The sequence below is a fragment of the Podarcis tiliguerta genome (genome assembly GCF_965153285.1).
Source record: "Podarcis tiliguerta genome assembly, chromosome: 2".
Lineage (NCBI taxonomy): Eukaryota > Metazoa > Chordata > Lepidosauria > Squamata > Lacertidae > Podarcis > Podarcis tiliguerta.
In genome coordinates this window covers 108,593,546-108,716,875 of record NC_139535.1, presented here as the reverse complement: position 1 = coordinate 108,716,875, position 123,330 = coordinate 108,593,546, and the positions used below count along the sequence as shown (strand labels likewise).

Sequence of the window (123,330 nt, the reverse complement as noted above, 5' to 3'; positions counted from 1 at the left end):
TAGAGGTTCCACACTGGTAAGGAAAATTCCGGGTTGAGAGACTACTCAACAGCCCAGCTTGTCGGGGTACAGGTCCCCCCACCCCCACCCCCGCAGGTCCATGTGGTCAGTAAAAGAAGGAAATTCCAGCAAGCGTTACCGGAAAAATCCAAGGGCTCCCTTGGACAAAAAGTAAAGACACCAACCAGAGTAAATTGGAGCAAATCAGCATCCTGTAGGCTTGGCCTTTATTGAACTGTTGCAACCGGGTGTTCCTCTCACTTGCAGGAGAGAGGAAAGACACAGAAAATGGTGTGCAAAACCTTATAAAAACTTTTGAAATTCCCATCCTCTAGGTCAAGCCCACCCCCAGAAACATCATGCATACATTACAGAAAAGAGGGGTTGAGGGAGGAGTTGTGGTGGTAACCTGAGTGTCCTGTCACCTGGCTGGTTCCCTTCTACCCCTCCCCATGAGTCATTTTCTGAAGACAAAAGGTAGTCGCAGTTTCCTGCCCCCTGAGGGAAGATCTGATCATTGTCCTTTGTTCCAGTCCATGCTGAATCCACTCCCATATGCAAGTTCTTTGTGATCTTGATTGTCTTCTGTCTGGGATCATCAGGGTTGGCATAGCAACTGGGCAGGGCTCCTGTGGATGTGCTGGTATGGTGAAGGGATTATGGCGCCCTGTATCAAACCTTCCCCATTTTGTAGTCTTTCCTTCATGGAGTAAAATAAAAATGGAACAGTGCAAATCCGATGTATGGTTGATTTTCTATTAATTTATAACAGAAGTGTAGCGTATGTAGTGTGTGAGTGTGTGTGAAGTTTGTACAAACTGAATGATGGGGGGGGGGGTTTCCTGCTACACAAGCAATTTGGAGCAAAGCAGCAGTCAGTAGCCTCAGAGCCTTTATTGTTGCGCAACAGGTTCAACAGCAGCCAGTGAACCCAGAGCATGGGGCCACATTGACTTTGAAAACTTTCCCACCATATGTCAGGATACAGATTGCACAGCATCATCAATACATCATTGCCACATCACTAACATGTCACAAAAGGGGAGGGTTGCACAAGATTAGCATAGACAGCTCTGTCAGGGCAACACCCAAGTACAGTATAAGCTTAGCATCATCGGCAAACATGTCTTAAGTACCCACCACCCAAAGTATAACAGAAGTTCCTTGGCATGTCTGGAGCCGGAGGCAAGTCTGGGGATGAGATTTGGCTTCACTTGGAGAACAAGGAGCCCAGCAATTGTCACCTCTGGGCATTTCCTGGGGCAGGAGGTGTGTACACATGTCTTCAAGCTTGGGGAGTTGGAAGGGGAAAGAGTCTTTTTTCCAAGGGCAAAATGGTGCTGGAATGGAAGAACTTGGCAAAGGGGTTGATTTTATAGGATTCATAAAGCTTGGTATCTTCCCTGAGCTGTCAAGTCGAAAGGATACGTTCAGGCCTAATTTTTGTAACATTTAACAACTTTAAAGATGCCCCCCCCCCCCGGTATTTTCCGTAGGAACTGCAAATATTTTCTCCCCATTTAACTACAGTTCAGACATGGACATATTTCCCACCCCCTTTGGTCCCATATGTTATACAGTGGTGCCCCTCAAGACGAATGCCTTGCAAGACGGAAAACCCGCTAGACGAAAGGGTTTTCCGTTTTGGAGTTGCTTCGCAAAACGAATTTGCTATGGGCTTGCTTTGCAAGACGAAAATGTCTTGCGAGTTCCTGCGGGGGTTTTTTCCTCCCCCCCCCCCTTTTTCCCAAGCCGCTAAGCTGCTTAACAGCTGATCCGCTAAGCCCGCTAAGCCGCTAATAGCGCTAATCCGCTAAGCCGCTAATGGGCTTGCTTCGCAAGACGAAAAAAACCGCAAGACGAAGAGACTCGCGGAACGGATTCTTTTCGTCTTGCGAGGCACCACTGTATAGATATGCACTTAAAAACAACCTGGTACATAACAACACTCAAGTCCCTTCCAAGCAAACCTACACTTTCAATTTTTACAAAATATAAAAACCAAGGGTTTTGTATGTTCATTTCCGTGCAGAAGAGTGTAGTCCTCATGATAAACCTTCTTTTGGGTTGCGGAATTGCGTTTAAAGCAAACGCCTGCATACGCACATCCCGGGAGCTACAGGTCCCAGCACCCTTAAACTACAGTTCCCAGCTCCCTTGGCACACTGCGCTTTCCAGAGCCCCGAAGAAACTATAGTTCCTGATGCCCTTCACAAACTGTAGAGATCTGCGTAGATCTGGATCTGATAGTTTACTCTTGAAAGTTGAAGGGAATCACATGGAGGCCTCTTTTACGTGTTCTCTAGCATTTGTGTCCTTGTTCCCTTTAGCTTGTCCCTCGTCTGGATTTCCTTCCTATGTATACTCATAGATTTACATTTTTTGTCAGCTCTTTCATTTCTCTGGAGGAGTGTTTATTGGTAGTACCTTGAATAAATAGACAAATTTGGGATTTTTTTCCTTTTAATATTATAGGATATCATCTTTTAATGCTGTAGACCTTCCTATTTTTTATCATTTTCTGCATACAATTGTTTTATAATTCCTAACAGATTATCTTCAATGTTTTGAAATTAACTCCAGTACGTTTGTCCATTGATCTTCATTGTATTCTTTAGTAGTATTTAATGCGATTATAGGTAGAGGAATTTAAGGATTTTGTTGTGGTTTACTATGATTATTGGCTAAATTTCCCAATCTATTACCTAATAAATTTGTATTAAAAAGTGATCTTGGATGATATGGACCACAAGCAAACAAAGAAAAACTTGGAAGTCAAGAGATGTGGAAAAATTAATCTCAATTCAAGATTGTGGCACTCTCCTCCCTGGGTCCATGCAACCAGCTGTTTTGGCACCGCTCAATAACAACAGCCAAAACTGAGCCTGCAAGCTCTCAGGTAGCAAGCGTGCACACATTTATTGAAATTGACAACGGCTCCAAAAAATGGGCTTCCAGGAAGCAGTTGTTCAAGAGGCAATGTCCCAAAGAGAAAAGCAGGAAGCTTCAAGGTTGGTGGAGCTTGAGAGCATTAGTCAAGTGTGGGCATGCCTTGGTGCAGGGGGTGAAATGGTGAGTATCAGGCCCTGAAGTCGTAGTACAGACACCACCTTGCAGCAACAAGAAGCTGGACTTTTTGCGAGCAAAAGAATTAGCTCTCGACGTCTGAACTTGCGGGAAAACTTTTTTTTAAAAAAAGTGAGACATATTTATTCTGAAATCCAATGAGGAGGCATGTGTTGTTGTTATTTTAAGAACCCAACTCATAATCTTTGTTTCTTTTGATTTTTGCCATCCTATATATTCTTGCCCTGCGCAATTAACTTATCCTCCCATCTATTTTCATTATATAAAAATAAATTATCTGCTTAATCGCGTAAATTCCAATTATGGGTGGTTGGTTAGTTAGTTCTTCATGGAAATCTTGAAGCTGTGCGCAGGAGGAAGTTGGGTGGGAAAAGGGATGAGGCTCCTTCAAATTAAGAGAGAGAGAGAGAGAGAGAGAGAGAGAGAGAGAGAGAGAAGCAGAACTGTCTCCAAAGAACCAAAAATGTCACATTTTGTCATGGGCATTTTTCTTTTTGCACAACAAGGGAGAGAAAGGAAACTTTGGCCAATCTCAGAGCCAGAGAATATGGGGTATCTGTGGCCCTCCAGGCTGTTATAGACTGCAATGGGGGGCAGTGTGGTTTAGTGGTTAGAGCACTGGACTGGGACTGGAGGTTTCGAATCATGCTCCACAACCAGGCCATGTTCCTCTGGCCTCATGGGGAGCCTCTTTTGTGGGGCCAGAGAGTCGGGACCTAGGCCACGTGGAAAGGGTCTTGCAGGGTGCGGCCTTCACGCCCCACAGCCAGGCAAATTTATTTCATACCACAACATACGGCAGCCATTTTGTCTTTTGCTATGTTCTCATTGGTAGCCAATCGGTGGACTGGCCCATGTAGCACTTTCCCAAAATTGGTCTGGTTCCATATAAAGCAGCTTCCTCTGTTCTTATCGTATGAAATACCCCACTTTGTATATTAATAGGAGCACAGGATGTTCTGCATTTATATCCACGGGGGGATCTCATGAGCGATATGTTCAAATGTGTTTTTACGCTTGGGGGGCTGCTGCGTCGCTTGTTCCTGAACCTTTTCTTCCATTGCACACCTTGACTTGCATGAAACCTCCTCTCTCTTAGTTGCTCAGTGAACCAGACCGGGAGAAGGAGGAATGAAGGAAAACAGAAATCCGGCCTGAGAACGGAGGTCCCTGTTAAGAGAATGGCCAAGATCTCCAAGGATGAAAGGGGAGGCAGGGAAAAGCAAGGAGCCCCCGAAAACATCCCCCCACTCGGGAAGAACTTGTCGGCCAAACCCCTGCACGGAAGTGTATCTGCATGAAGACGATCAGCACTTTTCTATTGGATGGGTGTCACTGAGCAGAGTTTCCAATGGAGATGGTGTATCCGGATTAAGTGGGGGAAACAGAACGGGAGAGCATTTGGGTGTGGATGATGTCATGCAGATACAGAACTGGACTTGCGTATTTGACGGGGTGAGCTCCCGTTGCTCGGTCCCTGCTCCAGCCAACCTAGCAGTTCCAAACCACGTCAAAGTGCAAGTAGATAAATAGGTACTGCTTCGGCGGGACGGTAAATGGCGTTTCTATGCGCTGCTCTGGTTTCACCAGAAGCGGCTTAGTCTTGCTGGCCACATGACCCGGAAAAACTGTCTGCGGACCAACATCAGCTCCCTCGGCCAGTAAAGCCAATGAGTGGCGCAACCCCAGAGCCGTGACTGGACTTAACTGTCAGGGGTCCTTTACCTTTTTAAAAGCACTGCACACTGCCATGCGATGTGAAAGTGCTTCATCTTATCAATGGTCACAACTCCTGAAATGAATGGATGGCTCCAATGCTCCATTTGCTGCCTTCCTTCCAACATTAACATTTGTGTATGTTCTAAGATGTTTCAAATAGTCAAAAAGATGACAGCTTTTAATTCCTCTGAATTTGATATCTAGATTTTTAAAGGCTGGCTCCCAAAGTTATTTCAGGTGAAATAGATGGATTTAGGCCCATTGCTTGGCCGAATGTTAATCACACACACACACACACACACTTCAGTGGAAACTGATGCAGCTGAGCAGCTCACATTCGGAGCATCAACACAGAAAGGAACGGAAAGAAAGCAACACAAATATTTTGACGGAAGTGTCTTAGGAAAGCGATTTTAAATCATGGGCACCTGGGTTCTGAAAATGGTGTTGCCCGTATTGGTGTGAGTGATGGGGTCCCATGGCTCAAATTTCATGTAATCCCAGTGCAAAGGAAAAGAGCTAAGATCTTCTCCCTTACTATTATGTCCAAACAAGATGGGATGGGGAAGAAGAATGAGAGGTTTGTAAGGAGTCTTCAATAATTTGGCCAAGACAATTCTTATTGTTCAGGGCCTCATGCTATTAGCCTCTCTTGTACATGGAGATCCTTTATGAAATGCATTCAGGACCATCAAACAAATCTGTACTGAGATACACACATCACCATTTTTACTGCTGGAACTGCTCTGAATCTGACTTTAGGAAGAACGCATTTTAACTGCACAGTGTCCTGGAATAGACACTCTGCATTGGGAAAGAAGGGAACTGAGTTCCCTCCCATTTTCCACTTCCTGATGTTCCAAATGACCAGTACCCTGGAGTTATGATTTGTGTTGTTGTCAGGATTCTAACTGTAACTGACCTAAGAATTCTGCAAAGCAGTTGCTGCTGTGGCTGGCCGGCTGCTCAGGCAAACGTCAGCTCAGTGGCCAACAGCTCAGTCTTTTTGAGGCTCAGGAACACCTAGCAAATACCTGCTCTGTTTCTGGCACGCTAGACTCTAGCTGAGGAAGGCATTTCATGTAAGTTTATGGATTAAACATTCCTCACTATGCCATAGCTGTGTTTATGCTCGGTGGAAAAGGATAGCTGCAGTAGCAGATAGCAGGACAGTGAGACATGAGCAGCTCCCATCCACAACAGGTTGCTGAGGTTCTGGCCATTTTCACAGCAACAGTGAAAGAGTATATTAAATCAGTAGCAGTTTGCTGGAAGAAAGTATGTGTGGATCAGATGTCTATACCTAACCAGGGGGCGGGAGAGAGCAGGGGAACTCTTTCTTTTGCTGCTTCTTTCTGTGCATGGAAGGAAGAATGCAGGAGGGAGGATGTCCTTCAATGACTAGACATGCTTGTTATTCCCTCTCTCACTGCATGTTGTCTTCTCTTTTGTTTCCAGGATGTCTGCCAATGTCTCCCCTGGTCCCCTCCTCTCCAAACCCCCCCTGGGGGTGAAAGAAGGCTCCCTGGTGGTCAGGTGGCTGAGATTAGTGTCCTGCCACCAGTTGTGTGCATTCCTGATGGATATTATGGCCTGGATGATGTGCATTGCCTCAACAGCCATTGTCAACTGGCGAGTGTGGCGCGTGGAAAACATAAAGGGAAACATCTGGATTGGAATCTGGCAGGTCTGTTTTTTGAAAGACCCTTCTAACGACGGAAACTATTATTACCATTGTGAGGAGCTCCATGAACAACATCCAAACCTCCCGAGGGAAATTTTTATTGCTCAGGACTTAATGGCCTTAGCTGCCATTATGAATTCAGCCGCCCTTGGATTACAGTCATTTGCCCTCTGCAATGTCTTCGAGGCCAGAAAACATAAGGATTTTCTCTTAACCTTTTTTGGGCTTGGAGCTCTGCTGAACTTACCAGCAGGGATACTCGTCCTGATTTCCGTGATATGGAACATGTCTGCTGTCTTACAAAATGGGGAAATTGACTTCCCTGAAACTTTTGAATTGCCTCAAATTCCCAGCGAGCAGCATATTGGACCTTCTATTTATCTAGGCTTTATGGCTGCAGGTTTCCAGCTGCTGAGTGCAGCATTGGTTGGGATTGAGAGACGTTGCATCAGAACCACCGCAACAGATACATCTCAAATAGAAACTGTAGTGGTGATTACCCCAGGAAGTGCGGTAAAAAGCGAGAGTCTTACTACTTGTTCAAAGTGTGGTTCTCTGCTGGACCTGGTAATTCAAGAGAAATCCTCCGCAGTGGAGATGGAGGAAACCCATGCGGAAGATCTTGTCAAATCCTGCGCAGTTGAGATGGAGGAAGGCTGTGCAAGTGATCTTGCCATTCCAGAGGAATCCTGCATAGTTGAGAGGGAGGAAGGCTGTGCAAGTGATCTTGTCATTCCAGAGGAATCCTGCACAGTTGAGATGGAGGAAAGCTGTGCAAGTGATCTTGTCATTCCAGAGGAATCCTGTGCAGTGGAGACGGAGGAAAGCCATACACCCAAAGCTTACCTGAAGGACATCAAAGGCCACCTGATGTCCCCAAACATATGATTATACATGTGATTCCCTACAACAGGGAGTCGTAAACTATCAGATGCAGATCCACGCAGATCACTCCATACACGCATAGAAGTGCGTGGATCAGGACTTCAGGGATTTGGGGACTTCAGGTGGGCTTTGATGTCCTTCAGGTGAGGAGGCCTCTTTTTATGATTAGTATTTATTTATTTGTTTGTTTATTAAATATTTTGTTGATTTACAAAAGTGTGCAATGTCTCTCTCTCATGTTTTTTCCCCCCACGTAAAATTTTTACAAATCATTTTCATTTGTTGAGACATTAGGAACGAAAGGGGAAAGAGGTGGAGGGGGGGGAAGATGGGGGGGGTCGGGTGGCCTAGGGTGTGGTTCTTCATTTGTAGTTGGCTGTGGTGGTCTTTGTTTTCAATGTGTGAGTGGGGTGGGTGGGTGTTTTGGATCAGCAACAAATCTACTTATTCCAAGACCTCCCTTAAAGCAGTAGTGGATCACCATGAAGAAGGCGCCACCACTGAGAAGGGCTCTGCCTGGTTCCCTGTAACTTGGCTGCTCCCAGAGATGGGGGGGGGTCATATTTTTTTCCTTGATTTCCCCCTCTGAAAACTAGGTGCGCCCTATAGAGCGAAAAATACCGTAATAATAATTGAGTTAGACCCCTCCCATCCGGCTGGGTTTCCCCCTCTTTTAATTCTAATAGCGCATTAAAGTTCTGATATAAAAAAGGTTTGTCCTGGAATATCAGTTCTGGGAGGGGGGAAGAGCTAAGTGCCTTCATGCCCTGCCTGGAAGCTTCCTTGAATCATCCGTCCGGTTTTTGTGGACATCAGTGCATTGGAACAGAATGGGCAATTGGTCTGTTTGCATGACCCTAAGTAATTGTGAGGTTGGGTAACTTGCGATCTGAACAGCAGTGCCATATCCTAGAAAGTCAAACATCTTTTCTGTTTCTTTGAAATTAAGCATTCCTTAGAATAAGATACATTCTCCCCAAATCGCAGTCTCCCTCTGACCTCATCTGCCACAGCCCACAAAAGTCTGGGTGTCTTTTTCTGTCGACCTTGTGCTTTCCAAACAACTGGCCTCCTCCCAAACCGTAGTGCTTATATACTGGGATGGATCTCGTACACGGAAAACCACAAGAAGAATTCATTTCCGCAGCATCTGTTAACAGCTCCCCCCCCCCCCCCAATCTCTGAGAATTCCAAAGAGTTCAATATGGTTTCCAGAACCCTGAGAAAGCTGCAGGGTGGTGGTGGACAGGAGAGGTTTAGGAGAGAGAGAGTGACCCCTCCCTTCCCCCAGCTTAATCTGCAGCTAAATTTGATGTGAAATGTGCTTTTCTTAAAAAACCAAAAAGCAAGCCACAGGGACAGTCTAAGGAACAATATTTTGGGGTGGAGTGGGGAGATAGCTCCATTAGAGGTTCCACACTGGTAAGGAAAATTCCGGGTTCAGAGACTACTCAACAGCCGAGCTTGTCGGGGTATAGGTCCCCCCCCCCCGCCCCCGCAGGTCCATGTGGTCAGTAAAAGAAGGAAATTCCAGCAAGCAAGTGTTACCGGAAAAATCTGAGGGCTCCCTTGGACAAAAAGTAAAGACACCAACCAGAGTAAATTGGAGCAAATCAGCAGCCTGTAGGCTTGGCCTTTATTGAACTGTTGCAACCGGGTGTTCCCCTCACTTGCAAGAGAGAGGAAAGACACAGAAAATGGTGTGCAAAACCTTATAAAAACTTTTGAAATTCCCATCCCCTAGGTCAAGCCCACCCCCAGAAACATCATGCATACATTACAGAAAGGAGGGGTTGAGGGAGGAGTTGTGGTGGTAACCTGAGTGTCCTGTCACCTGGCTGGTTCCCTTCTACCCCTCCCCATGAGTCATTTTCTGAAGACAAAAGGTAGTCGCAGTTTCCTGCCCCCTGAGGGAAGATCTGATCATTGTCCTTTGTTCCAGTCCATGCTGAATCCACTCCCATATGCAAGTTCTTTGTGATCTTGATTGTCTTCTGTCTGGGATCATCAGGGTTGGCATAGCAACTGGGCAGGGCTCCTGTGGATGTGCTGGGATGGTGAAGGGATTATGGCGCCCTGTATCAAACCTTCCCCATTTTGTAGTCTTTCCTTCATGGAGTAAAATAAAAATGGAACAGTGCAAATCCGATGTATGGTTGATTTTCTATTAATTTATAACAGAAGTGTAGCGTATGTAGTGTGTGAGTGTGAGTGTGTGTGAAGTTTGTACAAACTGAATGATGGGGGGGGGGGTTCCTGCTACACAACCAAATATGAAATGGTGTGCAGAGCTTGGGAGAAGGGCACACTGACCAGGGCGGGAGGCAGAGAGCGGAGGAGAACAGCAACAGATCTACTTATTCCAATGTAGGGCCATAAGAACCCCCCCCCCACACACACACACAGCCATTCTTTCACAGAAAATGTTTATTATTCGAGAGCAGCAAAAAATCCTGTGTTCTGAGAGGGGGGGATTGCCCCCCCTTCCCTATGCAACTAAAGAGGAAAGGAATTTGTAACTCTGCTGGGGAATGTTTCCTGGCTCAGAAGCTAGTTTCCCAGTGTTTCATAAGCCTTAAGTAGGTCTCCATTTGAGAGGGAAAGGTTATTAAATGCAGAAGCTTCCCTAGCTAGCAATTGTCTATCTGAGTCCAGTTTTAATTTTGATTTGGTTGGACAGAAGAGTTGTAAGGCTCCTGATATCCGTCTCTGTGAGACTTCCTGGCCTCTTCTCTTGGGAAATTCCAACACCCCCCCCCTTCCCTCTGTCTCTTTCAGTCCCCCCCCCCCCCCTTCTTACTTCTGTGCCAGGTAAATTTACTCCCGAGTAAGCTTCCCTTAACAAGAAAACTGCAATAGGGGGGAAATGTTTGCTAAATGTACCCCGCGTCTAACTTTCCTAAGTGTGGATATTTTAAAAATCTTAATTAGGCTTCCTATTCTTATACAAGTTATGGAAAGAAAAAATTGTTCATTTTGTATTCCTATTAAATCCAATCTATGGCTGTTTTATTATTTGTGAGTGGTTGTATCAATTGAATTAACCCTTATCTCAGGATCTGAGATCTATACAAGGTTGGATACTTCTATTTTCCTCCTCTTTAGGGTGTGATAGGCAGCATTCAGGATAGGAGCATAGATGTTTCCTTTCCAGTTGTGCATCTGTACTTAAATGCATGTGTCTCTTTGGTAGTACAAATCTTGCTGTAAACCCTGTATTTTGGAGGGTTGGACTAGATGACCCCAGGGTCCCTTTCAACTCTCCCAATTTTATGGCTATGTGGAAGGCAATGAGTCTGCAAAGCATTGGAGGGCATTTAAAATTCTGGTGTATGGTGATGGGTTGAAGTTTAGCCTAGCTTTGCTTTTTTGGTATAGAAAGATGGTTTGGTTTCAGAGTTGGAATAAAGTTTTAAAAAGGGTGTGAGGTGTCCGAAACCCCCCCCCCTCCCTTAGAAGGAGATTTTATAGTCAGGAGGCCCCTTTTGAGGAATGTAGCTCAGGCGATGAGATAACGGGTGACTCCTGTCTGGGAGAAAAGAGGGAGGCTGAAACAGGAGGAAGGGGGGCTTACAGACAGTACATGTACGTACTGTCTCCCCACATAAACCCTGTGCCATCCCCAGATTTGGTTCGAAAGGGGAGCCCGCTAGGGGCGCATTGGAAGATGGCCGACAATACCATCTCTCCGGCCCACATGAGGTAATTAAGAGGCTGATACAGTGGTGCCCCGCAAGACGAATGCCTCGCAAGATGGAAAACCCGCTAGACGAAAGGGTTTTCCGTTTTGGAGGTGCTTCGCAGGATGAATTTCTCTATGGGCTTGCTTCGCAAGACGAAAATGTCTTGCGATTCTTGCGATTTTTTTTCACTCCCCACCCCCTTTTTCTAAGGCACCAAGCTGCTAATAGCCTTTTAGCAGCTAATCCGCTAATCCCTTAAACCTTTAATAGCCGCTAAACTGCTAATAGCGCTAATCCGCTAATCCGCTAATGGGCTTGCTTCGCAAGACGAAAAAACTGCTAGACGAAGAGACTCGCGGAACGGATTCTTTTCGTCTTGCGAGGCACCACTGTATGGGAGTATGCAGCCTCCCTTGTTACCCCAAGGGAATGGGGAACACTGCCTCGCCTGGAGAAAAGAGAGAGAGAGAGAGAGAGAGAGAGAGAGAGAGAGAGAGAGAGAGAGAGGAAACAAAACGAACTGCATTTTTCAGTCATTACTGGACCTTCCAGCTAAGTTTAAAGCATAGACCGCTACTGAGTAAATGTTTTCCCCCAAAGTGTTAGAATGCCGCAAGTAACAAAAGACGACATGTGTTATTTGATGTGATATCCTATATTTACGCAAAGGTATCCGTTTACAACATACCGTGTTATTATTTGATAGCACAGCAATTGAATGAAACCAGATGAAATTGGGTCTAGATTATGTCCTCACCTGACATGGTGGTCTCTGTGCAACACTTAACTTGACAGGAGATAACTACTCCTCGTATCATGGTAGTCTTCCACGGGAGGACGAGAGTCTGCTCTCTGAGCAAAATCAGTCCCAAAATAAGAGTGGGCAGTGTAGGGCCATAGCAACCCTCCCCCCAAAGGCCTTTCTGAGAAAGAAGAAGTCTGTCAGGAGAACAAGGCTGGCTCTCATTCCCCTTTCCTGGGAAGGTTGCCAAGAGTCCACAATAGTCCCAAAGACAGGAGCTTTCTGTTCATGCTCAGAGGAACTCATGGGGCAGGACTCCTGAGGGAGGAGAAAGGGGAGGGAACTGGAAGGGGAATATATACTCTGTCCAAATGGCTGTGAACCCGTGCTTGTTTGTGAACTATCACACTTGCTCCTTCTACCAGTTCATGGGTGGTAGAAATAAAGCTTTTTCTCCGAAACTGTACCTTGAGTGTCTGTTTGACTCCCATTTTCCCTTTCCCGGGCGCAATGTTTTCCCCCACCCGAGGGCAAAGCCTCATAAGGCTACAGCATCAGATGGGGACCTACCTAGATGGTTAGGTCCTTCAAGTGTTGTTGGCCCATTTGGGAAAAGGCAAAGGCTGCTGTATTTTGGTAAGCTTTCTGAAATAACTGGCTTAAACGCAACTGCCCCGAAGTCATGGAAGTCTGCTCCAATTCTTTTAATGGTGTGTGTGTGTGTGTGTGTGTGTGTGTGTGTAAAAATACATTGAAAGTGTTATAGGAATTCTAAGGTCTCAAATATTGAATGTTGTTGTTGTTTAGTCGTTTAGTCGTGTCCGACTCTTCGTGACCCCATGGACCACAGCACACCAGGCACTTCTGTCTTCCACTGCCTCCTGCAGTTTGGTCAGACTCATGTTTGTAGCTTCAAATACACTATCCAACCATCTCGTCCTCTGTCGTCCCCTTCTCTTTGTGCCCTCCATCTTTCCCAACATCAGGGTCTTTTCCAGGAGTCTTCTCTTCTCACGAGGTGGCCAAAGTATTGGAGCCTCAGCTTCAGGATCTGTCCTTCCAGTGAGCACTCAGGGCTGATTTCCTGAAGAATGGATACGTTTGATCTTCTTGCAGTCCATGGGACTCTCAAGAGTCTCCTCCAGCACCATAATTCAAAAGCATCAATTCTTTGGCGATCAGCCTTCTTTATGTTCCAGCTCTCACTTCCATACATCACTACTGGGAAAACCATAGCTTTTACTATATGGACCTTTGTTGGCAAGGTGATGTCTCTACTTTTTAAGATGCTGTCTAGGTTGGTCATTGCTTTCCTCCCAAGAAGCAGGCATCTCTTAATTTCGTGGCTGCTGTCACCATCTGCAGTGATCATGGAGCCCAAGAAAGTAATATTGAATAAATGTTGATAATTGCACAAGGTAAACACACACACATACACATGTATATAAACCACGTGTCTAAAATAGTACAGGAGAGCAATCCAAAAGCCATCTTGGCTCTCCTAAAGGCTCTCAATATTCCCTCTGCCTCCTTAATTCCCTTTGCCTGAGAACATGTAGGCCAGTGGTTCTCAACCTGTGGGTTTCCAGATGTTGGACTACAACTCCCATCATCCCTGACCTCTGGCCTTGGTAGCTAGGGGTGATGGGAGTTGTAGTTCAACAACATCTGGGGACCCACAGGTTGAGAAAGGCAGAGAGCAATAAGGGAAAGTTCTTGAAGGGATTCCTCTCCTGTATCTATGAACCTCCTTTATATTAAATGCCATTGTTTGCCCAGATGCTCTACATCAGGCTTCCTTAAACTCGGCCCTCCAGATGTTTTTGGCCTACAACTCCCTTGATCCCTAGCTAGCGGGACCAGTGGTCAGGGATGATGGGAATTGTAGTCTCAAAAACATCAGGCGGGCCAAGTTTGAGGAAGCCTTCTCTGCACTGAGGGATGTCTGACTGGCATCCTGATTGTCTTATCAAATGCTAATGTTTTGTGTAAACTGTGTCTGGAACTACGTAAAACCTGCTAAATCCTCAGCAATATCACACTTTGTCCTGCCTGAGCCGCAGTAATCCCACCTTGTGTGTGATGTCAACCTTTTTATTCGACCGTCAGTCAGAAAATAAATATTTGTCAGTGCACAGTTAAAAACATCGATAAAAAATTTAAAACTTAACCAACACTAAAATGGGTTAAGCAGATAGCCCTATATCAATACAGTCAATTATAGTCTTGCGACGCTTAAAAGCTAAAAAAAGAAATTTGGCCACCAAGGAAGGTATAGCTCTACTGACATTATTTAGCAAGCGTAAAACCTGGTTTTCTCTGGGTAGGAAGCTAAATTGACGTAGAAGTGGGGCTATAAAATTTTGTCTAAGCTCTGCATAAGAAGGGCAAGTCAAGAGAATGTGTTTGGTGGACTCAACCACACCCATGGCACAATGACAGGTTCTCTGGGCGTATGGTACTCCCCTGTACCTTCCCCACAATATCGCAGAGTCAAGGACATTTAATCTAGCTGCTGTAAAAAGTCTGCGGTATTCCACATAGTGGATTTCTGCAAGGTAGGGAGCTGGTATGGTCCGGTAAATCTGGTCCCCTAGGAACATCCCTGGTTTTACCTGGGCTATGTCCTCTTGCCTGGCAATGTCACTCAGTCTCCGGGAAATCACAGCTCTAGCTTGATTATACGTCATAGACTCAAAGTAAAGGTGAGACAATCCGCAGGATTGAACCTCATTAATGACCTCCTTTTCCCACGATGATTGGAAATCGTCCCTCAATATCAAGGGGGCAATACCCACTGGTTTGAAACAAAGCTTGAGCCATAGCCAGAGCTTCGTCTTCAAGGCCACGTACCGTAGAGCTTGCCAGCCGACCTCTAATCTCATAACCGCACCCGCTACTGAGGGGGGAATCCTAAGGATGGCTCTAAGGAATCGCGTCTGAATGTGATGTGAATGTGATGTGTGTGTGATGTAATTTCTGACTTTGCAGAGGGGATGTGCTTCTTTTCCACACCAAAATGCAAACCCTGAAATAAGATGTTTCTTCTTGATTCTGGGTCTCTCTTGCCTCCTTGCTAGGAGGGGAGGGAACTCTGTCGCAACAGAATAATAAAGATCTGCCTTGCTTTCACTGCCTCCTGCCTCCATCCATTCATCTCTGACCGATCATGGACTTAGGGGACTCATGGACTTGGGCAGCAAAAGCTAATCACTCCTATTTTTTCTATAACAAAACATAAAGGTAAAGGGACCCCTGACCGTTAGGTCCAGTCGTGGCCAACTGGGGTTGCGGCGCTCATCTCGCTTTACTGGCCGAGGGAGCCGACGTTTGTCCGCAGACAGTTTTTCCGGTCATGTGGCCAGCATGACTAAGCCGCTTCTGGCGAACCAGAGCAGCGCACGGAAACGCCGTTTACCTTCCTGCCGCAGTGGTACCTATTTATCTACTTGCACTTTGAGGTGCTTTCGAACTGCTAGGTTGGCAGGAGCAGGGACTGAGCAATGGGAGCTCACTCCGTCACGGGATTTGAACCGCCGACCTTCTGATCGGTAAGTCCTAGGCTCTGTAGTTTAACCCACAGCGCCAACTCACACATAACTCACGCCTCCTAACTCAGCTTCTACAAGTGCCCCCTTGCACATGTACCCTGATGCCCTTTGCCAGAGGCTTGTTTAGGGGAGTGTGCCTGGTTTGCTTGCATTGGGCACCAAGCTGAGTGCCTAAGGGGGAAATACAACAATGACTTAGAATGAGAGGTGGGGGGTACTGAATTTTGGCATCACACAGGGTGTCGCTGAAATTTTAAAGCCCAAAGTCTGCCCCTGTTTTGTTCCACATCTGAAGCATTAAAAAAACTTTTTTGGTTGGTTCCATGAACTACACGGCCTGACTATGGATGTGCTGTAATTTTGTTGCTTGCTGCTTCTCTTGTTGAGATTTGTAAATGTTTTAGTGGGTATTGTGGATTTCTTTGATACCTTATTTTCCCGTGTATAAGACGATGCTTTTTGCTATAAAAAAAGGACAAAAATTGGGTGTTGTCTTAGACACGGATGGTGAATGCAGAAGGGGGACGTGCAGCAAGAAGATTGACAGCAGCGATTGGGCGGGTGATTGGTGGCTGCGGCAAGGCCTGCTGGCAATTGGCTGTGGGAACTGGGCAGGCAATTAGTGGCTCTGGCGAGGTGGGCAGGTGATTGGCGGCTGTGGCAAGTGGGTGGGAGGGCTGTTGGTGGTGGCGAGCGGGCAGACAATTGGTGGCTGCGGTGAGGTGTGCGATTGGCAGTGGCGGGCAGGCGGGTGAGCGATTGGCGAAAGTGACCTCCCCCCCCAAAAAAAACCCTAAACAATTTAATTTCTTAATTTTGCGTTTTTTAAAAAAGGGGGTCGTCTTATACACTGAAAAATACGGTATTTTGTTAGTTGCTCCTTGGGACTTTTTATCAACAAGTGCCTTTGAAATGTTTTAAATAAAAATTGAGGTGTACTTAACAGTATTCCCAGTAGAGGGCAGCAGTACATAACAGCTGAAGTTGTCACATCCCTGGCCTCATGAGTCCTTCCTATTCATGTAAGTTTTTTATGATGAAAAATATACAAACAAGTACAGTGGTACCTCGGGTTAAGTACTTAATTCGTTCCGGAGGTCCGTTCTTAACCTGAAACTGTTCTTAACCTGAGGTACCACTTTAACTAATGGGGCCTTCCGCTGCTGCCGATTTCTGTTCTCATCCTGAAGCAAAGTTCTTAACCCGAGGTACTATTTCTGGGTTAGCAGAGTCTGTAACCTGAAGCGTATGTAACCCGAGGTACCACTGTAGAGCCGTTTTCAGAAGGATGGATATGCTACTAAAGATTTACTCATAGCCAACAAGAGTTAAGAGTGAGTCTCAGGTACTACCAAGGGTGCACCTGAAACATTTTGGAACCTTTTAGAAAGCATTACACAAACGCTGATTATTAAAGCATTTTTTTTTTTATTTTTTTTTGTCTTCAAGAGCGTGCATTGCACCACTGAACCTTCCTCATGCTAAGCTTACTGGAGGGTTGAAGGACTGTGAATTAGGCCTAATCCGATGTGTTAAATTGCATGATACATCACACATGTCCTCCAATCAGCCCCCCCAAATTGAAATACTTGATTTTTCCCCCAGTTCTGGGATAGCTGCTTCCAATGAACAGGCAGGGCTCAAGGACAGGACTGGGTGGTCCAGGCAATGTTTCGTGAACTCCACAGCACTGAGAGCATATCAGAGAATCCAGACAAGGCCGCATCTTCAGCCTTGTTGCTACGACACTTCTCATGTGTTGGCCAAGAGGAAAAAACCAATTTATTTATTTATTTAAATTGTTGGGAGCACCTAGCAGTGCAGATGTTGCTGTGTTCCCAACCCCACCCATCCCACGTGGCCAATGGTCAGTGTGATGGCAGTTGTAGGAAGGCAACTGGCGCCGCAATCCTGTTTTAAAGGCACATGGCGGTCCCTTTGCAGCGCTTGATCGCAACACTAAACTCAGGCACATCAGCTTGTAGCTTTCAACTGAATGATATGTGTAGGAGTCATAAGGCAGGACCTTTTTATTTGGCGGGCCTTCCCCCATTCCCATGCCGCCACTTGGAAGGTACTAGATGCAAAAGAGGTATCGTTTGTACGTACTTCTGGAGTCGAGATACCAATTCCTGATCATCTGAAAACCCAAAAGCATGAAGTTAAAAGGCAGAACTGCCAAGACGTCGTTCAGAAGCCTCAAGTTCCACTTTACAAAGCACACACCAACTTCCTAGTGAGAAACTAAAAGGCACCGGGTGGCTACATCATTGCTCCTGTGGCCTCACCTCTCTGCCTTATTTTCTACCCTGTCCTCAGTCTCCATGCTTTTATGCCTGTACTAAGCTCCCAGGTGGCTGCATATGGCCTCAATTTGAGAAATCACGATAAGGTATCCATTTGCTAAGAGATGGGAAAGTAGGGCCATCAGAATCCCATCTTAGGAGCTACAGCAAGGATCTTCTAAGAACGTATTCATCTTAACCCACTATTATTTCACACATCCAGGGAGAGACAGACCCGGTTTCTAAGCGGAGAAAGAACGAAAATTACCTTTTCCATTGAAATGGCAGAAAACAAATTCAGGCTGTACCAAAGATAAAGGGAAATATATACACATAAGGGAAGAGAGAAAACCTGTTTCACACCACATTGTTTCAAATGATCAAGGTACCCACTGACGCTTTCTTCTTTTTAAGCTTGACCCTAGCTAGTGTTCGTCAGCAGTTTAATTGACAGTACCCAAAGGCAGCTGTGGCAGAAAAACAGACCAAACCCTCATAGCAGAAAGCAATGGTTTTGTTTAGCTAGAATTCATTTGGCATTAACTTGCTAAAGTAACGCAAACTGGGCAACATGTCAACAGGCATGGCAGCTAATAACTAAAACTGTGTTGAAGAATTTGGCTTGAATTTGGCGGGAGCTGTTGTTCCCTTTGCGTAGAGGTCAGTTCTGGCAAACCTACTGGGGAAGTAAGTCTCTTCCAGGGCCTAAGGGCCTTCCAGTTTTTTAAGCCTCTGCAGCTGGCTTCATTTCACCATTCTCCATCTACCTACCTAACACATTCCGAGCACCTGCTACAAACCCCATAGTTGCTCATATCAAAACAAGATCATTTGTCCAATTCTCTCCACTTCTTCCCAGAGTTTGCGGGCACACCTGTGTGAACACGATATATCCCAATGGTCAAAACTCAGTAAGGGTTAAAAATCCTTCCCAACCCCCTATACCCGATTTGGGGGATCCAACTTTCCCAGCAACCCCCTCCTTCTGCTTCCAGGGGGTTCAAAATAGAAGCTGTTGTCTTCTCAACATCAGGGGTGACCACTGCTCCTTTCCCGATTTTTCTTCTTACAATTGCTTAGCTTACAGAGTAAATTTATACTAGCTATTTTTGCTCTCTCCCCATATAATTCCTCTGGGCTGTGGCTCAATGGCCGAACACGGTTCGTGCAAAAGGACCCAGGTTCTCCAGCATCTCCAGGTACGGTTGGCAAACACTACTGATATCCTGCATTGCAGGGGGTTGGACTAGATTACCCTTGGGATCCCTTCCAATTCTACAATTCTATGATCCTGAAGAGCTGCTTTCAGTCAGTGGTGACTACACTGGGTAAGATAGCCCAGTACTGTCTTACTCAGTTTAAGGCAGCCTCATATGTTCCTTTAAGGGTTTCCTTATTTTAAAATTGCTTTTAACAGCAATTACCGTATTTTTTGCTCTATAAGACTCACTTTTTCCCTCCTAAAAAGGGGAAATGTGTGTGAGTCTTATGGAGCGGATGCAGGCTGCACAGCTATCACAGAAGCCAGAACAGCAAGAGGCATTGCTGCTTTCACTGCGCAGCGATCCCTCTTGCTGTTCTGGCTTCTGGGATTCCGAATATTTTTTCCCCTTGTTTTCCTCCTTCAAAAACTAGGTGAGCCTTGTGGTCTGGTGCTTCTTATAGAGCGAAAAATACGGTACCTAGGGTTGATTGTCGATTACAATCCAAGTAACATTTCTCCCCACAAACTAAGTTGTCAGCTTATGCTAAAGCTGTCAGTTTATGCTACACTGGGCAACACAGTATGCATGGGTTAAAACTGGATTTGCCGTGATAAAGGGGTACCTCCCGGGCTGCCCATCTCTCACCCCCATTTAAAATAGCTCTGAATCCCTTACAGTGCCTTGTGGGTTAAGGAAGGAAGTGGTGATAAACAAGAGCTGGCTGGCTGTGACATGGCAGCAGTCATGCATTTTTCTACGCCCATGTCGTACCTGAGTATGTTACTAAGAAACCAAGCAGCTTTCCGAGAGGTTAATGCAAAAAAGGAACCAAGCAGCTTTGCAAAGTTTTCATGCAGGGTGCAACACACCTGAGTCTGAAGGAAGCTTGTAAAGGAGTCAGGAAAAAGGCAATTTATTAGTGCAGTCAACACAATTGAACAGCAAAACACAAAATGCGATCAGCAACTTGCGTACTGCCAGGAGACATAACAAACTCTATGGTACGTTTCAGAGCACAAGAGTGACAGCAGGACATCGAGGGGAGGTAAACAAGATGTGTTAGGAGAAAACAGTGAAGTCCGTTTAGCTCAAGATACAGTTATTAGGTTGGATTTAGCAGCTTTTTCAATTCCTGAGCGACAGGGACAGAGTTAGAAATTACTTCCAACCAGCATATTCCCCTTTCTAAACATGTCATTATCACTGACATGTATACGAGCACAACCCATTCCATCCCTAAAACTGATCTGACTTTTGAAGCACATTCCAGGTGTTTTTAAATCATCACTTACAAAATTGAAGTACGAATAAATGAACTGTAAAGTTACTTTTAAGTAGCAGCTCATACAGTTAACAGTTGTAAAAGCTGAAACACCATAGGAAATGGTAACAGGCTCGGTTTCTGAAGCAAAGTTGTACTTGGGAGCAGAGCATAAGCAGTGTGCCAACAAAGGAGAAAAACTGGAAGGAGGAGGAAAACAGAGGACACGGCAGAGCTGGAGAGCAACTAATGAACAGGTTTGTGAAAAAGCAAAGGCCACAAACAGAACGATTGCTGCAGACTTAAGTATCTCCAAAGCACAAGCATTTCCCACAGAATGAAACTGGAAACAGCATCTGCTTGGTGAATATTCAAGATCATAAACAAAAGCTAAGCTGCATTATTCATGCACTTTATTCATAGGAATGATTGAAGTTCCACAAGAGGGATGGAGATTATTTTTGAAGGGGTTTAAGAATCGTGTCTTCCTATACTCTTCTATCCTCTCTCCCCCCACCCCAACACACTTTCCACAAAAAGAGCAATGGTTGCCGGCTATCAATTGCTGTGAAAACCACATTCCCAATATACGCTGATTCTCCACCATAGGATCACCATGAAGAACCAGGCCACTTACTATAATACAGGACTGGGAAAACACTTCTTAGATGATATATTCCATTGCATCCATTTACAGTGCGGCAGGAGAGGAAACTTTCCTCAAGCAGCCATCATTCCTGTTGATAGTATCCAGGAGTTCTTTCTGTCCCAAACATTTGCAGATGGTAACTGCTTGCAAAGTGGTCCAAACTCTATGCTGAAGGCAGCAGCTATGGTCATCTACTGTTGCAAATCCTTTATGTGAAATATTAACAGCAACCATTTCAGGCAGCAATAGCACAAGGGAATTAAACCTTGGTTCAAAGTTTCTGCTCAGCTGAGGATATTCAGGGAGTCTTAACAAAATGAAAGCTGTTCAGAAGGGATGGTACTGTCAGTGTTTTGATACAGAGCAAGGTCCAACTGCTCTTTTATTGATGCTTTTATTTCTTGCCCCACCAACTCCAGCACAAATGCTTAAAAGCAAGGAAGAAATATTCAAAGCAACACACACAAAAAGAAAGTGGCTGTAAAAAACGGTTGCAAATAAATTAAATTTAACAGGTAAACTAAACTTGGACCTGAAGACATTCCTGACCACTGTATTTAAAAAATAAAATAAGGGAAACATATAAAGGCAAAAGTAGTACAAAAAAATACTGGACACAATCATCAAGATGTCAAAAACAAAACAAAACACAGATTTATCAAAACAGCCAACGTACAATGACAAGACAGTTTCATCCAGGTTAATTTCAATTTTTTTTTTCCATTTTCTTTGCAAGGTCACGAAGTTGAGACAACCTTAAATGGCACACACACAATTCAGAGGAGTCTGGTTCTGTTCAAACTGAGCAGAGCATCTGCTGGAAGGCTTGCATCCTATGAGAAAGGATTGAAGTCAGCAAAGAACCTGACCTCACCAGCGGCACTTTGAGAGTACGAGGAGGAAGATGACATCTGGGTTCTGCGAGGAGATGTGCATTTAATTCTGCACCAGCAGCAGCAGCAGCAGATTGCTAAAAATGCTAATTCTGTTGAAAACCAGGCCCTATCTGAAAAGGAAGGGTTGTCTCCTGTGCAACGTAAGGCCACGCATCTCAAGGAAGTTGCAGAAATTGTCCTGTCGGGTTTTTGGCTCCGTAACACTTTGTACGCCAAAAACATCACTACTGGTATGTATATTTTATTTGGCATTACTCCCAGTTTGGCATCTGCCTTCTCATGTACCCCATCCTTGTCCATCCACCCCATCCCACCCCAAAAAAAGGCTGCAAAGTTGTGCCTTAAAGGTACTGCGTGAAAGTCAGATGCTATGGAGCCAAGATGGAAAAAGCATGTGCCCTGCACAGAGATGCTTTGAAGAGAAACCAAGTCATCTGGGCCAGCACACTCATGTCAGGAGATTGAAGACTTCTCTAAAGACGTTTACGGCAGAAGCCCACTTACCGGAGCACAGAGGAGTTTCTTGTGCTTTTATGAAGACATTTGGAAACCTGCGCCAACATCAAACCGGAGGGGGGTTATCACAAGGGGGGGGGGAAATGCAGCACGGCATCTTGCATAAGTTGCTGGGCACCTGCCCAGTGTAATTAGGAAGTGGTGTGTTAATCGACAGAGAGAAATAATGCCCTGACACGGCACAGTGGGGCAAGATCAGTCAGCTTGGACACGGTATATTTCTCTCTCAAGCACATTCGTTCATCATCTCTGCTAAGTCTTTAGATTTCCTCCACTCCGTGTGCAAATATCATAACCAGGCCTGGCTCCAGCACCATCTCCTCGCCCATGTGCTGGTTCTCACAGGCCATCACCACCACAGCCTGCTTGCCCGGAATGCGTTTGGCCACATAGTTTTCGTAATAGCGCCGGTTCATCTGGCGGGTTTCTAGCGTGGCCAGGCCCTGGGGCCAGTTCCGTTCGTGGGCGTTTTCAATCAACTCGTTGATGATGGATGTGGGGCAGCCACTCTCCACCAACGAGCGCTTGATGACAGCCTGAAGAACGGCATCTGGTGTAGAAATCATACCGCCCCATCGTGTCACTCGGGCTGGCTGCAAGGAGTTCACCCACCTAGAAGCAATTGGGGGATAAAACAAGTCAATGTAAGAGAAATATCAGGGGAAACACAGAGCGTTACCTACAAGCCTGAAGGTGAGGAATCCTAAACTGTATTGCTGATCTAACCTCTGGCCTTGGGGCTAAACTACAATAGTAGTCTTGACTCAGAAGCTGCCAGCTTATTCTGAGCACTTCTGCAGATATTAACTGGGGTTGTAACTCACTTTAAAGTGTGTGTGTGTGTGTGTGTGTGTGTGTGTGTGTGTGTGTGTGTAAAAGGTGAAAAATAAATGCAACGAATGCATGGCATTTTGCTTCAAACTTCGAGGAAAAGACAATGGAATGGGAAGAGACTTGCTCAGTGGTTTTCCAACTTTCCATCTTTAGAGAACACTTTCCTCATTGATCTGTCCTCCAAGAAACCCCTTGCACATTATACATAATTCTGGGGCATGTTCTAGGAGGCTCATTCAGTTTACTAGGAACCTTGGGCAGACCAGATGGGTCTCCAGTTGCCCCAGGTAAACCATGTGATCCTCAAAACACACCCATCTACCCCTGACCCCCCACTTCTCTATGGTTGTGTATCACACAGGAAGATCAGTCATGGGCAAATGGTATTATAGGCAGCACTTCTTCTGTTCTTGAACTTTTCAGAAGCTTCCAAGGGGTGCTAGGGTTTTCCAAAGGCCACGAGAACCACAGGTTATTCGTTTAGTCTCAAGGCTTAAGGCAGGGGAATTCAATTTTCAGCTCTGCCACCAAATCCATTATTTCATTTCCAATCTACCCTGAAGTGAGAAATGTGAGGCTTCAAGATTTGATCCCTATAATGCACTCTGCTACTGGAGATTGCAGCTACTTTAAACTGTTAGCAGCTTATCGTCTCCCATGGTTAAGACTGAAAGAGGCACATAATATCTTGGTCCAGGGCCTGCACTGTCAGCTGGTATGGATTTCAGGGAATCAACACTTTGGAAGACAAGAGAGTTATATTGAATAAGGCTCCATATTTAGGAAAGGTGTTTAAATCCTTTTCTCCCTTCTACATTACATCATACATAATGAGATATTTTACTATAGCCCATTGTTTGTTCTCCTTTTTAATTGCAAACAACCCTGCTCTACACACTCCTTTTGCTTCATCATGTAAGTTGGAATTGACCGATGGTGTACATATGACACGATGTTAAAAAGCAGACACACAAGAGTGGATTTTTCTTTCCCTAAAAAATTGCCACAGAGAAGCTATTGTAACATTTTCCAGAGACAGTGTAGGGGTTTAAGACTAGAACGGAACTGATTTCATTTTTAATTTTGATTGTTTTCATCCGTGTTATGAACACAGTATCTGACCTAAGCCTTCAAAATAAAAATGCAAAATAGTAAACATTTCTTTTCTACCTATTGCTCCTGTATGCACATCAGCCAGGCAGCATGGATTCAAGCTCCTGTAACACTCCAGGAATCCAATATTTAGAAACACCTTGGGTGATATCTGAGTGGAACTCCATCCCTTCCATTCTTGCCCCTGCAGCTACCCCCACAAACACTTGGGTTGGCATAATAGGAAGCACCTCCTTGCCTATTCTGTATATTATTGTATCCCTAAAGGTAAAGGGACCCCTGACCATTAGGTCCAGTCATGACCGACTCTGAGGTTGCGGCGCTCATCTCACTTTATTGGCAGAGGGAGCCGGCGTACAGCTTCCAGGTCATGTAGCCAGCATAACTAAGCTGTTACTGGCGAACCAGAGCAGCGCATGGAAACGCTGTTTACCTTCCCGCTGGAGCGGTACCTATTTATCTACTTGCACTCTGACGTGCTTTCGAACTGCTAGGTTGGCAGGAGCAGGGACCGAGCAACAGGAGCTCACCCCGTCAAGGGGATTCGAACCGCCGACCTTCTGATCGGCAAGACCTAGGCTCTGTGGTTTAACCCACAGCGCCACTCGCGTCCCTTATTGTATCCTTAGAAATGTGCAAATTTGCAATGCGAACGCACACACACACACACACACACAGAGAGAGAGAGAGAGAGAGAGAGAGAGAGAGAGAGATTACAAGACAGTGAGGTCTTCTCCATTCCCTTTTTCAATCACTTTCCAACATTATCTTAGCTATGCTGGCCTTGCCCATGTCAAAAAAATACCCTCGCCATTCCACCCTCTTTTAAAACTCAGTTCCAGCACTTACTCTAGGATTTCATTATATTCAATAGTCTCCTCCAAATTCTGCAGGTTGGGATTGACACTACGTATCGCTCGCATATATGCTTTCAACAACTGAATGTCACGTTTCTGAAAGAAACAGAGTAAACGAGAAGATGAAAGCTGCAGTTTTTCAAATAAGATTTTGAGAAAGACCTGGTTAAAAAAAAAAGGCTCCGACATTTAGATCTCTCCATTACGAGACGGTAATGGGATGCTAGGTATGGACCTAGTGAAGATTCGGGGAACATAAAACGCATAGCGTGGTTGAAGCTAAGTGAATGTGGACCTATCTCCCATTTCTCCAGGATAGGGAGAACATGGGAACCCTACATTACGATGACCTGAACTTTCTAAAGGAAAAGTGGGATATAATAAATATGCCCTGTAGGCATTCCGTGATTCCTGAAAATAAGACCTTTTTTTCCAGCAGGGCTCTCATGCCTTCAAAAGTTTCATGACAGGCGTAAAAGCACAACCAATGGCCATCAAGGATCAGACCAAAGGTGCATCTAGCTTCTCACAAGTCAGCCAGATGTTTTTGGGAAGCCCACAAAGCAGGACTTGGAAGCAAAAGTACTCCCCTGTAGCTTGCTACATGCAACTTGCATTCAGAGGCAAACTTTAGCCATTTGTATGAGCCAACAGTTTTTGAAGGCATCATAAGCCTGCCACAACTCGGTGGAAAAGCCAGCACTGCATGGAGTTTGTTCTTACCTTCTCCTTGACCCCTCCTTTCTTCAGCTCTGTGCCACTTCAAGCTCCCCATTTTCTTCCTGCCAACTCATCAGTCCTGCTTCCTTTAGCCTCTCTGGCTCTGAGGCAGCATCATTCCCCCTTTCTCCTCCAATTTCCCACCTTGCCAATATACAGCTAGTTGGCAACCCAGTCTCAGGGCACCCTGGTCCAAATAGGTTTATCTTCTGGGACCACTTCTCATCTTGCCCCAGTGGCCCTACCCCTTGAGTCACTGAGATTTGACTTTCCAGCTAAACTGATGCTTCAGAGGAGGCTGCATGTTAGCATTCTATATAGCTGCATTTTATTAGCACACAAACAGTGTTACTGAAGGAACACTTTACGATGGAGGAGGCATGCCATGCCCCCTCCCCTTTCAAGTGTCAAATTTATTGCTCATTCACATCCCTTTTTTACCTCTGGGGTTGGCAACTGAGGAGGCCAGAAAGCACCATTCAAGGAGTCAAATTTGACTCAGGAGTTGCCACTTGGATCACTGATATTCTAAAAGGGGTCTCATTAGCTCAATCAATAGGATCCACAGGTTCCAGTACTAGAACAAAAAGATGCATTCACATAGAACAGTGGTACCCTGGTTCTCAAACGCCCTGGTACTCAAACAACTTGGAATCCAAACACTGCAAACCCAGAAGTAAGTGTTCCGATTCGCGAACTTTCTTCGGAAGCTGAACATGCTCCGTTTTGAGTGCCACGCTTCCGTTTTGAGTGTTATGCTGAGGTCTGTCTGTTTTTGCTATTTATTTTGCGTTTTTGTGACTTTTTTGTTTTGTTTTTGTGACTGTGTGGAACCCAGTTCAGCTACTGATTGACTGTGTGACTGCAGTACATTGTTTATTGCTTTCATTTTATGGATCAGTGGTCTCATTTGATAGTAAAATTCATGTTAAATTGCTGTTTTAGGGGTTGTTTTTAAAAGTCTGGAACGGATTAATCCATTTTGCATTACTTTCTATGGGAAAGCGCGCCTTGGTTTTGGAACGCTTTGGCTTTGGAAACAACTTCCAGAATGGATTACATTTGAGAACCAAGGTACAGCTGTACACTATATAAATACCATTCGATGATAATGTCCTGTAGTACTAGACTGCATTACTGCTCAAAGCTACAAAAGGAACTTTCAGTACCTGAAAGATTTTAGCCTCTGTATTTTAAGAAAAACCAACTGTCACATAGTGAATGCCCCTTTTGGATATTTTACAGCCACTCAGAACTTGAGAGGAATCCAGAGTCTAAAAAATATTTGAAATCCATCTGGGCAAGAGTCTTTTGAAATCTTCCCTTCCTCCTTAGGATCAGGACTCAGCTGTAACACTTACACAATAGTTCAAGTCAGTATTCCCTATCTTCTAACACCCCCCCATTGATTTTTCACCCTCTGACAAATTCTGAACTAACAAGAGAGGTAATTTAGTCCTTTAGCCATTTCTCATGGCAACACAAACTGTTATCAGTTATTTGAGCTTGCCTGGGAAAGAGGAATTGTTTGTCTACTTAAAGGAGCCACAAAGACTGCTGCAAAAGAAGCTGTTACCTGCTCCGCTAGCTGGTGCTTATGTTCTGCTGAAGTCTTTTCCAACTCAGCTATCCTTGTCTGTTGCTGCTGCACCACTGACCGCAAGTGTTTGATGCACTTATGATTCGGTAACTCATCTTTGGGCATTTCCAAGCTGCATGGAGAAGGAACAGAAGGAATTGAGAAAGGTGATTAAGCAATGGGTGTCTTCTAATAGAAACTCATGGTTAGGTGACCTGCAAACAATGCGGAAGCAAAAATCTATACTTTAAAGCAAACTGGGACTGAAGTCAGTAGTCTCAAGTTACCAGCTGCCAGTATTGCGCAACTCAACTGTGCCTCACGCATCATAAAAGCTGTCTCATATTAAGCTTGACCAGGTGGACCACACAACCAATATCTCTCTCCTGCTGATTTTTCCAGTTCACACTGGCATGGGAATGAAGGCCTACTGGCTATAGTAAAAGGTAAAGGGACCCCTGACCATTAGGTCCAGTGACCAACTCTGGGGTTGCGGCACTCATCTCGTTTTATTGGCCGAGGAAGCCGGCATACAGTTTCCAGGTCATGTGGCCAGCATGTCTAAGCCGCTTCTGGTGAACCACAGCAGCGCATGGAAACACTGTTTACCTTCCCACCAGAGCGGTACCTATTTATCTACTTGCACTTTGACATGCTTTTGAACTGCTAGGCTGGCAGGAGCAGGGACCGAGCAACGGGAGCTCACCCCGTTGCAGGAATTTGAACCACCGACCTTCTGATAGGCAAGTCCTAGGCTCTGTGGTTTAACCCACAGCGCCACCCGCGTCCCGTCCCTACTGGCTATAGGGGTGCCCAAACTTTTTCCAAAGAGGGCCAGATTTGATAAAGTGAACATGCATGAGGGCCGACCAAAGTTGTTGCTTTTTTATGATTTGACCCCAAAGTTCTTGAGCTTTTTTTAAGGATTGAAGTTGTTGGGGTTTTACCCCAGGAGATAAACTGCCACAGGGGCTGGATTAAACCAACTGGCGGGCCGGATTAGGCCCCCGAAACAGACTTTGGGCATGCCTGCCTTAGACAAAGCACTGAACTATGACATTAAAATGCATTGGGTCCGACCTAGGTGAATACTTACCCGCATCCCTGCTCACAAGTCACAGGCCGCTTTGGATTGTGTTCACAGTCGTTGAGGTGAGACATCAGGTTGTCAAGTCGCACTACAGCGGTACAACCAAAAACAGCGTTGTCACATGTGATCTGCAGCTTAGATAGCATATTACGCATGATCCGAGGAACAGGCCGCAAGTGAGCCACGGTCACCACACTTCGGTCCACGGGGCAAGTCTGTTGTTGGGAGAACCACTGGGTGATGCAGGCATTGCAGAAGGCGTGCTCGCAATGAGGAGCCTGTGCAAAGAACAGAGCAAGGTATGCCAATGCAGGTTACATCAGGTTCATGCTACTGGTTTGTGGCCTGTGCTCTTATCTGTTTTCCATGTTTTTCACAAATATGAGAGAAAGAGTTGGAAGAAGAACAGAACTTCAACCAATAATTTAAGCCAATCTAAGCTACTAACAGCAGATGAAGATAGCTCACTTTGGCTATAACTTACGAGACACTGAAGCAGAAACACAGGACAACTGCCATCAAACAAAGGATATGAAAACCATCTACTGCCTTTGAGGTAGTGATCTCTCTCTCTCTATCTCATATCAAGCCTATTGCAAATCATACTTTGCCATTTCAGTGCTGGTGTGGTACAAGTAGAGATCAATGGAAGGAGATGTACATTCACCACTGTGCAAGGTGTTCAACTCAAGAATGAATTGTTAAAATAAATCTTGATGATGTGAAAAATTCACTTCACAGGGTAAAGTAGCACACTACCTCTCCCTTTAACCAGCTGTTTTCATTGCACTGCCTGTGGGCGTAACATAGACAATCCTCCAAATAAGGCACAGTTGTAGTTATAACTCTTCTTCCGGAGAAGATTTATTCATGCAGATGTACTTCACCAGCTCAGCTACTCGTCTCACAGCTATGCCTCCCAGGCATTGCCAACTGACAGAAGGCAGAAGTTTAATTTCCTATAAACTAATTCGCAATTGCTTGGTTCTCACCGTGCTTTCTGTCTTATGTTAATGGCGAGGAATTCAGCGTAGTGCTAAGGAGCATGTTCCATCTGGCAAGTCGAAATGCTTGTGCTGATGGAGCAATTTCCCCTCTTCTCACCTCCTCCAGCCTATCTGCTGTTCTTGGGTTTCCCCCAACCCGAGCCAACCTGGGGGGGTCGGGGGTAGAGAAAGGGGGGAAGCCCTGTTGTGCTGGCAGAAGTCCTTGAGTTGGCTTCTGCTAGCAAGATTCATTAGCTGAATCCAGCCAATTTTCTTAGTTTCTTCCTGTGTGCTCTCAGGTTTTTCCTGGACATCTGCTACACTAAGCTCTCCTACACTCAGCATGTGCCATATGCTTCCAAATAAGCCAGTGATGTAGCCGAGAATGGTCAACCTGTTGAGCACCATAAGCCAACAGAAGGTTTAAAATACACTGTTGCTGAAATCACAAAATGGTCATTCATCAAGTGTTTGCATTGCTGCATTTGGACCACAAGACCAACACTTGTGGAAGTGATACAATTGGCTTGAGAGACCCATAAACATCACTCATGAATTAGTCTGCTAAGAAGTAAAGTTATTGCCTTATGACGGCTGTAATACAGTGTATTCAAATCTTGGCAAACCAAACAGATTTCTGTACTTTTACTAATAGTCTACAATTATTTTTTAACAGGGACTTTTTGTACATTTTTATTAATTTTCAAGAAAGAGATCTAGGTACAGAATAAGAAGCGTGTCCTCAGCAGTACAGATGTTTGTCGTTTTTTAGGCAGTAATAGTTATTGCAAAGGTTAATGAATGCAATACATCAAGTAACAATAGAACAAATAATTACCCCCACCCCACCCAACAAAATAAAATTCTTTGTGAGCAATTCACACAAAGCACATCATCCAGAAAACCCTTCAGCAAATCTCTATTGCAGATGGGAGACACAGAAGATTAGCAGGGACATTTTAACCTTAGCAAGCAATTAGAGGCTAACAATGCTGCATTTGCTCACTGACTCATCCCCATATAAACAGAAATACAGGCAAAGGCCTCCAGCCTACACCCTGACCCCATATGAAGAGAGGCTGAGAGATAACACCACTCGAGTGGCGGGGGCAGCTGGGTAACTGGTAATGCACAACACATATTCAATCTAAAAGGGAGTTAGGAAAGTTCAGAAGCTCTCGGTCTATTTCCTCTCCCATTCTCCCAAGCTTAATGACTTCCTGTTCTGAGAAAATCAAGATGTGCAGCTGAATAGCACATGTTGCTCTCCATTGTATGAACCGTATCACAATGGATTAGATGCAATGTGCATTCTGAGGCAGTTTTTAGAGTGTCGCTTCAAATTTAAACGCAAAACAGTTTGTCTCTTGGACAAGAGAGCAACAATTTGAGTTTATTAACATGTCTAACTAGCTTGCTAAGAATAATGTTTCTAGTGCGATCAGAAATACCATTTAACACTAAGATATTTTGCACACATACCATAACAAAACACAGGTAGACTGATCTCTCATGGCTACTGCGAACCAGCTAGTTCTGGTAGGTTGTATCCAACAAAATCATTGTATGTGCAGCAGAACTTCCATTCCTTCTCCTCCTTCCTCCCACCAGACTACTCTGAAATCTGTTCTGGAACCCCCAGAACAGATTCGAGGGGCTTTGCTGTGCTTGTGGAAGTCATTCCATGACAGCAATTATTTCGTTGAATACAAGCTTCTGTCTCCTCTGACAGGTTGGAACAGCATTTAAACTTGACTGATGCATTTTACAGGGTCACTAATTAGCAAGAGAAAATGCCTTCTCTGTTCATTGCACAAGATGTGACTGGCGAGATCCATCTCGCCCCCTGATTGCTCGTTTTCCATTGCTTTCTGAAGACTTTGTTTTAGCAGGCTCTGGGCAGACTGTGTGATTTCTTTTGGCTTCATCCGGAAAATTGTTTCTCGCTTTTTGATTTTCTACCACCCCCACGTTTTGCTTTTTTTAAAAAAAAAAAAAGTTTAAGCAATGTTTTGGTTTTTTTAATAAAAAATGATATTTGCTTTTAATGTTTGTTTATATTAGGCTCCTTGGGGACTTCATTTTGAAGTGAAAGGGGGGATAAAAATCTGAATAAAGCAAAAGCAAAGGGCCCTTCAGGATTAGGGTCCCATACCTGCATATGGAGCAAGCACCAAAGCCAGCCATGTAACATACAGCAAGGTCATATTTTTGGTTAATGCTTCTTTGTGCAAATGTTACATAAGGAGACCTACTAAGATAAGAATAGTTTCTGCCAGTTCCCTGTGCAAAAATAAACTCATGCTCCAGCAGTTCCAGCCTCTCAAGAAACAGAAGCTTTTGTTCTGAATGTGGAATGACAACTCCCAGTATGCCTAGTTATACAAGTATCTGAAGGTTCATCGTCATCTAGTTACCAGCTACCTGCAAGCCAGAGAGCTGAATTCAAACTACCGTATTTTTCGCTCTATAAGATGCACCAGACCACAAGACGCAACCAGTTTTTGGAGGAGGAAAACAAGAAAGAAAATATTCTGAATCTCAGAAGCCAGAACAGCAAGAGGGATCGCTGTGCATTGAAAGCAGCAATCCCTCTTGCTGTTCTGGCTTCTGGGATAGCTGCGCAGCCTGCATTCGCTCCATAAGACGCACACACATTTCCCCTTGCTTTTTAGGAGGGAAAAAATGAGTCTTATAGAGCAAAAAATACAGTAAGTGCTTTTTCCTTTTAATGATATTCCAAAGCACTTTTGCGGCCACCCAATGCTTCTTTCATATGCAAGCCGAACAAGTCAATCTAAAATTCAGCAGCTAGCTGTTTAGCTTAATTCATCTTTTCAACAATACCTTGCCAGCAAAGAAATCAATCCTTTACCTATCCAGCTCACTTTAGCTACAGATAGAAGTGATTTGTTTACTACTGATAAGAGAACAAGACAGGCTTACAGCTGATGGACATATATACCATATTACTATAGGGAAAGCAAAATAGATGCATATGGTCACATGTGACAATCATATGTGGGGTTGGCTTGAACATATGCTAGGTCCCGCTTGTATGTTTCTGAAAGGCACCTGGTTCTGAAACAGAGGAGCCTTCGGCAAAAATTCAGCAGGACTCTCCTTATGTGTATAAATTGTTAACTAGTTAACATTCACAGTCTTAGGTCTATCGTTTTGGAAAATCCAGAAGAAATTGCAACAGATAGTAGAGAAATCATGTGCTCCAATAACCTATATTTTCATACCATGAAGTGCATAGCCTATCATGAAGTCTACTGCTTTTATATGGATAAACTACCTACCCAATTAGTATTCAGTGATTAACATGGGCTGTTAAATTTGAGCCTGAACTCCAAACAAAGCTCACGATGTTTAACAGTGGAATTTGCATAGATATAGTGTGCATTTTTAAACTTTTTCCTTTGGCTTAATAAATCAGACTAGATTATAGCTTTAGAAATTAAAAGAAAGAGTACTATCACATGTATTCTCCCTCAGTCATGCAGCTGAACAAAGATCTAATACAGCTTTGACATAGAAAACCTTCAGCTTTTCAATAAGCTACAAAATCTTTACGCTGACCTACCTGCACTGGCTCCTCCAAGACCCCGCTGCAGATGGGACATATAAGATCTTCATCAACATCCCCTTGAAAACGAGCTACATCATACCCCATTTCTCATCACCGATGCCAAAACCCTAGAAAAAGCAGGAGAGGGGAAACGAAGAACAGTTGAGCACAGAAGATTTGGAGTCTTGCCACAAGAGACGCCAGCATATTCAGATTGCTGCTTCTGTGGAGTCAGTTAAAAGTCATTCTTTTGGCTAGGCTGCCTGACTGCCAGCTAACCTGATAAGGCTGCATTCTAAGTCAGGGATTGACAGAAAAGCTTCAAATCCCTGAAGAGCAGGGTGTGGTGCAGCAAAGAGACAACTCCACTCAGCCCAATCTGTGTGCACAGATTTGGGTGGTTTGACCCACCCACTAACACCAAATTAGACACTTCCCTCTACAATGCAGAATTACTCATCTCTTCACTTGCATTTTTTAATTCCACACCTTGCTTTTTTTGTTTTTTTTCTGTGGAACATCTTGCCTATATGAGCGATGGCAAGGTGTGTCTAAGTTCACACCAAATTATAGAGCAGGTATGGCAGGAGGGGGAAAAGAAGAAAAGTTCCATAGCTAAGACAGCTGATGGGGGGGGGCTCAGTGTAATTAATTCACAGCCTTCTCTAGGAGCTGTAAAGGAGCTTGCAAACCTTGCGGGGGCGGGGGGGGGAGAAGCAAAACTGCACAGGCTACTTCCAATAGAGAGTTGAGTGTGACGTCCTCTGAGGGCAGGTAATTTGGGCGCATCCCTATATCAAGCAAGATTGGATCAATCACTCCTGATGTAGTTAGACACACGGCATAATTACCTGCCCCGAGGAGGCTAACTGAATGATGGCACACCCGAGTCTCCCAAGAGTCTGAATTATTTATTTCTTGAAACACATGGTTTGGGAGTGACTGACAGCTCCTCCAAGAACCGGATCAGAGCATGAACTCTCATGGCTAATTATATAGCGTTCTCCAGCCATGTTCACCTTCCATCTTGCAACCTCCCAATTCTGCACTCAACACCATCCCACCCTGTCCACCTGCAAACAGAGGGAGATTGTCCACCAAATTTCATACTCCATCAAATTAGGAACACAGAAAGCTGCCAAGTCAGACAATCGGTCTATCCAGTTCAGTATCGGCTAAACTGACCTCCAGTAGCTCTTCAGCGTTTCAGAAAGTTTATTTCAGATTTTTACTCAGCGTTGGTGGGATAGAACCTCTGACCTCAGTGATACCTCTAAGCTACAGTCCTCCATCAGTAATCTCTAATGCTGAAACAGAGGATTGTCAAGAGAATAAGTTGGAATGGGACAGAACAGATCCTGTCACACCATCTCCTGTAAGTCTAGTTACATACCTTCCAATTTTTAAAACAAAAACTCTCCCTACTCCTTTGTTCCCCCACAAGCACTGAGCTGAACTGTGAGCTATTATTGCAGTCCTACAAACTGCCCTGTCTGATTCATTTAAAAACTCTTGCACCTTGATAGAGACCAGTGACAAATTTCTAGAGCAAGGGCCAGCCTCTGTCAAGATCTTTATCTTCCCCAAGGGAAGCATATAGCCATTGGCCGAGAAAGGATTAATGGTACACCTTTCCGCAATGCTACTTTCAAGTGACTTGCACGGCTCCTGGAATACTTCAAGAGCAGACTGCTCCTTTCTGCTCACTCAGGGACCAGCTTCGAGGGGGAAAGTTGCTGTAGAGATGACATTGCACTCTTCATTATAAGTTGGCAGCTTGTTGGCTATATCTTTAGCTGCTTGAATTATGACATCAAAGGAGTAACAGAGACTTTCTTCATTTGCAAAATGTAGTCCCATTGGCCAATATGACCTTAGTTTTAAGATTCTAAACAAATATGGCATATTTTATTGTCAGGAAGCATTCAAACATGGGAACATAAGTAGCACAAAAAAACACATTCAATAACTGATAAAACCCAATATGATTAATACACCATTGCAAGTCCAAAGCAAACAAAGAAAATATTATCTCCTCAAATATCCCAACTAGTCTTTTATGTACAACAGTATGTTCCGTTTTAAAGGAAATATAAATTTATGAATACAGCATAATATTACAAAAGCAAGAGATATTGCAAAGAATGAACGAATCATTACATTAGAGCCAACTGACAAAATAAATGAACTCCAAAAGGCCCAAAGGTACCAATATGTTAAACTTAATGAGTTTTATAAGTAGAAACTTATATTGCTAGCTGCCCAATGGCATAAGTGCTCGAGCACTGATAGTATGGTACAGTTCAGGGATGAATTTAACTAATCTGCTCAGAATGAGAGAAGGGAGTCCAAAGCAAGAGCAATTTGAAAATGTTTTGTCTCCTTTTTATGACATATATAGAGAAGAATTACAGGATACAATCTTTTAATGCTTTTTCATAACTGTGATAAAATGTAACATATGTTGAAATAATATATACATGGTTTGCAGTGCTGACAAATATATTGTTAATAAATAATGAAATGTTCCATAAGATTAACAGGTAGGGGTGTGGGTGGGTGTGACTGGGAGTGGCCGCCAGGACCATATAACACCGGTCCTGAGAGATCTGCATTGGCTCCCAGTAAGTTTCCAAGCACAATTCAAAGTGTTGATGCTGACTTTTAAAGCCCTAAACGACCTCGGTCCTGTATACCTGAAGGAGCGTCTCCACCCCCATCATTCAGCCCAGACACTGAGGTCCAGCTCCGAGGGCCTTCTGGAGGTTCCCTCATTGTGAGAAGTGAGGTTACAGGGAACCAGACAAAGGGCCTTCTCGGTAGTGGCACCCGCCCTGTGGAACGACCTCCCATCAGATGTCAAGGAAATAAGCAGCTATCCAATTTTTAAAAGGCAGCCCTGTTTAGGGAAGTTTTTAATATTTAATGCTGTATTGTTTTTAACACTCGATTGGGAGCTGCCCAAAGTATAAATATATTCTTATTCTTAAAAATGTATGTATGTATTGTATGCTTATGTATAGATTGTTTTAGAAAATTATTACAAAAAACAATATTCAAGCATGGACACAGAACGGCATCAAAATAATGCATTTTACAAATAAGAACACAATTAAACCCATTTTGCAGTTGGGGAAACCCAAGACAGGGAGAAGTGACTCACCCAAAACCAGAAAGCAGATGACATGAGGAGTCCACATTATCAATTTAGCAGCATGATCACCAGTTTAATTTGCCTCTTGTAGTAAGTTATGCACTGCTGATAATCAGAAATAAAGGGTTCAGTCTGTACATTCAGTGAGATTGCTTATACTAGATGCTCAGATTAAAAAGGAACGTTTCTAATGAGATGGCTATGGCAACATGGCTTGCTGCTGAGTGATCATGTTCAATATTTAGGCCACTTCTCACTACTTATCTCTGAATAGCATAGATACACAAAGATGAGCTTTGAAAGGTCACCCTGAGTGGACAAGAGGGGGAGAGGCACACACAAAACGGCAGGAATATACAGCTCATGGCCAAACAGTCTATCCTGGCTGGAACAATTTGTCTGGAAAGCTGATGGCAGCTGCCCAAATTATAGGGTGTTTGTAAGTTTTTAAAGGAGCATCCAAATGAATCATGTCTGAAAGTCATAGCGCACCTAGGGATTTTTCAGTATACTCAAATTCGAATCACAAATGAGACCTTTTCAATAGTTTGGCTGAATTTTATAACCCATAAATACTTTTAAACATTTCCACACAACCTAAAATCTTGATGATTCAAATGGCAACAGAAGATTCAACGAAAAATATTATTGCTTGAGAACTAAACATGATAACCACAAGGCCACATTCTAGTTCATATTCTGTTTACCAAGACTGTTAATCCAACCATTAAAAAGTATCTTAACACAAATAGTATTTTATCTAGACTTCAAACAGACTTGAATCTCATAAGTCGTGATTTGTTATCACTGCAATAGCCACTACTACATTTCTTAGAGATCTCGGTCTAAGAAAATAACCTAATAAATAAATTCCCACCACCATTTGAACCTATTTTCAGTGCTATGACATTCCGAAAGCGTATCAAGAAATAAATCTGTCTACTTCTCTGAGAGGAGAAACACAATTTAGTCCTACAGAGGAAATCTAAATTTGCCTAAGTTCTGATACACTTTGAAACTGAGAACCAAGTAGTATTACCGCATAACAGGTACAAGCATCCTTCCCTGCTCCTGTAAGCTATGGTTTTTTGTTGGGTTTTTTTTTTTGCTTTTAATGAGGTTTCCTAGTTCCATAATAAAAAGACTGCTGCCCAGGGAAAGGCATATGAATACACACATCCTACAGTGGTCTACAAGGGACGTGGGTGGCGCTGTGGGTTAAACCACAGAGCCTAGGACTTGCCGATCAGAAGGTTGGTGGTTCGAATCCCCGCGACGGTGTGAGCTCCCGTTGCTCGGTCCCTGCTCCTGCCAACCTAGCAGTTCGAAAGTATGTCAAAGTGCAAGTAGATAAATAGGTACCGCTCCGGTGGGAAGGTAAACGGTGTTTCCGTGTGCTGCTCTGGTTTGCCAGAAGCGGCTTAGTCATGCTGGCCACATGATCCGGAAGCTGTCTGCGGACAAACACCGGCTCCCTTGGCCAATAAAGCGAGATGAGCGCCGCAACCCCAGAGTCGGTCACGACTGGACCTAATGGTCAGGGGTCCCTTTACCTTTTTACAGTGGTCTACAAGGCTCAGACACAGTCAATTTGGACAATCAGATTCAGAATACAAACTGCACGTACCTCCGATAGCTGTGCAGGAAAATAAATTGTAGTGGCTACAGCTTGTTCTGTCACAGTGCCACAAGTAGGAAGTTGCAGTTGCCAGGAATTCCCCTTCTACTACTGGAACTACAGAGCCACTGCATGCAGACTTCACTAACTTTACACAGGACCAGACCCCTTGGTTAAAAATACGCTAACAAAGAATTCTCTTATTAGTTCCAAATAAGTTTCCATGTCTTATTTCCAGCTTTGCAAATGATTCATTCGTGTGATCCCAAGATGTCACTTTGATTTGCTCTATCTTTAGAAGCAGGTATAATATTTAGCCAAACCATGGTGAGAGGTTCTTTGAACTTTAATACTTCCAAATGAAAAAAAGCAACAAGAAGAAGAAAAACTCACAGTAAGGAGAAATTCACTCTGGCTTGCAGAGTCAACTTCACATAAATGAGAACTGGCATAGTTTGTTCTGCGTGTAGGATAGTAGCAAAACTGATCAGAACAAAGCAACAACCATTTGGTACCTGGATAACAGTTTCCTAAGATTGTATAGCCTTCAAAATATTTAGGTAGCAAGGCTTTCTTCAGATCTACCAAATGCTAGGAAGCTCTGAAGGGTGTTCAGAGCAATTAAAAATGTAATTAGTTCAAAGTCCAGTGAAAGTCTATCAATGTACAATGCTTGTGCAGGACAAGGTCAGTAACTGTGAAACCTAGACTGGTACACACTATTCAGTAGACAATGCAGACATCATTTAACTGTGGAGAGATTGCATCGCTGGTGGGGAACCTGTAGCTCTCTGGCATACATGTTTTGATGCTGATGCGATGTTCACAAATTATTAATCAAAATACCCAATTGAATGGTTCAGCTGTTAGACCGTCTAGTTTTAGCTGTGCAATGAAGGGAACTAAAATGCATAATACATGCTGCATGCATGCTAAAAAGAAATGGGAGTTTATCAGGTTGATATGTGGCACAAGAAAATAAAAGATGAGCAGGAATAAAATAAAATAAAAGATGAGTAGGAGAAACATGTGACACATGTTGTAGTATCCAAAGCAAAGTTTTCTCTAGAAAAACAAATGCAAAATTACCCAGGACCATAGCCCCTGGATTTGAAAGCATACTTAAAAACACTGACTGGGTTTGGCATTAGAAATAAACAGACATTTTATTAAGATAAAATCTGCAAAGGAGCAGTGAATATCTGCTTAATGCCCAAATGGATTTTCCAGTGTTATTTTGGACCAACCCTCTCCCATTCCGTACAGAAAGCTAAGAGCAGTTCTATGACAGTTAATTTAAGGAGAAATTAAATCCTGCCTTATATGCTATTATAATGCATTGACGGGCTAGGAAGGTGGAAAGTTGAGAACCACCCTTTCAACCTATTATGGGAAAGAGGCTTATTTAGCTTTCCTTTTAGTGGTACCACAACACCTATACTTGAAATGCTGCCAAGTTTTAACTATCACATAGGCATAGGTAGCTTTCCCCATCTCTGGTCTCATATGGACTCAAACTGTTCACGTTTCTGCCTTTTCTTGAAGCATGGGTTTAATTGTAACTTATTTTGGTATTACATGGAGGCATATTGCCTGTTACACAAATTTTCACGAATAGCACAGTATTATCCTATTTTCTGTAGTCAAATTGTATCATGTGGCTGCAATCAGCTAATGCACCTTATGCTATGTAAGGCTTTTAAAATTCCATTTCCTTGCCAACGACAGGAGGGAGAGGGATTAGACAGCACAATTAAAAACCACAGTCTACTCATGTGAGTGGAGTGCAGGGATTTGGGTATCTTTTTGAAGCAATTGTTATCTGAAATATTGCTGTTGCTTGATCTTCAAATAACAGCATTGTCAGTAACTTCAATTGCTAAAGGAATAGCAACAGACAGCTGACTTACTCATTTCTGTTATTCATTGCAACTTAGTACTAGAAGCCTACAATTCCCATGCAGCCTATCAGTTTACTGCTTTAGGAGATAGCTTGTAAGCTAAAATGATGAGCTGTCTAATCACCAAAAAAGAAGAAAGAGTTTAGGCTACCAATAGTAGAGTTCACAGTTTGAGAGACTTCTGAGATACAAATTTTGAGATACACACAAAAGGCCCCTTAAAAACCTGAATACGGTAAGTGTGAGGCTGATACACACAATAATAAAAACAACCAAAAAGAATGATGACCACATGCCTACACTTGTGGTTTGCTGATGGGAATCTAGTACAGTGGTACCTCGGGTTAAGTACTTAATTTGTTCAGGAGGTCCGTTCTTAACCTGAAACTGTTCTTAACCTGAAGCACCACTTTAGCTAATGGGGCCTCCTGCTGCCGCCACGCTGACGGAGCACAATTTCTGTTCTCATCCTGAAGCAAAGTTCTTAACCCGAGGTACTATTTCTGGGTTAGCGGAGTCTGTAACCTGAAGTGTATGTAACCTGAAGCATATGTAACCCAAGGTACCGCTGTATATGAAAGCCAACAATCTAGCAGTTGGTTAAAAATCTGAGGTATTTCTAGAAATATGGTTGCCAGAGCCAGACCAACTGCCTGTCACATTAAGAGCTCTGAATAAATATATATATATATATAGCAGTGGTTTCTCCTATCCTAGTCTGGAATCCATCCCCTTCAGTTCTCTCCTGCTGTTTTAGGGTACAAGAGCCCTGGTTTGCTACATCAAGGAGAATAGAAGGTAATTGTATTTTATTTATTTAACAGAAATAATTTAAAAGGCACTGGGTTGAAAAGTGCCCCTGCTGCATACTATTTCTCAGCCCCAGAACTTTGAAAATGTAGGGTGAATCTCCAGGTAATCTCAGAAAGATTGCACGAAGCCCTTGTTCAGCGCAAAAAGGCCGGCATGGGGGATCAAATCAATGGCTCTGGCATTACTAACATCATGCTCTAAGCTAGCTACTTATCTGCACTGGGTGTGACTAAATCAGGAATGGGCAACCTGTGGCCTTCTGTCTGATTTCAAGACCTCTCTACATGCAATCAGTTCCGAGTGAGATCTGTCCCTACCTCTATAGGGCAGAGAGAAGGGGTGACCCCACTCACTGTCAACATATGGTCACTGACAGATTATTTCTAAAGGAACATGGCCCTTAACACACAAACAGTTTTATTCTATCATTTCCCCTCTTACATTTATATCCCTTTTTGTATCGTGGGACCCAAGTTGGTGTATAAGTGGTTTAAAGAGGTCTCCATTTCAGGCATAATCAGATTCGGGTCTGCCTTGCTTCAGCATGGTGGTGGGCTCATATGCCTTTGGACATAGGATGCCCACTCCTTACTAAATGATCCAGTCATTAGCAACACAGGAGGAAAAGTCAAATGAGACTTTTCACTGTGTCTCTGCATGCTTTGGTTTTGCATTCTTTCAATTAAGAGGCATGCTCAAGCAAAGTGTGACTCAAGCAAAAGCATAGGACATGAGTGAATCTTACTCTTACAGACATTTTCCATGTGTAGTTATGCACGCCTCCAATTTTAATTCAAAAAAGAGCAAGCTACTTAATGTATGGCTTTCTGGGCATTGTAATGTAAATTAAACAGAAAAAGCTTTTGTCATTTTTAAGAGACTCCAGTTTCTATTGGAGCACCCAGAGACATACTAAGAATGTCAACCAGAAGAATTAATGACTAAGTTTGCACATAAAATATCCCCTTTTTTCTGTCATCCCCATTTAATTGTCTCTCAGCCTAGCCTACCTCATACAGTTGTTGTAGCAATACAATGGAGATGGAGAGACCTGTGCTTCTTGGAAGAAAGGTGGCATATAAATGCAAAAAATAAATAAACAGAACAATGCCAAATTACGGCATAGTGAAAATGTGTGAGCACATGAGTTTCCAGAGAGGAGACCGCAGCTGTTGGCTGCTCCTCCTGTCCTGTGAGCCAAGCCATGGTCTGGTTTAGTGTGTCTTCCAAATCCTGACTTGTCTTGCTCAACATAAAGCATGAGCTGCAAACAAACTATGTTCTTGCTTTGCAGCTTGTCGTTTGTCTAGAAAGAGACAAATCACAAGTTCAGGATTGGACAACATGCTAAGTCAACCCATGGCTTAGCTTGCAGCGTCAAGTACAGAGGGGTAGCAGGGTGGTCACGATCTTCTCCCTTGAGAGCCCTTGTGCTTGTACATTTGCACTAAGTCCAGTCCTGACATAAGCATCGTTTGGCTTCACATTACCTGCAAATCTTACCAATGTGTGAAACAAAAAATGCACACAAAACCTCCAAACACATTTTTAGAAGCAATGTGGCTCATTGTTTAGGAATGTATGTACCGTAGTTTTTGCTGTATAAGACTCACTTTTTCCCTCCTAGAAAGTAAGGGGAAATGTGTGTGCGTCTTATTGAGCGAATGCAGGCTGCGCAGCTATCCCAGAAGCCAGAACAGCAAGAGGGATTGCTGCTTTCACTGCACAGCGATCCCTCTTGCTGTTCTGGCTTCTGAGATTCAGAATATTTTTTTACTTGTTTTCCTCCTCCAAAAACTAGGTGCGTCTTGTGGTCTGGTGCGTCTTATAGAGCGAAAAATACGGTAACAGTCAAGTGCACATTAATGGGCTGTGATACCCTAGAGAAAAATCTAGTTCAAGGTTAGGGCAAAGTTGTTGCAACCCCAAGCCTCCTTTAAAAGAAATGAAAGGTGGGATACTATTCTATGTTAATCTTTTTCCATTTTTATAAAAAACTGAAAGAACTTCTATATAATTATTGCCCTAATGAGACTTCCACATGCTAATTTCCTTTTTATGCACAGCACACCTTGCAGTCTGGATGTCGCTTGGCACAGCTAGTCATTATGTAACAGACACTACTACTGGCGCCTGCTTCCAGTGTCTTAAAGTGCTCTGCCTCCCAGATTTCAAAGTGAGGATAGTCTCTCTTGCTTATTACATAGGCATGTTATCAATTACAGAAATATAAGACAGAGCACTCTGAAATGTTCAAGTACAGGACTAAAGTCATTCTGACTCCAATAATTCATCGTTTGACGATAATATTGACTGCACCAGCTCACAGCAAAAATTCCGAAATGTAGGTCTCTTGCACTGAGTAAACTAAACAATTTATTCTTCCTGGTAAATATACTCACACTGCCCTTCACACATTACACAATACAACCTCCACCTACAAATAGATTAATGCTATGAAGCAGTCCTCAGAGTTTACTAGTGTCAATGACTTTACCTCTTGCTTATGGGAATGTGGGGACTCTATAGGGTTATCAACTCGAAGAACAAGGATGACTTGACTCTGTTGTCCGACAGAAGAAGTAGATATACAGACAATATCTGTAACTTCTCTTCACAATCTCCCAACAGTACATCTTAAATCGTCTGTGTTCTTGTGTTTTTAGAGTCTGTTTTTTCGAAAGAATTTAATGGTTACTCCCTAGCAGACATGAATTTACCAGCAACATGATATAGTGGCCTACCAGTAAGTAAATTCAAGTACTTAAAAAAAGATGGAAGTAAAAAAAGTATTAATAGCCCTTCCAACAGCCTAGGACAAGTAAATTTGCATATCTTCTATTGTTCTGTGAATGTTGTATTTAATTTATCTTCTTTAGTTGGGGAGACAGGAGGAAAACGCCCATCTACATTTGTATTGGACTCAAAACTGTTTTACATTTATATATTGTTTTATTCTCAAATTGCTTTCCAATGTCTTACAGAAAACAGTCCAGAAATTAAATAAATAAATATAATAAAACCTTGTGTAAAGTTCATTACTCAGATCTAGCTCACAGGACCATATTTATAACAACTGGAATTGGCACCTCAAAAGCTCATCTGTAGTAGCGGTCATCATTTCACAACAAGCAGATCAAGACAATATAAAAATCATCTAAACTAATCAGAAGCTACATTCAAGACAAGCAGAAGTCAGTTCAAGAAAGCCATCTTGTCACTAACTGTTTCAGGAGAGCAGCACAAGGAGGCATTTACATAAATATAGCTCCAGAAACAATACTTTATACACAAATAAGTAGTAACTAGGCAGAACAACTTTTTCCATATACACATGAACTATTGACAAGTCCATTCTTGAAAGCAACCACCTTTCATTATTTAAGCACTACTTCCTCCAGTTTAACATCAAAGCCGAAGTCATTGCTTGTGTACAGCTTTTAGAGAGGGTTAGTGCTTGTAACTCTAAAAATAACCTATGAAACAAACTGGTGATTTTATGTGATATTTCATGAAAGCTTTAAGTCATCTTTTTGCACTTCGTTCATACAGAGTGTTTTTCTCAGGAAAAATGCTGGCACGAAACACAGAGACCAGGAGCTTGTTTTCGCAACGAATGACAGATCATTTTAGTGTTTCTGCAGCCCAAGCATATTATTTTCACAGTGCCAAGCAGATTACTCCCCCCAAAGCGTAACCTTTAATTACCTTCCAGAACATTATGCTTCTGAAAGCAATCATGACACCCAAGTCGAAGATTTCTAAAGGAGGGAGGCAGATCAGCATCTAGTCAAACATAAGCCTCCTAAGTCAACAAAACAGCTACTTGAAGCTGCTTATGTATAGTTCGAACATAAGCTCTGCCAGGCCCTCTGTCTTTGCTTACTTTCGCCCAAGAGCAATGAGATCAAAAAAGAAAAAAAATGGTAATATGGGATCACAGCAACAGGGAGTGTTGTAAAGAAAAAAAATATTGCTGATTCTCTTTTCATCACCAAGTTGTAATTCAAGTATTAAAATTATGTGAGCTAAAGCAGTATTTTGTTCAATTGGTCTTCCATATTCTGCTTTATTTCACTATTCAAAATGCTGCTGCACACCTGAGTTTCCTTGCCTAGCAATGACTATGTGCCCTCCAATATGTGTCTCTTACCTAACTCCCTATTATGGTGTTCAATAGCTCTTAAAGCTCTGCACTGCCTTGTTCCTTCCTACCTTTTGTCTCTTATCTCATGTTATGCTCCTGACAGATTTCTTTGCCTCCTCGTTCTCCATTGCTTGCATATATTCAGTGGCTTTTATCTTTGTTTCCTTTAAGAACTTCTTTTAAAAATAACAGCAAGAGAGTGTTCCACAGAAAAGGAGCAGCAAAGTCTCAAAGTTAGCCTTTTCTCCCTAAAATTTTATTCTTTCCTAAACGTAAAATTATCTACCTATCAACTCTGCTATACCGTCAATTTAACAGAATTTTAGGCACGTGCTCAATTTCTTTCTCTCTCATTTTGCCACGACTTAAGTGTATTGTGCCCTTTCCTTACAGCAACATCCACAGCGATTAACCTCCTAGCAGTTCTCTTGTACTCCCCGGCAGGCTCTGAGCCATCACTTAGGAATTAGTACTACAGGAAATATTGTTTTTCTGGCATAGAAGCAACAACCTTCAGCAGATGCTGTTTGCTTTAAAGCAATAAGGCTTTCAGCTAGGAATCTTTGTTATTGCCAATTATGGTACAGAAAACACCCATAGGACTCAAAAAATGTCCTGTTCCAGAAACAGAGCATCTATAGAGTAAGTTTTCAAGTGCTTCTGAAAGAGCTGAATTTGAAATCTGCATTTTATGTAGCTTCCCAAAAGTGACCAAAATAGTCCTACTCATACCAACATTTGTCATCCACCACTGTTTGTCAAACAATGTAATGCAGAGAAGCCATTGGTGCTTGGGCTGCATAGCATAGATTATAAAAGAATGCATCATAGTTGTAGAACTGAAGATCCTTTCTAGATCTTATTTCGATTGGCAAATCTCTCCAAAGCTTTCGGTTCTAAAAGGTTCTAATGACAAAATAAAAATAGAATGTGCAAACAAATATAGGACAACAGCACCCGGCTTGGGGTTTTGTTTTGGTTTTTGCTTTTCCCATAAGAACAGGATATGTCACAAACTGAATCCATCAATCCATTTAGTTGAATGCACAGCCACTGTTAGATTTCAATACAAAGAGAAATGCAGGTGCGTTAGCCCCAAACACCCTTTGAGCTCTGACAAAGTTGCTTTACCTTCTGTAGAAGAATTCCTTCCTGAACAGCAATAAGACAAAGATGACTTTCGATTGCTCTTTTCAAAGAGTATATCACAGTGGCCCATCTTCTTCCTGCTCTTCCTCATTCAGACTAAGTTGTCATTCTTCTCTGCAGCCATGATCTGTAGCCACAGGAACATATAAAAGAAGAGACAACACCAGACGTGAAATTATATTACAGATTACAAGCATTGCGGCAAGACATGTAGTTGCTCTATACTACTATTAACAACGACAAGAACATACATTAAGCTATTTATACCCAACAAACAATATTTCATCAACTATATCATAAGACATGTGGACATAACTTTGCACTAGTAATTTACTTCATGCACAAAATTATAAGACAGCAAGGCATGTTATTAAAATGTAGTTCATTTCCATGCCCTTGGGCAGGGCAAACGATTCATTATGTACTAGTACTGAATTATGTTTTCGGCATTTAAACACCAATTTCCCAAAAGCAAAAAGCTTGATATGAAGCAATATTGCCCAATAAGGTTGATCAGCTGGTACGATTTCCATGCAATAAAGTTCCTTTCTATAATAGATTTGAAATCCTAAATCAGGGGACATTTAAAAACACATTTTAAGTAGCCATTAACCACTGTCCACCCCAAAATAAAGTGTAACCTTATATGAAACACTACTACGCTAACCTTTGAGACAGGTTTTCCTGGGCCATAACCAAACATAAGGTTGGCAGCTGGATTAGACTATAAAACTGGATGCAGGTCCATAGGCACTGGTGCAAGCGGATCACTTACTCCTTTGCCTTTGCAACCTGCCATGCTCTCTGTCCCTGGGAAGCAGCAATTTATTTATTGCATTTATATTCCACCTTTCCTCCATGCAGTTCAAGTTGACATACATACTTCTCACCCTTCCCAATTTATTCTCACAACAACCCTGTGAGGTAGGTTAGGCTGAGAAAAAGTGATTGGTCCAAGGTCACCAAGTGATCTTCATGGCTGCATGGGGATTTTGAACCCTGAACTGCAGCTTTTCAAAAGTGGCTATGCTGCATTACTGCACCATACAAATACCTTATTTTGAGCATGGAAGGGTACAAGATAAGACACTAGACTGAGGGTGGTTAACCCCAGATTCAAACATTCTGAAGATTTGTCCATTCCGATGACAAGTGGGCCAAAACAAATAAATAATTTTAAAAAACCAAAGCTGTAAAGCACCACTGCTATGATCCTAATGGCTTCTTAAGGATTCCGAGTCACCTTCTACTAGCAAAAACCCCTACCAAAACAAAGTGTAACAAGGCAACAGAAGAGGTTTTAAAAGACAGAGGAATCTGTGCTAGACAGCTGTTCCTCACTTGCCTTACACATAAGATGATGAACTAGCAGTGAAAACAGAGGTTTGTGCCACAAAAGCCACAGCCAGGAATTACGTCAAGTCAGTCATCTTGAAGATCATTTCAAATAAAACTTTATTCGCTCAGCAAACAGTTTTGGAAACAAGGATCAAACATTACATATCAGGCCATACAACAAACAGATCTAGGAAAAATGCGCTAATATTACACATTGGGTCATCTCTTAACTGCACATCAATTTTCTTATTTGCACATCAATTCTCACTAAAGTTACTAAATGAGTGGTGTGAAAAAGTATCTCTAGGAATTTAGTAAAGATTAGCTGTTGACAGAAAATAAGAACATAATCACAGCTTTAATATTACATAAAAAGGTAAAGGTACCCCTGCCCATACGGGCCAGTCGTGTCCGACTCCAGGGTTGTGCGCCCATCTCACTTAAGAGGCCGGGGGCCAGCGCTGTCCGGAGACACTTCCGGGTCACGTGGCCAGCATGACGAAGCTGCTCTGGCGAGCCAGCACCAGCGCAGCACACGGAAATGCCGTTTACCTTCCCCCTATAAAGCGGTACCTATTTATCTACTTGCACTTAGGGTGCTTTCGAACTGCTAGGTGGGCCGGAGCTGGGACCGAACGACGGGAGCTCACCCCGCCGTGGGCTTTGCTAAATAACTTTTACCTAAAGTTGATAGCTAATGGTTCATGTAAATAACTTTTTAGATTAGCACATGAGTTCTATGTCTGTTCTGAAGTTAAATTCAAAGCAAGGATATTCTAACACAGTATGAAGTATTTATATTCCAACCTTAAATACGGCGCATTAATTCAAGAGTAATACAGAAATCATATTCTGTACTTTTAAGTCATGATGTAGTCACCTACGGCTATCATACGTACCATGATAGTGAAAAAGTGTTGCAGTATACGGGAATGGTAACTTTTTACACATCAACAGGATAATTCTGTTCAGTAGATTTAAGAATACAATCCTAAGTGAGGATGAGTGTGTAGATCACCTGCCCTGTCCAAACATCTACCAGCTAGGGCAAAACAACAACAACATTTTCAACCTCCACAGAATTAGTTACTTCAACTCCATGCTAGTGCAGATGGAATGTTCCTGGGGTCTATCCAAGGAAAAATGGGGCCTTGGATCTAGCAGATCCAAAGAGCCTTCATTCTGCTCCTGGAATTCCCTGCTTCAGAGTTCAAAACTGACTACTAGCACCAAGAATACACCAATGGTGGATGTATGCCCACAAAGCTTTCTGCGGGAGTAGAGCAGGTCTCTGAGTTGACATGGCCCCTCACTGGTGAACCAGATTATGGGGCGGGGGGAGGTGGTTGCTCTGTAAGACTATAGTAAATGTGTCAAGGACAGCAACGCAGCTGCCAATTTTGCTTAACCACTTTCCATTCACACTCAAGTTAAACCCGGGCATTAACCCTGCTCCAAAAATGCTTATGATGTGTTTTTTTGTGGGTGGGGCGAAGAGATATAGTAGTGTCTTATGCATTCATTCAGAAGAGTTAAAGATCCCCCATGCACATGTCACTGTTTTGCTTATGGGTTACTGTTATGTTGTGCTTTCCAGTGAACATTTGTGCAACAAATAAGGGAGATCTCACAAGTTTTAGATAATATGCTACAAATCAGACCATTTTCTTACATGCTTAATGATGACATTATCTGTATCCTCCAAGCCTCATTATTCCAATTGTTAAAGTGCAACAATTTCACAAATCAAGGGCACATCTACAGGGCAGAGGACTTGTGAAGATGTTGCAGTTGCACTTCCACATACAATAGCTCAAGCGAGTGAATAGACCTTGAAATGTCCTGGTTATTCCCCTGTTTGCTTACAGCACAACAGAATTTAGGCAGCAAAAATTTGCTTTACAGCCTATAAAACCATTAGCTCTCTGTTGTAATCTATGCTCAAACTAGAGAGAGAACACTTCCTTGAAGCATTAGGTATTCTGCCCTTGACTCCTCTCCCAGCCTCAAGCAATGGCTTGCCATAAGATCCTTCAGCACAGTATCTTGCTCAATTATGCACGGCTCTAATATGCACTCCCCACGCCACTAGTTCCTTCTAACATAGGACTAGGAAATCTAGGGCCCTTCAGATATTGCTGGACTACAACTTCCTTCAACCCTGTTGTCATGCTTTCTGGAGTTGAAAGCATTTGAAAGCAAACGAGGGACTCCTATTTCTTTTTTGTGTGCAGTATATGCTGGGCATTTTTGATCCCCTGCATTGAACAGGTAAAACTAGGTCACCTAACAGCTGAACCACACAGGTGGGTATTCTAATTTGAGGACACTGCTCTAGAGTCAAGGTCTGTAATCCAGAGGTGGGGAACTGGCTCTTCAGAAGCTGTAACTGAAGCTGGGTCTGATGAAAGTTGGGAGTGCAGCAACATCTTTCCTTATCCTTTAATAACTAAGGGCTCATCCACACTTCCACTTGTCCTGTGCCTAGAAAGCACAGGTCTTACTGTTTCCCACTTATACTGTGTTTTTAGGGACGAGTCCAAGTCGTTTTGCATTTGCTCCATAGGTTTTGCTGGGAAAACATGCTCTTTACCACTGAACTGGAACAAACAGCAATCCGTTGAAAACAGTAATGGGGGGGGGGGTTGGGGGGAGAATGGGGGGCAAACGGAGGTGTGGACAAGCCCTAACAGAACCAATCAGAAATCTACAACATGCTAAGGGACACCCCAGACTTGTTTTTGTTGTGTTTGCATGTGCATTCTGCAACATCATTGATGAAATAATGGTGCATTCATAACAATTTATACTGGACCACCCATACATCATTCTGTTTTATCTACTGTTCTATGATACTCCTGAAAAAAGGCCTCACTTGGCTTCTAAGTTTCAACTACAGTAGTACCTCTGGTTACAAACTTAATTTGTTCCGGAGGTCCATTCTTAACCTGAGGTACCACTTTAGCTAATGGGGCCTCCCGCTGCCACCACCGTGCGATTTTTGTTCTCATCCTGAGGTAAAGTTCTTAACCCGAGGTACTACTTCCGGGTTAGTGCAGTCTGTAACCCGAGGTGTTTGTAGTCCGAGGCACCACTGTATCAGGTGCTGAATTTCTTTCACCAGAACACGAATTCTTCCCAACAGCTCCTTTCCTCAGAAGCAGTGCCAGTCACTTTTCTAGATCATCCCACTATGTGGAGGATTCTCTACCAATTGTTTTTTTTTTTAATTTAAAACATGTGGACGCGCATGCATTTGTGTATCTACTGTAAACTGATCTGGGCAGGGACCTGCCTTTCTTGTTGCTATTCTGTGGTTTGGTTTTTTTTAAAATAAAAAAAAGACTATGTACATCATGCACATTACATTGGTGCTTTATATATCTGTATTAAAAGACCCTCCGTTTCTCCAAAGTGCTTAGGGCAGAGGGCACGGGGCTTCTTTCTTCTTCTTACTTGCCTCACCCAACCCATCTTTTAAAGCTCCCATCAACTCCCACGAAGTGATTTGAAGCCAACTCTGTCCCAAGTAAAACATTTGCCGCTGAACACCGTGACTGTCAAGGCGTCCCCCCGCCCCATTACCCCGACGACCACATACTGACTTGCGTTTTTTCTTTAAAAAAAGCCGAAAACGCACCCAAATTGCGTATCGACTACACAACCAAATTCTCAAGGCAGTTTACAAGACTACATATAGATATACAGTGGTACCTCGGGTTACAGACGCTTCAGGTTACATACTCCGCTAACCCAGAAATAGTACCTCAGATTAAGAACTTTGCTTCAGGATGGGAACAGAAATTGCGCGGTGGCAGCGGGAGGCCCCATTAGCTAAAGTGGTGCTTCAGGTTAAGAACAGTTTTAGGTTAAGAATGGACCTCCAGAACAAATTAAGTTCATAACCAGAGGTACCACTGTAGTTGAAAGAAGCCAAGTGAGGCCTTTTTTCAGGAGGAGGGAGGAGGCATTTACATAAATATAGCTCCAGAAACAATACTTTCTACACAAATAAGTAGGCAGAACAACTTTTTTCATACACACATGAACTATTAACAAGTCCATTCTTGAAAGCAACCACCTTTCATTATTTAAGCACTACTTCCTCCAGTTTAACACCCAAGCCAAAGTCACTGCTTGTGAACAGCTTTTAGAGAGGGTTAGTGCTTCTAACTCTAAAAATAACCTATGAAACAAACTGGTGATTTTATGTGATATTTCATGAAAGCTTTAAGTCATTTTTTGCACTTCGTTCCAGAACGAATTAAGTTCTTAACCTGAGGTACCACTGTATTACACACAGACAGACCCGAAGCCTCTGGGATAACTAAGTCGGTAGAGTTAGATCAACCTGAGGCCGTGAGTTCGAGCCCCGAGCTGGGCAAAAGGGGGTTGGACTAGATGACCCTCGGGGGTTCCTTTCCAACTCCACGGTTCTACGAAACGGCCACAGCTCGACAGCTTCTCTCCTCCACTCCAGCTTTCCCCTTCGCAGCACAAGCCTGGGAAGGTAAGCCCCACCGAGTCTAAACTGAGGTGGGGGCAGCCCAGCATTTGCGAAATGTGCAAAGGGGGGGGGGAGAAAGAGGAGCCTCAGTCGGGGTCTCCGACACTCCCAACAGCCCCCTCAGACGCGGGCTCCCCGCCTCGCGACGGCCCCCTCAGATAACCGGGAGCTCCGGCGGTCTCCCCTCCCCGCCCATTCCTCCCTTCATTTCCTCTCAGGCGCCCCCACTTACCTCAGAAACAAAAACACGCCCGCCCTCCAACGTCAACCCCGCCGCATACGCGAGACCAGGCTCGCTCTCCGCCACCTGCACCCGCTTCAAGCACTCGCTAGGCCCCGCTGGGAACCTGCCGTCGCTCCGCAACCCCGAATTTCCCTTCTATTTTCTTCTCTTTTTTCCCCCCCAACCCGCCGCCGCCACCGCTGCCGCCGCCGCCGGAAACACGCCAGATTCAACCCGGATGCGCGACCCCGCCCACACAGCGGAGTAGCCCGAGCCGAGACCGCTCTAGCCAATGGCGGGGCTTTGTGGTTTAGGTTGCCTCCGCCTTCTCCAGACCAGAGAAAAAGAGCGGGTGGGGGCGTGGTCCTTTCCGCTATGGGCGTGTCTGGGGGCGGGGCCTAGATGGAGGCTGATGCTTAGAATGCCGCGGTTCTGTTTGATCCCGCTGACTCGAGAGGCGTCGGAGACTGCAGCTCCTGGGGGGGACGCGGGTGGCGCTGTGGTTTAAACCGTTGAGCTTCTTGGAATTGCTCGTTCAGAAGGCCGGCGGCTCGAATCCTCCACGATCGGGGTGAACCCTGCATTTGACCTTACAAGAGCAGCCTCTGAGATAGGAATAATTAGACATTATCCACATTCCTTGTTCTGGGGAAGAAACTGGTTTTTCCAGCTCTTGCATAATCTTCATTGAAACTTTTAAAGTTTCTAAACAACTTCACCCATTCCCCATCTTCAGTAGGAACAAAATCATGTGATTTGGTCTCAGTCCTGTATTGTACAACCTTTTTAAAATTTACCTAATGAAAAGAGAGGGCTGCCTTCAAATGGCTCGGGGGTCAGATAACTCCATGCCCTCCAACTTTTCTCCAGTGAAAATAGTGACCATATCTTATCATATGTTCCAACATTTCTCTGATGAAAATAGTGACATCATAAGGAAAAGCTGTGGGTTAAACCACAGAGCCTAGGACTTGCCGATCAGAAGGTCAGCGGTTCGAATCCCCACGATGGGGTGAGCTCCTGTTGCTCGGTCCCTGTTCCTGCCAACCTAGCAGTTCGAAAGCACATCAAAGTGCAAGTAGATAAATAGGTACCACTCCAGCGGGAAGGTAAACGGCGTTTCCATGCGCTGCTCTGGTTTGCTAGAAGCGGCTTAGTCATGCTGGCCACATGACCCAGAAGCTGTATGCCAGCTCCCTCGGCCAATAAAGCAAGATGAGTGCTGCAACCCCAGAGTTGGCCACGACTGGACCTGCTGGTCAGGGGTCCCTTTACCTTTACCTAAGGAAAAGCAGGACATTCTGGGATCAAATAAGAAACCAGGACAACATCTGTAAATCCGAGAGTGCCCCTGGAAAATAGGGACATTTGGAGGGTCTGTGATGGTTTCTAAACCAGATACCTCTATCAAGGATGAAGGAGGAATTCACAGTGATAGAAACCAACCATCTTTTGAAAATGTTGTGGCATGCGCTGATCTGGCTGTACACCATCTGCTGAATTGTCATGTATGCACATTTTGTCATATCATGAATGCTGTGTGAATCAACACACAAGTGTGACAACACAAAACAACCACAGTGCAAAAAGTGTATCAATTCAGACATGCCAATAAAGAACCAGGCCATCATATTAGCATCACTTCTGCTTTATTTTTCATTAAATACTATGAGTGGCCATGATATTTATGTAGAATCCAGTGCTTACATCATAGCTGTCAACGTTTCCCTTTTTTAAAGGGAATAGGATAGGATTCCTCGCAAGAAAGGGGGAAAGTTGACAGCTATGGCTTAGATGAGTATCTTCCTGCGTTGGAAATATATATCTATTTAATTCATTCATTCATGATTCGTTCAACTAACTTGAGCCTTCGGAGCATCAAGTGCAAAATAGCTGGAAATTCTTCTCGAAGAATTTCACAGCACCCTCTGCTATCGATTTTTTAAATGCATCGGTTGGTGATACTGTCACTTTAATACTTTATTTGCCTCCAATTGGTTGAAAGATTGGAACATTCCTGCATGTCGAAGGAAAGCCTCGCCACGCGATTGGCTGCGCTGGACGCAGCAGGATACTTCCTGGAATGTCTGCAACCCAACGTTCCTCCAGGTCTGTTTCACTGGAAAAGTGGTGGTCGTGATCCTCTTTTATTCGAAATGTAATTAATAGACTCGGAATGGTTGGTAAGGAGAATGTGGGAGTTTAATAAGCTCTCCTGTACTTTGCGTACGGCAGGGGAAAATATCGGTGCATGTTGCAGGGCTGGTTGAATCCATGTTCCGTGGGGGAGGCGGGAGGCGGTTGGGGAACTGCTTACCAGTATATTTACTTACTTACAATCATATAATCATGGAATTGTAGAGTTGAAAGGGGCCTTGAGGGTCGTGGAGTTTTTAACTTATTTTCCTCCCGTTTGAATATTAATCACGGTGCAGAAATTTAAGTATCAGCCGATCGATCTTTGCGTAACCCAGAAGGGAAACCGGCAGCAAAAATAAATAGCCAGGAGATCAGTTTTGCATGTGTTGATCAGATCGGTGGTTGAAGATCTGCAAAAAAGCAAGGTGTCTTTTCCTTCCAGGCGTGTGTGAACTGTAACACAAGCAAGGATGCTATACCCGTTTTCTTGAAACCAGTCTTCTACACATGCCAAAGAAGTCTTTCGTGTACGGTGCTCAAAACAGGTAATAAAGATCAGTGTGGACCCTTTAAACTGATACCAGGGCAGGTTGATAATTTGCATAAAAATAGAGTATTCACATCCATAGCAATAACAGCAGCTATAGTGCTTTATGTGTTGCTGGAATTTGCGCATGAGCAGAGACAGAAATGGAAGAGAATTGTTGACCTTTTACTTGTTCATTGAATGGCACTCTTCACATCATGTTATTAGCTGTAAATCTGGGAGTGTGTAAAAGAGGGTGATCTTCTGCTTGTGTTCAAAGATTGTAATCAGTTGAAGCTCTTATAAAGTTAAGGGTTAAAAATATTGTGGCGTCAGGATGGGGTTCTTTTACAAACTCAAAACAACATCTCCAGAACATCTCCAGAAAGTTTTGTGGTTTTTTTGCATTTCTGTCTGTTGAGATTTTTAAAAAATGTGACCAGGGCAATTGAGCTGACGTTAATCTAGTTCAAAAATCAAAATGCCATGAACACAAAATTCCAAAATCAGAGACTGGAACTAAGCAAAATAGCCTATTTTTCTCACATTTGATGGATATTTTCATAACTGCCTTTCTGTTTATAAATTGGTCTTGCCTACTTTCTATAGGGACGCGGGTGGCGCTGTGGGTTAAACCACAGAGCCTAGGACTTGCCGATCAGAAGGACGGCGGTTCGAATCCCCGCAACGGGGTGAGCTCCCGTTGCTCGGTCCCTGCTCCTGCCAACCTAGCAGTTCAAAAGCACGTCAAAGTGCATGTAGATAAATAGGTACCGCTCTGGCAGGAAGGTAAACGGCGTTTTCGTGTGCTGCTCTGGTTCGCCAGAAGCGGCTTAGTCATGCTGGCCACATGACCCAGAAGCTGTACGCTGGCTCCCTTGGCCAATAAAGCGACATGAGAGCCGCAACCCCAGAGTCGGTCACTCTTTATCTTTACCTTTACTTTCTATATCACGTGGATAATCTGTACCTTCCCCCACCCCCAAATGTTGCTGGTCTACAGCTCCCAGCATTTTCTGATGACTGGCCATGATGGCTGGGGCGGAAACAACATCTGAAAGTCCACAGGTTGGCCACCTGTTCTTTCATATCAACTGACATATACCAGATTTCTTAAAAAATTATTCTTGGCATTCTGTTCAAAATTGTTGATTTGCGGAATTTTTCACACAGAATGACGGGGGGAAAGAGTAATACAAAACATCTTGAAATTGATAAAATTTGGACAGTCTAATTCTGGAAGCTAGGAATAGCAGCTGCGCTTGTGTCTACATGGTGGAACTTCTGAAATTTGGACACATTTGAAACATGCCTTCCTTTGTCCTTAGATGAAGTCACAAAATAATAGTGCCTCTGCTCAAGGTTAAAATAACAAGGTTTTATTATTACCTACTGCAGTCAGCACCTTTTTCGTTTGTTCTGTTTGCTGGATATTAAGACATAATAATAATAATAATAATAATAATAATAATAATAATAATAATTGTTTACTCAGATACTGGAAATCAAAAGCCATTCAAAATGACGACAGAAACATTGGTGAAGGATATTAAACCAGGCTTGAAAAACCTCAACCTTATATTCATTGTTCTAGAAACAGGTGAGTGCTCTGCAGATGACAATGGCTAACATGCTTTAAAAACCTATTGCAGTACAGCTGAGAGGTCTGTCTGCTTCCTTGTTTCACAGAATCATATTAAAAGACATAGAACCATCACATTATTTTACTTTATTAATTATGGGCTGCACATGGACTTCCTTCTATCAATAGCCAATGAAAGGTGACATTGCATGATCAATATTAGTATTTCTGAATAGGATTCTTTGAAATGCAGAAGCAGACTGGATTGCTGTCAGGCTGAGTGCAGTTTATGGAAGAATCTAAGGATCTTTTACTCTTGCCTTAAAAAAAACCCACAACTTGTGCTTTTAGCACAGTGTTTTTATCTGGATTCAGAAAAGTGTTGTGCTATATTGAGTGTTGTGGGTTCCTTGGACTGTCATCTCGTACTGTTGCAAGTCAGAATATTGTCACCTCATTTATATAGCATGCATTGCAAATCCATATCACTTGCATTGTCATTAATACTCCTAGGTTCCTTTCTTGTTAATGCCGTACAAGTTGAGGGTGCCCTTTCGTCTCCCCTTTCCAGGAATGTTTCATTTTCTTCTGATGATGATGATGATAAAGAGCTGCGCCCTGCAAATGTTTCCATGGGGTGGGATTGGCACGGAGCTGCTTCCCAGCCTGTACTTCTGGCCTGAAAGCAGAAACACCCTTTTAGCTGCCTTGAATTTTGGTAACCGTGAATTTTGCTAACCTTTCCTACCGGAATGTCCCAGAAACTCCAGCTGGTGCAGAATGCTGCAGCGAGGCTCCTCACGGGTGCCTGCCATGGAAGCATATTCACTCAGTGCTTTTCCAGCTGCACTGGCTTCCGGTGGAGTACAGGGTCAGATTTAAGGTGCTGCTTTTGACCTTTAAAGCCCTTCACGGCCTAGGACTCTCGTACCTACGGGACCACCTCTCCCGGTATGCCCCACGGAGGACCTTAAGGTCTATAAATAGCGACACCCTAGAGGTCCCGGGCCCTAAGGAAGTTAGATTAGCCTCAACCAGAGCCAGGGCTTTTTCAACTCTGGCTCCGTCCTGGTGGAACGCTCTGCCTCATGAGACCAGGGCCCTGCAGGATCTGATTTCTTTCCGCAGGGCCTGTAAGACAGAGTTGTTCCGCCTGGCCTTTGGCTTGGAGTCAATTTTATTCCCTCCCCCTCTTTCTTTTTTCCTTTCTCCTACTGTAATGAGGCTGCATTTTAATGTTTTAATGTTGTATTTTAATCTTGTTTTTAAGTTGTATGCATTCAACTTGTTTTTATTATTGGTTGTTGGCTGCCCGGAGCCCGGCCTTGGCTGGGGAGGGCGGCGTATAAATAAAATTTATTATTATTATTATTGCCACCAGGCCGGGTTACCAAGACCAAGGATGGCCATGAAGTGCGGACATGTAAAGTAGCCGACAAAACTGGCAGTATAAACATCTCTGTGTGGGACGATGTTGGCAACCTCATCCAACCAGGAGACATCATCCGACTCACCAAAGGGTATGGACCACCTTTCCAATAGGAGTGCGATAGGAGAAAGTGGGGAAAATTGGATGTTCCTTTCTCCAAGTGGAGCTTTAGCCCCAGCACCAGAAGTAACAGGTAAAGGTAAAGGTACCCCTGCCCGTACGGGCCAGTCTTGACAGACTCTAGGGTTGTGCGCCCATCTCACTCAAGAGGCCGAAGACACTTCCGGGTCACGTGGCCAGCGTGACATCGCTGCTCTGGCGAGCCAGAGCTGCACACGGAAACGCCGTTTACCTTCCCGCTAGTAAGCGGTCCCTATTTATCTACTTGCACCCGGGAGTGCTTTCGAACTGCTAGGTTGGCAGGCGCTGGGACCAAACGACGGGAGCGCACCCCGCCGCGGGGATTCGAACCACCGACCTTTCGATCGGCAGGCCCTAGGCGCTGAGGCTTTTACCCACAGTGCCACCCGCGTCCCGAAGTAACAGGTAGTTGGGCCCATTTTAGGCTTTTTCAGGTATACGCTTAAGATCATATAGTATAATAATAAGAATAAGAATAATAAGAATAAGAATAATATATAATCCAGGTGGGGGCATCTCACCTGCTTAATCTTTCTGTCCACATTCTTAGCCCTTATCTTAGCTCTTATCTTCCTTGCACAATACACATCCCACAATATTATTATTATTATTATTATTATTATTATTATTATTATTAATAATAATAATAATTTATTTATACCCTGCCCATCTGGTTGGGTTTCCCCAGCCACTCTGTGCAGCTCCCAACAGAACATTAAAAACTTCCCTAAACAGGGCTGCCTTCAGATGTCTTCTAAAAGTCAGATAGTTATTTATTTCCTTGACATCTGATGGGAGGGCATTCCACAGGGCGGGCACCACTACTGAGTAGGTCCTCTGCCCGGTTCCCTGTAACCTCACTTCTCACAGTGAGGGAACCGCCAGAAGGCCCTCGGCGCTGGACCTCTGGGCTGAATGATGGGGGTGGAGACGCTCCTTCGGGTATACTGGGCCAAGTCCATTTAGGGCTTTAAACGTCAGCACCAACACTTTGAGTTGTGCTTGGGAACATACTGGCAGCCAATACAGGTCTCTCAGGACCGGTGTTATGTGGTCCCGGCGGCCACTCCCAGTCACCAGTCTAGCTGCCACATTCTGGATTAATTGTAGTTTCTGGGTCACCTTCAAAGGTAGCCCCACATAGAGTGCACTGCAATAGTCCAAGCAGGAGATAACCAGAGCATGCCCCACTCTGGCGAGACAGTCCACAGGCAGGTAGGGTCTCAGCCAGCATACCAGATGGAGCTGGTAGACAGCTGCCCTGGACACAGAACTGACCTGTACTTCTGTGGACAGTTGTGAGTCCAAAATGACTCCCAGGCTGTGCACCTGGTCCTTCAGCGGCAAGTTACCCCATTCAGGAGCGTAGGAAGTCACCTTGAACCAAGTCAGGCCCTTAGTCCATCTGTCTGAGTCCTGTCTGTGCTGCCTGATAGTGGCTTTCCAGGGTTTCATGTGTTTAAACTAATTCAGAATGAATTTCAGCGCTGGCTCCAGGATCTTGGATGGGGAGAGCACAGATTAATCTGGGAGGATGTGCAGAGAATTATCCTGCCTGTGATCTTCTTGGGTGTTCTGTGCAAAACGGGAATAGCAGTACTGCTGGTGTGTCCCAACTTTGCCAGCCCCAATTAGTTAAACTGAGTGTTTCTTTTTTATTATTATTATTATTTGTTTGATACCCAGCAGCTGAAGGGCAACATTCTGAACTTCATCCAGAGGAAGTAAAAAGTGCTTAACAGTGCAACCCTATACCTGTCTACTCAGAAGTAAGTTCCACTGAGTTCAGTGGAGCTTACTCCCAGGTAAGTGGGTATAGGATTGCAGCTTAAGACTTCTTAGCTGTAATGAGACTTAAAAATGTGCAGATTATGCCCAATAGTATCCAGAAATGCACAGAAACTCAATTGACTTAACTGAGAAGACAGGTGGACTATTTTATACTGAAATGTGGGGTAACAAATTTTATAAATAGAACAATATGCATACCCCCAAATCGGGTATTTTGTTTTGAGCTGGTGCATTTTCCACCTATAAGAGGAATGTTGTGCTGTTCCTAACCATGGGTCTCTCTCTCCTAGGTATGCATCTGTTTTCAAAGGCTGCCTGACCTTGTACACTGGACGTGGAGGAGACTTGCAGAAAGTTGGAGAGTAAGGCCTGTAATTGGCTTATGCCAATGTTGCTTTTTTGGAACTGGAGGTTTGGTACATGGTTGATTTTTTTTAAGTTCAGACACACAGCCAGATTCCCACCAAAGGATAGTATTTGCTCCAGGGGCTATCATAAGTCAAGGAGGCAGCTTCCAAGTTAGAAAAGACTGGTGACTACTTTGCATGCTGACCGCACCGTAATAAACGGTTCAGGCTACAGTTAGCAAATGTATTGAACATTGAGAGGCATTGCTTGCATAAGAATCTCTCCCCCCTGCCCTCCATAAAGGTATAGAGACCCCTGACCATTAGGTCCAGTCGTGGTTGACTGTGGGGTTGCGGCACTCATCTTGCTTTATTGGCCGAGGGAGCCAGCGTACAGCTTCCGGGACATGTGGCCAGCATGACTAAGCCGCTTCTGGTGAACCAGAGCAGTGCACAGAAATGCCGTTTACCTTCCCGCCAGAGCGGTACCTATTGATCTACTTTCATTTTGACATGCTTTTGAACTGCTAGGCTGGCAGTTCAAGCAACGGGAGCTCACCCCATCACGGGGATTCCAACCGCCGACCTTCTGATCGGCAAGTCCTAGGCTCTGTGGTTTAACCCACAGTGCCACCCGTGTCCCGTCTGCCCTCCATAACTGTACTACAAATGCTCATTATTTTTTAATTAACTCTGTAGGATAAATACCCCTCTGTGCATTTCAAAAGGCATCCACTAATTTGTAATCTAAGGCAAACACCTTCCTACCTCCCTTACAAATGATTCCCATTTCCACCCCTAGGATGTTTCTATGAAAAGACCCACCATTGCTGAGCTTTTATGCTCGAGTAATTATATGAGTAATATTGGCTGAGGTTGATGGTGGCTTGTAGTTGGGGTCTTCAGGTTGTTCCCACGTGCTGCTGCCTTTAACGGAAACTCTCTTGAGTGAACTTGCACAGCTGCTGCTACCCAGGTCTGAAATTGTTTTTCTTCTTCTTTTCAATAGTATGGACATTAGATTACCCATAGCCTTGATTTTGACAGCTTGAGATTTTATTTTACCTTCCCTCCTGCAGCCCTGGCTTCCCCGCTCCTAAAAAAGTATATACTTCAAAGGATATTGTCAAAGTTTGGGTTTGTTGATGTCTGGCATTAATCTAGGGCCAGGCCTAAATTATTACTGCTAATTGGCATGTGGTTACCATCCCTCACTGCCCATGTAGAGCTGCATACATGTAGGGAGAGGGAGAATAATAGTATTATAATAATTATGCTCAGCCTATCTGGCTGGGTTCCCCCAGCCACTTTGGACGGACATTTGTCAGTGGACTGACAGCTGCGTTTTATCTGCTGCCCCTCCTGTTCCAGGTTTTGTATGGTTTACTCAGAAGTGCCAAATTTCAGTGAGCCAAACCCAGAATATGTTGCCCAGCAGTCGCAAAACAAAAATGTGAGTATCAGGATTCTTAACTAACGCAGGGGGGTGAAATGAATTTTGAAGGAAGAGCTTCCTGACCCAATCCGAAGGGGTGTTTATGCCTCCCTTTACAGCAGGGAAATGCATCACTCCAAATTCTCGTGACCACCCTACACTGAGTGCAGTCTATACCCCAATGCTTATTTTTATATTGTATTTTGCTACAGGCAGCTGTTGCATTTCCTTGCCCTGAGAAAATGGAAGCTACGGTGGGTGTTAAGGATTATACACCTTAATCTTTCAGGAAGCAAGCCCTGAAGGTCTCAGGTCCAGAACCTGGGAGGATTCCTGTATCTTAAGAGCAGAGCGGAAAGCACAAATTTTACCCATCACAGTGAGGGGGTGAAGCTGCAAAGAGGAGGTTTTTTCCATTTGGTGTAACTCTTAATGGTACAGGGAGGTCTTCTCAGTTACGGATTTGGCAATCCTTCTGGATTGCCTTACTGGATCTGACTCGAGAGTGAGTTATGATGACTGGGATGGAATTGACTTCCTTAGCATGTAGATGTGCTCCCTCCCTCTCTCTAGGGTGCTAGATAACATCTTCCAAGATCCACTTTGCCTAGATGAGCGTGGACACATTACAGGTCTCTTGGGGAAACAGTAACCGCTCTAGCCCTGCTCCCTCGTCTGATAACCTCTTGTTTTCTGCACAAGTGACTTATAAAACATTTTTCTCTTCCTTCTCAGGCTGTGTACACATCATATGTTTAAAGCACATGCACCAACCCTCAAGAATATTGTAGTTTAAGGGTGCTGTGACCACAGTTATCAGGATTCCTTGGGGGAAGTCATGTACTGTATATTTACAGTGGTACCTCAGGTTACATTCGCTTCAGGTTGCAGACTCCGCTAACCCAGAAATAGTACCTTGGGTTAAGAACTTTGCTTCAGGATGAGAACAGAAATCGTGCTCCAGCAGCACAGCGGCAGCCGGAGGCCCCATTAGGTAAAGTGGTGCTTCAGGTTAAGAACAGTTTCAGGTTAAGTACGAACCTCCGGAACGAATTAAGAACTTAACCTGAGGTACCGCTGTATGGTGTGTACACAGCTGTAGTTAGGTTTGATTTCAGCATACTTCTGTAAACCTTCCCCCGCCCCTCCTCTGCCCATGGCTGTTGTACCTGTGGAACTTCTGTATATCTAAAAAAAAATCAGTAGACTTTTGCTTTCTTCGACAGACACAGAATGACAACGCAGTGCCCACAGCCTCCCAAACCACAGCAGGGCCTTCCACGTCATCAGCAGGTAGGCAGCGAATGATCTTGCACTTCCTAGTACCATTGAGCGAAACAGATCCCTGCAGGTGAGAGAAGCACAAGTTGTGCATGTCAGGATTTTGTGCCTCGTGGTATTGTTTAGCCTGCAAATGGCCAGCATCTGACTCATGGCCTATCTAAGGGTCAAATTGGACATGGCAATGGATTGTACCCTATGTGATATTACATGAATGTTCTGTCAGCGCAAAGATTTATGCTTCTGCAATGGAATGTTATCCCCTTCTCTCCCCGCCCCCAAATTGTGCCTCCTAAATCTGTCCTAGGGGTTCCTCTAACCCTCTGGGGCAAATTTGACGAGGGTGCAGGGCGCACACAATGGAACGTGGCTGGGTTGGGGAGCCACACTGCATAGACGAAACCCTTGCACTGACAGGTTTGGCAGTTGAATACTGCCCATTAAATAAATCTTCTTGTTTAATGTACAGTTTTTGTTTTTTTTAATTCAAATAGTATCAGTGGAGTGGGGGGCAGTTGCTAATAATTGCTGGAATTACAGCAAGCTGGGGGGGGGGGGTTGATTTAACTCTTTCCTATTGCATCCCTAAGGAAAATCTTTCCTTTGAAGCTAGTGCTCTTTTCTTTTTAAACTGACAACTGGTAATTTTAAATTAAAACCAAAACTAGGTACGTTATTTGTTTATTGAATCTGTTACTTATTTATTGGATCAGTCCTACAGCTTCTAAAAACAGCATCTGTCAGCAGAAACGTTCTGACCGTATATTCTATCACAGTGTTGCACAAAGGTTTCCCTTCTCTAAAATGAAATAAATACTTCGCTCTTTCTCTCCCTCCTGTAAAGCTAGCAGTGAGAGCTGATATATACAGTGGTACCTCGGGTTAAGTATTTAATTCGTTCCGGAGGTCCATTCTTAACCTGAAACTGTTCTTAACCTGAAGCAGCACTTTAGCTAATGGGGCCTCCTGCTGCCGCCGCGCCGCCGGAGCACGATTTCTGTTCTCATCCTGAAGCAAAGTTCTTAACCCGAGGTACTATTTCTGGGTTAGCGGAGTCTGTAACCTGAAGTGTATGTAACCTGAAGCGTATGTAACTCGAGGTACCACTGTATAGCATTGTGTATTCCACACACTTGAATGCATCTAGCATTCAACTGAAAATGCCACATTTCCCATCTGCTAGCTACTTTAGTTCCTAAAACAACAAGTAGAAGACTCTTTTTACTATATCCCAGCAGGAATACCAATGGATTTGTTGGCTCCATCTCTGTGTGTTCCAGTAAGGTTTTTCTGTTCTCCTTTCCCCTCCCCTCCCTTTCTTTTAGTCACTGACAACCAGAATGGCAACGGGTTGATCACCACTGGCTCTGGCAGCTCCACCCACACACCTAGTGCCCCCTCTCACCCCACCAGCGGCCGCATCACCCGGAGCCAGCCCAACCACCAGAGCGGAAGCTCGTCAGGGTCGTCCTCTAACCCAGTCAGCAATGGCAAAGAGACACGGCGAAGCAGCAAGAGATAACCAGCACAGGATTTGGGGTTGCTTTTCTGTCCCTTCCCTCCACTGCCTGCTGTGTGAACCTTTGCCTCCTGCTGATCAGCTTTGAGGCAGAGCGGCTGACACCGAAAAGAAGACGGGTGGCCAGGCTATGGATGCAGAGACTCTGAATTGTACGAAACCAATTTGTATTTTAGCCACTGAAATCTCCTTTTTCATGCGATGCCAAGTACCGGGTGAGGGTCTTGAGTGCGTTTATGCTGATAATCCCAGGTCAAACTTGTTCTTTTCAGGATTCCTTGCAGGAAATTAACATGTCTGCCTGACCGCCTTTTAACTTTTAATGATTGCGTTTCATTGCTCCCTTCTAACTTCCCAGATGACATGTTCCTGTGCTACAGGCGCACTTGATTTTAACCCCCTTCTAAAAAACGAAGTCTAGAACCCTTAAAAGAGGGGGTTCGAAAGATGTGACCCTTCAAGGGCTGTTGGACTCCAATTCCCATCAGTCCCAGCCAGTATGGCCAATGGTTGGGGTGATGGGAGTTGTCCATCAACATCTGAAAGTCCACAGGGTCCCCATCACTGGTTTAAAACTATTTATTGTGACGAAATCTATGAAACAACTCTAGACCGAGTGGCTTTGTTGATTATTATTGTGGGCTAAATGACAGGTTGTGTTTCAGTTTCCATAAGGCTCTTGAGTTTCATGGGGTGTTTTGTAAGGAGGAGGTGTACCCAGACAAACAAACAGAATTTATGCCACTTTTTTCGAGCCAAACTGAGTGACTATCCAGAACCGGCCAGTGAGATAGCACTGTCCCCCAAACATATTCTCGATTGATATTATAGCTCACAGCATCTTGTAGCTAGGTTTCTGTAGATATAATGATGATGTTAGATTTAGATGTGTGGCTAAATTGAGAAGCTTTTGAACAACAACAACAAAAACCTCAAAAAACAACAACACACGCCCAAATCTAAATTATGAAAAATGAGGATTCGGTTATATTTTAATTTCTATTATTGTGCAGAAAACTTTAAATAGATTTGTGTTTTTATTCCAGCGTATCTCAGCATGGTTGGCATCAAAGGCTGGCAGTATTGGGCATATTTTCTGGGGCTTGTCAGGTTCACAAGCCAGTGCTGCCAGCTTGGTTCTCATTTGGTAGAAGGCCCAGCCAGGGTCAGAGATGTAAGATGTGTTTGCCTCTAAACTGGTCCAGACCCTGTGTGAAGTAAGAAAGCTACTCAGACTACCCCCTTTAACCTCTTTTGGGGTTAATCATTGCTGTTCTCTCCTTGTTCCTCTCTCCTAACATTTAAGGGGCCTATTAGGTTCAAGGGCTCCAGAAAGCTATTGATTGCCCTGGTTTCAGTTAGCTAAAAGAAATCTGCAGAATAGTCTGCTTTGTAAATGGAACACTAAAAGTTTTGAAAGGAAGATAAGATGGCATTTAAACACTACAAAACCGTTTTGCCAAACTTAAAACAATTTCTCAAAAGCCAATAAAATGTTCAGAAGAAACATTTTCTCTCTCTTTTTTGAAGTGCTATTTTATCTAGCCGTTTGGGTCCTTGTCTCCTTTTCTCTCTTTCCTTCTGTTCTCCACTCTAGAGTAAGTGCTTGAATTTCTCAACTGGTTGGTTTTTTTAAAGCTACATCACTGTTGTCTAAAATCTGATGTGACAGTTTGAATGTACTATTCATGAATGTTTGGGGAATAAATATTTTAATCCTCTTTACAATGTGAATGTCTCTGATCGGAGAAAATGGGTCATTCCATGGAACAATGGATGTGAATGCAAAACTGGAAGTAACTTTCTTCTTGTTTGCTTACAGACGCAGGACAAAATGACATAATTGTGTAGATAACAATACCTCAGTAAATCTAACCAACTGACCTTTGCCAGCTTTGTTGAGACTGTGATTACACAAAGTAAGGTAATATGAATTACCCTTTTCTAAACTCCCTGCCTACTACCCAGTTTGTGAATAAGGCTGCAGTCCTAATCAGTTTCCTGGGAATAAGTAGCATTGAACACAATGAAACCTACCGTATTTTTTGCTCTATAAGACTACTTTTTCCCTCCTAAAAAGTAAGGGGAAATGTGTGTGCGTCTTATGGAGCAAGTGCAGGCTGCGCAGCTATCACAGAAGCCAGAACAGCAAGAGGGATTGCTGCTTTCACTGCGCAGCGATCCCTCTTGCTGTTCTGGCTTCTGAGATTCAGAATATATTTTTTCTTGTTTTCCTCCTCCAAAAACTAGATGCGTCTTGTGGTCTGGTGCGTCTTATAGAGTGAAAAATACGGGATTTCTTTGATATCTGATCTCTGGTTATATTTGAAGCATGGTCACACTCGCAACATGGAAATCCTGGACTTTGTCATTGCAGTGATAGATGTGGACCTGAGAGACCACCCAAGAACATAGGAAGCACCTTCTACACTAAGTCAGACCATTGGTGTATCAATCTTTGTGTTACCTAAGTACTCAAACTAGCCAGGAGCAATCCAGGGTTTCAGATAGGGAGACATTCCCAGTCTTAGCTGCAGATGCCAGGGACTGAACCTGGGACCTTCTGATACAAAGCAGAAGATGCTCTACCATTGAGCTATGGCACTTCCAGGGGCAGATTTTGGTGCCAGGAGCAAGGACAAAATTTGCCACCATAAATATTTATTTGGCACCCTCCCATTCTGTGCATGCTCTCAAGTGCACTATGCCATGGTTGCAGCAACTCAGTTGTCTATCTGAACATGGCCTAACTTTGAGTAGGTTTTTGGACCTCCCCTCTATACGCTGATTCGTCTCCACCTGTTATTAAACCCATTATGGTGGTGTCATCTGCAAACTTAATAACTGCAGTAGACGGGTCAGATGATACACAATTGTATGTATACAATGAATACTATGCAATGTATACAATGAATATACTATACGACCATTGGAAAGTTTTTTTAATGTTAATAATAATAATAATTTATTATTTATACCCCGCCCATCTGGCTGGGTTTCCCCAGCCACTCTGGGTGGCTTCCAACAAAACACTAAAATACAATAACCTATTAAACATTAAAAGCTTCCCTAAACAGGGCTGCCTTCAGATGTCTTCTAAAAGTCTGGTAGTTGTTGTTCTCTTTAACATCTGGTGGGAGGGTGTTCCACAGGGAGGGCACCACTACGGAGAAGGCCCTCTGCCTGGTTACCTGTAACTTGGCTTCTCGTAGTGAGGGACCTGCCAGAAGGCCCTCGGCGCTGGACCTCAGTGTCCAGGCAGAACGATGGAGGTGGAGACGCTCCTTCAGGTATACAGGACTGAGACCGTTTAATTCTGTTTTTATATTTTTTTGAACTCTCCCAGAGTGGCTGGGGCAAGCCATTCTGATGGGTGGGATATAATAGTAATAGTAATAATATTATTATTAATAATAATAATAGCAACAATAATAATAATAATAATAATAATAATAGTGGAATAAGAAATCTCTATTTTCATCGGGAAAATGTTGGAAGGTACGGCTTTGTGAGGCTGAGCCTGCGCAATGAGTTCACGACAATCTTGCTCTAGCCAGTTGAAGGCAGACACGTTGGACTTTTAAACTCACCCTCGCTCGGTAGGCTCCCTGGGGGCGCGTGTCACTCTACATTTTTTCGCAACTCTATGGGACGGGGTTTCAGAAAGCGTTCCTAGCTCCACGCTTCCCGTGGAGAGAGAGAGCCACGCCCACTCCAGTCTCTCGGACTCCTGGGGGACGTGACGTATAGAGATAGCCCCTCCCACCTCGCCCGGCAGCCTGCCACGCGAGCCCGCGGCCCTCGCCGAAGGGTCCTTACGGGAGTCTGAGGTGTCTTTGGCAAGCGCCTGCTCCGAAGAGCAGGGCCGGGGTTTCCAGGGAGGCCGCGATGAAAGGCTGCTGATACGGGGAGAGAGGTATCATTTTTTAGCGTCGTCTTTTTGTGTGTGTGGCGCGGCCGGTGGAGTGGGATTCTGGACAGGCAGACGTTGGCGACCCCTAGAGGAAGATTTGGAGGCGCTCGCTGCCGCAGCCGGCGCCGAGTGGGGGGGTTCGGGCGGACTCGGGTGGCGTCGTGGGAGGAGGCGAAGCCGGGCGAGGCGAGGCGGGGAAGCTGAGGGAGTACCTATGGCGGGTACCATTTCCACGCCGGTGTAGTTGGCAGGAGTCGGGAAGGCAACGGGTCAGACCGCATCCCTGCCACGCACCACACACTGGGAGGCTTCAGGGAAGCCGGCCACCGTCCCCTCGTCTCCGGTCCCCCGCCTACAGAACGCGGGAGGGAGCGACCTACCTTGCAAGGTCGTCGTTCGCGTGTCCAAGGTGAAGTACCAGTTCGATACGCTACAATAATCTTTATTGTCATTGTCCCATACAGAACAACGAAATTGAAAAAAATCTACATCAGACATAATAATAATAATAATAATAATAATAATAATAATAATAATAATTTATTTATACCCCGCCCATCTGGCTGGGTTTCCCCAGCCACTCTGGGCAGCTTCCAACAAAACACTAAAATACAATACAGTGGTACCTCGGGTTACATACACTTCAGGTTACATACGCTTCAGGTTACAGACTCCACTAACCCAGAAATAGTACCTCGGGTTAAGAACTTTGCTTCAGGATGAGAACTGAAATCATGCTCCGGCGGCGCAGCAGCAGCAGGAGGCCCCATTAGCTAAAGTGGTGCTTCAGGTTAAGAACAGTTTCAGGTTAAGAACGGACCTCCGGAATGAATTAAGTACTTAACCCGAGGTACCACTGTACAGGTACTTAGTGACAAAGTTCCCTGGAGGGGCTGGCCACTCTCCAGTCATAGCTGTCAACTTTTCCCTTTTCTTGCAAGGAATCCTATTCGGAATAAGGGAATTTCCCTTAAAAAAAGGAAAATGTTGGCATGCTATGTCTCCAGTTTTTAGAGACAGCAAGGTAGCCAGAGTCAGAACCATCGGATCCTCAGGAAACAGAAACTGGAACGAAGGGTCTGGCGATGTTCATAGCAGTGACCTTTGCCATGAGGGTGACCAGGGTCTAATGGGTAAGCGGTGCAGCTCTTGTCAACACTGAATCCAAAATTCTACATGCCGTACCAATCATGTGTTCCCAAGCACCTCCCATGTGAGAGGCATGGAGAGGGTTAAAGATCCATGCACAATCCCGAGCACTGCGGTAGTCACAGTGGGGTCAGTGTCGTTTTTTTCTCTTTAGTCCCAGCTCCCACAAAATTCATGCCACAATCGGGCCTAATGAATTTGATAGGACCATGTATGGCCACAAATCTTCTCAAGGCATTGATGACACTGATAGTGCCTTTGGACTCTGTGATCTCAATCTGGAATGCACAAATACTCAAGCACTGCCCAGCGCTTATCGTTAGCTTGACCTCCCCTTGTCTTGCGCATAGCCATGCTCTAAGGTCTGAAGACATCCAAACCCACATTAGCGAAAGGTGGTTCGACTGCATGCAAAGCAGATTGTTATGTTCATTGGCTTTGCTGCTCTAGTAGTGTATTTAGTGTTGCAACTGTAGGCTGCAATGCTAAACGCTCTTAAGAGAGTTTAGAAACAATTCAGTGTGACTTGATTCTGCACATTGTGGCTGTGAGGCATCAATGCCTTGTTTTTTGAATCTGCCCATATGAATGTTTTGATCCATGATTAAAAAGTCCAGGTGGCTTGATTAGATAGAAGACCTCTATGAAAAAAAAATCAATAAATATAATTTAAGAAAAGATCTCTATGAAGACTTTGACACAGTAGAGTTGCCACTCCTGTCCTATGGAGTTTGAGGAACTGACAGTCGGCACCTTTTTCCAATTTGATGTAAGATTAATTCAGTCTCCGCAACCAAACCAATACTTGAAATTGGAGAATTAGTGCACTTCCTCCAAGATGCTTGCAGTACACACACACACTATATGCATTTCCAACATCATTTTTTGTACTAAAGGCCATATATTTTTGTATATTTTCAATTTCCTTCTGTATGGAACAATGACAATAAAGATTATCGTATCGTAGGTGTGGTGTTGCTTACCATACATTTGTAGGTGCAGGTGGAACAAAGGGCTTACTTGCAGTTATTTTTAGTAACGCATGTCCTTGAAAAGCACCTGGCAGGGCTTTTGGCTTGAGTAATATATGTTGAGCTGTGACCAGAAATCATTGCAATTTTGCAATGTATATGTGCAGTTCCTGCCAACCTAGCAGTTCGAAAGCATGTCAAAGTGGAAGTAGATAAATAGGTACCGTTCCAGCGGGAAGGTAAACAGCGTTTCCATGTGCTGCTCTGGTTACCAGAAGCGGCTTGGTCATGCTGGCCACTTGACCCAGAAGCTGTACGTCGGCTCCCTTGGCCAATAAAGCGAGATGAGCGCCGCAACCCCAGAGTCGGCCATGACTGGACCTAACGGTCAGGGGTCCCTTTAACTTTACCTATATGTGCAGTGGGGGACAATCGTGCATATGAAACACAGTCTTCAGTGCATAAAAGGCGTATGTGAGCCCATCCTGAGACCACTGTATGCAACATTTCTTGAAATAGGTGCTTCATTCTTTCCCTGTTATGGTTTCCATACATGTTGTGTTATGGTGTGGTTCTGTTTTTAAAGGTTGAGATGCTTATACGTAAGTGGATATGAACATTGGTATTCTTACGTGTCTTATTGGATAAAAATACCCTAGTACTGACAGGTTTTTTTCTGCTTGAGCTTATTTCATTTCAATTACTCTCATTACTCTCATTTCAATTGGATGTGTAATTGGGAGACTCTGGATTCCACAGATTGCAAGCTACTGAACATGTATACTACTGAACATGTATTTTTGCACGATGGCATTGAAAACCCAAGTTCCACATACAGCAAAATAGCAGAGTCCTCTTTGGACTATACCACTTTTAATTGCAGATGAGTGAATGTGCTTTTTAATTTCTCCCCAACATGGGGGGGGGGGGACCTATAAGAACCTCCCTACATAAAAACAAAACAAAAACAGTAATCAGTGGATGGTATTCAACGACGTTTTACTTAGAGTAGACTCTGGGACACCAAGATTTTGGCTTGTCAGACAAAACAATCCCCCCCTCCCTTCCACTTGTGTACTGTTTGTTTGTTCTCCTGATGCAGCCCCTGAGCCAATTTTGGGGAGTGCAGGAGTGGGGCGGGGAAACCTTTGTTGCAAAGGCAGAATCACTGGTTAATCCCTTCCCATTGAAATTAATGAACACGGCTAAGTTACCGTATTTTTCGCCCTATAGGACGCACCGCCCCCATAGGACGCACCTAGGTTTTTTTTTGGGGGGGGGAAATAAAGAAAGCCCGAGCTTCCGCCGACCTCAGCCCCCAGAACAGCCTGCTATCCGCAAGCCTGGGGAGCCCGGCGCGAAGTCGCACCGGTCTCCCCAGGCTTGCGGAGAGGTGCACAAAGCCCGGCCGCGCTCTTCAGCGCGTCCCAGGCTTCGGAATGCAGGCAGCTCCGCGCAGCTGTCAGGAGCCCTGCGCGACTTCATGCCGGGCTCCGGATGGCTGCGCGGAGCCGGGCAAAGCCCGGGGCTGCAGGCAGCTCCGTGCAGCAGTCGGGAGCCCAGCGCGACTTCGCTCCGGGCTCCGGATGGCTGCGCAAAGCCGGGCAAAGACCGGGGCTGCAGGCACCTCCGCGCAGCCGTCGGGAGCCCAGCGCGACTTTGCGCCGGGCTCCGGAGGGCTGGGCGAAGCCCGGGACTGCAGGCACCTCCACGCAGCCATCGGGAGCCCAGCGCAACTTCGCGCCGGACTCCCGAGGGCTGTGCAGAGCTTCCTGAAGCCTGGAGAGCGAGAGGGGTCGGTGCGCACCGACCCCTCTCGCTCTCCAGGCTTCAGCAAAAGCCTGCATTCGCCCCATAGGACGCACACACATTTCCCCTTCGTTTTTGGAGGGGGAAAAGTGCGTCCTATAGGGCGAAAAATACGGTAGGTCCATTAATTTCAGGGAGCCTATTCTGAGTAAAACCTAGTTGGATACCACCAAATGTCCTCTCCCTCATATGCCTGCTACTTCTGGGGTGCAATAAAAACACCTCTCTCTCATAGGCCTGCTTCTACTTCAGTAGAATTCAACCCTGTACCTCTAAGTCCGAAGCAGTGTGGCCCTATAAAGTTTCTACTTCATAACTCTGCTGGGTATATTAGGTTTTCATGGGATTTAGCTTAGAGGTGCGGGAAGTGGGATCTGAAAAGGTACAAGGATATGGCAGTAAAATGAGAGTCCATTTAGGAGTGAAGAGTGTTTTGAAATCCAGGAATGTAGCACTACTTACAAATATTAGCTGGCAGTGAGATCTCTGCCTATCCTCTGTTAGCTCTTGATTGATCTGATAGGTGTGACCACTATGCCCAATAGGCTATACTGTATTGCCTCTTCTCTTGGGAGCCGTCCAGGAGTTTTCCATATATTTTTCGGTTCACCCATCCCCCCCCCACTTTTGTGTGTTGAATTTGGTTTAGCAGAGGGATTATTTTTCTTCCTCTATGGAAAGCATAGCAAGCTAGCAAACATTTAAAACAGCCTCAGATTAACTGCTGCCGTTGGCCTGTCACACAGAGGGCACTTTGTATTCTAAACTTGAGCTTGGGATGTGCGGATAAATGCTAGCTTTGAGAGTGTTGCTTAGCATAATAAGTCGTACTACGGAGCCCTGGCTGAGCACAGCCATTGGATTGCTTGCTTGCATGTGGCTCATGAACACGTCTCCATGGCTGTGGGAGGTTAGGATGAGATTCCTGGTAACGGAAGCAGTTTGCTTTTTGGGGGGTTTGCGAGCCAGCTAGATAATTGGTTCCATGCAGCCCTGGGATAACTTCTGACTTTCTGTGCAGCTTGTGACGCTTGCCCACACCCTTGAAGATGAATGGCTGGATTTCAAGCACGGTTTGCCTGTCCGCTGCCCTCTTGCTGCTGTTGAGTGGTGCTTTTGCCCGGAGGAGCCAAGATCTCCGCTGTGGAGGTAAAGCAGACTCTCTCATAGCAATTAGGAAAATGGGTGGTGGAGCTTGAGAAATACAGAGCAATAAAATAACATTGCTTACACCCAGTACTTCTCTTTTCTAAAAAAAAATGTTTAGGGGTACTCTCATTTTCCTACTCATATTGAAATACTGCTCCTCAATGAGGCCAAACTTAGATTCACAAAATGTTTAGGGGTATGTGTACCCCTTTGTACCCCCAGAAAAAAGCACTGCTTACACCACTCTCTGCCTTTAAAGAGCCTTTTCCACATTGATTTGGCACTTGAGGATTCTAGGAAATGGACCAGGGTGCCCAGTCCACTCTGTTGCAGGGTGTGATGTGCAATGGTGGCAGCAAACTTTTTCAGGGTAGCCTATCTCATATCAGATCAGTTCTCATTGAGTGACCCGCCACAATAGTAGTCTGAGGGCACCTAGGTACATAGTTTGAAATAAACATAATGATGCCATTCCTGTGTATGTAGGGATAAGCCGCATCAATTTGTTCTCTAATTGTTTTCATCATTACTTGGAGATGAAAGGTTGGCCACAGCAAGGTCTTATCCTAGGGACGGGCAGCTGGTGGCATGGGCTTAAACAGGCTCCAAGGGGTTTTTCATTTGGCCCCTCTGATCTGGTCAGCTAACTGGTCAGCCTGGACAGATCAGTTGTTTAGAGTGTGGTGTTGATAACACCAAGGTTTCAGTTCAATCCCTGTGTATGGGACAGCTGCAGATTCCTGAACTGCAGGGCGTTGGACTAGATCAGGGGTCTGCAACCCACGGCTCCGGAGCCGCATGTGGCTCTTTTACACGAGGGGAGGAGGCGCATTGTGCGCCCCGACACTCCCCACTGTGGTGGGTGCTGTACTAGCTGTGACGTCGCATGGGGGCGGTGCGTGCGTTAGTCACGCACCATCCCGACGTCACCTTCCCACCCGCCCGCCCACTACATTGTAAGGGGCATGTACGCTGGTCACTGCATTGAAAGGGGGCATGTACGCTGGTCACTGTTTTGAAGGGGAGTTGTCAGGGAACTGCCATCGGAGGAGGAGGAGGAGCTGAGAAGGCTCCAGGATGATGGCAGAGAAGCTTCCAGCAGAAGGAGGGGTAGCCCGCAAGCTGGGGAAGGAAATCAGCGTAGCACCAGTGGAGAAGGGGAGGAGATAGAGGAAGCGGAGAGGTGGCTCCAAGACTCTGCGCAAGAGACAAGCGGAGAAGGAACCAGTACTCCCTTGCCAGCTCCCACATTGCGTAGAAAGTTGTCACGCAGGGAGAGAGGGAGGAGACTGGGAGTAAAAGAGTTCTTATGTTGGAGAAGGTTTAAGAAACGCCCACTGCCAGATTCTGCCAGCGACTGAGGCAGCCACGAGATAGAGGCTGCTCTGTCAAGAGGGGTTCAGCCATCCCAGACCACCACGAGTGAAGGCAATTTACGCACAAGCAATCCCTAGAACCATAACAGGAGTGAAGAACACACACACACACACACACACACAAAGGTAACTTGTTAATTTAACGTTTATTTCTATGAGGAGGAGTAATTCTGAGGGATCAAACAAAGAAATAATAAAAAAGTGACAAAAAAGTTATTTTTATAATGACGAGTTTTGCGGCTCCCAGTTTTTTTTTCTTCGGGAACGGGTCCAAGTGGCTCTTTTTGTCTTAAAGGTTGCAGACCCCTGGACTAGATGATCCTCATGGTCCCACAATTCTACGATTCTGTGATCTCAAGGGCCTTCCCTTTATTAGGCACCTCACCAGCTTTTTGCAGCAAAAGTGACCTCTACACACTTCAGCTATGTGCAACAGGACTCGGCAACTGAAATGCATAAGAAGGGTGTTTGACTCTTTAAAAAATCCTTTGCCTGAGTCTTGGGAGTAAGTAGCTGCCATGCATATTAAGGGGATGGCTTTGCCATGGTTTGCTGCTATCTCCTGAGGAGGAGGCTATTATAGAGACCCTTGCCTGAGTAGAGTGACTCAGTTGGGCAGAGCCCAGCATTCCTGGGCCTTCAGTCCTTCTCAGTTCAAAACGGGGTTTCCCAAACTTGGGTCTCCAGCTGGTTTTGAACTACAGTTCCCATCATCCCTGACCACTGATCCCGCTAGCTTGGGATGATGGGAGTTGTAGTCCAACAGCAGCTGGAGACCCAAGTTTGGGAAACCCTGGTTCAAAACTCCTGTTAAGTTCGTTCCTGACTGAGGTGAGGAACCTGTGGCCCTCCAGATGTTTTTGTGGGACAATTTCCATCATTCCTGACGAACGGCCACACAGGCTGGGGCAAATAGAAGCCAAACAGCACCTGGGCGGCTACAGGCGACCTGTTCCTGCCTTCTCTGCATGCCTGAAGCAGCATCCTTCTGCTCCAATAACAGAGTTTTCTGGCCTACGTAGAGGCTGCTGAAAAGTGACGTTGAAATGGCATAACCCTTTGAGACGTTACGTGTCCATGCAAGTCAGCCCAAATGTGTGAGATTCGACGGCTCCAGCACCACACATCCCTGATACAAGCATTACGCCTCACCATGTGGAACACTGTCACACAGAAGCATTGCTTGGGAGAGGAGATCACTGGACCTGTGTCTTCATAAAAGTCTCATGGGAGTGTTAGCATAACTACCCATCCCCTGCTATTGTATTTTCCCTTTTTCTTGGGTTGCAAGCACAAGTCCCAGAAACAGCAACTGTTGCTTTAGTAGTCTTGCTTGCTGATGCTACGGCCAGAGGAGAAAGAAGAATAGGGGAATAGAGAGTTCAGTTGTCTTGTTGCCCTCAAGGCTGCTGAACCAACTGATGTTGTGCCGAGGTCAGGAGCTGTCAATATTACCTCTTTCCCGGTACTTGCTTTCACTCCCCTGCATGCACGACTTGCCTAACGTAAATGATAAATTCTCCTATCAAGTGCTGCAAATAAATTGTTGTTACAAGACATAGGCAAGGCATATTTTCATTTGCAGTATGCTGGGTTCTGAAGAATGCATTTGTTCAGCTGCCAAATCTTGAGACTGTTCCTGGCATTGATCATGAAGTTAATGTAGCTGTCTTCCTGAGTGCTATGATCAGTACTGCTTCTTGGAGCTAGTTTTTCTTTCTTTTTTCCCTTTGGTTTTAGCATGCCGGGCACTGGTGGATGAGCTGGAGTGGGAAATATCTCAGGTAGATCCCAAGAAAATGATCCAGATAGGTTCCTTCCGCATCAACCCAGATGGAAGCCAGTCTGTCGTGGAGGTAACATGTTTCATGCTTGCCCTTGATTGGCTGAATCTCTGGAGACTTTTGTGACGATCTGAGAAATAGGGAGATGGTTAGCACCCTGAAGAAATGTGTGGGAAAACCCTAGTGCTGAGATTTTAAACTTCTGGTGGAAGGGAATTTATTTTTTATGGGCGGCATCCAGTTCTTCAGCTTTTCTGGCACAGTGGACTTCTGTGTGCAAAATGGAAGTTCCTGTTCCTCTCCTGTCCCCTCCAGCACCCAAAAACTGCTCTGGGGGGTTGACGGAACCTCTGGAGCAAATTTTGGGGATGTGCAAGGGAAGAAGAAGAAACATGAATCTGGTTGTGCCAACAGAATTAAGCTCATGTAGCACTGGCTACATCCCTGCATTCCCCCCCCCCAAATAATGTTTATTAATTTTCATACAAAACCATAACTTTAACATAACAGAAAAAGAAAAGACAATAATAAAAGAAAAAAGGAAAAATAGAAAAAAAGGAAATAAAGTAATTCAAACCTCACATATACCACCACATACAATAAGAGGTGGTTGGTTAATTAAAATCAAACTTCATAAACATATTACTTGACTTCCTCTAATCTCTTCCAACTGAATTTCCTTGTAATTAAATGTAGCAGTTTCCAATATCATTATTTCATATAACAATATTCCGGTCATAATCAAATTTCCTAACTTTTCTTATCGTACTTTTTCTTATTTATTTATTTAATCCTAGGCCTAATTAGTTATTTCAATTGGTTACAAATCTTTAATATTACAATATTTATTCAAATAGTCTTTAAATTTCTTCCAATCTTCTTGATATTCCTCTTCTTTCTGGTCGTGGATTCTCCCGGTGAGATCAGCCAGCTCCATAAATGCCATCATCTTCATCTGCCTACATCCCTGCATTTTTATCCTTTTACATCTCTCAAAGCAGCCCCCAACAATAAATAGAAATTAATAATTATTATTTATATTAGGCGTGGGGAACTTCTGGACTCCATATGTTGCTTAACTACAGCTCCCATCATCCCTTGCCATTGGCCATGCTTTCTGGGGCTGATGGGAGTTGTAGTTCATGGAGGGCCAAAGGTTCTCCACACCTAATACAGAAATTCCAAATTCTAAAGGTGCAGCTAAGAAGGGACTGGTGAGGAACATGGAGCCCGTGAGCGGGGGAATATAGAGTTTTCAACAATAGTTCCACATAATTTCTTTATCCCTAGTTCCAGTAATGGAGCCAGATCTTAGTGGCTGCCGTTGGTCCTTCTGTTTGGCGACTTAAGTTGTCACAGAAAGATGCAAACTAAGGCAGTCATTACAGTGTCCTCCTTTTGGTAAAATGGCAAAATGATGGACCGCTCCTCAGTGATAGGTTGTAAGACCTGCATGGTGCCCGAGGGAAAAATTTCGTTACAATAGGATCTGGTGAAGGTAAAGGTGGGGGAGGCTTTTCCCACCTTCATAGCAAGCTGCCATTCCTCCACAGGTGCCCTATGCCAGGTCTGAAGCTCACCTGACGGAATTGTTGGAGCGCATCTGTGACAAGATGAAAGAGTATGGCGAAAAGGAAGATCCGTCCACCCACCGGAAAAGCTATGTGAGGGTGATGTCCCGTGATGGGACCAAGATGGACCTTTCTCAAACCAAATTTGATACCGATATGACATCGAGCCTGAAGTTTGCGGTGAGTGATGCAGAGAGTGAAGCTGGGTGTGGGACTACTTGGCTGCTGGAGAAAAGGAGACTCCAGTGGAACCTCCTGGCTGCAACCTGTAGCCTCTTTTCCTTCCGAATTCTACCTTAATCCTTGCAGCTGGTTATGGTGACAGACAGTCGATGCTGCAGTTGCAATGGTATAATTACAGCCACAACTCTGGACCAGCTCCACACTTTGCAATACGCATTAGGGAAGTGGAACAGGTAGCTGGTGCCTACATCAAAGAACATACGTTGCAGGCACGATGTATAGCACGGCTGACTTCCTTGGTTCCCCTTTGCAGTGTGAGAGTATAGCTGAAGAATATGAAGATGAGTTCATAGAATTCTTCTCCCATGAGGCAGAATATGTCAAGGACCGACTATGCAGCAAACGAACAGGTAAGCAAAGGACTAGGCTGTTTGCAGATCAAGCCGGTCAGTAATTCACTCTGTCGAAAGCTGGAGTCAACTCTTTATTAGCGAAACGTGATCTTTCCCGATTTGGCTGAATTTCAGGCCTTAGGAGCACAGCAGCTCTTGCCCTGTAGGCCCTACTCCATAAAATACAGTGGTACCTCATGTTACATATGCCTCAGGTTACATACGCTTCAGGTTACAGACTCCGCTAACCCAGAAATAGTACCTTGGGTTAAGAACTTTGCTTCAGGATGAGAACAGAAATCCTGCTCCGGCGGCACGGCAGCAGCAGGAGGCCCCATTAGCTAAAGTGGTGCTTCAGGTTAAGAACAGTTTCAGGTTAAGAACAGACCTCCGGAACGAATTAAGTACCGTATTTTTCGCCCTATAGGACGTACTTTCCCCCCTCCAAAAATAAGGGGAAATGTGTGTGCGTCCTATGGGGCGAATGCAGGCTTTCGCTGAACCCTAGAGAGCGAGTGAGCACTCATTGTTGTCCCACCAGTGCCACTTCCCGGGCTCTGAGCCTTCTGCCCTTGGTGGTTCCCCAACTTGCTCCTCCCCCTTTTCCTCAGTGTCCAACCAGCCCTTGGCATAGGCCATTTTTCTGACAAGGAGGCACAGCTCTGCATTCCAGGCAAGAAGCATCCTCCTTTTAGCTTGCAGTGAAGCCAGTTTTCCACTGAGAAAATGCCAGTGGAGCCACTAGCTTCCATTTTGGGGCAGTAGACAATCAGTCACAAGTACAAAATGGCATCTTTTAAAAGCTGCAGTGTTCAGACAGCTTTTGGGACATGATTTAAAAAACAAACAAACACTATTATATATTGAAAACCTGAAATAGCAACAGGTGTTTTTACTGTTGTTGTCTGCGTTTTTATGTTTTACACTGTTATTTTCTGTAACAGTGCCATTTATGAATACAGTGGTACCTCTGGTTATGTACTTAATTCGTTCCGGAGGTCCGTTTTTAACCTGAAGCACCACTTTAGCTAATGGGACCTCCTGCTGCCGCGCCAGCTCATCCTGAAGCAAAGTTCTTAACCCGAGGTACTATTTCTGGGTTAGCGGAGTCTGTAACCTGAAGCGTATGTAACCCGAGGTACCATGGTATTTCAATGTAGAAAATAATCAGGGCCATCTTGCCTTCCTACGAACCTGCTTTCGATTTCTGCTCTTGTTGACTGGTGTTAAGTTCTTTCACCCAAAGTTCTTTCAGCTGGATAAAATTGGTGCTCAGCAGGGGTTTGGAGAACGGAATTAATTTTCCAGTTGACGAATACCATTCAAATTGGTTGAAGGACCTTGATATCACTAAAAATAAAAGGGACTTCTCTCCCTCAAACTTCAGAGAACAGGCATCTCATTCCATCAAGCTTCAGTTTGTCTCAGAAGGGGAGTAGCTTTAGTTCAGTTCCCAGCTAAACACTGGCTGATTAAAAAACCTCTGACTTTGCCCCCTTCTGAACAGTTGCTGTACTGAGTTTCTAGGAAGAGAAACTTCAGGTAGGATTTTGGCCGCGCTTTGACCTTGGAGAATGTTCCTAAGAGACAGATGACCTTCTTCTCCTGGCACGGCTTCCTCTCGCCACGCTTAGAAAAAGTAAAGGCAGCTGAACTGAAGCAGGCTGGTGCTGCTGAGCGGAACATCTTTTCTTACCTCCTGGCACTGAGTCAAAGTGGCTTCTCTCCCACCACGACCTGTCCTTGGCATTGCTTGCCAATTCCCCATAGCGTTCTGCAGTGCCTCACAACGCCCATAGAATGGCGTCCTGCAGTAACTGGAGCTCACAGATGCCAAGAGAACAGTGCAGGTGCTATAAATAGTAAACCTAAAGGGTTCTCTGTGGCCTCGCCTCGCATCCCTGCCTTTTTTTGCTTCAGGGATGTCACTCGTGGCAAGTGATTCCCTTGGTCTGCCTTTCCCACCTCAGTGTCTCTTGAGGCAGAGCAGGCAATATAGGAGAAGGGAGGCTGCTCTGCCTTTATTCACCTGGAGTCAATGTGGTCTTCCTCCCTGCCGCTTGCTATTTGCAGTGGGAGGAAAGACTCCAGAAGGGTAGGGTGAATTTGATCAGGAGTGCAGCAGGGGCAAAGAGTTGAGACTGAGATTCCTTTAACTGGAGAAAACCTTAGTCGGTGGCGGCCAAACTTGGCCCTCCAGCTGTTTTGGGACTACAACTCCCATCATCCCTAGCTAACAGGACCAGTGGTCAGGGATGATGGGAATTGTAGTTTAAAAACAGCTGGAGGGTCATGTTTGGCCACCACTGTTTTGCATAGGGTTCTTTTCCACAAGAAATGAATGGATAAGATTGAACAATACCTTGTTATCTAACAGATAGGAAACCGCAGGTTGTTGACCAGTTTCAAGTTTCAGCTTTTCCGTGTGCTTTGTTTCTGTGTCTCGGTTCAGACACTGCACCAAACCATGATTTCAGCTTGCAAATTTAAAACAGCGAGTGCCAGGGTGGTATAGTGATTTAGAGTGGGGAAACCCAGGTTCAAATCTCTGCTCACTGATTAAACTTACTGGATAAACTTGGAGGAAGGGTAGGATACAAATAAGTGAGACGAAACCAACAGAGACACACATTTGTTTTCCACTTTTTCCGCACTTGGCTTCAAAAGTTCACTCCCAATTACCTGGATGCAAAGGAATGACCATTGGCTATGGTGGACGCAGGTGGCGCTGTGGTGTAAACCACTGAGCCTTGGGCTTGCCGATCAGAAGGTCGGCGATTCGAATCTCCCCTGATGGGGTGAGCTCCCTTTGTTCGGTCCCAGCTCCTGCCAACCTAGCAGTTCGAAAGCACGTCAAAGTGCAAGTAGATAAATAGGTACCACTCTGGCGGGAAGGTAAACAGCATTTCCGTGCTCTGCTCTGGTTTCACCAAAAGAAGCTTAGTCATGCTGGCCACATGACCTGGAAAAACTGTCTGCGGACAAACATCAGCTCCCTCGGCCAGTAAAGTGAAATGAGCGCTGCAACCCCAGAGTTGTTTGTGACTGGACTAACTGTCAGGGGTCCTTTACCTTTTTATGTTTTGTCAATTCACGCTGAACTGTAATTTTCCATGGCTTGAACTGAGCCTGTTTGGGCACAGTGTGGCTAAATGAAACTGTTTGATTGAAGGTTGGCGTACTGATATGCAAAATAAGTAAAAAAATACTTTGCTCCTACAGAATTGTCTTTGTCCTAGATTTACCTGCCTTTTGGGTTTGGGCTAAGCAACGCCTTATTAGATATCTACAAAATGTTTTAGCTGTCCTAGAAACTCAAATTACCTGGGCATGTGAAAGGATGCTGAGAGTTGCATTCTCTGTAGTTCCTTTTTTTCTGTTAATTTCTTGGTCAGTTTAGGAAAGTCCTTGGAGCCAATAAAAAAAATGAAAAGTCTCTTCCTGCCTTCACTTTCCAGCTGGATTTTCACTGGCTTTCAGAGGAATGACAAGCAGCCTGTTGCCAGGGGTCCGTTTAGGAAACTGCCTCATCCTGTAGCACTGAGCTATTTTTGGACTACGAACCTGACTGTGTTGTTTTAATCTGACCTTTACCCTCCAGTGTTTGAGGGTTGGAGGCATGCCACGTTGGCACAGCCAAAATGCAGCACCTATTTCTGACCACCAGGTCGTAACAGGCTATTTGTAGTACCCAGCCAAATAATTAACACACAAATCCACCTGATTTTAGGCTCAAAGCCAGGTTGAACAAGGAAGTCTAGCCAAAGTTGATTCTTTATGACCACCTATTACTTTTACAGATCAGCAAGGTGAGGATCACAGTTGCTGTAGGCCTGTAGAAGTGGCTTAATAATTGGCTGTCACCCAAATCAATTGCATATTCACCTGATCTGTTCATACTATCACTTCGCCAGAGTCCTTGGGATTGCGTGGCTAGTCTCATGATGTTCATGATGATTAGGAAGATAAGCTAACCCTGTTTGATCCTGTGGCCCGAAAGCAATTGCTGAGTCATTATTGATTTAATCTTCCCTACAGAAGAGAAAAGGGTGATTCGAACTGTGAATTTTGTTTGTGGTGAAAAGTTTCTTGGGCAAGACGTGGCTGTGAGAAAAAGAGCAGAGGCTGACAGAGATATTTCAGCAAATGACAATTTGGGATAGCTCTTTAATATATTTGCAACTCGTGATGCACCAAGGTGAACGCAAACCTTTTTATCAAAAGCTCAGAACTGCTGGGGACTTCAAAAATGTATTTGTGTATGTGGAACAACTCACAGGTGGATAATATGGCCGGCAGACAGCATTTGAATTGATGACCCATGTGCTGTGCAGATGTGGGACTGAGGAACAAATTTTTAACCCTTGGATGAGGAGTCCATACTTTTTTGTCCTTTCACTAGCAATTCTGTTAGAACAAACTCTGCAGTGACCTCTGCACAGTGGAATAACTTCTTACAAGGCGAGTGTTTTAAAATGGACTTTTTTATCAGGAGCTGTTAGTATGCATGACAGAAATGAAAGGGGAAGGGTTGGAGCAGTGAAAAGGAGCAGGCTAGAGTGCAGAAGACCTCGCCCAGTAAAATGCTGCCCCGTGATTACCACATCTCGTTAAAACGAGTTCCACTTTGTCCACACATCATCCGTCAAATATCAGCACCAAATCTCGAGTTCAGCTTCAGAAAATAAAACTGAAAACAATTGCTAAGATTTTTAAAAAGAAAAGGTTGTGTTATGAAAATTCATTTTTTTTTTTACATTACAACATTTAGATTTACTATGCTTTTGGATAAACCCTCATTTTGTAGGGGAGTAATTCAGACTGAGAACTATTGGTTTTTTGTGTAGATTGAAGAAGTACAGCCATTACACCTTCTTGTGGGGACTGCTGCTATGATATAATATTGGGCAAGTTTGAATCAGCTCTGTTGTCTATCTGGAAGTTCCAGTTCTTGTAATGAACTGAATTGTCTGTGCTTCTGTTGTAGATCTGTGTGACCACGCCTTGCATCTCCCACATGATGAACTATGAAGCGCAAAGGCCTGCCTGGTCTGGTGGATGAGTTGGCAAAGTCCTTGTAGACCACCTCCCTCTTCCTAGATCCAATAATTATTGTCCCAGCAGCCTTTTGGGGGGACACACACCTTACAATCTGTATACAACATTGTATCTCTAAAAGAAAACACAAACAAAGCTTCTTTATCCAATTTTTAAAGTGTATAAGTGAGACAGTGTCACTCACCTGACTTTTTAGAAACCCACCGTTATCAGGTCTTTTCTGTTTGCTATTTTTAAAGGGAACAAGAGACACTTCCATATGTGAATCCAAGTCTTGTTTTTTTCTACTGCGTAGCCCATTCCTCTGTGTGTGTGTGTGTGTTTTAATACTTAGTGGCTATGTGCAGGTGCATTGATCTGTAGATTGGAGTCAAGAGACCAACAACACAGCTCCTGGGTTCATTTCCAGCTCTCATAGGCAGAGTTCACCCAAACTTGAACAGAAGAACTTGTTGTGTTCCATTGTGGGTCTGCTACCACCTTATCATGACACTGGGCAAGTCATTTAATTTGTCTATGCAATCCGTGCTTTGAGTGCAACGAGTGGGGGAGTATGAACATACATCCTTCTAACCTGTACAAAGAGGGAGGAGCAAGCCAATTTATATCTTATGCCTCTGGAGCGCTTGTCTTTGCCTTGCAGCTGTTTTACCAGCCTCCACATGTATAGACTGGCTCCTGGTGAAAGCCAGTATCTGGCTTGTAAAATCCACAAGGGTGCTGATATTGAGCACCTGGAATTGGGGGATGGGTTGTTGTACTCTTCAAAGGGCTTTTAATACCTGTTTAAAAACAAATGGGCCAGTGATGGCAAGAAAATAAATCATGCTGTGACTGAGATGATCAACAAGGAACTCCTTGCAATTTGTTTCCTTTAGTTGTGCGTGGCGGCATGTGTGTACAGTGGCACCTCGGGTTACATACACGTCAGGTTACATACGCTTCAGGTTACAGACTCCGCTAACCCAGAAATAGTACCTCGGGTTAAAAACTTTGCTTCAGGATGAGAACAGAAATCGTGCAGCAGCGGCAGCAGGAGGCCCCATTAGCTAAAGTGGTGCTTCAGGTTAAGAACAAATTCAGGTTAAGAACGGACCTCCGGAACGAATTACCGTATTTTTCGCTCTATAAGACGCACCTAATTTTTGGAGGAGGAAAACAAGAAAAAAAATATTCTGAATCTCAGAAGCCAGAACAGCAAGAGGGATCGCTGCACAGTGAAAGCAGAAATCCCTCTTGCTGTTCTGGCTTCTGGGATAGCTGCGCAGCCTGCATTCGCTCCATAAGACACACACACATTTCCCCTTACTTTTTAGGAGGGGAAAAATGAGTCTTATAGAGCAAAAAAATACGCTACTTAACCCGAGGTACCACTGTATTGATAATGTAAAATGCTGGTTGAAAGATTTTTATTTAGCAGATAATTAACCTAGACTAGCTGGCTCTTTCCACTGGGCATAGGAGTTGGAGGATCAAAGCTAAAGGAAAATTAGTGGATTTTAGGTGCCCAGAGTGGTTTAAAGACAATGAGGAAGGAGCTTAAGTATGGAGGGAGGAGATTATCCTACTGTATTGTAATGCTATCAATCAGCACAAGAAGGAGAGGCAAGTTTGCCATGCTGCGTTGTTGAAAGGGCAACAGTGGAACTGTACTCCCCTTCTGTGCTCAGTCAAGACATAAAGAAAAATCAGGCTGTGGGAAGAATTGAGGGAGAAGTTTCTGTTTCTTCTGACAGCTGCTAGCAACTATTTGGAAATCATAGAACTTGAGCCAGTATTGCCTCCAAGCTTGGGAGTGAACTTATTCTCTGGTCTAAATCTTAACCTCTGCCACAAATTCGCTCAGATGCAGATTATTATTACCATGTAATGAGCAGTGGTCCCAGAGAGGTTATGAACTGGTATGGACCCTGGACACTGAGAAGAGTGATTATATGTTCGTAGTAACTAGTCAAGAGTCCTAGGACTTCCAGTGTTAGGAAATGGGCAGATGAATGTGATGGAAACTTTGGTCTGCCAGGCCAGCTGACTTTTTAGAGGCTCTGGGTGAATATGACTTTATTAGCTAAGTTTAATTTTACCCATTGGATAGTGAAATGCAACCTGATGCTATTTAGTCAAGGAAGTGAAGTGAAGCTGTAGTAGTAAGAATGTTAAACCTCATCTTTATACATTAAGCTCAATATTGTTCTATTAGTGTTATGCTAATTTTTGCAGCAAAGTCTGTATTACTATAAAATGTTCGTTTCGCTTCCGTACAATTCCAATTCATGCAGGGAAGCTGCTCAGAGGTACAGCAGGTCACAGCTGAAAAGGAACTGATTCATTAACAGGTTTATGCCCAACCTTTCCAACAATGTAGAAAGGTGCACAAAGAAGCCCAAAATTACAAGTGGTGAATGTACAGAAAGAAAAGCAGTATACAACTGTGTAAGGCAGAAGAATAGAGTCAAATCAGCCAATACCCAAAGCTTTATTCAAAAGCCAGGTTTTCATCTAGAAAGCCCCCTTTCTTCTTCAAATTTTTATTCTTGACCCTGTTTTCCAATGTTCTCTTGAAAGCCAATTCTCAAATAACTTAAATCTCTTTCTTCCCAAATCTGCTCCCCTGTTTATTCCTCAGACTAGGGCTTTACTCCAAATACAACAGAGTAGTACTTCAAACAAAATTATCAGTATAAATTTCATTACCTATTATTTTATGGCAACAAGAGAACTAAATTGGCTGTTTAGTTTGTTAGTTATGCTTCTGTGAGATACAGCCTCCTGACTTATGTCATGAATACAGCCTGTTTGTGTGTGTGTGTTGCATCCATGGATACCATGTTGAAGAAGAAAAACAAACTTGTAGAAGCAAAACATTTTTTATTTAAGATTAAAACTGAAATAGGGTGTCTTCCTAACCCCTCCCCTTCCTTAGGGAATTTTTAAAAATTGAAATGTAGGGATTAGTCATCTACATAGAGAAATGGACGTAACTCATATCATGAATGACTGGAAGTCCTTGCAGGACTAATTGAAATAGCCTCTGCTGCAATCTGGAAAGAGAATACTACTGTGACCTTTTTGCCCTGGTTCAGCATGAGGACTCTGCACTCTGGTCACACATCTGCTGCATGAGGGGGCAGCCTGGCCATGATAATAGCAGGATGTGTGCTTTGGGATTTGCAGCTTCTGGGAGTGTGGTGTTTGAAGCAAATAGAGCAAGTGGCCTAGACAGAGTTCACTGGTCTGATGTTACTTGCCTGGCTAATGCTAGGCTTTTGTTCTGCGACATCTAATGGAGTGTCACTCTTTACCACCTGCTCTGGTTCTGCTATGTGATAGAATCCAAAATTGTGTCAGAACTAGCATGATGCTTGAGTGATGTCCCTATGCTATTAGTCTATGGGCCAGGGGTCAAAAATGGGATGATCATTACCATCTGGGGTGAATAAATGAAGTAACTTAGCCTAAAATTATCAACCATATTAACCATTTGCAGTGAGTCGCCATGAAAATCCCCTAATTATGTGGAAAATTAGCCAAAAACACATAATGCACATTTGGGCTTTAAGTTTCACAACTTTTGTCCAGTTTAGGTTAAGAGGGCTCAGCCTCACTAGGAAACGTGTGTGTGTGTGTGTATGTGTGTGTTTGCAGGGGGAGCATCACTGAATGGTATAATAGTCAAATAAATCTTCAAGGAGGGTTAGATATGTGAGCAGCAGCAACAACTATTCTGTTATTGTATAGATTGCAAATGGTTGACGTAAAAGGATACACAGGAAAATAAGGAACAAATAGGAAGCCATGGAGGCATTGGCAAGGAAGTCTTGAGATAGGAGATAACTAAGAAGTTGTGTATATTAAATTCTGGAAAATGCATTAAAAAAGACATCAACCCAATTCCTTTCCCCACATTCCCAACTATGACTTCTATGTCATCCAAATAAATCCTGCCATCAGTAATGACTTTCCTATCCTGTAGAATACTACAGGGACAAAAATGACTGGAAACCCAAAATTTACGAATTTGTTTACAGTTATTCACAGGTGTGTTGTGCTTTCGGCAGAAATCTTGTGTATTTTTGCCCAAGGGACTCGATGCAACAAGCAACCTTCCCGTTTAATGTCTGCTGCCAGGATGATGTTGGAGGAGCAGGTATTTTTAAAAACAACAACAACAACAACCAGTAAAACATTCTCATTCTAATCCTACTTGCCTCTCATTTTATCTCGATTTTATGGGTCCACAAGGAACCAGAGAAAAGCTTGGGTGGAGAAATCAAACCACCCTGCTTTCCTCTGGCAGTGGCCTTGTGCTGCTGCTCCCCTCAGAGTTTCCATATGAATCCCTAGACCGCCTTGGGATCTTCGGATGAAAGGCAGTATACAAAATTGATTGGTTGCCTGACGCAGGGCGAGCCTTACAGCTCATTTCTGCTCTGAATCAAGTCCCAATGAGTTCCACAGGATTTTGCTCTCAGGTTTTACATGGAGGTAAGTGGGGGCGCAGGTAGTGCTGTGGGTTAAACCACAGAGCCTAGGACTTGCCGATCAGAAGGTCGGCAGTTTGAATCCCCGCGACAGGGTGAGCTCCCGTTGCTCGGTCCCTGCTCCTGCCAACCTAGCAGTTCGAAAGCACCTCAAAGTGCAAGTAGATAAATAGGAACTGCTCCGACGGGAAGGTAAACGGCGTTTCTGTGCACTGCTCTGGTTCGCCAGAAGCGGCTTACTCATGCTGGCCACATTACCCGGAAGCTTGGTCAAAAAAGCGAGATGAGCGCTGCAACCCCAGAGTCAGTCACGACTGGACCTAATGATCAGGGGTCCCTTCAACTTTAAGCGATGCGGCAGGGGGGAGGGGAGAAGTTAGGAATAAAAAGGTAAAAAAAGGTCATGTGGCCAGCATGACTAAGCCACTTCTGGCGAACCAGAGCAGCGCACGGAAACGCCGTTTACCTTCCCACCAGAGCGGTACCTATTTATCTACTTGCACTTTGAAGTGCTTTAGAACTGCAGCCGGCAGGAGGAAGTTAGGAATAAAGTTAGCCTAAAAGAAGAACCTTCCAGGGTCAGACAAATGCCTATCTAGCCCAGCCAAGCCGCCTACGGAAAGCCCACAAGACTGGCAACACCAAGTACTCCCAGCCCCTCAGCTGAACCCGCATTAATTTATATATGTGTGTGTGCAGACGAGGCTACTACAGACGCTGTCGCCACGCAAATCAGGCGCCTGACTTGGGCGCCTCACTCCCAGGCAGCACCACGCCCTTGCCCGCCCGCGCGCGGACAAGCCCCGCCCCTCCCGCCGCGCCGCCCAATGGCGCCTCGGCGACGTTTATGTTAATAGCCTGGGGGTCCTCCGCCGGGGTGAGGCCCCGCCCCTTCGCTGCTGACGCCGCCGCCGCGTTGTGAGGACCCTGCCGGGCGCAGCCGCTGCCGCTCCTTTCCTCAGGCGTCTGCTGCCGCTCTTCAACCTTGGTCTCGCCTGCTTCCCTTCTCTCCCCCCCGCCCACCCCCGGACTTCCCTCTTCTCCTCGAGGCGGCCGCTGGTTTTCGCCCCTTCGCCGCCGCCGCCGCGTCAGGTTCTCGCCGCTCCTCGCTCGCCATGACCTTGTTGACTGCCAGCAGCAGGGCGGCCGCGCGCCTCTTGGGTGCCAAGGTGAGGTGAAATTCTCTCTCTCGCCTCCCCCCCCCCCCCGCCGGCCATTTCGCCCTTCCCGGGGCCTGGTGACAGGCCGCCCTTAAAGGGGCCGCGCCCTCCACGAGACTTGCCCGGAGGCCTCGCGAGGGGTGGGAGGCTGTGTAGCGAGTGTTTGGGGGGGGGTTGCGTTCCAACTCTTGCTAAGCAGCAGCAGCTGGGATCTTCCGGATCCCTTGGGATCTGCCGTTGCAGGGGGCGGGGGGAGTTCGTCTTGCCCTGGTTCTGTGCAACTTGGGTGTTCCCGTATCAGAGCAGGAGGGCTCTTAAATCTCAGGGTCGTGGGTTCGAGCCCCACGCTGGGCAAAAAATAAAAAAAGATTCCTGTATTGCAGGGGGTTGGGCTAGATGACCCTGGGGGGGACTCCGTTCCAGCTCCAATATTATGGGAATTCGTAGGGCGCGGGGTCTCGTAACGCGATTGTAGTGGGGAGTGGGGCCTGTGCTGGGTACATCTGTGTCCTTGGGGTGGGACTGCCTTATCTACCGCCTTATCCACCGCTCCACTTCCACGTTTCTCTTTCAGAGGGCGTTGCGTTAGGTCTAGGCTTGTTGAAAGATGTTCTCTACTTTATTACCCCGTTAGGCTGCTGTTTCCCCTCCCGTATGAAATCTTAAAGGGAGAGGGATCTTTATTGGTGGGGTGGAGAAAGAGAGAAAGACAACGAAATGGTGAACTGCTGTGGTTGGTTGGTGGGTAAGAGGTAAAAGAAGAAACTGTTGCTGTGTAATATATCCCTTTCTCCTCTCTTCCCATTAAGAGGGTTGACTTCATTTTGAGATTTCCATGATCATATGTTTTGGGAATATCGGGCCTTGGCAATTGCAGACTTGGCTTTTTCCTGTTCACGTGACCTCTGGATGGGAAACTGCTCATTCCCTCTGACGGGCGGTTGTATGCTCCTGCCCCCAGTCTTAAGTTTGGTATCTAGGGGAAAGGTGCAGCAGGCATATTCTGGTTCCTTTTTATAGCAGGTGGATTGAAGCAGCTAAACTGGTGCATGTTGGTGGAAATTTAGCTAGAAAACTGTGCCTCCTTTCCCCAGCCCTTATTAAACAACTTGATCACCTTTAAGCTTCTCCTAGGATGCTTAGAGGGCAAAAGGGTCAGCTGTCAAAAGGGTGAAGTTGGGATGGAGTATCCCTTAACATGAGTAATCAACGTCATGCTGCTGCTAGTTTTTCTTAAAGTGGAAGAAATACTAGCAATTGTTTCATGGAAGGGAAAACAATGCATGAATCTATAAATTAGTGTTTGCTGACTGGCTCACACCCCAGCATGGTGGTATGTTGGAAGGGCAAAGTAGGCCTCTAGTCTAATGTATTTGGAAAGTAGTGCAGCTTCTTAGTAAGCATTTTCTTTTCTTTTGCTGCAAGATTGCAGTGATAAAGTTGTGGGATGTATTAGAGGCATCAAACACACCATGCACACACATCCTGTAACAAGTAACATTTCTTGAAAGCAGTCTATTTCTATTGGGCTATTTTCCAAGTGCCCATTTTTTTTTCGTGATCTGTGTTCTCCTTTGCTACAGTCTAATTTTCTGCCTTCTATTGAAAGTTCAATATGCTGTTTGCTGTTGTCTTGCTGAAAAGTCTGGCTGTGGCTTTTTCCCTAGGATAAAGGGCCATTTGACAATTTTATTTGAACTCCAGACTCACTATATTCCCTAACCAATCGATTGCAAATGGCTAATCCCAGAGCATTTATTTTGGGCTTATTTACTTTTTCCCCATTCCTGACTTCTGCCTGCTCTGTTGCTGTACTTTGACTAAATATGATGACTGAGGAAATCTGTTCTGTTTCTGTGTAGTACAGATATGCAGCAGGGCAAGTAGATAGTGAAGTTAAAATTAGGACATACTTAACTTGGGTCTGAAACAAAAGCCAGATGAGCCAGACTTGTAGTGACCCGAGTAAGCTCTTCATCTCTCTGCTCCTAATCCTCTCCCAAATACCTTCCCTCTTTTCCTTTTTTGATTTTTAGCTTTTTATTTCTCTTTTAAATTTTGCTTCTTGTGGTGGTGCCTGTTCTTTCTCTTCAGGGAGTAATTGCATTTGCAGCACTCTTAATTGTATTATGTGGGTGTCTGGAGATTTCAGCTGTCTCTGTGATAGTTACAATGCTGGGCTAAAATTGTAGGTGTTTGAGCAGGGGGGAGGCAAATTGTGGGTCCTACATGTGGAGTATTTGTCTTGCTTACAGTGAGTGTAATTATTGGGATGTAGTATTTGGATCTGCTCAAATCTGGTGTGATTGAGAACCACCCTGGATATGCAAGGGTCTCCAGGGACGTGTCTGGTTTCAGTTTCAACCATATACAATATGTGAATGTTTTTCACAAGTGTTGATAACTACAAAGGAGTAATTAATGTTTTTTTTATTTATTATTTGTTACATTCATTTCCTCCCAAAGGAACCGAGAACAAGCATACAGATGACCTAAAATAATAAAATGCTCATCTAAAAAAACACTGCAATAAAACAAAATTTGTGCTTTCTGCTGGTAAAGGTAATAAAAGCTTGGCTCCAATCACTGTTCCCTGAAAGTTCAAACAGGTGGTTTTTTTTAGTGTTGGAAAAAAAATGTGTTGGGGGGCAACTGGACAGTACATTGTAGAAAGAAGCAATTAATGTTTTATTTATTTATTTTTTGTTACATTCATTTCCTCCCAAAGGAGCCCAGAGCAAGCATACAAATAACCTAACATAATAAAATGCTCATCTAAAAAAACACTGCAATAAAACAAAATGTGTGCCTTCTGCTGGTAAAGGTAATAAAAGCTTGGCTCCAATCACTGTTCCCTGAAAGTTCAAACAGGTGCTTTTTTAGTGGTGGAAAAAAATGTGTTGGGGGCAACTGCACAGTACATTGTAGAAAGGTGTCACCCTTCCCTTGGTAACTTTCCTTTACAGTATAAGTCTCTGGTCCTATTCATACCTTTGGGAAAGCAGGTATGCACAAAATGTGCGGTGGGATTGAGGTGGGCACTTGCCTGCATTGGCAATATAAGCTCTTCATCTTTATGCTCCCAATCCACTGTTTCTTCTCCCAGCTGTGTTCCCCTCTTCCTTTTTAATTGCTGTTCTCTTTTTCTGCTTCTTCTTCAAACAATAATTGCCAGTAGCAGGAGAAGGGCTGCCTTATCTTAGTTTTCCATCTGCAATGCCTGTTGCAGCTACGTGACATCAGTTGCTAGCTGCAAAGAGGGGAGCCTGGTCTTTTGTATTTTCTACTCTTGTATTGCTTTATCCGAGTTGTGTAAAGGAAGTGCCAAGTTCTTGAGTGTGCTCTTTGGCTGGATATACCTAATTCAACATCAAGTCACAGCATATATGCTGATAGTGTTAGTCCTAGTGATACGTATTCCATGGCCTCAAAAACATTGGGTGGGATACAACTAACTTGCTGGGGGAACCCTAGAACAGCTTTAGAAGTGCATTGAGGGGGGGGGAGTCCCATTGCATGAGTGGACCTAATTCCTCAAACACATACCCCACTTAGTGGTACATTGAACGAATTCCACCCACTGTGTGGTTTTTAAAGAGCATGTGTCTCTTGCTTACACATGTTAGACTGTACTTGCCAATAAAATGTTTTAATAGGTACTCTGAGCTGGGATTCTGTAATGGGGATGGCAGAACCTGTTTTCCCCCAAGGATTCTTCTGGTTTACAGGTGAAGAAAGCAAGAGCTTTAGCGGGGTGTAAGCTTGCATTAATGGAGGACGTAAGCTCTTGTTTGCATAAGGTTTACCTAAGAGTGGTTTCCTTATCTTGTCCTGATTTGTATTTTAAGAGTGTAGGAGAAACTTTGGGTGTGCTTGGGCACAGCCAAGAGCTGTTCTTGTGCAATTAGAAGTACTGTATATAAGATTCAGAGATCCACCCAGCCTCAATCAGCCATATAGAAGTGCACCTTTCTTCTTTCGGAAAGAGATGGTGTGCTGGTTATAATCTCAGCTCTGCTACTGTTCCTGTAAACTCTTTACCAAATACTCTGCCCATCAGCAACTCAGTCCACTGCTCTTCTCTTAAAGAATGGGGTTTTGAGTTGAGAGTAGTCTGTTCAGGTGTTTGTATATGACTAACCAAAATACTGTATTTTTGCTGAAATGTGTGTGCTTCCTATGGGGCGAATGCAGGCTTTTGCTGAAGCCTGGAGAGCGAGAGGGGTCGGTGCGCACCCACCCCTCTCGCTCTCCAGGCTTCAGAAAGCTCCGCGCAGCCCTCCGGAGCCCCGCACAAAGTCGCGCCGGGCTCCCAAGGGCTGCACAGAGCTGCCTGCAGCCCCGGGCTTCGCGCAGAACTGCCTGCATTCCGAAGCCTGGGACGCGCTGAAGAGCGCGCCTGGGCTTCGCGCACCTCTCTGCAAGCCTGGGGAGACCAGCGTGACTTCACGCCGGGCTCCCTAGGCTTGCGGATAGCAGCCTGTTCTGGGGGCTGGGGGAAAATAATTTTTTTTCTTTATTTCCCCCCCAAAAAACCTAGGTGCGTCCTATGGGGCGGTGCACCCTATGGGGCGAAAAATACGGTATGCTAGGAAGGGAAAGTGTACATGTACACACTAACTAGCTCTGCATTCCCAATCCTGTTGTCCTTTGTGTGTTCTAGGGCAGCAGCCTGCACTTGGGAAACCACTTGCACTTGTTGAGTTCCCATGCATTTTGGAAAACTGGAAAAGCAGGGTTCCAGAACAAAGGGAAGCTTCCAATGAGTACAGGAGCCTTCCCTGCTGCAGGCAGATGTATTGGAACACATGGAGAATGATAGACCTGGAGGATGCAAGAGCTAGGGTGTTTGTGCGTGCACTTTAATTTTAGTTAGACCCTATTACAAATGCCTGAATAAGTATAATGTGGATCTGCAACTCTTGGCAGCCTTGACTGTTTGAAAGAACCCCCTTTCTTTGTTCCTAGGTGTTATGCAGCATTTTCTCTTTTTGGGTGTTCCTTGGAACTCTGTATGTGGATATTCAGAAGGACAAACAGGTTAATGTGCAGCATAAAGTTCTTGAGGCTAGATAATGGACAGTGAGTGATCAAATAAGTTTGGGAGTCACTACAGTGGTACCTCGGGTTACATATGCTTCAGGTTACAGACTCCGCTAACCCAGAAATAGTGCTTCAGGTTAAGAACTTTGCTTCAGGATAAGAACAGAAATTGTGCTCCAGCAGCAGAAGGAGGCCCCATTAGCTAAAGTGGTGCTTCAGGTTAAGAACAGTTTCAGATTAAGAACGGACCTCCGGAACGAATTAAGTACTTAACCCAAGGTACCACTGTACACGGAGCAGTGTTTCAGAGTGGTCTCTTTGATAGTTCAAACTCTGCAGTAGGGACGGTAAGCCTCAAAATGAAACCAGTTCCAAGTCTTCAACTTTGCTTTTGCAATCTAGCTGCAGGGGCATCAGGACTGATAACCATGACAGGCATAACCTTGGTTGGAGACTAAGGATATATCCGCACTGGGCCTAAGAAGGAGCCCTCAAAAGAGGAAGAAGCCTGCATTTTTGTCACTGGAACTAATAGAGCCCTGATCTCCAGAGCCTTCCACATTAGTTTTAGTGGTGGTTTTTGTCTGTTTAATTCTGTCTGTTTAATTCTGAACTTAACCCGAGTGGTACCTCGGGTTAAGTACTTAATTCATTCCAGAGGTCCGTTCTTAACCTGAAACTGTTCTTAACCTGAGGTACCACTTTAGCTAATGGGGCCTCCCGCTGCTGCACAATTTCTGTTCTCATCCTGAAGCAAAGTTCTTAACCCGAGGTACTATGTCTGGGTTAGCGGAGTCTGTAACCTGAAGCGTATGTAACCTGAAGCGTATGTAACTCGAGGTACCACTGTATGTGCGTGAAAATCCACTGCATATATTTGAGTGTTTGGGCAGAAAGACAGTATATAAATATAGTTAGTACTGTAAATAAATAAGTAGGTAAGTAAGTAAATGAATTCCCAGCCATGTTGTGTTAACTTTAAACAAGTTAAGGTGTGTAAAAAGCACAAGATGATGCCAAAACAAACAGGTGCTTGTTGGGGTTTTATATCTTGTAGGAAACTCTCTCTGCTGATTGGCAGTAGGTCTGCTACATGCAGCAGGTCCTTCTCATAACTCCTATTCCATAGTCACAGTTTCGTCCCAAGTCCCTTATGTTATAATTTGGGTCCCCTGAAGGGGCCAGTATTCCTGCTTTTGTCAAATCGACTTGAGTGATGGCCAAAGGAGAATGTGTATCTCAGTTTAATTTGGCACACCTGTAAGAGGAAAAAGCGTTTTCTAGTACTATAGGCAAGTGCTGCTTTGAGAAACCTTTGCACGGTTTGGACCTCCCAAGTCAGATGGCATGATTCACGTTTCTTCCATGGTGAGTTATCGTCCCACTGAGTTTTGCTGGCAAGCTGGCCGTTGGCTGGATTGCATCACCCAGATCCTGATAACCAGGTTAAAATGACATGGAGGTGCTTGGCTGGCCTTGCCACCTTAATTGCCCTTATTGTTGAGTGCATGCAGTCAAGCTAAACATCAAGGTCTGTTTAAAGTAGGTTGCATTCACTGAGCCATCTGACAGTGCCTCCAAATAACGCGAGTCTGAAATCGGGAACATTATTAGGATATTCTTTATATGTAGCTTCAGTATCCACACAAGAGAACAAGCTAAATCCAGGCTAGCAGTATAGCTGTCCTCCCTAGCTTAGAGAAGAAAGCACAGAAAACGTGGTTGCAGAGGTTGGATGCAGCTCGCTCTGGGTCACAGCTTGTTCACTAGTCTGTGCCTGAACAGATTTATATAGGAATCCCTTAATTGGCTCGGACTCCTGCTGGCAGATATAAACTGCCCTCTGCAGAAAGACAGCATTATCTTGGGTGAGGTCTTCTGATCTGCTGTCTGTATTCCCGTTGCAAGGGTGGGGTGGGGTTTAACTTCTGAACTTTTCCATTACCTTCCTAGTAGGGATGCATCTAAGCTCCCTTCCAGAACAAAGAACATAGACTTTCCAAAGACCCTTCTGCCTTAGCGGCTGTCTTCTGTCTGTGCATGCAGATGTATGTGCATACCCACTCCACTTAACATACCACTGCTAAAATGCTTTTGAGGAGCCAAACTTGTGGCTGGGCAACCTTTCCTTCTCAGTTATAGGTGGGAAATTGCTTTTATATCACAGCAAAAGCACATAATACACTTCAGGCCGTTCAGCTGTGATATGTCCATTGGTCGTGGAATCTATATGTAATTTGTTTTCTTGGTTTTAAAGAACATGTATGCAAAAACTCCCTCGTTCTCCTTGCTTCATAGGGACCGTTTTAGAAAGCTCAGCCTAAAACAAGACACAGGAAAAGGACAGTTTCCAGGGTCTATGGGGGGGGGGGCAGTTTTTTGTCCAGAGTTCTAGTTCTATCTTGACGTTTCTACTGCATTCCCATTCTGTTCTTTTAAGTCTTCTTCCTTTTATTGCTTTAGCATACCAGTCAATGGCAAGCGATGGTCTCTCTAAAGGTATAGCAAACATTTTGATCAAATTAGACCAGCCTTCCTCAACAAGTACCCTATGGAGTACAAATTCTGATCAACTCCAGCCAACATGGCAGATGGCCAAGAGATTATGGGAGTTGTAGTCCAAAACATCTGGAGGGAACTAGGTAGGGGAAATCTGAACTAGACCATTAAAATAAAACAGGCTATTTCATTTATAATATTTATGACTTGCTTGTCCATTAATAATCCTGAAATGGTTAGGTTTAGTATTGTCATTATTATGTAATAACACAGTGGAGTGCAGGGTTTCTGTTTCCTCGGTGTAAAAACATGTCCCAAGGAAAAAGGCTGCTGTCCTGGCAGTAGTAAAGCATAACCACTTGTCAGTAGTAACCTTATCAAACCCTAGTGTGTTCAACCTAACTGGGGTAGCTCAGTCGGTAGAGCATGAGGATCTTAATCTCTGGGTTGTGGATTTAAGCCCCATGTTGGGCAAATGATTCCTGCATTGCATAGGGTAGAACCAGATGACCCTCTTGGTCTCTTCCAACTCGAGTTGTTCATGAGTAAATCCTCTGACCCAGCAACTCCATATGCTTCCAGTGATCTGTTTGCTGAATCTCTAGAAGACAGCCTGTGAAAGCACACAGGGCTCATTATCTTTGCTTTTCTACCTCTTGCTCATTCTTTTCTTAGGATGTTTTAAAAAGTAAAATAAACCCATTTCATATATTACATCTGGTAAGCGACTGCAGTTTCTGAAGCGCAAGGTGAGCAGGTTTTGTCCATGACTTTGCAAAATTCCCTCACAACTGCAATAAATATTCCACAGTACAGTACTTGAAAAGAGGCAGTGAAGGCATTCAAAATTGGAATAAGAAAGATTTCAATTTTCTAAAAAAAATTGGTCTCTTATGAAGGCAGAGATTATTTAGGACCTAAGGCTCTTCCTTTGCTTTCTGTTTACGTACTTCCCTTTTTCTGAGTCAGAGCTTTCATGACTCTCATTTCTAAAGCACCAGATGCTTTAGATATTTAGGAAAGAATAGGTCTATTTATTTATTTTTAATACAACGCAATCTTGCTTGAGGCTTTCTTGTTTTCTTTCATTTGTAGAACAAAAAATAAATAAAAATGGCTGCAGTCTTGCTTTTAAGAACACTCTGGATTTCCCTAGGCATAATTTCCTGCTCTGGAAGCTGTAATGGTCATTTGTTCTTAAATTGACTTACTAGTTTCTTGGTTTTTCCTGGAGACAGCTTACTCCTTTTGTACCTATCCTGCAGGTGTTACCCAAATAATGCAAACACCTAGAAGGGAGAACTTCAACTGAAATTAAGCAAAGATTCACTGGTGTCAAACTTCAGAAGCTCAACACACTTCCACAGTAATCAATCCATAAATTAAATAGTAATATCCAGCACTATAAATAAATTATATCCTGCACTATAAAGACATTGAGCATTTAACCACTTGGATGACTCCCAGAAATTGGAGTCTTTTATCTGCCACCTTCCCTCCCAATTCTTGAGTGTGGTGGTTTTCGGTATGTATAGTATTTGTTTTCGTTTTTGAGAGGTATATCGCATTGAGAAAGGAACTTGCCTGTGGAGGAGTTTCATGTACGGGGTGGGGAATGGGACCTTGGACTCCTGCCTCAATCAAAAGGCAACATTCTGTCCTGAGTACAGTGGTGCCCCGCAAGACGAATGCCTCGCAAGACGGAAAACCCACAAGACGAAAGGGTTTTCCGTTTGCAGAGGCTCTTCGCAAGACGAATTTCCCTATGGGCTTGCTTCGCAAGACGAAAATTTTCGGGGGGGGGGTTTCCGCTCCAAAACCCCTTTTTCTGAAGCGCTAAGCTGCTAAAAGCATTTTAGCAGCAAAACCGCTAATCCCTTAAGCCTTTTATAGCCGTTTTTAGCCCTTAAACTGTCAATAGCGCTAATAGCGCTACTCCGCCAATGGGCTTGCTTCGCAAGACGAAAAAACCGCAAGACGAAGAGACTCGCGGAACGGATTCATTTCGTCTTGCGAGGCACCACTGTACTTGGTTCTACTGAGAACAATGGGAAGAAAGTCTGATATACAGTGGTACCTCGGCTTACAGACGCTTCAGGTTACAGACGCTTCAGGTTATAGACTCCACTAACCCAGAAATAGTACCTCGGGTTAAGAACTTTGCTTCAGGATGAGAACATAAATCACGCAGCGGCAGCAGGAGGCCCCATTAGCTAAAGTGGTACCTCAGGTTAAGAACAGTTTCAGGTTAAGAACGGACCTCCAGAACGAATTAAGTTCTTAACTCAAGGTACCACTGTACTGGCTGTTGGGGGCCAGGAAGCTTCCCCATGCTTTGAAGGGAGAAGGCCCTTCCCCAGCAGAACAGTGCCTCTGGGACCTGAGTCTGCTTTATGCCTTCTCTTTCAACTTAAATTTTAGGGTTCTTCAGTCAAGGAAAAGGGGAACAAATGGGGAGAGCAAAATAAGATAGGGTTGGGTTTTTTGTTGTTGTTTTTTTGCATACCTTATCCTTGAATTCAGTAATGTCAGCTCCTGCTGGTACAGTAGTACCTCGGGTTACATACGCTTCAGGTTACAGACTCCGCTAACCCAGAAATAGTGCTTCAGGTTAAGAACTTTGCTTCAGGATAAGAACAGAAATCGCGGTGCGGCAGCAGCTGGAGGCCCCATTAGCTAAAGTGGTCTTCAGGTTAAGAACAGTTTCAGGTTAAGAACGGACCTCTGGAACAAATAAAGTACTTAACCCGAGGTATACTGAAAGAGAGAGAACATGCATAAGAGCTGGAAACCACACAATGGAAAAAACAAAAACAAAGACCACTCTTATTAATAAAAATAATCAGATGGCAACTGTAGTACCTTACTGACATAATACAGTTGGCTTGCACATTGGCTTTCAGATGATTCACGAAAATTAATCCCTAGCCAAAGACTGCAGTCCCAAGTTGGACAAAGGAAAGTAGAGCCACAGAAGAGGCGGAGAGCTAGCAAAGAAGTATCATAATGCAGTTAAGATGACACCTTGTGGTACAAACAGTTCTCCTTCTGGCGGACTTCTTGTAATACACGCAGTCCTTCCATGTAGTGGTATCAGACTTGACTGTGCAATGCTGTCAGGTGGATAGTAATGTGGGCACGTCACTATATTGTGTGGTTTTCCTGAACCCCAGAAATGTCTTATTCTGCTGATAGCTAGAGTGTCTGCTCTTTCACCGTCACCCCTTTCAAATGTGTAAATACCAGAGTTCTCATGGATTTATAAGTTCTCCAGAGACTTGAGTACTTTTCCAGCTCTCCATTTGCACTTTGACTAGATGTTTCTTTCCTAGTCAAACAATAGCTTGTGAAAGAAACTCATTCCTTATTCTCAGATTGCTTATCATCAGAATTCAGCAGTGTTTACCAGAGCATTTCTGACTGAGTGCGTACAGCAATGTATGTCTAGCCTCCCCTGGTGCAACTCAACACAGACTATAACACTAGGTTAGTGGCTGGGGCAATCCAATCAGATGGGTGTGGTACAAATAATAAATTATTATTATTAACTTTGTGAGAGAGGTTACAAATATGGCAGGCTCCTTGACTCACTCTAAAGTCTGACAGGATCATGTCACATTTATTAATATTAGTTTTGTATTCTGTATTTTGTTAACTGGTGGCTGACAGGCAATTGCACTCATGATTTGAATAGAACCATGATCCTTCAGACAGTGTTAGAAACTGGGATGGAAAAGCTAGGAGCCAAATGGCTTCTGAGACCTGGGTTGTGGGCGCCAAAACAGAATGTATAGTCGCCACTGAGGGGGGGGGGGTCAGCAACACTTTTTATTTCTTACTTTGATAAGCATAACATGCAATTCATATAAGTGACACATTGTTAATATCACATTTTTAGCAGAAATTGTTAATACATGTTTAATTTGGTTGTGATAATAAACATATTGGTACCATACTTCAGTTTTCGAAACGCTTTGCTTTTTATTATTAAGTAAAGGTAAAGGGACCCCTGACCATTAGGTCCAGTCGTGACCGAATCTGGGGTTGCGGTGCTCATCTCGCTTTATTGGCCGAGGAAGCCAGCGTACAGCAGAGGTACCTATTTATCTACTTGCACTTTGACGTGCTTTCGAACTGCTAGGTTGGCAGGAGCTGGGACCGAGCAACGGGAGCTCACCCCGTCGCAGGGATTCGAACCGCCAACCTTCTGATCAGCAAGTCCTAGGCTCTGTGGTTTAACCCACAGTGCCACCCGCATCCCAATCCTTAACATATTGTCTATCCTTAACATATCCTTCCAAGTATTCAAAGCACATACATTTCAGTAATCCTTGAGTGTGAGCCAGGCGCAAAAAATGGCATCCAGACTTTTTGAGGTGCTTGCAAATGGAGAATCTTTAGGCACAAAATGTGCTCTGCCGCCCTGCTAATTTCAAACCCTGCCTGCAGATATTGGATTCCAGCTCTTATCAGCCCCATCTAGCATGGCCAGTGGTCAAAGCAACATCTGGAAGGCCAGTGATCCCTGATCTACTGCAGGCATGTACTATAAAATATTTTCCGCTTTCTCTCGAGCTTATTGTGCAATGGATCTGTATAGTTCTCCTAGAAACAACTTGTTGCAAAATCCGAATCTGACAGTCATTGGAGACACTGTATATGTTGTGGCAGAAAAGCAGTGGCAATTGTTATGTGCCACGTTGTCAGCTATTTAAATACCTGGTGGGTTGTTGTTGTTTTTAAGCCTATAGTTTTAGACTCATACAAATGTGCATTACACTCAGAAGACTTTGGTATAATAGATTTTTAAAAATTAAAACCCCTATTAAATATCAGGTTTGTGTTTTTATTTAAAGCAGCTAAAGCCACAGTGATTGAAGTTGGTTGTAAGAAAAGATGCTGCTTTATTGTTCCCAGAAGTTTATTAGACAGGCTTCTTGATGCATCAGGAATGCAGTGAGCTCCAAAGGGTTGTGATATCTTCAAAGTGTCCTGTTCTTCTCTCTCACACACATACACAGAAAATCAGCACTGTCAGATTTAGCAGCGTTTCTTTATCTTGCAAAAGCAAAATGTTGCCTGCAGATTATAATAACCCACTTCCTTGCCAGCCCACTTGCCTTGGTAACTACGTTAACCACATGTGTTTCAAAATATGAGACACAGCTTTTACTTTCCCAGGTTAGTGGCTATTTGCAAGCCTGCTCCTGTTAAAGGGGAGTGGGTGTAGCTAAGGTTAAAAATTTCACAAACTAATTTGAAACATTATGGACAACAGATTAGAGAATCCAAGTGTACCAGTTGTATAGCAAAATACAGTTTTATAAGATTCCCATTGCGAACTCCCATTAATTCTTCACAGGACATGAATTTCTCTCTTGTTGAGGAACAACTGTGACTGTGTGCAGTCCTCTTAATCCCTGAAATAGCAGGGTTCAGCCTCCTCCCTGTAAATGTTGCAGGAAATTACCATCTTCAGCTTGTCTTATGTGAATGTTTTTTCTCTCCTTCTCAGCCTCCTCCTAATCAAGAGTTGTCCCAAGATAGTTCTCTAGGTCCAGAGTGGAGAAGGGATGTTTGTTGCTTAGATGCAGCTCTGGGAACCACACCATTTGCCCCAAAGCATCCTGCTGTTTACTTTTCATAGTGACCAAGCTTTTGCTGATGTGCTCTGGAGGGTAAAACTGTTGCAAGTTAAAGCTTTCAGTGTACTGATTTTTGGCAGTAGCCTGGATCCTGAATGTCGCTCCAAAGGAACATAGTGTTGCCGGAAGCTGCTGCCTTTGTTTATCCTGGATTACATAGGGTGACTTTGGAAGAACTGTGGTGACACTGCTTGGTGGAGCTGTGGTAGCGCTCCTTCTGTTCCACAAGGCTTTATGTGCCAGGACTGTGTTCAATGGGCCTGGCCACCAGCAGCCTCTGCGGTGGAGTACCTGTCATCAGTCGTAGAGGAGCGCATGTTGAGCCAAGGAACTCGGTTGCTGCTGCGTGGCCTGTCCTGGAAGATAGGCAGGCAGGTATGCGCTGCTCAGAAGGCATTAAAAGCATAGAAGAGGTAAGCCGGGAGCCAAAAAAGGAATTCAAAGGATGCTCAGAGGACACTTTCACAAGTGAAGAGCAAGTCAGCTGGGGGTTGGGAAAGTCTTGTCAGTAGTGCCCAGGGGACCGTTCATTGGAAACTGGCAGCTTGCAACTTGGCTAAATTCCTAGACTACATTGCTTTATTTTTCCTACTCAGTAGCAGGCTCTGAACATAGGAAGCTTCCTTATATGGAGTCACACCATTGGTTTGTCTAGTTCAATATTGTCCACACTGACTGTCAGTGCCAGGGTTTTGGGCAGGAGTCTTTTCCCAGCCCTAACTGGAAATAGCAGGGATTGAAACAGACCTGCTTGCAGAACATGCACTCTACTGTTGAGCTATAGTCCTTTCCTGTAGAGTCCTATGCCATAGTGCCATAGAGTCCTGACCTTTCTCAGAAGTCAGGAGGTGCCATCGGTTTTACAGATGTAGGATGTGTGTGTGTGGACTTTTGGTGTTCTGTGTTGCCCCAAAAGCAAATCTAGAAATACACACACACACACGCAAAAGGCACTTAATGCAATATTCTCCAGGCCAAAGGCTTTCTGTCAAATTGGCAGTGCTGCCAGTTATTAAATGTACTTTCAGTATTGCTGCGGCTCTGGTTCCATGCTTATGTGCATTGAACTGATGCCACCGGACCTGATTGATAAGCTAATTGGTTTTAAGAAACTTCCATCTTGATGTAGTCTTAGAGTCTTGCTGAGTCTTCCTGATTTCTCTCTGAAAACACTTTTCCTGTCGTCAGAATGTGCTCAGCTGAGGCATAGGTTGCCCGAGTTCCTATACAGAAAGCGCTCTCAGAAATCTCTTCGGCTCGTGTCCTGTCCGTGTCTGATAGGACCTGTCCCTTGGCTTTTGGCTGCCTCTCAAATTTGTTGGAATTTGTTTATTCCAAATACTTCATGACAGAGGGACAAAAGAATCATCAGTGATCTGGACTGTTTGTTCTACTGTACAGTAGAAAGCTTCCTGTCTGGCTATAATCATATGAGGTTGGCGGGATTAGGTTTTTTTAGTGTAAGGCTTCTGTGAGAAGGGGGGAAAAGGAAGCCCAAGGTCTCCTTCTTTGCGAGCTCTCTTGCTTCTGCTTCCTGTCTGCCATATTCCATGAACCCCACCCCTCCTTCCTCTCTGCTACCGGGACTGGTGTGCAATGAAGATGAGTCCCCAGCCTAGAGCGTCAAATCTAACCCACTGAGCAAGTACACTCCAGTTGTTGTTGGAGTACAACTTCCATCATCCTTGACCATTGGGGCTGATGGGAGTTGTAGTCCAACATCATCTGGAGGGCACCATGTTAGTTATCCCTGCATTAGGTCGAAAGGATGTTTGCATAATTTACCTAATTCTACTCCCCACCCTCTAAAGAGGGTTTTTGCCAAATTCTAGCTTTTGGCTTGTTGTAAACCTAGCCCTGGGACGCGGGTGGCGCTGTGGGTTAAACCACAGAGCCTAGGACTTGCTGATCAGAAGGTTGGCGGTTCGAATCCCCGCGATGGGGTGAGCTCCCGTTGCTCGGTCCCTGCTCCTGCCAACCTAGCAGTTTAGTCTAAGCGGCTTAGTCATGCTGGCCACATGACCCGGAAGCTGTACACCGGCTCCCTTGGCCAATAAAGCGAGATGAGCACCACAACCCCAGAGTCGGTCACGACTGGACCTAATGGTCAGGGGTCCCTTTACCTTTACCTTTAAAATTAGCCCTGGCACTTTAAAGAGGGCCTGTCCATGCACATGTGGAAATCTCCTTCCCAGGCTTTGTCCGTAGTAGCGTGCACCTTTCCCTTAGGTGGCCCATCAGGTAGGTTGGTGTTCTGTGTATTGGAACACTTTATCCCAAGTTTTACAGGCCACCTGGGGGGAAGCTGAGTGCATTTGAGTGCAAGAAAGTAGAAGCATTCCTTCTTGCAAAGGCAAACTGTACTGAGACAGCTCCTGTGTGTGTTCTGTCACTTGAGATGTGTTAAGTCAGCTGTTAGCTATATCATATGCTTACCTTGCAATTAGTTTCTCTTGCTGTTCACTGCTGAGTGCCACTTGCAGCCATTGCTTCCTATATCATTGCCTGTTTCTCTGCATCTTCTGTTATTGTAGGAGATGGGGCTGCAAGAATGGGAAGGGGGAAATGGCTTGGGACTGGAGAGGGTGCCTTTGCTCATCTAAAGCTTTTCTCCTAAGATTAGACATAAACGGTATGGAAAAGTATGGATATTTGGGACTTCTTTTCAAGTTGGTCACATACAAAATATTCTAAAGCACTTAAAAAAGAGAGTAGCTGTGAACATGACAAAAGCAATGCAACAGCAATACAACAGAAAAGCAGACATGTTCCTTGGAGAACGTTTTCAAAAGCAGGCATTGCGTAAAGAGTGTCAACTCAAGGGAGGGAGTTCCACAGGGTGGTTGCCACAACAGAAACAGACCTGCTTTGAGAAAAGATCTTACTCTGCATGCTCTTCATGCTTTCCAAAGGAAAAGGTTTGCAGAGCAATGCTTTCTCAGATGATCTCAGCCAGTGGGAAGGCGCAGTATGGTACTCATTGTGCAGGGAACTGCTTCTTGAATTCCTCTGCTCACCCCCACCCCCAGCATGCAGTTTCCTTGTCTTCAGTTATCAACCCTTGTTTGTGTTTGGTAGCTTTTGAGAAGCTGAGATTGGAAGGTGCTCCCCTTGGGTAATGCATACCTGGGATCCAAGTGCTTATGAAGTTTAAGTATGTTGGGCCAAAAACAGTGACTATAGTTGGGGGGATGTCCTTGTTTAAGTTGCTCATATATGCAACCTTCTGCACTACTGCTTATAACTGGGGTTGTTCGCAAGGGAGGCTTAATCTTAAAAATTGAAAGATTATGATTGGGGCTGTGCATACTTTAAAATAAAAAAACCCTAGGAAAAAAATCTGAATACAGGACTATAATGACCAAAATTATGCAAGGGGTGGGAAGCTGAATTTGGTTGCCTGTATAACAGATACAGATTCAACCAAATTTCACCCGTCTCTTTTGTATGCATAATTTTGTTTCTGTGCCTGCATAGTGCCACAAAACACAACTATGGATATGGCATGTAACCTGTCAGCAATTTTGGGGTAAGGGTGTTGGTGAACATTTCCAAGCAATAATATTTAACTTTTTTTAGTCAAAGTTCTGCTGTTGAATGATGAAATTAGATTCTTCACTTCACCAAAGTCCTTTTGGGCAATATTATTATAACCCACGTGGTGGTCTGTTAAATGCAGACAATGCTTGTGTCTAACACTGTCTGTGTCAACCCTTTGGCTCTGTATTTCTCATCTTAGCACATATTAACAGGTTGGAAACTCAGCAACTTGCAGGTATCCAATGCTGCTAAACCAGCAAGATTGCCGGACTGTGAAACTGTAGCACACTTTTGCTTACCCTCCCTGGTGTACATGACTCATGATGAGCACTTGCTGAATGGAGTCTTGACCAAAACTCTTAGGCAGCTGATGCCAGGCATCCTACGTTTGCAGGATACAAAAAAACAGTAGAAATTGCACAGAGTGGAAGCTGTAGGCATGGGGACATAATGTGTGTGGGAGAGAAGGGGGCGGGGAGAATACAATTAAAACAACAAAGAAAGTAGAGCCTAGTATTTGAAATTTCAGTATTGCTTCACCATAAGACTCCTGCCTTGGTTTTAGCATTATCACTCAGCAGAAGTATAAAAAACTCTGTTCCTGAACCTAACAACAACAACAACAACAACAACAACAACAACAAAATCATCTAAAACACATTTGTTTGATTCTCTGCAAAGAATGCCCTTCTGTATTGGTGGTAGGAGCTATAAGGAAACTCCCAAGTATTTCAAAATATTCTTCCCTAGTGCTGTAGTGAAAATACTGACCTATGATGGCAGACACTGCAGATGGTGACAGCAGCCACGAAATTAAAAGACGCCTGCTTCTTGGGAGAAAAGCAATGACAAACCTAGACAGCATCTTAAAAAGCAGACACATCACCTTGGCAACAAAGGTCTGGATAGTTAAAGCTATAGTTTTCCCAGTAGTGATGCATGGAAGTGAGAGCTGGACCATAAAGAAGGTTGATCGCCGAAGAATTGATGCTTTTGAATTATGGTGCTGGAGGAGACGCTTGAGAGTCCCATGGACTGCAAGAAGATCAAACGTATCCATTCTTAAGGAAATCAGCCCTGAGTACTCACTGGAAGGACAGATCCTGAAGCTGAGGCTCCAATACTTTGGCCACCTCATGAGAAGAGAAGGCTCCCTGGAAAAGACCCTGATGCTGGGAAAGATTGAGGGCACAAGGAGAAGGGGACGAGAGAGGACGAGATAGTTGGACAGTGTTCTCGAAGCTACCAGCATGAGTTTGACCAAACTGTGGGAGGCAGTGGAAGACAGGAGTGCCTGGCGTGCTCTGGTCCAGGGGGTCACGAAGAGTCGGACACGACTAAACAACAACACAATGATGGCAGACTTCACTTGTGTGACATTGTCAAGCAGAGGCGCCAAGTTGAGCAGAAGATTGGAAGGGAGCCGATGACACACACACACAACATAGGCGTGATGCAGGGACTCCAGGAGGAGCCAGGGGGTGGAGCATAATGGCAGCATGGCTTCAGTGATTGGTGGCTCCTCCTCTCTGGCACTCAGCATCCTCCTCCTCCTCCTCCTGCCACCACCAGCCAGGAGCTGCTTCCCCTCATCCTTCCCGTTTGTGGCAGCAGCAGCAGCAGGCGGAGCTACCAGCCACTGAAGCCACTCCACTCTCAGCCTCCTCCATCCCCTGATTGTTCTCAAATATTTTATCAGGGGACCCAAAGGGACCTGTGCCCCTTAGAGTTGACGCCTTTGTTGTCAAGAGAGTCTCTTTATAATCAAGGGACTGAGGTGTATTTGCAAGTCAGGTGTTAAATGAGAGTGAAAGGCCATGGGGTGGTGGTGGGGAATCTGCTTGCGATGCATGTGAGGTTATTGGAGGTGTGCCCACTTGTAAAGAAAGTGTTTTCAGTTGTTGTCTCTTTTTTCCCTTGCAGAACTCATCATGTATCATTTTTGCTGCCAGACATGCCAGTGCTTCTACGGTAAGCAGTTCTTTTTCATTACTTGTGGGTTGTTCGGGGGAGATGAGTTTGGGTGCTCTGGACCCTGGCTGCACCCTGTACTGCTGGGAAGAGAGTGCTGTTGTGCTCAGGTCCCGCTTACAAATTTCCCATTGGTATCTCATTGGCCGGGGACGCGGGTGGCATTGTGGGTTAAACCACAGAGCCTAGGGCTTGCCGATCAGAAGGTCGGTGGTTCGAATCCCCCCGACGGGGTGAGCTCCCGTTGCTTGGTCTCTGCTCCTGCCAATCTACCAGTTCGAAAGCACGTCAAAGTGCAAGTAGATAAATAGGTACTGCTCCAGCGGGAAGGTAAACGGTATTTCCATGCGCCGCTCTGGTTCGCCAGAAGCAGCTTAGTCATGCTGGCCACATGGCCCGGAAGCTGTATGCCGGCTCCCTTTGCCAGTAAAGTGAGATGAGCGCCGCAACCCCAGAGTCGGTCACAACTGGACCTAATGGTCAGGGGTCCCTTTACCTTGACCTTATCTCATTGGCCATTGTGAGAGCAGGATTCTGGTCTAGTTGGACCTTTGACCTGATCCAGCAGGACATTTCCTATGTTCTAGTGCAGGGGTCAGCAAAGTTTTTGTGGCTTGGGGTGGTTCACAGTCCCGCAGACATCGCGGTGGGCTGGAGTGTGCACGCATGCGCAAACGCTATTTCCGGCACTCCTTCCGGCGCTGAGGAGGCGGGCGCCTCTTCCCATTGGCTGCAGGAGCTTCCTGCAGCCAATGGGAAGCCGGCCAGCATCACGGAAGGCGGTCCCTGCTCTGCTCCACACCTGTTTAGTGTGGTGCATGGGAGCCAACTGAGCGGGCGGCAGGGGTCCATGGGCCGGTTAAACGACCCCCATGGGCCTTAGGTTGCCGACCCCTGTTCTAGTGTTTGCCCCAGGGAAATGTCCATAAAGCATACTGCCTGTCTAGTGACTCACTTTGTCATTTGTACTTGAGAGAATGCAATCCGTGCTGGATTTCTTAATTCTCACCCACTCTTTATTCTACCCCATGTCTCTTGCAGTACTAGGTTACTGGCATTTTCTTAACTTTGTGTGTAAGATCTGGCTGTACTTTTTTGTTTCCAGAACCTGAAAGATGTTCTTGCAAACATGATACCTAAGGAGCAATCAAGACTTAAAAGCTTCAGGCAACAATATGGCAGCACAGTCATTGGTCAGATCACTGTGGATATGGTAAGTTCTTCCGGTGTCATCACTGTAGTAGAATATCCAAGTCATTGTATCCTGCAGGAAATTCCATCTCTACCTGCAGGCTGCTACCAGTTTAAAGGAGTGAGTTGCAAAGAAGCCCCTGTGCTGTGCTACATTTAGGCATTTTGTCTCCTGGTAAAATGTCTGGAGTAGGGGCTGGGCAATATGTGGTTTTCAATATCACCAGCTAAACATTGTGATATACTGATATATCACGATGTCTGGAATAAGGATGGAGCTATGTAGAGGCATTGGAGCTATGTAGAGGCATCACGGTTTTTCCCGCATCGTGATTTTTGTATAGTGCATGCACAAACACCATGATTCATGATATATTGCCAGGTCAAAAATTATGAATTATCGCGATACAGACTTCAAACCAGTATTGGATGATATATCAATATATTGCCCAGTCCTAACCTGGAGAGAGGTGGTTAAGCGTGGCCTGGAAAGTTTCACAAATGATGTCTTGTGACTTCTTTAGTCAAGCCAATAACATGGGATAGGATTCAACTAGGTTGCTGTGTGCACAGAGCAGAGGTCTGCTTGTGCAACAGGATTTCAACCCCATCTTCTCCCTGTGCCCTCTAAATCTGCTCTGGATGGTTAGGGGAACCCCTCAGTACAGCTTTAGGGGGTGCACAAGGAGCAGAGGGGGGAGAGTCAAGTTGCATGAGTGGGCCCCATTGTGAGCACGCGTACCTCACTTAGCACTGCATTGAATTCCACCCATGAGACTTAGGGCATGGCAAAGCATCAGCAGGGTTTGAGGATATTAGTGACACTAGAGCACTTTTTAAAGGAGGAGGAGGAGAGGAGGAAGAACAGTCGGTGAATAAAGGGATATGGGTCAAAGACAAGATGCATGTTCTGGTGACAACTCCAGAATAAGCTCTTGGCATCTCAAGCTAAAGGCTGTCAAGAAACAGAACTAGAAATGACCTCTGCCTGGGACCTTGAAGTACTGCTGTCAGTTTGAGTAGATAGTACGTGGTTTAAATACACAAATGGTCTACTTCAGGCATGGCTATCTCAGGGGCCTAATTCGGCCCGCTGGTCAGTTGAATCTGGCCCCTGTGGCAGTTTATTTCCCAGGGTAAAATCCTAAAAAGCCCTCAACAACTTTGATTGGCCCTTTGGTCGGCCCTCACAGCCCTTCATTTCATCAAATCTGGCCCTCTTTGAAAAAAGTTTGGACACCACTGGTCTACTTCATTTCTCAAGTAGCCATGTTTTTATTATGGAAGCAATTGATTATTTGTTGTTGAGCTCCTGTGTTAGCCTTCTGAGTTTGAAGTGAGGCATAGTGAGCATGGAGCTTTCTAGTGCAGTGGTCCAAATTGTGAATATACATACTCACTGCAAAAAAAGTGTGGCAATTACTGTAACAACTCCATGGTGAGTAGCGACACCTATTCTAGAAAAAAATCACTGGGCACAAGGGTTGGCAACTCTGCCTCAAAGCTGTGGTATCTCCTAGATCAGAGCTTTTCAAACTTTGCATGTTGGTGACTCACTTTTTAGATGTGCATCATTTAACGGCAGTTAGTTTTACTAGCAAACTGGAGGTTAAACAAACCTTATAAGAGATAACGGACACCTATTGTGTGACACACCTACACACTTCAGCCAACACACTAACTTGTTGCGACACACAGTTTGGAAAGCTCTGTCCTAGATGATGCAGCCCTTGTGAGCAAGTCTGGAGGGCTTCATTCCTAGCCCCTTGCAAGGTAGCTGACATAAAGGTAACATTTCGTTAAGAGAAAATGCCAAAGAGAGCCCAACTGCTGTTAAAGCAATGAGGTCACATTACTAGTTCATTGTTTGCTGTACCAAGGCTTTCTCTAGTGTTTAGATGCCAAATCTGCTTCCTGATTATACTAGTCTCTAAGCAGTGCTGATTAGTATCTCCTGCTTTGTTTCTGAATCTGAAGTTCATTTAATTAATTGTTTGTGAAGTGGTGCCTCCTCCAACTTTGGTGCACAGTAGCAAGGTTTCCTGGGTGCCAGCTGGAAAGCTGAGCCTTGACGGTTGTTGAAAAGGACTCTGTTCTTCGGTCTGGTTTTTGAGGCCATTGACAAAAGGGGAAGAAGTATTTAAGCCAGAGCCAAGGTTATAGGAGATTTGCCACTATGCTTCCTTGTCTCTCGAGAGCTTACAGAGGTGACAAGGAGTGGGGAAATAAAGCTATCATTTTGGCAAAACAGGGCATTGGAAACAATTCTGCACCAGAATCCTCACGTGGTACACCTGAGACTATTATGCAGACTTTGTGCAATGTATCAATTTATTCTGGCTGCAAACTTTGGGTTGTGCTGAAACTTTGGGTTAACTTAAACCAGGGGTGGTGAACTGCTAACCCATAAGCCTTCCCTGGTGGCCTATCAGCGCCCCCCCCCCCCCAACTCAATTTTTCACTAGTGCCATTACCACCATCAAAGGAAGAAAGAGTGCAAAGCACCAGTGGGGACAGAGGGATAGTATTTAGCATTGATAACCTTGATACCTCCTATATGAAGTGTGAAATTGCTTAAGGGAAAGAAGAACCTAAGTCATCACACCTTGCAGCAGCAAATTCCATAGCTCATGCACTTAGCAAAGAAGTATTTCCTTTTGTCTGTCCTAACTTTTTACCGCTTGCATCTTTTGTCCCTAGATCTACGGGGGCATGAGAGGCATGAAAGGGCTAATATACGAGACCTCAGTCCTGGACCCAGATGAGGTAAGTGAGGCCTGAGGTTGTAGTAGTCACAATACCTGGCTGGCCGTGCAGCCTGTCCATGGAGATGTATGAATACCTCTTAATCTGCCTTTGCCACATCTGCAGGGCATCCGTTTCCGTGGCTACAGCATCCCCGAATGCCAGAAGCTGCTGCCCAAAGCCCCTGGAGGTGCAGAGCCCCTGCCCGAAGGGCTGTTCTGGTTGCTGGTGACAGGAGAGATCCCCTCGCAAGAACAGGTAAGGAGACAGGAATGGCTGAAGTAGAGTCTCTGAATGGGAGGCTGCAGCTGATACCTTCAGCCCTTCCTTGAATGCCATTATACAGCCTGGGGGGGTTTTGTGAGTGTCTGTGAGCAGGCAGGGAAAGCACTGAGCTGTCTACATGGCAGAAGGAGATAGCAAAGGGCAGAGGGAGGCTGCACACAGCTCAGCACCGATTCCTTCTTTTTACTGAGGCAGAGCTTTGTGTTTTCTCCGTTCAGGTGAGCTGGCTGTCCCGGGAGTGGGCCAAAAGAGCCGCCCTGCCTTCTCATGTGGTGACCATGCTGGACAACTTCCCCACCAACCTTCACCCCATGTCACAACTGAGTGCCGCTGTCACCGCCCTCAACAGCGAGAGCACTTTTGCCCGTGCCTATTCAGAGGGAATCAGCCGGACCAAGTACTGGGAAGTAAGCATGGGACGGGCAATATTTCACGTGTGCAGAAGAGATGTGAGCCGTTTGTGGGCTTGGCAAGCAAATAATGGGGGAGGCGGGTGGACAAGCTGTAAGTATTTTCTTCTGTAGCATCTGATCGATGGCATCTGGAGGTGAAGTCCTGAAGCTACGTACCAGAAATGCAGGTGGTTTATTATAATCGTCTACATAAAAATGGGCTTTGTTGTTTATACCTGTATGCACAAAGCATAGACACTTAACCTAGGGTTATGGCTGTGTAAAGAAATTTGCGTTGTCTGAGCCTCGTCCCTTCTTTGCGTGTGCTGAAAACTGAAAATCGTGCACTCAGTGTTGCAAGAATAAGGTCTTGAATGTCAGGATGGTTCTTGCTGAATGTTAAAAAGGCTAGGGGAAAATGTATCTGAAGCTTTCATTGTCAGAGGGTGGTGATGATCCATGCCCTGCAGCTTAATCCCCAAAAACGCTATGGCAAACACCAAGAACTCCAGTGGTGGGTAATTTTGGGGCTTCCAGATGCCATTGGATTCCCATCAGCCCCAGCCAGCATGGCCAGTGATCAGGGGTGATGGGAGTTGTAGTCCACAACATCTGGCAGGCTGCAGCTTCCCCATCCCTGCATTGGTTTGTCTCGGGTCCTCATATTGGGGAGTTGGGCTTACTGATTGGAAAGCTGCTGCCAGGATTGCTGAACACCCTTTGTCCTAGGATTGATTTGCTAATGCCAGGTGCTGATAAAATTGTGGAGTTTGGGGTTGTGGGCATGGTCCTTCCTGCTTCTGCACCTAGAGGCGGAAGTTGCTCCGGAAAGAAGAGACACCTAATGTGTCAAGCCTGACCAAGCCCTGCTGAAGGCTGCCATATTTTGACTTGGAAATGAGCCAGCCCAGTTCAGCTTTTGTTTCGTGCTGATCCTCAAGCGCATGGTAAAGGACAGGTGTCAGGTGTGTGACAGAGACAGAGAGACAGACCTTGGTCCTCACCATGCGGAATCCCAGTTGCTGCCTTTTTAACATGAGACCTTGAACAAGATGACACGTGCCTCTGGTCTGACCTAAAATGTGTGTGCACACCCTTGGCACTGAAGCAAAGAGACTTTGGTCTCTGGCCCATTCCAATTCTGCCAGCCTGTATCTGCCCTGAGGCATTGCTGTCTGGAGTAAAGGGGTAAAGTATTGGGATGCGGGGAGGCAGTTAGTAGTTCTGCTCTTCATTAACCTTTACCTGCTTGTCCCCTGCCCAGCCAATGCACTGCAGTTAGACAAGAGAACAGGTCCTTTTCCGTGTAATACTCATGGGGTGCCATTCGTATCATTTTGATCCCAGGCATTTGAGGGTTAATTCCTCCAGCAGTTGATTATATATTTTATCTGGATGATTTTGGGAGGAAACTCATCTTTATATTGGGGGATGGAGGGATTTGTTTCTAGGGTGTTCTGGTATTAATACCACTTTTAAATTTGTTTATTGAGTTCTCCTGGCAATTGCCAACAAATTGCTTTGTACATTGCAGTTGCCGGCAGATTGCTTTGAGACTTATTGTGGAAAGTGACTCATAAGAAATAATAAAAAGGTAAAGGGACCCCTGACCATTAGGTCCAGTCGTGACCAACGCTGGGGTTGCAGCGCTCATCTCGCTTTATTGGCCGAGGGAGCCGGCGTACAGCTTCCGGATCATGTGGCCTGCATGACTAAGCCCCTTCTGGCGAGCCAGAGCAGCGCTCGGAAACCCTGTTTACCTTCCCTCTGGAGTGGTACCTATTTATCTACTTGCACTTTGACGTGCTTCCGAACTGCTAGGTTGGCAGGAGCAGGGACCGAGCAACGGGAGCTCCCCCCATTGGGGGATTCGAACCGCGGACCTTCTGATCGGCAAGTCCTAGGCTCTGTGGTTTAACCCACAGCACTGCCCACATCCCAAATAAGAAGCAATAGTTGTTATTATAAAAGTAGAAATGTGTGGCAGGAGTGTGATTCAGATGCCAGTCCCCTGCCTATAAGCCCATGAAGGAAGTCCTGCCCATGTGACTCTTGGAAGAATAGGCAGCAGTGCTTATCAGCATTCCTAGGTCTGTTTATACATTCAGGACAAACAGTAGCAGAGTCTTGTGGCACCTTTCAGATGAGTATATTTCATTTTACAGCCGCAGCTGCTTTTGTGCTCTAAGAGTTCATCTCATGAGATGCATGCATGAAGGCAGAATACAAAGACTCTTGTTGCAGGCTGTACACAAGCCACTCTAGCCTTCGTGTTAACTGTTGTAGCTGTAGCCTGCGAACAGATCATATGTTCCTGCTCTGGCAGGATTGGAGGGGGAAGACCCCCTACGAATAGTTCCTGACTTCTACCTCCCCCTCCCCTTCCGTACCTTGCAGTTTATCTATGAGGACTCCATGGACTTGATTGCCAAGCTGCCATGTATAGCTGCAAAGATTTACCGCAATCTGTACCGTGAAGGCAGCAGCATCGGCGCCATCGATCCCGCCTTAGACTGGTCGCACAACTTCACCAACATGCTGGGCTATAACGACCCCGAGTTCATTGAACTCATGCGCCTCTACCTCACCATTCACAGGTAAGTCTTACCTGTCTTGTGTACAAGAGAGGCTTGAAAGAGCTGTGAGCTGATGGAGCAACGGAAAGAACTGAGGCCTGAGCTTTTGTGCATTTAGCACTTGTGTCCTTCCCCCACTCATCCATTACTGCCAGAGCACTAAGCATTGGTGCAGTTTCCCCCATATGCTTTCTGTGTTTGAGCATAATGAAGGTGCTAGGCAGGCCTTCCTGGGGAGAGCATTCCACAAACGAGGAGCCACTGCAGAAAAGGCCCACTCTTGTGTTGCCACCCTCTGGAGGCACATGAAGAAGGGCCTCAGATGACCATCACAGGGTCCATTCATATAAGGAGAGGCGGTCCCTGGGGTCCTTTAAGGCTTTATAGGTCAAAGTCAGCATTTTGAATTGGCCCGGAAACTGATTAGCAACCAGTGCAGTCGGGCCAGCCTCGGTGCAATATACTGTATTTTTCGCTCTATAAGACGCACCAGACCATAAGACGCACCTAGTTTTTGGAAGAGGAAAACAAGAAAAAATATATTCTGAATCCCAGAAGCCAGGACAGCCAGCGGGATCGCAGTGCAGCGATCCCGCTGGCTGTCCTGGCTTATGGGATAGCCGCACGCTGTGCTCCAGAGGCTTCACGTTGCTTTCGCCGAAGCCATGGAGCCTGCATTCACTCCATAAGACGCACACACATTTCCCCTTATTTTTTAGGAGGAGAAAAGTTAGTCTTATAGAGTGAAAAATACGGTAATCTCAAACTGCCTTGCCCCGGTGAGCAATCTGGCTGCCGACCTCTACACCAGCTGAAGTTTCTGAACTGCCTTCAGGGGCAGCCCTATGTACAACACAATCGCCTTCAATCGCATTCAAAATCCGGCCCGCGGACAGTCCGGGAATCAGCGTGTTTTTACATGAGTAGAATGTGTTCTTTTATTTAAAATGCATCTCTGGGTTATTTGTGGGGCATAGGAATTTGTTCATTATTATTTTTTCCAAATATAGTCCGGCCCCCCGACAAGGTCTGAGGGACAGTGGACCGTCCCCCTGCTGAACAAGTTTGCTGACCCCTGAATGTTCTCTTAAGCGGCTCCCTCTAGTGGCAGGGGGAACCCTAAGCTCAGTTAGGAGCTACATTTTACTTTCGCCCCGGTAGGTTGTTACTTACAGCCGTGGTGTGCTGGAGCTATAGAATTGTAGAGTTGGAAGGGACCGCATTGGCTCATCTAGTCCAACCCCCTGCAATGCAGGAATCTTTTTGCCCAATGTGGGGCTCGAACACACAACCCTGACGTTAAGAGTCTCATGCGCTCTTGACAGAGCTATCTGGGTGTGCAGAGAAAGCCGCTTTCGTGAACATCTTTCATGCTTGCATATGTTGACCAAAGACAGTGAATACATTTTTGATATCAAAAGCCTGTTGATTTCTGTGGGAGATTTTGGAAGCAGTATTGCTAATAATAACAATAATAATTTAAAAGCATCAACCGGAGCTGGCTTAGCATAGTGATTGAAGAGCAAAGAGCTATGAGCCCAGAGTCCATAGATTTGTATCTCACTTGGCCATGAGCTCACTGGAAGATCTGAAGCTTCTTTGCCTCAGGGTCTTGGTCTCCTCCCACCCTGCCCAATCTGTTCTATGGTAATATGGGCCTGTTTTAGAGTGGCTGGTTACAGGCTGTTCTGTACGTGTGACAGTAAACCTGAGTGTTCCCTGGCAGCGACTTCCTCTCACATACTGAGCCTATGATGAGCCTGTATGCCCTGTTGCATTTCCAAACGTGTGTGTGTGTCTGTCTGTCTGTCTGTCATTTTTATGTTTCACGTTTTTAGACGTATACCTACAAACAAATAGTGTTTCAGGATTATTAAGAAGTGTGTCTACGTGGCATTCAGCACCACTGTAGAAAAACACTAAATGCATTAATATTTCCAAATACAGTCATACCTTGGGTTGAAGTTGCTTCAGGTTGAGCGTTTTCGGGTTGCGCTCCGTGGCAACCCGGAAGTAATGGAACGCGTTACTTCCGGGTTTCGCTGCTCATGCATGGGCACACGGTCAAAATGACATCACACGCATGCGCAGAAGTGGCGAATCGCGACCCGCAGACGCGGGTTGCGTTCACTTCAGGGTGCGAACGGGGTTCTGGCACGGATCCTGTTCGTATCCAGAGGTACCACTGTAATCCGTATTACATGGGGTGTTTAATGTTACCATAAAATGAATTCTTTGTAACTGCTATTGTTCTTCTGGAATATTATGTGTGTCATCTTTTCTGTTCAGGAAGAAATGTTGGTGAGAATCTTAATTTATTAACCATTGGCCAAATGCATGCAAAACTGCATTTCAGTCTGCTTGCTGTGCGCTCTAAGCTTCCTTGTTCCCTGCTGATTGCCCCTCTCCCCCTTTGTTTTCTGCAGTGACCACGAGGGTGGTAATGTCAGTGCCCATACCAGTCATCTAGTGGGCAGTGCCCTCTCCGACCCTTACCTGGCTTTTGCTGCAGCCATGAATGGTCTGGCTGGCCCACTCCACGGTCTTGCAAATCAGGTAGGGGGCTGCATTGCTGAGCAGTGCTAGCAAATCTTGAATTTGGCGGAGAGCACTTAGGGAGCCCTCCCTGTTCTTGCACATTATCAGCAAATCTCACGGGCTTCTTGCAGGAAGTGCTGGTATGGTTGACGAACTTGCAGAAGGAGCTGGGTGAAGATGTGTCCGACACGAAACTGAGGGACTTCATCTGGAATACTTTGAACTCTGGCAGGGTGAGTGTTGGCGGCATCAAAGCCTTGATGGGGCAACGGAGGGAGGGGGTGCAGTTGGGAGGAAACTGTATAGAGATTTAGATTGCAGTGAGGTCTGTTATAAAATGGGGTGGTGGGGGCACAGAGAGACCACACCTGCTGATGGGATTTCAACCTGTAAACTCCACAAAAGCATATATGCGCAGCCATATTTAGGTTTTCGTTTTGCTTTTTAAGCTGAGCAGCTCAGGAAGAGGAATTCTGTCTAAAATATTCATTCTTCCTTTCCTTCACTTCCCACAGCCCTGATTGCTTTCCCCTGTCCTATTTTATCAGTGCAATGTGGGGACTCTTAGAATAGCAATTCATGTCCTGTTCTGTGTTAGAAAGGAATATATTCCCCCTCCACCACGTTGATTACATGACCACAAAGAGTGGCCTAAATGTATTTTAAGGATGCGTAATTATCCCCCAGTTCTTCAGCAGCCGCTGGGAAGTGAAGCACATGAATTAGCTGCAGAAGAAAGGCATTGATGTACTAGCTAGTGGATTCCCAGTGCCGTTGTAGTCTCACTTGGCATAGAAATGGGGAGCAAAAACAGGAAGTCAGGTTCAGGGAGTCATCAAGAATGAGAGAAGACAAATAAGGACTTCAAGTCAGTCCATGCTATGGGCCAATAGGGCACTCCTCCTAGAAACCAGCCAGGAGACAGTTGCCAGGATGAAGCTGTACAGAAAATGGATATGGCCGCCTAGATTTTCTCTTGCTGTCTGTGTGCAAATATATATTTTACACACATACGATTTCCAATCATGATCTCATTCCACAAGCTTTAAACTGCTGTGGGGCTGGGGGAAGAGGAGGAAGCACCCAGATGAGAGCTAGGAGGGTTTCCTCTTCTGTACGTGCAATAAGAGTTAAGATACAGTGCTGGAGGACCTCGTAGTCACTTTCTCTTCTCTTCTCTTCTTTCTTTTCTCCCTTTTCTTATTCTTGCTTTTTTCTTATCTCTCTAGATTAGTTTGGCTCTTATTGTATTTTATGTTGGAAACTTTTAATAAAAATTGATTAAAATCTTAGCCTGCTGTAGGGCTTGTTAAAACAGGTCAGTGTAAAAAATGATTGCGAGCTGGTGGGAACTGCCTAAAGAGTCCCACAGGCAGGATGGTGGGGGAAGGTGAGAAATCAAGGGTAGTGGTAGCACAGTGTGAAAACCCATTGATCAAGGTGTGGATGTTGGCAACTATGAAGGGGGCTGAGTACCTGCCTATTAAGCCCTTTGCACATCATTTTGGGTACCACCCACAAGGTTCTGTCAACGTCTCATGTTGCAGGTGGTTCCAGGCTATGGCCACGCAGTGCTGAGGAAGACGGACCCTCGCTACACCTGCCAGAGAGAATTTGCGCTCAAGCACCTTCCCAAAGATCCCCTCTTCAAGCTGGTGGCGCAGCTATACAAGATTGTCCCTAATGTGCTGCTGGAACAGGGCAAGGCCAAGAATCCCTGGCCCAATGTGGACGCACATAGTGGGGTCCTCCTGCAGGTGAGCTAACTACCTTTGACAGGGCGGAGACAGAAGCCCTGGACTTTCTCAGCTAAAGGGGCATGCTAGAATCTGGGCCCTATAAGCACATTTCTTAGGACTGAGCACTGGGAATATATTTCCCTTGGAACTTGCCTTGCGGGTTCAAATAGAGGGCGCTCTCAGCCCGGATTAGTATCACACTTTGCTTTGGTCTAAGACAGAGGATCATCTCACCTTGCACGGGGGAAGATTTAGCACTGCCTAAAACTTACACGTTTGGACAGAAATGGATGGAACCCGCCATATGCAGACCAATAGGTGCAGGGAATCTTGTGATAAGTATCTTTAAAGGATGAGGGTTTTTTTTAAAAAAAATGGTTTTGAAGCTGTTTGTGGTTTTGAGAATTTGTTGCACTGGCTCCTGCTACTGTTTAGTTGCATCCAGCCCATAATATAAGGGAAGGATAAAAGCAGGGTTTGAAAAACATAGTTGAGACTTAGATGGTGTACCTAAATCACAAAATGCCAAGCTGATTAGGACAGAGGTGGATGCGTCACTCTCAAAAGCACTGCAACAGAGAAGTAAAAGGAGAGTCCTGATAAAAGGTATTTTGTGATGGGAAATGAGAGCTCTCAGTCACAGACTACTTTTCCCTCACCTCTGCCTGGTGTTTTCTGTTCATGTGGAGCACAAAACCCAGTATCTTAGAAGCTCTGAAGCCTCAGAGCCTGTCTGCTGCACCTTAGGCCACCTTCCAATCTGAGGGTCAGCTTTATGAAACCAGAGGTTCCCAACAGCTGCTTTAAAAACACAAGTTGGCTGGACACTGTAGGTGCACCTGTGTTCAGTTCAGTTATGGGATTCCCTGGCAGGGCTGAATCTGGTCTTTTTTGGGAGCGGTACAGGCCCCAAATTGACTTGTGCACCATACTCGCTCTGATGTCAGCGGGATCGGTCTGCATCTTATATGCTTATGCCACTTTGCTGCTCTAGGTAGTGCAGAAGCAAGGTTGAGTCCGTTTCCTGGGGCAAAGCCTCTATTTCCAGGCACTACATTAAATGTTTCCATTTGTGCCCCCCCAGTACACAGAGCTGCTCCTAGCCTTGTACACAGCCCAGTTTATTTCCCATCAATAGGGCACTGAACCAGCTCTGCAGGATTTACCGGTGTGATAGCAATTTCTATCTTTCGGGGAGGATATTGGTAAATCTGCAGTGCAACCTGAAGCAATTTTTTGCACTCAATTTGTGGGTGCTAAGTGGGTGCAAAGGAAGCTTTGACTCAGCTGTTGATTTGCACAATGTTCTAGAATGTGGCCGACATTCCCACGTAGCTCTGCATAGTAGGGGAAGGGCAATAATGGCCTGGGGCCGCTTGTTTTGCCATAGCCAATAAGCCGGTTGTGGAACCCTTGGTAATTGTATGCCAATCACCATTTGAACTCCTACACTTGCAGAAGCCAGGCAGGGTGGTGGTGTGCCTCCCTCTAGCGGTGGCTTAGGAGGCCTTCCAGATGCTATTATATCCAACCATAGTATAGGAATAACATGAGGCAGAATTCCTAAACGGCTTGGATTTGCGGTGGGCAAACCTGAAATGTTTTGGCTGGTATGAGACAAAGAATATGAGTGCTTTGCCCTATCCCCCACCCTTCTAATTTCTGCAAATTTTTAAAGGAAGTGACTAAAAACAAACTTTCCTCTTATGTCCTCTTGGAACAACAAAAAATGTCATTTTGCAAGGGCTGTAGGATTCATGTCACTTCCAGGAATTATTTCTTGTGTGTAAGAACATTTGTTTTGCTGGATCAGATCTATCAGCATTCGGTTTGTTTGTTTTCTTAATTTCTTCCTATGAGGCCCCTCAAAGCAATATACAGTATATATTATGACAATGACCAGTCAGGTTTGTGTGTGTCCCCCAGTGCCTCCCAGGAACCTCACAGGTGGGTCTTGAACGTGATTCCTTTCTGGTTTTCCTGAACACCTAGTGTTTGAGGGGTACTGTATCTGTAGTTGGAGGTTCCATTTTAGCTCTCTCAGCCATTTTGGGGCCAATACAGTGGAACCTTGGTTCTCAAACGCCTTGGTACTCGAACATTTCGGCTCCCAAACGCCGCAAACCCGGAAGGAAGTGTTCTCAAATGTTTTTTGGAAGCTGAACATCCGATGTGGCTGTCGGCTATTGTTTCCGGGGCGCCTGCACCCATCGGAAGCTGCGCCTTGGTTTTCGAATGTTTCAGAAGTTGAACGGACTTCTGGAACGGATTACGTTCGAAAACCAAGGTACACCTAGAGGGCTCAAGGGTTCCCTGTATTTCTCATGGCCAACGGCTAGTACAATGAAGTTATTTACTTACTTAAGGGTTCTCTATGCCTGGTAAGTGGTCTTTTCCCTCCCTGGGGCCGCCCTCCTAACCACCACCTCTTTCTTTCCGCAGTACTACGGCATGAAGGAGATGAACTACTACACTGTGCTGTTTGGTGTGTCTCGAGCTCTTGGCGTCTTGTCGCAGCTCATCTGGAGCCGGGCGCTTGGCTTCCCTCTGGAGAGACCCAAATCCATGAGCACAGACGGGCTGATGGTGCTTGTGGGTGCAAAGTCAGGTTAAAGCAAGGGATAACGTGGCAGGGGGTTAGCTGTCGAGGGAACGGTAGAGACAATACGACTTTTTTGTGTTTTGTTCAAAGGGCCTTGAAAAGATCCTTCCTTAGAGGCACTGACCATCGCATATTTTTTTCAGGTTATTTATGGGATGAATTCAGATAAAACTTATAGATACTTCTCCTCCCCCTCCTCCCCCTCTACCACACCTGCTACCTTAAAATACCACCTTAAAGTTAGTTTAGATTCCTAAGCGCAGGGCCCAGGGCAGCTCTTCCCAACCTGAGCTGATGCCCCCCCGGCTAGAGAGAATGTTGCTTCTTTCCAGCTCAGACTCCTCCTCTTTCATCCCCTCTTATCGCCCCAGGTTGCAGGCCAGGAGCAGAGAATACTTCCCCTTTAACAATCATGTCATATCACATGCTGCTTTTTACCACCTTCCACAGATGGGGTGTTCTGCGTTTTAAACGACGCCCTCCCTTTTTGGCAGGAGGGGGTTGGAGAGGAAAGCAGTTCTTTCCCATCAGCTGAGCGCCATCCCCTTTTGTATATCCGTCTCCCGCCGCTGTCAAAAACGGCAGAATTGTGCTCTTAAAAGACAGAGCAGGTGAGGCTGTGACTTGAGTCACACTCCGGTGAAAAAGGCGAGTACAGCTCACCTCCTTGCCTACCAAAGAGGGGCAGCACAGACCTTTCCCTTCCCCCATCCCAAAGCTACCACAGCACTTGGTTGCCCTGACCTGCATTAATGCACACAACCCCCTGGGCAACCCACTCCCCCCCCAAAAAAAAAAACAACAACACCATGATCTTTTGTGAGATGGTGCTTTGTTCCCAAAGATAAGACTCTCAAGAAACTTAATCTGCCAGGAACAAATACCTCCTTTCCTCTCTCCTCTTTGGCCAGAGGAGATGAGAGCAGCGTGTTTGAAGCAAGTGACCCCCCCCCCTTCCCATTTTTAATTTTGACTTGAGTGTTGGTGCTGTGGTACTGAAAAGGTGGGTTGAGGGTGTCTCAATAGCAAAGAAGGTATTGGTGACGTTTCCAAAAGGGCAGCTGTCATAACACTGCCGTGTGGCGCTAAATTGGCTAGCCACACCTTGAGAGCAGCGATAGGTGAAAAGAACGGAGCCTGTCTCCTGGCCTCCTTTCCTCTCGAGAAAGGACTTCATACACTCCTATCAATGTTTGTTTTTTCTCTGTGTGTTTGTGTGAAACCCTTTTTGTCCTAAAACCACAAAAAAAGGAAAGAAAAACCCCAATCTTAAGTTGAAGGCACAGTGTCAACAGCTGTGTAAGCATCAGCGTTCCGTTGCAAACTTCAGGTGGTTCTGTACAAACTGCAAAATAAATGTTTTTATTAACAAGTTACAGTATTGGAGTCTGTCCCTGTGTATCAGTGAGGCCTGCAGCCCTTTGAACTATTGCTCCCAGTGACTGCTTGCGCCCCCACACCCCCACTTCTTACCAGCCATCATAGTTTGCTTAGCATACTGGAAACGCATAATCCTAAAGGAACAGAACAACCAGAGCTTCTTTACAGGTAGGCAAACTAAGGCCCAGGGGCCGGATCCGGCCCAATCACCTTCTAAATCTTACCCATGGACGGT

At 44.8% G+C, this 123,330-nt stretch overlaps 5 protein-coding genes and 2 long non-coding RNA genes across 16 annotated transcripts; 5 read left to right on the top strand and 2 right to left on the bottom strand.

The window, feature by feature from the left end:
- The first annotated feature begins 5,052 nt into the window (after window positions 1-5,052).
- LOC310671562 (uncharacterized protein) lies at window positions 5,053-7,666 on the top strand. 2 transcript variants are annotated; one of them, XM_083427824.1, is made up of 2 exons: window positions 5,053-5,386; window positions 6,265-7,657. In XM_083427824.1, exons 1-2 carry the CDS (start codon window positions 5,349-5,351, stop codon window positions 7,376-7,378), a joined length of 1,152 nt encoding a protein of 383 aa, XP_083283950.1. In that variant the 5' UTR covers window positions 5,053-5,348; the 3' UTR covers window positions 7,379-7,657. The 2 variants fall into 2 exon arrangements, 1 of the variants encoding a protein (XP_083283950.1); XR_014508067.1 differs by lacking the exon at window positions 5,053-5,386 and adding an exon at window positions 5,783-5,888 and having other exon boundaries at window positions 6,265-7,666.
- A 12,072-nt stretch (window positions 7,667-19,738) lies between these two features.
- Window positions 19,739-52,041, bottom strand: RNF41 (ring finger protein 41). Of its 4 annotated transcripts, XM_083427938.1 has the most exons (8): window positions 51,776-52,041; window positions 45,681-45,825; window positions 36,080-36,175; window positions 32,932-33,044; window positions 28,363-28,634; window positions 27,264-27,399; window positions 24,960-25,063; window positions 19,739-22,775 (listed from the first exon to the last, which is right to left on the bottom strand). In XM_083427938.1, the coding sequence occupies exons 4-8, from the start codon at window positions 33,019-33,021 to the stop codon at window positions 22,424-22,426; spliced, it is 954 nt and encodes a 317-aa protein (XP_083284064.1). In that variant the 5' UTR covers window positions 33,022-33,044; window positions 36,080-36,175; window positions 45,681-45,825; window positions 51,776-52,041; the 3' UTR covers window positions 19,739-22,423. The 4 variants fall into 4 exon arrangements, with proteins under 4 accessions (XP_083284064.1, XP_083284065.1, XP_083284066.1 ...); XM_083427939.1 differs by lacking the exon at window positions 36,080-36,175 and having other exon boundaries at window positions 51,776-51,997; XM_083427940.1 differs by lacking the exons at window positions 36,080-36,175; window positions 45,681-45,825; window positions 51,776-52,041 and adding an exon at window positions 34,547-34,750.
- LOC310671827 lies at window positions 28,644-29,089 on the top strand. Its single transcript, XR_014508234.1, has 2 exons — window positions 28,644-28,912; window positions 28,976-29,089. It is a non-coding gene; the product is annotated as an uncharacterized lncRNA (long non-coding RNA).
- NABP2 (nucleic acid binding protein 2) lies at window positions 51,493-65,684 on the top strand. 4 transcript variants are annotated; one of them, XM_083427921.1, is made up of 9 exons: window positions 51,493-51,546; window positions 53,772-53,875; window positions 54,348-54,450; window positions 55,927-56,031; window positions 57,395-57,533; window positions 59,665-59,736; window positions 61,093-61,174; window positions 62,383-62,449; window positions 63,763-65,684. In XM_083427921.1, the coding sequence occupies exons 4-9, from the start codon at window positions 55,953-55,955 to the stop codon at window positions 63,957-63,959; spliced, it is 636 nt and encodes a 211-aa protein (XP_083284047.1). In that variant the 5' UTR covers window positions 51,493-51,546; window positions 53,772-53,875; window positions 54,348-54,450; window positions 55,927-55,952; the 3' UTR covers window positions 63,960-65,684. The 4 variants fall into 4 exon arrangements, with proteins under 4 accessions (XP_083284047.1, XP_083284048.1, XP_083284049.1 ...); XM_083427922.1 differs by lacking the exon at window positions 51,493-51,546 and having other exon boundaries at window positions 53,812-53,949; XM_083427923.1 differs by lacking the exon at window positions 51,493-51,546 and having other exon boundaries at window positions 53,818-53,924.
- A 2,053-nt stretch (window positions 65,685-67,737) lies between these two features.
- Window positions 67,738-84,161, top strand: CNPY2 (canopy FGF signaling regulator 2). Of its 3 annotated transcripts, none has more exons than XM_083428107.1 (6): window positions 67,738-67,872; window positions 72,820-72,947; window positions 76,064-76,179; window positions 77,661-77,858; window positions 78,175-78,271; window positions 83,241-83,569. In XM_083428107.1, the coding sequence occupies exons 2-6, from the start codon at window positions 72,848-72,850 to the stop codon at window positions 83,282-83,284; spliced, it is 555 nt and encodes a 184-aa protein (XP_083284233.1). In that variant the 5' UTR covers window positions 67,738-67,872; window positions 72,820-72,847; the 3' UTR covers window positions 83,285-83,569. The 3 variants fall into 3 exon arrangements, with proteins under 3 accessions (XP_083284233.1, XP_083284232.1, XP_083284234.1); XM_083428106.1 differs by lacking the exon at window positions 67,738-67,872 and adding an exon at window positions 67,947-68,278 and having other exon boundaries at window positions 83,241-84,161; XM_083428108.1 differs by lacking the exons at window positions 67,738-67,872; window positions 78,175-78,271 and adding an exon at window positions 67,984-68,278.
- Window positions 76,054-81,253, bottom strand: LOC310671798. Its single transcript, XR_014508204.1, has 2 exons — window positions 79,950-81,253; window positions 76,054-76,237 (listed from the first exon to the last, which is right to left on the bottom strand). It is a non-coding gene; the product is annotated as an uncharacterized lncRNA (long non-coding RNA).
- A 4,408-nt stretch (window positions 84,162-88,569) lies between the features above and the next one.
- CS (citrate synthase) lies at window positions 88,570-123,091 on the top strand. Its single transcript, XM_083427726.1, has 11 exons — window positions 88,570-88,958; window positions 107,600-107,647; window positions 108,753-108,860; window positions 111,539-111,604; window positions 111,710-111,841; window positions 112,087-112,275; window positions 114,658-114,857; window positions 117,263-117,392; window positions 117,506-117,607; window positions 118,922-119,131; window positions 121,556-123,091. The coding sequence occupies exons 1-11, from the start codon at window positions 88,905-88,907 to the stop codon at window positions 121,724-121,726; spliced, it is 1,410 nt and encodes a 469-aa protein (XP_083283852.1). The 5' UTR covers window positions 88,570-88,904; the 3' UTR covers window positions 121,727-123,091.
- Window positions 123,092-123,330: the final 239 nt, after the last annotated feature.

Coding starts and splice junctions, on each gene's coding strand:
- CNPY2 (XM_083428106.1), top strand. CDS start 72,848: ATGAATGGCTGGATTTCAAGCACGGTTTGCCTGTCCGCTGCCCTCTTG. Junction 72,948..76,063: donor CCAAGATCTCCGCTGTGGAG/GTAAAGCAGACT, acceptor CTTTGGTTTTAG/CATGCCGGGCACTGGTGGAT. Junction 78,272..83,240: donor ACTATGCAGCAAACGAACAG/GTAAGCAAAGGA, acceptor CTTCTGTTGTAG/ATCTGTGTGACCACGCCTTG.
- CS (XM_083427726.1), top strand. CDS start 88,905: ATGACCTTGTTGACTGCCAGCAGCAGGGCGGCCGCGCGCCTCTTGGGT. Junction 117,393..117,505: donor TCCACGGTCTTGCAAATCAG/GTAGGGGGCTGC, acceptor GGCTTCTTGCAG/GAAGTGCTGGTATGGTTGAC. Junction 119,132..121,555: donor ATAGTGGGGTCCTCCTGCAG/GTGAGCTAACTA, acceptor TTCTTTCCGCAG/TACTACGGCATGAAGGAGAT.
- NABP2 (XM_083427924.1), top strand. Junction 59,737..61,092: donor GACTTGCAGAAAGTTGGAGA/GTAAGGCCTGTA, acceptor CTCCTGTTCCAG/GTTTTGTATGGTTTACTCAG. Junction 61,175..62,382: donor AGCAGTCGCAAAACAAAAAT/GTGAGTATCAGG, acceptor TTTCTTCGACAG/ACACAGAATGACAACGCAGT.
- RNF41 (XM_083427938.1), bottom strand. CDS start 33,021: ATGGGGTATGATGTAGCTCGTTTTCAAGGGGATGTTGATGAAGATCTT. Junction 28,635..32,931: donor TCTTGGAGGAGCCAGTGCAG/GTAGGTCAGCGT, acceptor TTCTTTGCACAG/GCTCCTCATTGCGAGCACGC. Junction 25,064..27,263: donor AGCACCAGCTAGCGGAGCAG/GTAACAGCTTCT, acceptor TGTTTCTTTCAG/AAACGTGACATTCAGTTGTT.
- LOC310671562 (XM_083427824.1), top strand. CDS start 5,349: ATGTCCAAACAAGATGGGATGGGGAAGAAGAATGAGAG. Junction 5,387..6,264: donor ATGGGGAAGAAGAATGAGAG/GTTTGTAAGGAG, acceptor TTTTGTTTCCAG/GATGTCTGCCAATGTCTCCC.